General features: G+C 43.3%; 2 protein-coding genes across 3 annotated transcripts; one reads left to right on the top strand and one right to left on the bottom strand.

The window, feature by feature from the left end:
* Nucleotides 1-36,488: 36,488 nt before the first annotated feature.
* On the bottom strand, nucleotides 36,489-41,884 carry C2H13orf42 (chromosome 2 C13orf42 homolog). Its single transcript, XM_037377981.1, has 3 exons — nucleotides 41,471-41,884; nucleotides 37,571-37,718; nucleotides 36,489-36,736 (listed from the first exon to the last, which is right to left on the bottom strand). The coding sequence occupies exons 1-3, from the start codon at nucleotides 41,882-41,884 to the stop codon at nucleotides 36,495-36,497; spliced, it is 804 nt and encodes a 267-aa protein (XP_037233878.1). The 3' UTR covers nucleotides 36,489-36,494.
* Nucleotides 41,885-59,998: 18,114 nt separating this feature from the next.
* FAM124A (family with sequence similarity 124 member A) lies at nucleotides 59,999-115,969 on the top strand. Of its 2 annotated transcripts, none has more exons than XM_037377954.1 (4): nucleotides 59,999-60,175; nucleotides 80,660-80,691; nucleotides 99,123-99,862; nucleotides 111,922-115,969. In XM_037377954.1, the coding sequence occupies exons 1-4, from the start codon at nucleotides 60,129-60,131 to the stop codon at nucleotides 112,708-112,710; spliced, it is 1,608 nt and encodes a 535-aa protein (XP_037233851.1). In that variant the 5' UTR covers nucleotides 59,999-60,128; the 3' UTR covers nucleotides 112,711-115,969. The 2 variants fall into 2 exon arrangements, with proteins under 2 accessions (XP_037233851.1, XP_037233850.1); XM_037377953.1 differs by lacking the exon at nucleotides 59,999-60,175 and adding an exon at nucleotides 69,951-70,077.
* The last annotated feature ends 22,360 nt before the right edge of the window (nucleotides 115,970-138,329 follow it).

Genomic DNA, 138,329 nt, shown 5'->3' with positions numbered 1-138,329 from the left:
GAATTTTGCCTTAGTGAACACTACAGGATTTGCCCTTCTAAAATATCCATTAAACAAATAAATGGTCCCTGAATGGTCCTAAGTTCTTTTTTATCTTGTCTAGAAATCCATTTAACCTGATGCTTAGTTTTCGATGTGCACTGCTTTACTTCTTTACAGCCCTTGCTGTAAAACACGTATGTTTTCCACTGAATATTTGATTGAAACATTTTAAAAAGACTTCATTTTTTAAGATATTCTCTTCCTTGGGCCCCAGATTCCCGTTGATTTCAACTGGGCAGGAATACAACCCTCTGCCTGCACTCACTGGCTGCCAGCTTTGGACTGCTGTTGGTCTATTACACTCAGGGGAGTAGTATGAAGCTAATGACTAAGGGCAGAGGAGAGTTACACAAAAGACTGCTGAATAAAGCCCATTACAAACCAAAAATAACAGGGAGGAGGCAAGGAAAAGGGAAGGCAGGTTGTGCTGCACAAGGCTCTAGACTGGCACTGTGTGCTACATTACAACGACAGAGACACAAGGGCTGAGCAGAAGGTCCCTGTCCCTATTTCATGTGTGACACTGACCTGCAGCACACGGTTCTCACCAGTCGAAGCATCCCACAGCTCCCTGCCCCAGGGACAGTGCCCAGCCAGCTAGACTAGAGGGATGATTTTCAATTAACTGGGAACCAGCGTGGCTCTTCACTCCTACTGCACTTGTCCTGGTAGCTACTTAAGCCAATTCCTAAATAAGCAGTACAAGTAGTAAACATGCACTAGCATCCCAGTTTAACCAGGCTGGAGGTGAAGATAGGGTTGAAAGCATTTATTTGTGTTCTAAAAGGCTACTGGAAACCTCCTTTTCAAGGATGAGATAACTAGCCTCATTGTCATGTCGTTACTGCATTTTGAAGTTAAAGAGCTCTGTGATCTATGAACTCGAATCACACAGTTAATTACCCCACGTTCCCCCTCCTTGCTCCCCTCCTCCTCCCACTTTGCTCTTGAAATACATTATATTTCTTTGACAGTCCACGGAGAACAATGTCTGCTTTTGTGACAGCGACATTGCCAGTGGTGTAAGAATCTATGCGTCTGTCAGGTTTCCCCATGTGAAACATAATTGCTTAATTTCCATTTGAAAGTACATCCCTGACATTAGAACAACGTAGACACACCAAGGATAACAATGATTTCCTGACACCTACAATGGGGCATAATGCGGTAATAAATATGTGTGCAAAATGAATGCTCCGCACACAGAGGGAGCAGGTCTGAATTTACAGCTGCAGATGAAGTGTTCCTCAGGAAAAAAATAATAATAAAAGGAAAGAAACCAACAGATTAGCATCAGTGTGATTCTATGTCAACCAGATGGCTTGCTATGGAAAAAGAGCTTCCCTGCTTTATTCCAGTAACCCTGGCTAGCAGGCTGAACGTCTGAGATGAGAAGAGAAAAATGATCTCATTCAGTTGAGGTTTTTTTCCTTCTTGCATACATACAGCTTGAGCTGGAGCAGAGTACAAGCTCTGAAAAGAATACAGGAGTTGTCCCCTAACGGTGGTGTGTGATGGACCAGGAGGTCTCGCAGCCGTGGGTTCAAGCATGTAGAAAGCATAGCAGTGGGCATTCCAGCTGGGAGGGGGGAGCCCGCAGGGGACTGCCACTGGTTCTAGCCAGGCATCTGTGCTGAGCCTTGAAATGATGGTGTGCTTTTTCCTCTGACTTCTTCCTCCCTTGCGCGGCCCCTACAGTGTTTGGAGCAGAGGTCATCTCCCCAGCCTCTAGTTTCTAGCATCCTTGGATGCTAATGTGATTGCCAGTCACGGCCAGGCGCGTTGGTCTTCACCTGCCAATGGACTCGGTGATGGAGCACACAGGCAGCTGATGTGGAGGCAGCTGCACCGGGCTACTGCCTGGCCCAGGTCACCTCACCTCATTTTAGGCATTTAGCTGAACACATTGTTAGAAGCAGCTTTCTCCAGAGTCACTGGAGACAGAAACATGTCTTCATGTGAGTGCTGACAAAGGGTCTAGTGATACCTCTCTCTACAGCTTGTGGGAAGAAAATCCTAGTGTAATAAGAACCTCAACTTGGCTGAAGTTAAATGGGATGAATCCAGGCTCTGATGCCTACCTTCAGGGTGCTGACTGCTTTCTTCTGCTGGAGCAGGTTAAGATGTTCTCACCAGCAGACTGTTGGAATCGCACATCACTTCTCTCTGGAGACACTGCGGTTTGACAGCTGAGTAAGAGACCTGTCACTGACAGTTTGAAGAAGGCCAAGTGTACTTATCTTTACAGACTTTTGAGACCCAAAACTAGATTTATAGTAACGGCTTGCTGCTAAAGTAACAGTTTCTAAAAATCTTGTAGAATGGTTCCTAGGCCAGGCATCTTCTTTGGACAACGTGCTTCACACAGCAGGCAATTTGGCTTGGAGTTTCTGGATTCTGGTGAGAACCAAGTGCATTTTAGTGACTCTGTGATGAGAGTCATCCTACAGAGAGGTTGTAAAAGTAATTGAGGTGATTTGACCTCTCTTATCTGCAACAAATGATGAGAAGTGACTGTGCACCAAGAAACAGATGAAAGTCCTCCTTCTCATAGGAGAAGGTGTGACGGTTTGTCAAGACCTACTTCGAGACTAGGGCATGATTCACAGGGCAAGAGCTGAAGAGTTATTTTTAGTTTTTCTTTGTTTAAACTCTGTGCCCAATGGAAATTTCTCACAGTAAGAAGGGAGGAGGATGTTTAACTTTGATTGGGTCTATGGTAGAATTAATGTGCGTGGAATATCCAGCCCTTGATTCTTTACTTGTCTTTGGCAGTGAATAAATGTCTGTCATTGCAAATGTCTACAAAATTACTATTTTAATGATCTGTTTGCTTCAATTAAGGCCTGGCTATTATCTTTCCAAGAGGCAGAGGGTTGGGGAGGGGGAGATGGATCAGGAGAAAAAAGCTGATCAGTAGGACATGTGAGTAGAAGGTTTAAGGGGCCAGCTGAAACTGAGAGTGGATTTGGAAAGGCTGTGTGATGAATCCGTGACATTGCAATATTTCAATCATCACATTTCAGATTCTGGTTCATGCATCATTTGCTATGAAAGTTTTGAGATTTTAATCAGTGTTTCAAGAGTAAATTGATACAGCCTAATCATTTAGAATCTCTGGCACAAGACCAAAGTGTATTATGTTAAGTGTATGTTATGTATTATAAAAGCTGCTTGCTGAAAATTAATTGAGTATTCCCGTGCTAGATAATGTTTCTCCATTCCCCAGAGCCCATCCCTTTGCGTGCGAGTGTTTTCCCAAGTGCAATGCAGATGCCAGAGAAAAGGTGAATATATAACATATGTAAAAGACTGGCTCAGTTAGACATAGCACAGTATCAAGCCTGCTAACCTCCCTGGCTAGATTGTGGGGCTGTTTATTTGTCTGCATGATGTGTGGGAGGAAAACTGCCGGGTACAAAATGAAAAAGAAAAAAAAAAAAGTATTTTCCATAGAAGCAAAATATAAGAAAGCTTATGCCGTGACTCTAATTCATGTAAAAGAAATGGAAATGTGTTTGCATTTCTCCTGATGACTTATGTGAACTTGGCAGAACAAGCAACCCAAGTAAATGACACGGTTAGCAGCCAGTGAGTCTAGGTTACAAATGTGCCATCATACTGTGTATTCAAAGGCTCAGTAGTCCCATGTCATGCTTGTCCTTCATTTTGTACCTGTGGCAATGCTGATAAAAGGAATGCGTTCAGAGATGAGTGGCTGGGCACTCCTTTAAATTGCCAAAAGCCAGCAGTGGGTAGCCACAAGCATTATTTATGTCCTGTGCTGACATTTCTGACACCAACGATTTCTACCTGGAGGGGCTGGTTTCTCAGGGGGACTTGGGTCCCTTTTGCAAAGAGGGGTTTTTTTTGGGCTTCCTCTGACTACTTAGTACACAGGCAATAGGTTCAGATACTTTTAACCTCAGTTCAGATAGCCCTGCTGCTTCATTCATGGCCCAGCCAAAGGGCTGCCCAACTCAGTCTCCCCACCATCAGGATGTTCTCCCCAGCATCCAGGTTGAAACTGTCCTGACTCATTTGTGGGTTTCAGTCATTCTCGATGTCAGGCGCAAGAAGATGGGTACTCACTGCCTGCAGCAGGATCTGGCTTCCTTCAGCTCCAGCCTCAAGCCCTCCTCATCACACATTTACTCCGTCTTGCCCACACAGTTACCATTTCTAGGAAAGTGGAACATCAACACCTAGGGCATGTGTCCACCCTCTCACCTTTTCATAGGATGTCAATGGAAGTACATTAGTTTGAACTGAGCAGACCAAAGGTTTTAAGCCCATTTGTTCACATACTGGGCAAGAGACCCCACTCAGTGTTGCTTAAGACCTTCAGCCACAAAATGAGGAGGAAGGCAGCATTTCTTCCAATGGCTTTGGCTAGGACACCTTGCCTCCCCCTCTGAGTCTCTTTCTTTGCCTCTTTGACTTTTCTAAAGCCCCAAGGCAATGGAAAGAAAGCATTTGTTTGGGGTCACTTCAAATGCTTCAGTCAGCCAGAATTAATTGTTTCATTCTGCTGAGTATTGGGAATTTTTTTATTTCTGTTTCGGTCCAATGCATAGTCTCCTCCCCAAATGGAAAATCAATAATTCTCAGTGGCCTTAATCAAAGCACGCTCATTACCAGGCCTTTTAAGATCAGACGTGGTCCATAAGATGGAGGAGGGAGACAGCTGGAAGGAAGCCATCCTGCACTCCTGAGGAGAGAACATCTCAAGGCACTCGAGCAACCCCTTTCTGCCCAGAAGTTTTGTTACTTCCATACAGGGGGACCTGGTTGATTAGGACCATTACAGAAGGGTCAACAGTATATTTGCTGGGTGCACACATACTGTGTCTCATTTACTGAGCAGGGAAACCCTACATCTGGCTTCCCCCTCGAGGCCTTGTCATTCCACAGTCATTCATCTGCAGTTCCACTCTGTAGTACTCTCTGACCTCTCTTTCAAAGGGCAGCTAGCTGGCCTCCTCTGTCAGCATCTTACTCATCACCCCTGGGGCTGCAAAACAGCTGAGGGGTGTCCTGTTAGTGGGTTCCCTGCTCCCAAAGGAGTCCTCCTGCAGTCTAAGGCTACAGCATTTGTTCTATCACCTGACCATCTGACATGCTGTCTTTGATCACTGGAGAAGGTACTAGGGTGTTCTATGGGAGAGGTTTCATGCTCATGGTCGCAGGTGATTTATAAGTGCAAGGAAATGCAGCTTAGCTGCCCACTCTTATAGTTAGCAGAAATAATCCCAACATTTAATCACTGTTCTCTGTTCATAGTGGCACCTTCTGGTAGGACAGTGAGCAGAAATAGAAATGTGGTATCCAAGAATGTGAAATACTCCTAAGGTTCAAAACTGGCATCCCTTTTCAACCCTGGCATTGAAAGTTTTTCCCTTTAGGAAGAAGTGGATGATTTGGTGACTATGAAATCCTCGTCTTCTCCCCTTGTGTCATTTGGACACAGACAACATTCCTCCAAGGACAGGAGGCCAAGCTTTTTTCTCATAGATCACAGAAGAGCTTGAAGAACTTCCTTGGAATATCCTTCAAAGGTATAGTAGTCTGAACACCAGACGCCAGAAGACACAAATGCTTCTGCTTCATTTAACACATATGTGAAATGGCGCAACCAGGCATAAAACCTAACAAAGAGCTAGAAGTTCTGGGCTGCTAGAGCTGCACATCTCCCTTCTAAAGCTCTGAGTCCATTTCTTCCATCTTGGTGCTTGTTGCTTACTCACTATGCAGCTGTGGCCATCCAACCACACCTGCTCCCATTTGCTGTTCCTTTCCAGAGGGAGACTGTGAGGTGTGATAAGACTGAGTAGCCATGAAGAATCCAAACAAATGAGCAAACTGTCTACACTGGGCCAGCTGGTGCATCTCAGAAAGCTTCCTTCCCAACTCCTTCCTCCCCTGTTTCATTGAGTTTGTCCATAACACGGGAATTGCTATGATCCACTATAATGCTATTAATAAATCTCTCCCCTCCCAGTTACTGTATTCCTCTCTTAGCTCATCTCTGCATCTCCCAGAAGCACAAAGAGATGAGATGACATTGGGACTTTTCCTATGTCCCCTATTGTCTGTATCCTTCACCTGGGCCGGGTAAATGCCCTGCCGCTGAATGCCCAGCCTAGTGTAGGCCATGGCATCTGTGAAGGTACCTCTGCATGACCCGTTGTGGGCTGGGGCACCAGGCTCTGCACACCACTGCTGGGCACGCAGCTCTGGAGTTTGTGTGAATGTGATTAACACAGCCAACTAAAAGAAGCCATAACACCTACAGCTCGGCACTCCTTCACTTGGCTTCCATGCAGGCAGGGTAGAAGTGCACTCATGGAGGCAGGGCAACATGAGTGAATGCTTGCCAGCTCTGCAGGAGCCATGAGCACATTTGTGCTCTTGTATCTCCCAGGGACGGGCCTGGGGGTGCTTGTGGGACCTTTTCTATGGATGACCTAACAGAAAAGAAGGGATTGCAGAGGATGAGAGCCCCAGATTTCTCTTGTTCACGCCCTGACCTTTGCCAAGTCATTTTGCTTTCTCTGTCTGCTTCCCCTTGAGCAAAATCAAACAGTGCCTATGCAACCCAGCGAGGCATCTGGTGCTCATACAATAAGGGGGCTAAATTGTGTCATGGAATAAACGAAGCTACCATAAGCTTTTTACGGGGTCTGACCTTGGGAATGCCAGCAGCAGAAAAGGAAGAAATTGCAGGCAAAATATTCAGGTGGATCTATATAGACTTCAAGTAGTGACAGAGCCCATTACCATGAAAATCAAGCAGGTGTCAGGGCCAGAAATCACAGCCCTACTCCATCCTGTAAATTCATGGCTTCCAACTTTTTTCTTCCCTGTCTGCAGATCCTTGGAAGTTTTTCCAAGGGAAGGACACATCGCTGTTTAGTGAATTTAAGTCTGCTAACAAGAGGCATTCCTGGTCTCCATAGGTCAGAGTCCCCAGGCTGAAAATATCTGCTATAGCTGTAAGTAATAACTCTTAGGTACTTGCTGTTCCAGACCTTAGAGGACGACACAATCTCAGTTTCTTAGCCAAAGTATTGCATGGGCTGCCTGCTGCCGGATCTCTGGCTCCCTGTGCTTAACTTTGTGCTGCGCTTCACTTGTGAATGAAATCAAGCATAGGGAGCCAAAGTCCTTGGTCAATGTTACCTCTGAATCTTCTGTATAGCACAGGGGACTTGAATTATGGATCCAGATCCAGCTTGTAGACACCTGCCCTCCTCCTGTATGCTTTTCATTAAAGTTGTCTCTCAGTGAATATCATATCAGCAAACTAAAGTTTGGGGACTCTTTCCCCTTTTAAAGGGCAGTCACTGTATCATGACATTATAGCTCATCATCATCTTTATATTAGCAGCCAAAGAGAAAGGCTCTAGACTGTGTTTGATTTTTTTAAAAATAAGTAATAAAACTTCATCTTTTTTCATTGTGGGACTCAATAGCAAAAGCACTGAACACTCCTGTTTACCTTTTTTATTACACAATATTGGCATACTTAAAGTCTGGACTGAAAACTCATCATCTTTTTTCATTAAAGTGCTCAATATCAGGCTTTCTGCAATTTATTGTTCCTTATTTTCCATGTATTATGACAAAACACTAAGCCTAGGATGTCCATTGCCATTGCTAAAGCTCTGCATCCTTGTCTGATTGGAAAGCCACTCTTCATTGTTCCCCTTTGTACACTCTCCATTAAGCCAACTGGCTTCAGCTGCTGGCAGATAGCAAGTGAGAACAAAAAGAGGTGTTAAAAAAAATGCCAGGAAAATCTCCAAGCAGTCCTCAGTGTGAACAGATCTAGCTTGTTAGCCACCCCAGGAGAAAATTCTGGTGAAGCTGACAAGCCCCTTTTGTAGATGCCTGTGCTGTCCTGCTTGTTCTCCTGGGCAGGGCTGGTGCATTGCATCCAGCTCGGTCTGAAAAGTTGATACTTCACTTCTGATTTCTTTTGTCATCATCTGCTGTATCACAGGTTCTACAGGTCACATAGCAAAAGCAGCAAACCCAAAAGCCTCAGAGCAAAAGTGTGCTAGAAATTTCCTGATGGAGTACAGAGGAAGACAGGCAGGGTGGAGCACGACCAGGCACAGCAAATGCATGTGTAGCGGCTTCAAGAAACGTATTAGACCAAAGGAGTGAAGAACAAAGTCCTGGGAGCAATCTCCTTCTGCTTTGTGACTGTTACTCAGCAGATCGGAGGCGAGGATGATGGGCCAAGGGAGCGATACTGTAGAAGCACAAGGTGTCTACATTTTCATATCCTTTTTTTTTTTTTTCTTGGAGCTGTACTGACTCATCTACCTTCATTTCCCCATTAAGCTAACAGCAATTTTATGATGTCCCTAGGAGATTCCAAAGCCCCCAAAACCACTTTTGAAAACTCAGTGACGAAGGCGACTTGTGACTTTGAAGTGAGGCTGCTGCAGGGCAAATGGCTGTTGGAGACACAGGTGATTTGGCATCAGCAGGTGATGGCTTGTTCAGCACAAAGTAAATGACCCTCAAAGTAACTCATCATCACCCATAAAAGTGTGAACTCTGCTGTGACCAAACCAGATTAGTACTGTATTTAATGGCAGCACTGTTCAGCATGAATAAGGCCAAATCAGGTTATGAAACTGCTTCAACTTGTGTTAAGGTTCCCACATAGAGCAAAATTTGAAATCTGGCTTTTAGCATGGCTTGCTGTTGTGGGAATGTAGTAGTGGTGCCCTTTAGCACTAACATAAACCCCTGCTGCCAAATCCTGTTGCTGCTGCGTAGGTCCACCAGGCTGGAGCATAGTTTTCCACTGGCATTGGCAATCATGAGTCTTTGCCTTACAAACAGCCAGGGATCAGGTGCAAGCCCAGGTCTGCAAACAAAGCCACCAGCAATAAGCACAGGTAATTGTTTGGGATGTGGGAACTCCAGGAGCAAAGCCAAAAGACCAGATTTTAAAGGGACTTGATTCCTTTGCTTCCCAGACAATCAGGAGGAGCGGAGCACATAAATACTGTGGGAAAAAAAACCCCATCCCTCAAGGTGCTATTTGCCATAGCAACGAGATGAGGTATGACCTGGCTTTCCTAGGCTCATCTGGATCATCCTCAGCCCACCTCCCCTTGTGTGAAGTAAAGTATCAGGACCATTTTAAAATGAGCCTTCGACGTGCTCACTGCTAGCAGTGCCATTTGTGGTGAGCAGCTGCTCATCATCAGTGTACTCCGTTAACTGTGACCACCTGGCTGCCCAGGCTTCCTACAGCATCCACCTCCAGAAGGAGTTAGAAAGCAGTGGTGACAATACCTAGTGCCCTGAGGAGCCTGGAAAACAAGACCTCAAAAGAGGAGTGGGAGGGAAGGAAGACTCAAGAGCCAGGCTTTCTTATGTTTTATTTTCCTTTAACGAGCACAGGCTTGCTTGGATCCTCACATCCACACAAGGGCATGTGTGTAGTTGCCAAGCTGTTTGTGTGTGCAGCTATCACAGAGCTATTGAGTAATGGGTCCAAAAAGGGATTAGACAAATTCAGAGAGGTAAGTCCGTGGTGACTGTTAAACTTGGTGGTCTGGACACAACCCCAGGCCTAGAAAGCCTTTAAGCTGCTGGTTGCTGGAAGCCAGGAGACTATGCCAAGCAGAGCCTCGGTCTCTGCATTTCCCATTCTTAAGGATCTTCCCTAAGGATTTTCTACTGGCCCCTGCTAGGATGCTGAGCTAGACAGACCTTTGATCTGACCGTGTTCCTCCACCTTCAAGTTTTTTATTCCCACATGTAATTTGGGCGCAAAAGTGGGAAATGAGCTTAGCTGTCCTCCTTGATCCCAGCACTACCCCCAGTGCATGTAGGATCTACACTTCTTGCGTGTGTTGGCTAAAAGCTGGCGGCTACATGCATCGAGGAGGAATTCATAAATCTGTTACTGTTTTCACACTCCCGAGGTTCAAAATGTTGCCTTTGCCAGAAACAATAGCCTTTTCATCTCGCTAAATGGGAAGTGGGATCCTGCTGACTTGCTTTCTGCCACAGATGCTCCTGCTCTGTCAGTATTTCATTCTTTCTCTATGGTTAGGTCCCATCCCTGCATGGAGTGATATATGAGCCAACAAACAGGCAAAGCGTTTGCATCTGGACTGAGGTTCACGGGCCACTTCATGGTACATTGCTGACATTTGGTTTCTTTGTTTACTGCAGGGTAGGAGCAAACACCTCACCCATGGGCATTTCAAAGACAAGCCACTAAGCGCATGTTGCAGTGAAATCCCCTCCTCTCAGCAGCAGAGGTGCTTTGGTCACAGATTTTGGCTGGCTCCTGCTGGCAGAATGCAGGGTGGTATATGGCCCAAGGAGACACACCTGTCTGCACAAGCATAGGCTGCCACATGTGAAGGTGGGGGAGCAGCCAATATTCTATGTACTGGGCCAATTATGTTTGGAAATGGGGCTCAAAACCAGCCATTCTAGTCATGTTTCTAAACTTAAATGATCCCTCAAACTTCCCTCTCCTACACACCAGGGAAAGTTTCTGTTTGCGCTTCTGACCCATTGCAATGCTCTTCCCCTGCTCCCTTGTCCTTCTGTGTGCCTGTCTCTTGGTCTGCCCAAAACTTTTCAAGACATGTTCCTTTATTCCTGCCTCTGGGTGCTTGGTGGCTCTCCTCTCCACCTTCCACTGACACTTTCCAAAAATATCAAAGTGACCGAGACAAAGAAAACCTTAGCTCTTATGGCATTATGTCATGAATATCCTATTCAGGCAGGTTTTGTGTTGCATCCTCCAGCTGCAAGTACTTGTTCACTGTCTGGTTTGGGCCAGGACAGTGTTTCCCTGTTTTACATGTTTCCCAAGCATGGGGAGGCATAGATCTAATTCTATGTCTACTCTTTAAATTTTCATCTCCACCTACTTCCAAAAGACATCCCATTATCTCATTTTCGTATCATGCAGCATGCTCACTGACAGCCAACACAGAGAAGGAGAAGGAGGTATAACTGGGCACTGTGATATAAATTGAATTTCTTGAGAGGTTTTATTTGGGCTATAAATGAATGGCTGAATTACTTCAAAATAAATTGAGCTTGCTATGTTTTCCCAAAATTCTGCAAAATATTGTTTTATCTGCTTTATATTGGCCAGCAGGCCCCCTGTACATGCCGCTCCGCTCAGCCTAGCTGCAGTAAGGCTGTGATTTCATCCTTGGTTGCATGCAGATTCTTCCTCAAAAAGCATGTGGCCCTTTTCCCTTTTACTTCCTCTTCAGTTTCTCTCATCTGTTTTGAAGTTTTGATTTGGTAGAGCTCTGCACAAGACTGAATGTGGAAGTTAGGACAAGGAAGCCTATGGCAACATGGGGACCAAGAACTAGCAAAGGGAAATTAAAAACTGAAATGACAGTGCAGCTTCATTTGTGTGGGCACATTTTGATGGCCAGAGCAATGGTACTCAAAGCAGTAGCTTATTGTTCTAAGTGAGTCTGTGCTGCAATTTGTTCTGGATGCAAACAGCTCCCCGAGTACTGTCCTTTCATACAGTATGACACAAAAACATCTAATAGCGTCAACCCCAATCCTCCAAGTAGTCAATATACCATAGATGGCTACTTCTGATAAGGATCTACCTAGGCTAGAAGGGATATCAAAAGTTCATTTGTTCTGAAAAAGGAGACCAAAAAGCTGGATGGAGGATGGGTTCTCTAGATATTACACAGCTGTACAAATGAATTCAAACAGAAAACCCCTCAGAAAACTAGTTCATAGTGTACAGCACATGGGTAGACAGCTAAACCACATGGAGCTCTCCTGCCTCCCTCCCTGTACATGGGGTAGCACTCTGCCCAGGCACGTCATGTTGCCAGATTGGGGCTCAGCGAAGCCTTCTGTAATGGCATATTTCATTTAAGCATCCAAATTTCACACATAAAACAACAGGAAAAATCAGTCTAAGAAAAAAATAGTGTGAGGGTCCATATTTGCAGCTTCTGGTCTGATTTGTTCAGGTTTTACCAGGAAATCTTTTTCATGAATGCCAGCTCTGGAACCATTTGGCCTCTGCTCTTTTCTGGCTCATGCATCATCACCAGAAACAAAAAATCCTACAACTGAAACTTAACAATTCCACTGTGAAGCATGAATCAGAAAGGAATCCAGAGTTTTCTCCTACAGCTCCATTAGCTCTGCAGTGCTAATAAAAATTATTTGTTGCTAGCAATTCCTTTGAGCAGAAAAGAGCTTTGCAAGGCTTCTCAGGAAAGGATATGTTCTAGGCATTTAAGACTTCATTTGCACACTTATTTTGCTGTGTGTTATTGCACTTTACAGTAGTTGTTGATGGTGTGAAATATGTGAAGGTGTTATATGTAGAGTACATCAAACGGCATTTCGTGACTATATTTACTGAGTATTTCTGTCCTCATGGGAGCATGTGTCAGTAATGTACAATGCAAGTCAAAGACTCTATGGTACTCAACTCTTCAAGTATATTACAAGAGCATTTTTCCTGCTTTATATAACATGTAAATTACTTGATCTCATAAACTGGGCATTGTTTTTCTGCAGATAAAACCAGAACGACTCTGGGCTGCATGATATGAAGTGATGCCCAATGTGACTAGGAGGTAAGACAGCCAGCTGGGAACCTTGGGTTTACACAGGGAGCAGAGCAGACTAGCTTCAATACTCTGTGTCACTATAGCAGAGCAGATTATAGACTGCTGAGGCAACAGTCCCACTAGCATCAGTAGAAATTTTGCCTGAGTATGGAATGCAGAGTAAGACTATTTGTTCACTAAGGGAGGAAATAATGCCACAATAAGAAAGCTGTTCTTGTAAGTTATTTATTGCCAACTTTGGGGTTGGTTTAGGATTTGTGCCAGGTACTAAATCACTACAGGTCATGGAAATTTTATTTTTAAGCATTGCTCTTTTGGATGCCCCAAAAATTGCTTTAGCTGTGAATTATTCTGAAAGACCATGACCAATAAAAATGTGTGACCCGTAAATCAGAGCCAACACATCCCTGCTGGAGAACCCAAGAATAAAATAGGAAGCCAAAATCAGGACTACTATGAAAGAGGTTCCCTTTTCTTCTGCAGGTATGGGAATGTGCAAATCCTAAGCCCAAGTTTTCAAAGAGGTTGCCTCAATTCTTCCATAAAATCTATAGGTACCTGCAAAAACCTCATGTTTATGTGCCCAAGGAACTTCTCTGCATCTTCTATATATTTTGCTTTCTTCTCTCCTCTGTTCTGTGCTCGCACTTTATTGCATGTCCATAGAAAGCCTGGTTCCAGCTTAATTGTCCCACATTTAGCACTGCTGTAATGCAACAGTCTGGCAGAGCTCCTTCCAAGCAGTGTCAGAGGGGACAAGGCTGAGATGCTCAAGGACTCTTTAGATCCTCTGCAGCTCAGCTTTGTTCAGGTAAAAGCCTGAACAGAAAGAGAGGGAGAGCCTGCCAGTACAAAAGTCCAAACATGGAAGGCTCTGGATGTTATACCTTTTCCAAGTTATTACTTCACTCTGTACACCCTGTTGCTCCAAGAGGCCTGGAGTCCATGGAAACCTGTCCAGGCAGTGAGGCACACTACTGCCGAGAGGTCCGGATCTCTCTGCCAACAATTGACTTTTAAGTAAAGCATTTGCTAGGATTTTTACAAGGTGAAGGTTAGGAGAATCTTGCTCCTCCATTTAAGCACCTGGATTTTAGGTGGTGGGTGGAAATATTCAGTAATGTGAAAATAATTCTGTTCACATGGTGTATGTCTGTGGGTGGCACTGTTCACACCTCCATTTACAGCTTCCCTTGATATCTCTTAGGCATGCTAGGTTGTCCCCCTGAAGCACCTACTTTTTTTTTTCCACTGACTCACATGTTGACAAGTTTGGGACACCCCCAAATGAAATCTCCAAAGTAGCCTGTTGTAGGTAACACCAAAACATCCCTTGTTGTATGATTGCTCTAGCCAGAAGTAATGGGGAAGAAAATACTCAGGCTGATGTGTTCCATTTGTTCCATCTCTACTTAAAGGCTGCTGAGCTGAGGTGGATGCTTGTGGGAAGACTGCAACTCTCCATCTGTGAAGCTGTGTTGACAGTGCCTCCAAACAAGAGGTACTTCGGCATTTTATCAATAGCGCCAGCCAGCACTGGTCCAGAGCTGATCCCAACTCTAATCAGTCAGTATGAATGAAAAAGGAGATATGATGGGTCATATCAGCTTCTCATTGTCACTACCTAGAATGTTTAGCATTCCTTCTTGAAAAGCCATGCTATGCACAACCTTGAACAGGCTGTTCCCCAGCTCCCATTCTAGGAACTAAATAACAGCTTACTCCACAGGAACCCAGGCACTTGCTGGCAGAAACAAGGGTGCAGCCTTGGTCTGGTGATAGGGAGTGCATTGTTTGTAAGGAGAAGAGGAAGGTGGTGGTATGTAGCGGCTTAACTACTTTACTGTCTTGTGACTGTCACACTGGTGACAATAATTGGTAGAAGAGAACAATGGATTACAGCCCCATGGTACCTATGGCAAACATCACTTTGGGCACCCTTCCACTGGACCATCCTCTCCTCCTCATTACCCAGCATGCTAAAGTCAGTGTTCCATGTGCATACAATTAATGTATTTTTATGCTTTTGGAGCTGGCCAATAAGGACTTGTAAAATTCCATATTTTCTGTGAACAATTTAACGTATACCCTTCTATAAGTAGCTCTTACAAGCAAGGAGCAAGTGCAAGTTAAATCATCATGTCAATTATTTTTAATTTGTGCACAAGTTACTAGATAACTTTCCAGATATCCCTAAACACAAACACCAACAGAGATAGAGTTTGTTTCTCTAAATTGTCAGTGAACTGACTATTTAGCTACTGTTAGATGCATGTTTTACTGGATTTTGGACTGCAAAATTGAAGCCCCACCGCCCAAATTCAGCATAGCATTAACATGATTATTAACCTGGAGTGTGTTGACATTCACCAGAACCTGAGGTCTTGCCTAAATATCTACTGATATTTAACATTTATTTCAAAGCAAGAATTCAGTCATCGCTATGTGAATGGGCTCTTCAGCCATCAGGTTTATGACCTTTTCAGAGGCAACTGTCACACCAAATGCAAGACTGGCTACTTGTAGTGCATGGCTGATGATGGGGACTGTGACACCTCCAGCCGCCAGGTATTCATCTCCTCTTGTTTCATCCTGGCAGTGGGAAATGCTACAGTCACAAAATGCCTAATCCCTCTGACTCACTGAAGTCAATGGAAAAGCTCCCATAGATGTGAGATAGACTCAGTTAACGGCCCAGTCTTGCAAGGTACTAAATGCTCCCATTTCCATTAAAGGCATGGATGTTCAACCATTACAAGGATAAATAGTGACCCTTATCATGGGTAAGAATTTTTTTATATATTTATATATAAAAATAATTTCAAATACTTCCCACCAACAAATTTATAGATTGTTCTTTTTACAAGGGCAAGACTTGCAATTTGAGTTAAGATGGACAACAAATATGGCAACACACCCATATCAAATAGTTGTCAATGACTCACCTCTCACAGTGTCTATTATAGGCCACAGGATCTCCCGCTTGTCTCTGCTACGTTGGGCACCAATTGTTGTAGTTGGAGTCCAACTCAGTTACCCTCACACAGGGTGCCAATTGTTGCAGCACAAACAAACTAGTAGGCTACAACAAGGCTTTACCATCAGTCAGATTCTACTGTCCATGCTGTATCTCCTTCCTCCAGAGGCCAGACCACACTACTTCTCCTCAGTGCTATTTAACTACTTAGCAGGAACGAGCTACAGCTGCACATCATCCAGGTCAATCAACCCACTGCCTCATTCCTCACACAGGCAGGTGAAAGGGAAACCGAGAAGACCTTTAAATTCTTATCTCAAAGCATTGAAAAGAGAGTCACTTTATAAGAACTGATGTTGAAGTCCTGAAGGAACTTTGTCCTCCCCAAATTTTCAGCCAGTTTTACTTACTGTGATCACTGCAGGTTCTGTTTGGTTAGATAGAAGAAAGATCATCACAAAACAAAACCAACCAAACAAAACCCACCAAAAAACCCCAACCCCAAAACACCAAAGAAAACAGTAATAAAAACACTTAATTTATAAACTCTATGGACATTACCTAACCAATCAAACTTAGAATACACTGAATTCAGCATGTTCATTGTTTGGATGGGTTAACAGACAGAGCAGATATTTGTGAATGTTGTAACTTCACTGCAGAGTACTGTGCAGAAAGCAAATTCTCCCAAGCAAGACGTCAGCTCTTAGAGGTACATTTCTTTATAAAGGCTTCTATTCTTATTTGACTAAGTCAGTAATACAGTTTGACAACAGATGTCTGTAACTTGCCAAAATTCTATTAATTGGTTTAATGGTTGAAGAAAAGCTCCCTGTAAGTATAGGGAAAATTCCCATCTCTCCTTGTTCAGTAGCTGAATTACACTGACTTGTGGCATGGACATCTCACTTCTAACTTCCTTTTGACTCTCCAGCCTCAGTATTCTAATACCCTCATCCATGGTGGACAGAAGTTGAGCTGTTTCTGCTTTGCATCTGTTTATGAACAGTTTTTTTCTGAAGAAGTGTGAGTGCCCAGAGCTACAGAGCAGACCTCATGCTAAACAGCAGGATGGGCCCAAAGAAAACTTACATACTGTGTTGTGGAGGTGTGCTGTGGAGTCAGGGACTGACAAGTTGGGGGACTGCTGACAAGATGCCTCAGCTCCTTTACCACTCAGTGATTTTTCCTGCCCACGGAAAGCAGTGAGCTGAGGTGGGATGGGGACACAAGGCAGATGGTGCACTGTGGAGTTGGGAAGGGTGAGGATATAGATCTGCACCCGGGAGTTTAGAAGCGCTTTTGTGCCTCCCGGTTTAGCTGTAATCAGACAACCTCTCTGAACCTTATTTGTGGTGAAGAATTAAAGGTGTAAATTTGCAGAAGTAGCTCTAAATTCATGGTCACCACTTTGTGCAGTCACGCTTTGAAGCTCGGAATTCTAATGCAAGCAAGTGGCAGCAAATCATGTCTGCTAGGTGAGTAGTCAGACACCTCTGGCTGGACTGGCGAAAAAGCACTTGCTTAGCAAGTGTTGGACGGGACTTTGCTGAGCTGGTATATTGAAGATTGAAGTCCAAGCAACACACATGCCATAAATGCCTTCCTTTCCTGCTATGAACTACTTCTTCATAACAGGGTTCTCTTTTAAAAAGCTTCATATCAGTGGCACTCAGGCATGAATTTATGATGCAACTGTCATAGCTGTTGTTCCCAGGCAAGGCCTGTTCTTCATGTGCAGCCATCTGTTCCCCATGATCATAGCTGAAAGGGTCCCTGATGATGCTTGTATGCTCTGGGTGTTGTAATTCATCACATAGAGAAAAAGAATACCTTGGGACTGCTCTAAATACACTGTTACAAAGGGACCTGCAAAGTTTAAGACCAGACATACTAAGAGAACCATAAGCAAAGGAAAAGAAAGGAACCTGCAGTACTTGCATCCATCTTTTTCCCTTCCTTAAGCATCCTTAAGCTGATGTGTTTCAACAGCATGGCATACAGCAAGTTCTCTGTCTTTTCTGCCTCCAGATTCTTGGAAAAGATCCTGAGCACTTTCTTTTTCCTCTCCAGCTGGTTTGAAAGCTCTGTCTCTGCCAGGCGCCACTGGTTCATCAGGATAAGGTTGCTTGTCACACCATGAGGTGCAATGTCAGAGAGTTAACGTCTTCAGCTCCTGTAGTTACGCCAAGCTGCAAAGCTTGGGGGAGCACAAATACATCATGCATTGCATGGACTCCATCCAGATCATACACCCTTTAAATAAAAGTATGGGCCAATGACACTACCAATGCACACATTTTTCTCCTTTACACCTTCCTAACCCACAGATTAGTCTGTGATAGAAACAACACAATCTAGCAACACTTAATATTTTGTAGACACATCTAGTAGTGGTTGTCCCAACATATGGAGGCACTTGGGAAGGAAACCTGCAATACTAGGTTAGTACAAACAACCGAGTAAAGCCTCCTGCATAGGCTGAGGTACAACCATGGCTTCTTGTCATCACACTCCCTCCCTGAGAGAGCTATACCTCATTCATTGGCAACACTGTGGTCTCTTTTTGTTTCCATGCCCTAGATGTAAACAGTCAGCTCCCCTATAAATCTGGTTGTTGCACCTGGCCACAGAATAGAAGACTGTAACTAGCCATCTAGGAAGAGCTCCGCACACCCAAAAGTCTTGCTAGGAAACATATCCCACACTTGCTGCAAGTCATCATCTCCAGTCTCTGCCCTGTAACACAACAAATGCAGGACTACTTTCATGGGGCAGAATCAAAGACACTTGGAAGGTTTTCCAGGCATTTTAACAGTCATCTTCATGGAGAGATGGACCAGGTTGTTTCAAAAGAAACTGTTAGGAACAAAGATGGAGCTAACATCATTGTAATGGTGCATTAATGAAAAGATTTTTGAATATGTTCATTGGCAACCCATCTTTGTTCCCAATTAAGTCAGCACTGATGCTCTCACTGGGAGCAGTTATGGCAATGCAAAGAGAATCTGTTCTTAACAGAAAATGACATTTAGGATCTTGGGTGCATGGGAATGGAGGGCACTAACAGGGGAAAAAACTCTGTAGAAGAGCTAATATTCTGTATCACACTTCTTTTTCTATAAAACATATTCACAAAATCCTAAGTTGCTCAGTTTTTTGTTAGTTTTGTGTTTGTGGATTGCTGGGATTTTTTTATCTTCTCCTATTTCTGCTTTCATTCCACAAAGAGACAAGTAAAAAAATACTTCTGAGCTTCATCATGGACTGGTTTCTCAATGGCTTAGATGAATTTTCTCCTTTTGCTTCGAGAACAAAATTTGATGATACATTTCCTCTTTCCGAATATGGGGAAGATAACTGGTAGATGGATGATGGCAAAATATTTATCTGAACAGGTCCCTGGGTTCCATATTCCTGATATATTCCTGATGTGAACTTCTGAATATTCAAATCTGCTTGCTTGATCCACAGCTGAAAAAAGGAAGGAAAGTTATGAATAAAGATTAAAAAAAAAACCTCTTTCATAAGAAATGTAAGATGATGTCACAATGTGTGTCTGCAGATCTGTGTGGATGGAGGAGACAAGGAAAGACTGATATTGTGATGAGAGAGCAAAAGAAATAAAAAGACACACTGGATGATGTGCAGCCTTGTTTCTCATCCCCACTTTGGGAGAAAAGCCTGCTGCTACTATTTTCTTGAGGAAAGATTCAGGGGGACAATGTTTATGCAAGCACCATTAACTCTAGATTAAGCCACTTAATGTAGGGACATCATCACACTTCATGTAAGGACAATATCACTCAAAGTTCCCTCTGTAGTCAAGTGATAAAGACAGGCATTCTAGGAGCCTAACGTGTGCCCTGAACTCTGAACCTCTGAAGAGGGTGTTCTGGAGATCTACTTCTCCCCACTGACTATAGAGGGGTCCTCAGCTGACCAACTCTTAACTTCTGTGCTGCAATTTCTGACAGCTTTGTGACTCTGCAGATGACAGACTTCTGCTTCAGTTTCAGCCTCTTCCCTTGGGAAACACTGAAGACGAAGACCATGAAGCCCCAGTTTCTCAGTCTTAAAGTACATCTCACTTCAGCAATGCCAGCTAAGCTGGTTTTCATTTCCCAGCTATATTAATGCAAGCATCAAGTGAACAGTGTGGTGTTCCTTGATTTCCAGCATTAGGTAAGAAAAAGTCTGGGGAAAAAAAAAAAACATCAGTCTTTCTATTTGCATCCATTTCACAGTAGGCTGGAGCAATTTGTGCCAGGTAAGGAGTCAGCCCATAGACTTATTTCTCTGAAATAAAAGTTTACTTCCGTGTTTAACCAAAGTGTACTGCCCTACTGCTTCATCAAACACAGTGTGGGAAGGAAAGGCACAGAAGAATACTCTGTCTTCAGCTCAAAGCTTCTCTGGATAAACAGGATCAAAAATAAGTTACAAGTTCTCTGAAAAAAAAACCCAAACATAACAAGGCAAAACAGAGACACTAAGATCAGGAAGACGATTTTCAGAGGCCTAAGTGGTGCTGAAATAAAAAAGTCTTGCTGAAGGTATTGAATGCCTTTCTGGTCTTTGTACTTTCAGAAATCTTTATCTATAATAATCTGGCCCCAGAGCATCAGTCAATTAGCAACAAATTATTTTTATTTTCCACAGAACAAAATATTGAACTGATTTGTAGAAATTTGTCAAATTTTACCATAGGGTGATTTTTATGGGAAAATAGAAAATAGTTTTATTTTCAGATTTTCAAGGAGATCTGAACTATTTCAGTGAACCTTCATTTCACTCTGCCTGCAGAAATGTTTTTGTTGCACCTTTCATCAAAAGAATGAATTGAAAATGCGGCTAGCTATTTTATTCCAGTAAGGAAAGAAACATAAGCTAATGCAGTACTTTGAAATATTTCTATGAACCAGGGTTAAAGTGATTTTTTTCATTTCTTGAAACAACGTGCACATACATTGTCTAATTCTTGGTGAATGCAGCCTTACCAAAGTGAAAGCAACAGGTTCATACTGGTGTGCCAAGGAAGAGCCATACAACATCACAAGGAAGATGAAATCCGCCTGCCTGAAGCCAGGTACTGTCACATGCAATCTTGCAATGATTGAATTAATTTTAATTTCCCAAAGTAAATATAAAAGCGAAACATAAGAAAACCTTAGTTCTCATATTGAAACTGCCCTCAAATGCCAAATTTCTGCCCACAGCATGGTTTTATGAAGGCTGTAGTAAGTCTAGAAAACAGGTTTCATGAAAATGCTGCCAGAAAAAGATCCTGCACATAATAATGCAAACGTGTTTTTTACTGCTATACAAAACTTCTTTGTATAGCACTGAAAGCTACCTCAGTAAGCTGTGAGATGACGCTTTCATCATGATGTTCTTATGAACACAGAGAAGCCATAGCTGCTGTGCATGTGGTTTGGTAGAAATGGCAGTAACTCAGCTGCCTCAACCCATTGAAATTCTGTGGCTTACCAAAGTGCAGTTTTTCTCTAATTGCCAGTGAATGAGTTCAAAAAGAAGCCAAAGACATTCCGCCCAAAAATGCTGAACTGTAGCACATCTGGGAATGTATATGAATACATACTGTATATGAATTCTGTCATGTTCTGGATCCATGATCCTTAAAACTGAGATGTTGTCTTCAGCCTTATATGCGCATATAAATATATGTGTGTATGTATAAACACCAGTGGTGGTAGTAGATAGCCATCAACCATTCATATCTAAAATCTGAGTTATCATTCTGACAATGAATGAACTGTTTCTTCCTCTTCATCATCCTTCCAAACATCAGTGTCCCATCTGACACCATCTATCAAAAATGTGTTGCACTTTTTTCACTTCAGACAGTTCTCTAAAAAGCTAGCTGAAAGCAATTCTTGCCTCTTCGTTTGGTTGTATAAGCAACCGCAGCAATTATATAACCGCTGAAAACACAACCTCCTTTCAGGACGAAATGTACACAAAATAATTGAAAGAAACAAAAGGAGATCCAGAATACATTATTTTTCCCAAGCAGATAACCCAAAGCACCATACAAACGAAAGTTAAGCAAAAGCTCTGCTTCAATCTGAAGAAAATAAAGTCACTGCGTATCATGGTCTGGCTGCATTTAGACAAGAAAACCTCTCCCACCAAGTCCAAACTCCGCAATCCTTGCATAAATCAATGACATCATCTTCGGTGACTCACTGCCTACAATATTTATATTCAGCAGGCTGTCTTCCTCGTGGGAAAGTGTCTGTACTGCTGAGACCCATAACTCATTCTGATCCTTGTACAGGAGGTAAAGAGGAAGTTCTCTCACCTTGCATTAATTTCATACACTTTGCACCATATCCCAGTAAGATTTCTTTTCTTAATTGCATAACAGTGTTGGACATTTCTTTGTCTCCTGAGAAGCTTCATCTTGTGCTGTCTAGGCAACAGCATAGGGAAGAACGTATGTGAGTGTGCTCGTGTTCCTGTGTATGACATGAATAATCTTGGTAGACTGTTTTAACATGATACACTCAGATAACACGAAGGCTGAAAGATAAGCATTTACTAAACATGAGATGGCAGTGGTGCATGCAATATTCATTTTGCTTCAGTCTGTGAAAGAGTGATGATGCAGTCTTTCATTACATACTCTTTCTCAAATACTCTCTTACACATTTTTGTTGTTTTCCCATTATCTGAGCTGATCACCCCAAGTTCCTTTTATAACCAATAAAAAGAAACAGACATGTCTGTGGTGCAATTCATCTCACCTGAAAATAGACATCTAAAATATGACAGCTGAATCACACTTCAGAAGTACCCTTCGGTCATTTACACCTGTAAAAAATACAGTGACTTGCCTTGATTTTGCTCACAGACAATTTCCCTGCATCAATGGCAAGATAAAGGACAATCCAACTCATCCATCTCCATCCCTCTTTAAACTTCAAGGCTGTAATATGTGTTATCTCTAAAATATTTCTGGTACATGAAAAAAACCCTCCAAACTGGCAGATAAAATTGTAACTATTTTCCTCATTTCTGTAAATCATTGAATGCATCTCATCATTGTTATGGAAGGCTCCGTTTTCTGAATTTGTGTCCATTCTTGTTTTCCTCTTTGGGCTGTTAAACTTCAGCAGCACAAGGAATACTATATGCTTCTCTCCCTCTTTGCGCTCTTCTTCTTGATTAAAAATTTCCATTGTCACTTCACTGTTGAAGAACTCTGGCAACAGACTTTAGGTTACCTGATTTAAAAGCAGACATAGCTTCATATTGTGGCCTAGTGGTTTAAGTAAACTATTCTACATCAAAACCTGCCATTTTTTAAAGTTTGTTGATGAAACATCTTTTGCCTTCTCCCTCTGACTCAACCTGCATTTTTGCTGTAACCTAGCTCATCAATAGGACTATTGGATATAAAATATGCCATATAAGGAACAACTATAACCATATTTAATAACGATTTATATTACTGCAACTTTGTAAATCTCAAATAATTTTATTCAAGGCATAATGATTCCAGATTTACACCAGAAGAACCAAATTCAACATATAGCTCAGAATTCCATCCAGAGTAAAACTGGTTCAAAGTGAAGCTTCTGTGTGCACGTGTTAGTGGAGTGTGGAAAGTGCAAGAAAATGGTGTCTTTCTGAAATGGAACCACCGGGCAATCTTATAATTATATTACTAAAAGCTGGGAAAGCAAGTTGTGGCTCCCACACCCAACACAAAATTATAAACCCAAAAATATGATGTTCATCTGACCCTTTAAATGCTATCTCAGTTATTTTCTGTCTATGGTATTTATAGAGTGTCTGTCACTGCATACAGGCACCAGCTACATAACCACCGCTATTTGGATATGATCAAGTTAAACCCATAGGACTAAGTATAGCAACCATTAATTGCGATGATCATTCCCACTGCCCACAACAATGTGATGCTCACAGTAATACCCACACACCTACAGAAAATAAATCCTGATCTTCAAAAGAACAACCAGTGCTGTCTTTTTGCAAGTGGATAGGTCTTAAACACCAAGATCCCAGATCTCAGGCACTTTTAGGCACAGGCAATACAAGTAATGTGTTGAATCCAGCACAGAGCATTTCTAGACAAACACAGGTATGGCTCACAGTAGCTTAGGGTTTGTTCATACAGCCTCTTCTAGCTTCAGTTGCCCTGGTAAAGGGAATACCATTCCCAGCCTGCCCAAGAAGCGTGTCACTGCCCTACCTACTGGTCAGATCTGCCAGCTGTGCTGCTCATGAAACTGGCCCCCATCTATTTCATTCAAAGCCTAGCATGTAGAAACACACTGCTATTTCAGAAAAAAAAAAAAATAGGGAGTTAAAAAATTGATGTATTTTATATTACGGATCCTTGCATGTGACTACACTTCCTCAGCAGGTGTCCTCTATTCACAGGTTTCCTCAAAACAAGACTGTCAGGGCGTGCTTGGCTGGGTGCCATACACATGAGGTAGCACTTCTGTCTTACCTGGCATGACAGGGCGAAACAACAGCGAAGAAGCATTGCTCTATCTGTCCTCCTTTCCACAGGAAAAGATGGAGCATTCATTTCAGAGCAGAACTTCACAGCATTCCCAAAGACCTACAGGCACTACTCTTGGACACGTCAGCTACTGGTGAAATCAGCATACTGCCTGCTTGACCTAAAAGATATGTCTTGTGCAAACTCCAGGAAAATAAACTAACCTAACTGGAATAAGGCATCCCCTTTTGTTTTCTTTGTGGAGGTTTATGTTTATATTTTGAGATATTACTAATGAAAATCAGGGCTAGCCTGAGGCAAGCCGCACAGAAGTGCTCCTTGTCTCTCATGAGTTTTGTCTGTTCACAGGGAGAGACAGAGAGGGCTGTTGGTCTTGTGCAAGTGTGCATTCGGAGAACAGGGCACTGCCTCTTCACACAGAGATGCTAAGCTCTCCATTAGCCTGGGCAGTGGCGTCCATTTCCCCACCACTAGAATAGGCTTGAAGGCACCTGAACTGAGCTCCTCTTGAATGAGTGAACAGTGAATTACTCAGTCCCTAGAGGCAGACATATGCATTTGGTCAGCTGAATAACCACAGACTGCATTCAGTCCATCGACTAGATCTCCATTGTCTCTCACGGGAGCTTAGACATCTAACTTACATGTGGACACCAACATACAGACATCTGAACTCGAGTGTCTACAGTCTGGATCTGAATGGGGGTTGCATGTCATTGCTTAGTTTGGCACGGGCATGCTAACACCGGTGCCCAGCGAAGCCTATCTGTAAGAAGGTTGACTAGATGTAGCCAGCTGGAAGTAGACATGCCCTTCCCATGCCTTTTCACCAAGCCCAGGTGAAAGACCCTGTCATCTGCAGGACAAATCCTCACAGAGCTTACCCTGGAATGGGAAATGATTCCTTCTTGCCCTCAGAGAGAGGCTACAGGCAGACCTGCCACCATCTGACACCTTGGTGTGACAGCAAGGTCTGCCAGAAGGCACTGGGATAGATGTCAGAGCTCTCTAAGCCACAGAGAAGCAGCAAACTCTCTTTACTTAGTGTGCCACAGGCTCTTTGAATCAGTATCATCATCATACACGGGTGTTTCTGATTCCTCCCTGGGTTCTGAAAAATAGAGGATAATGACTTCAGGTAACACACAGGGAAAATCATCCAATCTAGTCCCCTCTGCAAATGATCCTGCCAGTGACAGGACTGAACACAGGAGAACCAGAAAGCAGGGCCCAACACCCTTTAAACTTCTTGTTGTTATAAAAGCAATTTCCAAGGAACAGTAAAGAAATTGAATCAATCGCTGTCAAGAGGTCTCTGGAGCGGTGGGCTGAGGGGAGCCCAGGGGGCATGTAGGGGGTCCTCTGTGCTTTCTCCAGGAGGAACGGTTCCTCAAACAGAAATGCAAGTGGGAAAAAAACCCATGTGAGAAAATAAAATTTAGTCCTTTTGCCTTATCTCTTTATGTTGGTTTCTCCCAAGCATTTTCAACTCGGTGCAGAGGGCTCTTCTCCTCCCCTGCTGATAAAGAAGATCCATAGATGCTCCAGATAAGAAAACTAGGCAGGCAGCCACAAAAAATTGTTCCTCAGAACATGTGCATAGCCTGGGTCCCTCTGCATCTTTTGCACTTGAGCAACTTCCAGAGAATCCAGACAGGACCCTGGTCCTGGTGTGTCAGATGCTACAAAATCCTGTGTAAGAAAGAGTCTCTGACCCAGTGGGAGCAGGGAAAGTCTGAGAAGGAAAGAAAGATGGCATGAGTTTAGAGGAGTGGTTAACCCCAAGGTTTCAAAAGCAAGTTTTGGATGCCCTGTTTGAAATAATTCAAAGTACCTGATCACCAAGTATTTCAAGCTGAACACCTAAAATCACTAGAAGTTTTGGAAAACCTTGACCTGTACCACTGTGTTCTGATAAACAATATTTCCCTCTACACAAGAAACATTCCAGATTGAATGATCATCTCTCTAGTGCCCTTCCCTACACTAAATGTCACTCTTATCTACGTAGTGAAACTCCTGATAGAGGCAAGTCCTGTCACGATTGCTTTCTAGATCTGAGATACCAATGGCATAAAGCAGCTACTAGTAAATTCAAGTATCTTCCCAGTGTGGCTACTGAGGTTGATCTAATTTGCAGTGTTTTCTGATGGCCCTGTAAGCATCTTCAAAGCAGCATAAAAACTGCAGAAGAAGGGACAGAGGTATGTATGTTCAGGATACCTACAGCGTGTTTAAGTATATGACTCCTTTCCACTTACCATCAAGAGCCCTGGGTTTGAGCAGCTGTGGGTAGCAGGCAGGCTGAATGGCACATTGCTCTAAGATACCATACATGTTGCAAAGAAAAGTTTCACAATTCATTTCACCCACGTGCGGATCGCTAAGTAGTTATGCATGTAGTCAGAGCTAATTGCCTGGAGTCCTTTTAAAGGCTGTGAGAGAAAGGTATTTTCAGAAGGTGATTCATCCTACCCATCCTACCCCTGAGATGAATAGTCTGCGTGAATGGCTGTCAGCCTCTGGTGACTGCACAGGGAGCTAAGGCATAGCTTATACTAGATGTATAAGTCTCTAGCTGGTAAGAGTCATCCCAGTCAGAGTTATACAGGTTGACTATGAGCCCATGTACCCTGTCCAGAAGAGTTCACACGTACGCATTTCTTTATATCTAATAGAAAATGCTTACATCAGCCAGCCCTCCTTCTCGGCATCCCCCTGTATTTTGACTACATCTATCACTGAACTTTTTTTCCTGTTCTCGTGACATGAATGCAGTAAGGTGCTATGGGAGAAATATAGATATAGTGGGGTGGGGGTGGGGGGGAAGGATGAATAAAGCATGTTGTGTGCAAATCCATTTCAGAGGCTGAGAGCAGAAAATCAGAGCACAGGCAGAACAGGCTGAGTGTTTCTGGCGAGCTTGCAGCAGGCACAACACAAGTAAACATCTGAAAGACAAAACTACCATCGGCTCAGCGTAGAAAGCAAGCTGCCAGATCCAGAAAAAAATGAGTGTGAGGCCCAACCTAAGCATGTGTGTGCATGCTGAAAAGAGCCAGAAAATCTCTACAAATGTCACCATCCACTCTGGTTTGATATACAGGCCCCAGAGGCCAAGAACTTGACTCTGGGATCTTTTTTGTGCAAACTGTGACATCTCAGGCTCACATCAAGAGGTTTCTATATGTTTTGGCTCAATATCTGCTCCCAGTTATGTTGGTGGAAGGAACTTCAGATTCACACCAACCTAACAAAGTTTATTTTGCCATCTGTCTGTGTTTAGTCTTCATATTAATAATTAAGGCAAGCAATGCTTATTGGGATGGAAATTCTTTCTGAGGAAGAGAGCTGTGTGCCACACAAACCACCTAGCAGCAGCTGAAGCTGTTGTTTCAAAAATTACCAGAGAGAAAGCTCACTACCCATTTTTCCTTAAGTATCGGCATTTCTAGGATGTCCATTGCCATGGGGCTGTTATTTAACATTTCTGCTGAACAAGAGCCTGCCCCAAAAGTAACGGGCTTGGTTAATAACATGCTATGAAATTTGCGAGGGTTTTTTGAGCTATAAATGTACTTTCTGCGGTCTGTTAATGAAATCATCCTTCCTGTCAATGAAGCGGGGCCGCAGAGAGGCAAGCTGCATGCGTTTCCCCTGATGGAGTCTTTCCCAGCCCACGCCACAGTGCAGGGTTATTTGCACAGAGGCCCCTTCACTGGCTCAGGAAATCATTCCCGTCAAGACCACCTCCCTTGAAAGGATCATCAGCATTTAGCGTGGCCTTGGCTACCCAAGAGAAGGGTGGTGGGTCACCACCGAGCCAAGTGGGTCTCTGTCAGCCATTTGCCCCTTTCTAACACAGGTTGTCCAAATGAACAAGGCTCTTTTACTATATGCAACACATGGAATCCCAGAGGGGCAGGGTGAACCTGGCAATAGGAAAAAGCATTATTCATCCCATGGAGAAACGCATCTGTTACCACCGATGTGGGATGTCTTTGCCTCTTCTGAATTGTTTCCCTACTTACACTGAGCGCAAGCCACTCAACTTCTATGGGGATATGACTCAGCGCTGAATTTTGGCACCAGCTGCTCAGAATTAATTGCGAAGTGCAGAGCTGTGGGGGCCCCAATTCTGTTGATAATCCTCCTCACCACGTAATCAGATTTTAACCCCCTTTGGCCCCATTACAAAAGTCCCCATCCAGGACCAGTACTTCTCTTCTGGAGGATAAACTACTCACTTGAGTTTTTTCCCAGCTCTTTTAACTGAAGTTCTTTATAATAAGAGATTTCAGACAGGAATTGATAAATCCATACTAAAGGGAGGGAAAACATTAACATATTATACCTCATGGAATAAAGGAGAAAAACAGAGCTCTTGAAAAGCTAGTTAAAATGCAATGGCAAGCCTCTAAAGAAAACAACAATGCCCTCATTTTTGTGTATATTTGGTTTTTTTAATAGCTCTGCTCATTTTGACCCCCAGTCCTAAATTCTTCACATCAGTAATTCAAGTTTCCATAAAGAAAACATAGTAAATTTTGAAGCAAGAATGTAATTAAAGACAGTTACAAGAAAATCATCTCTGAGTAATTTGAATCCTTTTAGAACCAATATGGCTGAACTATTGACAGAATAAAGAGGGGAAATTAATGGATCTTAGATTGGGCTTGAGTGAAAGATAACTTTTGTTTGGGAAAACCACATAGCAATTGGCGTTTGAATCTAGCTCAGAAAGCTTGCTGTTCCATTTTTTTTAAATGTTCTCTCATCACATTATTTTCCTCTCAAACAGTGATACTGAAAGCCCCTTGCCATGGTTTGCCTGTCTGCTTACAGCTTCTGCCAGGCAGCTGCTCTCCGCTCCTTGTAGCAACCAAGTTGCTCCTGCTTGTTGCTGCTCTGGCACACCAACTGTGAGTTTTTCTTCTTAATTTCTTTTTTTATAGTATATCAGTTTTGAATGTCTAGAGCCCATGGTACATAGGACTGAGAGATCCACAGAGAAATATAAACCCCAGTATCTGCCCTTCTACCTATCCTTTCCTAAGACAGCAGGGCATACTGCTCTGAAAAAAAACCAAAGAGGAAAGTACTTTTGTTGGGCTGAGTCTGAACTGAGTGGTTCAAGGTGAAAATGTGAAGTTGCTCACATGGGGGGTGGGGGGCATGGGGGGTGGCAGGGGTGGTGTGGTTATTTCTAATAAAGCAGCCTCAGTTTTGAAATCTATAGATTCTGCAAGTAGGCTGCTCACTTCTCTGAGTGCTGCTGTCAAGCCAGCTCAGCCGCTATCCACCTGTATGTGGCTCAGGGCATGTCCAACCAGCCAAGTGCAGTCCATTGCCTGCCCAGCCCCTCAGCTGGCCAGGTACCCTCCAGGAGTTGCATACCAACTGCATCTGGCAAGTCCTGATGACCTTTGTCACCATAAAGCATTGTACTGTCTGAGAAGTAGAAAGACCAAATGCTGTGTTTAGAATGGCAAGACTTGCACTGAATCTTCATCCTGAGACCTCTGCTAGGTTATTTCATTTCCTCCTGTCTTCTCTTTCCCTTCAGCCCCCTAAAGTCAACAGACAAGCTCCAGATCTACCGTAGTGAAGGAGATTAGACTCTGATCTCTCATAACTCACTTCAGGGTAGAACAAGTCTGAAATCTTCTAAGGAAAGGGACGTGTGGTGGAATGTTGCCATAACAGCTTGTCTGCAGAAAATGCCACATTGTCATGGGCAAGTGTCCCCTGGCAGAGGGGTACTTTCTCAAGAGCCCTCGGACATATTTGTGTGAATATAACAGCAGCAGCATTTCTCAAATTCACACAGCATTCATAGAAAATCTGGGTTTGTGACTTCCAGAAACATTATCAACAAATCCTTAGAGCCCAAGTTGCATGGAAGCATCAGTAACAACCAACAGCCCTGCAGGAAGAGAGTGGCAAGGGCTGCAGAAACCTGACAGAGGTGTGGGACAATTCTATCTTTCAGAATTACGCCACTCGAGGGCTTGAAGTTAGTGGGCTTAGAGGCAGACCGACTGGGCTAATTCTGGACGTCTTATGAGCCTGATTTAATTCCCAGAAGTGGAGCTGTGTCCGCTCAAGCTTGGCTCCAGACCAGCTTTTCTGAAAGCAGTCAGGCACCAGTGCAATTGTCAGAGTCACTTAACTCCCACTGATGCTAGTTACGTGCCTTTCGAAAATCCCACTAAGGGCAACTGCAAATCTGGCCCCGAGTATACTTGCTTCAGTTTATTCAGCTGTAATTACAGGTCAGCTCTGCTCACACTGGAGTTCTTCCACTGAACTGCTCACTTTCCTGGCACAGCAAAGACCTGTATCGTTGGGGTGAGGAGGGGGGCAAAAATTAATTCTGCGTATTGGAAACTGAAAAGTGAAGCTATTGAAGGGGAAGAATGTGATGAATCAGTTCTCTATAGTGAAGTGATACTAAAGCTAGCTCTGAATTAGGAACAGCACAGTGTGTTCTATTGTTGATTAATCCCCTTCTCCCTTTGCTGTTCCCCATACAATTATCTGGAGATGACGGTACTGTGTTTGTCAGTTAGAAAGGACACAGTGTCGTACATCAAACCACAAGCAAGCCTAGACTAGGAGCCTGCCTGTGAGCAGTCCCAGCGCTGATGTTATACCTGGGCCTTATTAATGCAGGGAACCTCATTAATCTGAACACATTGGGACCATGGAGCCATCTGAATTAATGAAAGCTCCTGTTACTGATGTGTAGTCATAACCAGTGCAAAGACATATTCTTTTTTTTTTTCTGTAAATGAGTATTTTGGCATAAAAAAAAGCAAAAAAAAAAAAAACCTCAACAAGTTTAGCATGCATGCACTAAATATAAACACACCCCTGGAAGACACAGCAGCAGCTGATGCAGGAGCATGTTAGCTTTTGACTAACTGAACTGCTTGGATTAGAAAATTTTGGAATAGCAGCATTACAGGACCCCAAGAAGCTGAAAACCTCATATATTAATTCTCCTGGGCCTTGGAAGGAACTTCAGAATCAGGTCAGAAACACTTAGCTCAGGCCTACTTAAGATTGAACTTCTGAATCTTCAGATCCTCTGCTTATTATTTTTAATCCATCTTTGTGTTTTCTGTGCCTAAGAGTGCATTGTTTCTGGCAATGACATTATTTTGTCCATTTGTTTCCAGATGCAGCCAGAGGCAAGTGGTCAGCATCTCAGATGTGATTTACTGAGGTCTCAGTGTCTCCTATGATGTCATGGTTATTTATTTCCTAAGGAAATAATTTCCTTGGAAGAACAAACTCATTTAAAGAACTCATGTTAATTAGAAACTGCCAAAGGAACGCTTATAAATTAAGGAGCCTAGAAGTGAGTAACAGATACACACACTGACCGTCTGTTGATGAAGCAGAACAAAACATTTCCCTTTCCCTCTCATCCCCAGTTCTCTTGCTGATCAGAGAAATAGGAGGGCTGTAGAATAGCTAGGAATGAACTGCCACCGTGTGGCCAAGGGACAGTTTTAGCTACCTTTCTAGAAATCTCCTTCAAGAGCTGTTGCCCTGAGATAAGTGACAGTCCCCAGCACTTACTACTGAAAACTTCCTGCTTGATCACACCTTTCACTTCGGCAGCACCTGCAGTGCTGCCCCAGCAGTGGCCATAGTCTTCTTGAAGGGTGAGGTCTTGCTCCCTTCTCAGTCTCACTTTAATACAGGGTGGATCACATCACTTTTAATTCCATAAAATCTTTTTATATTTTCTCTAATAGGTCACCTCATCCTCTGACAAGGGTCAGGGTATCATAATCACTGAGCCGCTCAGGTGATGATGCCTTAAACAAGATGGATAATTTTTTAATACGACAAGCCCGTTAGTAGAAAACTCCATCATGCACTAAATTACTGCCAATCAAGTAACAGACTCTACCCTCTGCTTGTCAGCCTGGTCTGAAGCAGCTGAGCTCATATGTTGTGATTTGCCCTCACAATTGTTTCAAACAACTTATTTTCTAGCCATTAAACTCAAGATAAGTCAAGAGCCATTCCACTGACTTGATGCAGCTTGGTTCCACTTTACCACAGCCATAACTCAGAGCTACAGGCTCAAAAGGTGGCAAAAGCCACCTAAACACAGCCTGATGTAACTACCCAGCTTCATGCTGCTTTCATCTCCTTGTGGACCTGCTCCACCACAGAAACATAACAGGCATTCTCCTGAATTTACCCAAGCAGAACTACAGACTGGCCCTACAGCTGTGAAAATTTTGAAGACATCCACTAGGTGCTAACCTAACATTTTTTATACGCCCCAGTCAATCTGGAGCAGCAGATAACTATATATCTTTGCTGTGCACTACCTTGGAGGACTTCCTGCATTACTTAACGCGGTGCTGACACCTTCTGCCTTCATTGTAACTTTACAGCACTGAAAGATTCAAACCAGAGCACACATCTTGTCCAGCTGCCAACTTTCCATTAGCTGCCTATATTTCTTCTTTTTCTGCCAAAGACACTTACAATTTCAGCTCGCTTACATGCATCATGGTTACACTGAGTTGCTCAATACAAAAGGACAAAATTATTTTGAATCACCTAGGACATGATTTCTTCAGCAGACTTCATCTCTCTTCAGTTACTGGATTCTTGCACACAATGTCTTTAGTTTCTCACAGACAGCTGTGGATGTGGTGTCACAGAAATTCATAGCCACAGCCCCTTAAGTGCTAGTGCTCAGCAATGACACTAGCTAGCAGAACCTGAAACGCCCCAGTACTTCAGCTGAGCTGGATTTAAAACAACAGAATAAAAGAAACTTTCCTAAAGATTTTGCCTATTACTCCAGTGCACTCTGGGAAAGAGCTTTTGGGGATTCATGCCGCGGGAAACACTCGCACACAGCGGCCTTGATCGATAGAGCTTCTAGTTGATGCGTTTCATTCTTAGGGCCTAGGGGTATGACTGAAACAGCTCACTAATAATCTCTGCAAGGGATCTAGGTCATACAGCACTCTGCCGGTCATGAATAATTCTCCTGTACAATTTGCATTGTCAGAGCTCCTACAGTAGGTGCTTAATTTCAAGCTTGCAATGTCTGAGAATAACTACATGTTGCAGCAAATTCATTTAGAGGGCCTAGCCAAGGCAGAGAGAGTTCCTTTGGTGTCTGTGCAGAGTTCTGCCTGCAAAGCCCTTGGGAGAACAATTCAGAGTAGCCAAGGAGCACCTTTGCAGGGCAACCAGCAGCTCCTGGAAACTGCATGGAAATCTGCCCCAAGCGAGTCAGTGTTAGGCAGGAGCACAGTTCTGTCCTGGGCCAACACAGAGGGTGCTGCCATCCACAGCAAACCCTTCTCTGAGGAGACAGATAACACAGGGCATGGAAATGCTTCCCTTTCCTCCCTCCTGCTCCTATTCTGCTCAACTGCCCTGTTCCAGCACAGGTAGCACAAAACCCAGCTTCTGGGCTTGCACCTTCAGCTCCCACCTCCCCAGAGAGTGTGCTAAGATGCAAGGGCCACTCTCCATAGCTCTGTTGGAGCTGAATCATGTCCAGTGAGGAGCATACAAGGGCTAATATGCTAGAAGGAGAAGATGCCTGCATTTATGGGATAGGAGATAGAAAACGTTCTCAGAGAAAAACTGCTTTATTTTACTCAATTAAAATTTCCTAAGACGATAACAGGCTTGAAGTGAGTAGAAAAGGAAAACAAAAATCACAGAATCCAAACCAAATTTATAAATCTTATTTTCCCCCTCTCTCTCTCTCTCTCATACATAAAAGCAAACATGTGTTTCACACTGGAATTTCTGTGCTAGACAGTAAGGGGACCCTTACGCTCTGTCACAGCCAGATGACCAGAGATACCTCTGTTTTACAAGGACAGACATGAAGCCACAGAGAAGGTCAAACCTCCTGAAGCAGTCTGGTTGTGCACATCACAGTGCATCCTTAAAACTATAGCAAAAAGATCATCTACTCCAATGCGTAAAACCTTGGCACTACAAACATGAAGCACAGCCCAGGGCAGAACGTGGTTGGAATCTTTTTCTTCTTCTTCTTTCAGCAGTATTTTAACTATGCACATGCCTAATTCAGTTACAGTAACTGAAAAAGACGGTGAGGTTTTCTGTCAGCATCCACCCATGCTGCAGGTACTCATAGCAAAAATGTGACCACACAGTAAAAATGTTCCTCAGCAGCTTCAGTATGAGATTCTGCTTGGAGAGGGGTTTCAGGGTGACACAGCTGCCAAAACCATGCAGTTTGGACCACTGTCCTCCTTCTCTCATACATACACAGAGCTGCAGCCTTGAGGCATGCCAGCAGTTAGGGGTGTGTTTGAGGCACACTGTGCTCTGGCTATCTGACCTGGCTGAGAGGCCTTCAACCATCATGTCAAAGGCAGAACAGTTTTAAAGACAGTTATGATGTTCAGTTCAGGACAGCCAGGACAGGACTGGGGAGGTACAGAGGCAGCAACACTATAGAGAATGCAGGCTAATTGTGAGAAGCACCAACAATAGGGAAACAAAACCTAGACCTTAATTTAAACTGTTCATGAGTATGTATCAATGATGTTGGTTAAACTGGTCATCTTCAAGAGGATACAAACTAGATGAAAAGCAGCAAAAGCACCTCCAGAATTAAAATGCTAGAGAAACAAGTCCTCCCTCCCCTTCATGAACACGACTAGGAAAAGAAACAAAATGCTTTAATCAAACAGGAGATGCCAGCTCTGAATGGAGGAGCATAAGTTTCTTTGGCACTCTCCTGTGTCATGACAGAAAAGTGTCCTAGATCAGCAAGATCTGAGAGAGGTTCTTCCACCTCATAGCAGAAATGCTGTTTGAATAACTCAGTCCCAAAGACTAGGAACACAAATCAGCAAGAGTTGCCACTTGCCAGATGTTCTGTGTGGTGGGCACAAGATTTATGAAGGTTATGATATATTGATGGTCATTGCCTTAGGAAATTCATCCAAGCCTGTGGACACAAAAAGTACTGAACATAGAAACAGGAAATCACCAGTGAATCATCAGCTGGACATACCACTGCTGCCATGATCCATCTGTCATAGTGAACCACTGATTGAACACCAGCTGAAAAAAATTGAGTAAGTGAAGGCTTGATCCCAAACACATTAGCAAATTCTTAAGACAAAGCATTAGCCGAGGGCTGTGGCTCAGACTGATGTCTGTGATATAAATGGTATTGCTCTATCTGAAGGGCCACAGGCCAGTATTTCTATAGGGTGCTGTCTCCTTGTTACTTTCTATACATTTTTACATTGCTCTACATCAGTAAAACAGGCAGAGTATGGATCTTAACAATTCCAGGTATCACATGGAAGACATATCACCTTTAAGATGAAAGAGTCTAAAGAACAATTCTAGACTGCATTCTTCCTAATACATAGTCTTTAATGATGAAGTAGCAGAATTCAAAACATTTGGTATAACCTAAAGCTGATACAGTGGATTTGTCTGTGAATTGCCTTCTGCCCTTGAGAAAAAAAACTTTTCTCCAATTTATTCAGTAAGTGTTCTTCTGCAAGACATTAAGCTTTTCTAGTGTATGCTGTGATATCTAGATTCGGCAACTGGGTGTTAAAATAGATGAAAACTAGCAGGTGGTGTAACCATATGAAAAAAGTTGTATATATACATCTTTGCATGCAGTGAATCCTTTGATGTTATATCCAAGGACAGAACCATTTCCAAAAGCAAGCAGAGTACAAGATAGCTTGTTGCTTCAAAACACACTGGAGCAATTCCTCCAAACACAGATTTCTAATGCTGATTCCTTCACTGCGGCTTTTTCTGCTTGTACCACAGCCTGCTTGCACCTCGGTGCTGATATGTACTCTCAGATCACAGAGTCAATGATGGCACATACAGATTTTCACATGCAAAAAAAAGGAGAAAATTCTGCTTCCCTGCTCTGAAGCTGGAAACGCTGGTGCAAAAGCTCCAACATATTTGCTGAATTGCTTTGCAGTACTGGAATCAGAAGAAAAATTACTGCACCAGGCAATCTCTGAATCATTGTTTCAATACCAGCACTAGAAAAAAGGCTTGTCAAGCTGGAGTTGTCCCCAAGCTGAATGACAAAGCAGTATTGTTAGGCACAACAAACTCGATGAGTTAAACCCTCACATGAGTTCAATGTTGGAATAGCCATGGCTTAAAATATGTCCCACACAAAGAACCTTCAGTGACTACACACGTCACTTCTAAAGTGTAAGAGATGGGTCAGAGGTTAAAAAAAAAAAGCAGGTCTTACATGCCCTATTTAATATATTCTGTCTTCAGCTGAAGAGGTAATATTATTTCAATATTCTTTCTTACGTGTTTTGGGCTTAAATTTTAAAGTGTTATATGCCCCTTCCACAGCTTTGGGCAAGTACATAGGATGTCTTTCCAACCTCTTCCTAGAGCCAGTGGTTCTCCGCTGGCTGTTTCTTTGCGATTGGTTTGTAGCCTTTGCTGTTTGGGCAGTATCCTGTGAGTATCTCCGGGGAGCACGAAGGATCCAGTTTGAATGTAAACTGTGTTCACTTGTGCTTGTAGCAACTGAAAGACAGAAGATAATCTGGCATTAACAGCTTGCCAGTGATATTTTTACATGCACAGCAAGAGAACAGGGTGCCTGCTGGGTCCTTCCTGGAGGTAATGTGGAGAAACCAACCTTCTTTCACTGCAGGATGTCACTTGGGCTGGGATTCATCTTATCTAGTATTTCAATGCCTGCAGTGTAAATACATATGTCACAGCTAGTCCTTTTATCCCTTTATACACATTTCTAGGGCACAGCTAATCTGACCTGTTTGAGATGTCCACCTTAGCCTAAGACAAAGGAAAGAAATGTCTGTTTCTCTCCACTGATTATATTTGATAGATGATGAGCTCAGATGGGTACATCTTCATTTAGTTGGACAATCCAATCCTTTCTGATGGAAACATACTATTAATTACCCTAATATCTAAGTGACTTCTTTTTTGCTGGTTAGAAAGAAAACATCCGGCCTTTTCTCAATGAGAAAAATGAAAATCAGACGAAGAAAAAAATATCTTTATATTTTTAATAGCTCTTCCCCAAAGACAGCTTGGAGTAGAGAAGTGAGGGTAGAATTCAGCCCTGAGCAGAAGGCAAGCACTATTCCAGCACTATACATGCTACATTTGTTTATGTAATGGCCACACACAAAATAGTTTCACCTTTCAACAAGGAACAAGCAATATATTACTGTAGTTTCACATCCTGCATGTAATGGTCCTAAATTTGGGAAGCAAAGCTTGGAGGAAAACTCTGTCCATTAAGTAAACAAGCATGGTCTTACAATACCAGTCCTCCCTCTACCCTCTGCACACCAAAAATAATCATATTTTGGCTAGTTTATACTGCACCATCAAAATCAACATCCACGTTTGGCAGATCCATGTCAGGAACTCTCCACCATCTCTCTGAATCCAGGTCTGCAATAACTGAGTCAAAGAAAGCTATTGCTTCTCTTACATCTGAACCGGACTGTGGGCCTTTTCTCTCCATGGATGCCTGTTGATCATGGGGGGGGGGGGAGGGAAAAAAAAAGTTAGCTAAGGGTTGGGAACAATGACTTCTTAATGAGCAAACCATATAAGAAAGCTGCAAAAATTATATTTGATTCCATACTTCAAGCTGTCAGAAAAGGGCACAGGTCCAGACTACTCCACAGTTTTTAGTCATCAAAGAAAGTGGGAAAGCAGTCTAACAAATGTCCACCTTGTTACATGCTCAACGTCAAACATCTTGCACTTAGGTGCTGCTAGCCAGGTGTTATGAAATCCTTCAGAATCCCTGTGTCAAGCCATTTAATTAGGTGGCTAAATGACAGCTGGGCTTTGTGGTCAAATTTATTCTACCTAGCGGTAGGCACCTAATGAGATGCACATTAGAAATGTAGCCATGCAGGGTGTCTTCTGTATTTAATGCAGGTCTCCAGCACTTCAGAAGATGAGTCAGGCCTTAGGCAGGCTGAATCCCCCTCTGCAGGCAGCTCTTTCTCTTAGCTGCAAAGGGATTGTGGGGTAACTTGGTTACTAATTTAAGGATCTTATTAAAATGCCTAGGTTAGGTGAAATGAATCCAGATCTAAATTGCTACAGTCTTTTTGAAATGGAAAAGGACCATGTGTGCTAAAATATGAGTCATTCGATACCGTGATAATTCCCACAGGAAAGCCATAGGGTTTAAAATTAGGAACCTGTCTTGATAAAAAAGCAAATGCTTGTCTATAAATGCTGAAGCAGTCATAAAGCCTCAGTTAGCAATTCTGGTAGGTCCATACGGAATGAATACTTCCTGCCAGGCTCTATCTAATGAAAGACCATATCATTTCCCTGCTACTCCAAGACAGGTATATTGCCAGGCAGCAATACCAAGTCAGAAACTTGCTACCATGGGTTTCAAACATGCAAACAAAGGATACATGCTGTATTGCATCTCTGAAGGACCAGCTTGTTCCCTATTCTGTGGGGGCAGGGAGATAGGCGAGTTTATTCCCCTCCTGACATGGTTGATTGACATCCTCAGAAGTGCTAAAAGATAGCTGCTACCACACATCTATGAAAATAGTGACTGCTATTATGATTAAGCCCTTACTGGTTAAAAGGCATTTTAAAGAATTACCTACATACTTCCAGCATCTGACCCACCTCTATTCTTTTCTCTCACTGCACCCAGGAGGCAAATTTTGAATCCACAGGCAGTCTGTAGTCCAGGTCCTAGGGATCTTTGGATTAAAACTCTCATGAGAACAGAGCTGTCTAGACAAAGCACCTTGCCATTAATCATGCAGCAGGGAGGAGAAAAGTGTATTTCCACTGACAGGTAATTTAACACAAACAGGTAGTTAGGGACAAAACCATTCCATCCTGATGGCAAGATAAACCTTGCAGCCTGCGAACATGAAGTTTGTTATAGCCAGAATACTCTAGTTCCTAATTCTAGAAATCTTCTTGACCTCTGCCTGATTTTTGCAAAGCCATAGCTATGCAGCTGTGACACTGCCATGTGTGGTGGCAGGAATGACTCATATGGGTGGCATATTCTGCTGATGTCTCGGTCTGTTCCTTAGGGGATGGCTCATGGAATTAGCATGCCAGCCAGTACCACAGCTGTTCATATCACAGCCCTCTCAAAACTAGCCAGCTGCAACAAGGCTTTTACCACCACATACCAGGTTAACTTCAATAAGTAGTTCCCACACCTCGCCCTGGCACAGCCACCAATCCCCCACAAGGTTTCAACAGGTCATCTACTGTCTGGGCTGTTTCTTCATCCTCTTCAGGCCAGCCCACCCTGCTTCTTGCCTCTCCCACATCCAGGACACTATCTCTCCCCCCTCTGCTTCTTCCAGGCCTCCCTTCACTGACTGCTCTTCTTCCATACCCCTTAGAGCTATTTAACTACTTAGCAGGAACCAGCGACAGCTGCACCTTATCCACATCAGCCAACCCACCGCCCCTGAAGCCAGCCCACAGCTGTATATTATCAATGTTAATTAACCCAGCTTCATTCCTCTACATGTTCATACATAAGAGCTGGCTGGCCACAGTCAGGTGACAGCACTTAGTCTCAGTCTGTAGAGGATTCACTTGTTTGCCAAACCCAAGTTAAGCTTTTGGCATTTTTCTTCAGTGACATTTTCAGTGGGAAATCTCAGAAATTCACAAAGCTGTATGAAGCCTAGTTATGCAGAATGTATCTCCCAGCCTCCTGGTCCATGGTTTTAGTACCCTTTTGCACTCATTTTTTCCTGCGTGGCTGATGGTTGGTCATGTACTGCTCCCCTAGATCACTGCTCAGCTCATCAGAGAACGGGCATGCTGTAGGTCTCCCCTGCCTCAAGCCAATCTTTGTGTAATGGTGCACAAAGTCAGTTCACAGACTGTATCTATTGTGCTGAGATTTTTCTCCTGGCACCTGGCACCACCAGGCCGCTCACCTATAGCTCAGTCATTCTCTTTGGATGTTTCCCTGGCCTTAAACAGTAATGGCTTTGTAAAATCTCTCTTATCCAGCCGACTGAGCTGAGTATTGTTTCATACTATTATTCCCAGCTTCTGAGAGTCACTGTTCAAAGCATTAAAAAGATGACGTAAAGCCTAATAAACCCAAATTTAAAAGCCTACTGACTGAATGAGTATTAGATCAAAACATAAAATTAAAACCCGTGCTATCTAGTTGTAAATACGTGAGCCTTGTTCTTTGGTTAAGCAATGCCTGCAACAATGCTCAGCTTCATCCATTCTGACATTCTGCTGTGACAGAACATATACATGTGGCAGTAACTCTTTGGTGAAGTAGTCGGTAAGCCAGCCATACATTCCTTCTTCACTTCTTCCCCATTATTATCCAGTTTAAAGACTGCACTGGGTAACCTGTGAGTCTGCTGTCAAAGTCATGTTTGTGGTCATGTTACCTAAACAGATCACCCCACCTGCTGCAATCTTTCCCTTTGTCCTCACTGAATCAAGTCCAGAGTCAAATTAACCACTGAACTGTCTAGTGACACACAATCCATAAACTGCAACAAGAAGGAAGCTTTGCAATGCTTTTCTCTCTAGGATACATGGAAACAGTCTGCACTAAAGATGGTATTCCATCTTTATTTTTTTTTGTGGTATCATTATAGCAAAGGGTGAAGAATTAATGCTGTCTCAAAATGACCTGCCAACTTATTAACGCACAGAGAAAGGAACCCTTAATGATCCCTCATGCCTTACAGCGTATCAGTAGAGCTTGCACTGACGCTAAATGTAGCCCTGACAAGCTACCTGACCAGTAAGAAAAAAGTCCTATTTGTTTCAATGAATTTGCAATTATTTTGAATAAGTAATTTTATGCCAACAAAAGGACTGCCTTTTGTAAGTAAGTAAACCTAGATATTACTGTGCTTGTCAGTCATTAGCAGCTATAAATAACCACAGTGGGGAACTCTGAGGCAGTTAAGTAGCCTGTATTGAGAGAACAGCTCACTTTTTCAGAACATGTTTTCAGATAACTTCCCATACTATCATACCTCCTTCCTTCTATTTTCTCTATCCCCACACAAACATAGGCATATACATTTCTTCCCATGACTAGTCATTCATACTTAATTTCATACTACTCAGAAAGAATTTTAAGTTATTTAGCAACATTTCAAATGATGTAACAGCAAGATAACTGGCTAAGACCAATAAAGCAGAAAATCAACATAGGTCATACAGCTAATTGCTTCATGGCTTAGGACCAAGCACATGGCAAAGGTTCTTATGAATTACCTTAGAAGACTCTTTGGAAGGAAGTGGAAGAAATGTCTTCTTTCCAGTTGTGGATAATTTTGTGGATGTTGGGGAATCTGCAGCCATATGCATGGATTTCAAGTTTTTGATATTGTCAAGATATTTTTTCCTCAAGGCTAACAGATCCTGTAAGTACTTCAAGCAGTCTTGAGTCTTAGAGTACATCCAGTCTCTGTCTTCCTCTTTTGGTTGGGAGCAAGAGTCAATGCTGGTTGTACTTCTGCATTTTTTCAGTGGTTCACTAATTTTTTCCTGCTCACCTCCAAGGACGTACATAGAAGTGCTGCGAATCAATCTCACTGCAGAACCTGTGCCATCACAGTAAGGGATGTCATCTGTCACATTTCTTCGGTGGGAGTTGGGCTGAAATATAGAATGGATCTTTTTGAACATAATGTGTCACTTTCCTATATACTTTTTCTCTTTCAGCTCCTTAATTTAACCTTAGATCTGGTAATCAGCAGCTGTCTTGCCCTCAGCAGACAGACAATTTTGCCACTTACTGTAATGAGGAGGAAAAAACAAAACAAAACAAAACACCCTTTTGCTGCCCAAATTGCTTTCAGCCTAACACATTGCGAACAGCGTAATGGTAAGGCAGAAGTGTGTTTTCTGTTCCATTTGTGTCAGTGAAACAGCTTTGTCCTTTCCTCGGCTTAAAATACAGTACAGGAGGTCAAATATCATGCTTTGACCTGTTATTTGACTGCTGCTTCCCATAAAAAACATCAGCGTCGAGGCAGAAGTTCCCCCTTCCGCGTCTGCTCCGCGCTCCCGCGTCCCCGTCACCGCCCGGCGCCGGCGGCAGGGGGACGCCCGGCGCTGACCGTGGTGCTGAACAGCCGCCGCGCTCCGCCGAGCATCCCTCCGCCCCCGCGGGCGCTGCCCGGCGGCCCGGCCACCTCCGCGGGATGCTGTGTTGGAAGAGCTTGTTGAAATCAGCCTCGACAGGGACAAAAGTCTGGGTCGGGGAGGAGGGTTGCTGTCGGGTGGAGTTCAGCTGCTGAAAGAAGTCGCTCTGGGTTTCACCCGACGGTAACCAGGAGATGGCTGCAGCTACCTGATACCACAGCACTACCAGGAACAAAGTGGATTCGGGTGTCAGGCTCTATTACACTCAATACAAAGATGCCCTGTGTAAGGGATGCTGTAAAATAAAACACTGTCCCAAAGTACTCATCTGGCAAAATATTGCAGACAGAAACCAATGAATTTGTATCATTCCACATTAGTTCCTCTCCTAGATTAATGCAAGAACATTTAATATAGTGGTTTTGATGATTGGGTTTTGGCTGAAAGCTACTGACAACATTGACTATTATTGGCATATTCGAGCCAGTATTGGCGTGTTCAAGCTAGTATTTGTGTCTGGATGACAACATGACGGATGCTTTAGAGATAAATGGATAGTGAATTTGGTTAGTTCTCATGACTAAGACAATCAAAGACAATCAACTGCTTTTTAAAAACAAGCAGGAATGTCCAGATTTACCATGTTCAAAAGAGTTTTCATAATTCAGCCTGTTCAAGCATTGAGTGCTTCAGAAAAGAATTATTTTGAAAACCAATGGATATGACCCTGCAGACTCTTCTGAACAAATTTCTGCTAATGTCACTGGAAGTGCCAGCTGAAGGCTTAAGCATCCTAAGAGCTGTAGGATCTCAACAAGAAAGATAGGTTCTAATACAAATTTTTATCCATTCCCTCAGGAATTTACCGGATACTAAACATACACCACAACCATCTTAAAACATGCACTTTTTTCCTTTTACTTATAGCTAAAGTTGAAATGTCCTTATAACTAAAAATTGAGGCAAACTAACTTTTTGCCACTTTTTCAGCTTTCTAATACTAGCATAGACACAATTCCCACTGCAGCTGAGAGCAACCTAAAGACTGTTCTGCAATAAATTCAGCTGCTTAAGATCTAGTATTTTTATAGAGGTATTCCATTATTGATTATATCCAAAGTCCTACTTAATCCAACAGCTAGGTAGTAGATTAAGTTGACTGTTTGCTAACATAGACCCTTAGAACTGTGAAAAAAACCTATGAGATGTCTCCCCCAAATTACATGCCTGAAATGGAGAAACTTTCTGGTCATCAACACTAGCATAGAATGATAATAATTCCATCTACAGATTGATTTTATTTTCAGAGCAAAAGGCTACAAGGGGATTTTAATTTATTGTCCTGAGTAAGGTAAATATCTGTCATAGCCATTCTAGACAATGTGTTTATTAAGTTACAAACATGAGATTGTTCCAGAATAACCCTATTTCAAATTACTTACATTTGCTATGCACAATACTATGCTATGATATTACATAGCTGTGATATTGCTATGTTACAATACCAGTGATCCTCAGAGAGGCAGTCTAAGTGACCTCATAATCACAAAACCTGTGATTCAAGAAAATCAATGGGAGCTCAAGGAATTATTGACAGAGTTGAGTCAGTTAAGTCAATGGGAACTCCACTGAGCAACTGCTTATAGGATCAGACATTGCCTTTCAATAGTAGATTGATTTCTAAGCTCATCTGGACTTACAAAGAGCTACAGAGCTATTGGTTGAACCAAACAACAACAGAACAAAAATAAAAACAAAAAAAAAAAAAGCCAAAAAAACCAAACCCAAGATTCTGTTCATGAAACCACAGAAGAAGATATATCTGTGAAGAGTAAACCTGGTGATGCACTCTGATTTGGAAAAGCTTTCATACGGGCCAAAGATTTTCCTATTCTGCTTCAACTAAGTACTTAAACCAGATGCTGACATCTCACTAATTAAAAAAAGCTTTCAGACTCTTAAGAGGGTTTTGAATTTCAAGCATGTTAATTCTCATTTTTTAAAAAAGCTTATTGGTCCACATACATTCTGTGCCAACATATATGTCGTTCCCATTGTTCATAGTGGAAGGATTAATAAATGCATGAGACAATACAGCAGCTGCATTATATACTAGTATTTTATTTGGAGTAATAAAGGGTCATTTACAATTACTTCAGACATGAATATTTTATTCTATGCGTTGGTTATGGGCAGTGGAAATACACAATCTTCCTTTTCTGTTGTAAAAATGAATATGAATTTCTTTTCTTCAGAGTACCTACTGTAATTTAAATAGCTTCATGGATTTAAAAAGTTAAAGGGCAAAATAATGACTATATTTAAAGGACACAAATGTCTCTAGTGTGTTTTGTGAGAAGAGGAATGTTCTATGTTTTTTTAAGATATTCTCCTGTAAGTCATTTGTGTTGAAACATATTTCCTGAGTAGTGCTTTATTTATATATAGTCAGACTCTCATCCCCGTGTACCTGTAAGTGTCCCTTCTTAAGTGAATAGCAGGGCAATTATAATACAGCCACCACAGATCACAGGTCTCTTCCCCAGTTTTATTGCTGGCGACTTGAATACGCTACCATTATCTGAGATGGCTGGTAATTAAAAATCAGGGTCTTATTTGAGAATTATTTCCTTCCACACAAAGACACTCATCAAATGGCAAATACAGATGAAGAAGAATATTTAGTCTGTTAATTCAATGTACCAAATTCACAGGCAGCTATTTAATCATAAATAAAGACCTCTCAAAGAAGGAGCTTGTGAGAAGCAGATCAAATAGACCATACTAATCAAATAGACCACACTAAATATTTAACGGCATCTAAGATTACTAACTTTGACAAGGCAAAGCTCATACCTTGTTTGTTCATTTGGCCACTTTAATCTGACTTTGCTTACTCAATATTTTTTAAGTGACTTTTTTTTTTTTTTTTTTATTGCTTTCATTGTTTCTGTTTTCTTTGTAGCTAGCAGAGTGGTCTAAGTTCCACAGAGCAGCACCTGATCACTCCCAAAATTGCTTTTGTTATCTAGCCCTGGTGTTCTGGCAGTTCCTGAGCCATCATGACTGGGTAGGAAAATCAAGTTAACAAATGCAATATATGCATTCTGTTTAACTAAATTAACCACACAGTTAAACAAAACCCCATAAAATCAAATTTATACATAAATAGAATTAAAAGAATACCACACATCTTTTAAGTACTTCACAATAACTTATTTGTCAAAATGCATTGTTATCTCCAGAATAACATGATCTCATACATACAAATCTATCTACTTGATAGTTACATTTCACCCAAGTGACTGATACAAGGGAACATCAAATCATCCTTGAAACAAAGCAAAGCTCTGGTGCCAAGAAAAGAAAACCTTTGACAAACTGGATGACAAGGTGTTCTTTCTCTATCATAAAGTTGTATCAAGTTGTTGTACCTTGTTCAGGATAATTATTATATTTTAAAAATTAAAGTGAAAACACTTTCTTAGCTTTTCGAGAAAAAATCTACATTTACCAGATGTGTGAATGGATAGTGAAGTTATTGAGCTTTGTATTATTTTAGATAATTCAGAAACTAAAGAAGAGTTTTAATCTCTGTTGAACTCTGCTATGTGTGTATAGATACATAAATGGTTAGATTTTTGGAGCTAACTGAAACAGTCCAAAAACAGAGGAAAAGAGAGAAAAACAGAGAAAAAAGTCAGCACAACAGGTATCTGCACTTTGCTGCCTAGTCCCTTACTATTTACCACTTTGTATGTTCCCTTAAAGTTTCACAGACACACACAAAAGAAAAAAAGGAAAAAAACCCCAAACAAACAACAACAACCAAAACAAAAAAACCCACACACAAAACAAAAAAACCACAATCTCCTAGAGATTTAAGAGAAAATCAACAAATGCAGGAATGCTGAGACCACAGCTCAATATTAAAGAAAAATAACATCCCAAGGTTTGATACCTGCCTATGGTGGTTGTTATGACACTTACTGTTCCAAGGACCACACATACTTGAAAAGACTGCATGGTGGGGCATTCTCGTATCATAGATCATGTGTTGAATGTCAGTGCTTTTGGTGAGTGGCAAGAAAAATCCACTATTAGAGGTACAATACTACAGGATTCCTACCTTTCACTGACTGAAAGGGACGATAGAAGAATGGACTTTGTTATCAAGCAAAGAAGAATCCTCAGGAATGTTTGTTTCTTCTCTTTCAGTCCACGAAGGTAACAGCCTGGAGGAGTTCTGCCTCCCCAGAACTGCTGTCAGCAACTGCTTGCTATTGTCCCTCTTTCAGAAAATTCTCAAAGTATGGGAAAGGAGAGCAATTCTGATACTATGCATTGGAAATATCTACAACTTCTTCTCTGAAACATGAAACTGGAGGAATCAGTTTCCTGAGAATGGAGACAAAGTTTTTCATTGAAGCTGATATAGATGGAAATGCAGTGAAATCTAGATGTATTGCCCATGCCAGATTTAACGGTGATCTTTTTTTTTAAGGGTACATGCTTGAGCCTTGCTGTCACTTGGGCAACACTGACCTGCAAGACCAGCTGAGTCAGAAAATCAAGGCTTCTGTCAGAGGATGAATATAATTTTTTTGTAGATCTGGAGTATCATCTTTCCATCTAATCTAAATTTCAATGTAAGTATTTCCATTTGACTTAGACCCTGCATATTCTGCATAAATTTTCAAATGCAAACTTGCATTCATTGAATAGGTTTTGTTGCAGCGTAAGTACTGAGTGCAATCAACAAAAGCAGCGACTGCATTCCTTTCAGGCGTGAGAAAATAAAGAAATGCCATTCATGGACAGAGAAATGCTTAGGAAATGATTACACAAATGAGATACTAGTAATTTTATTTATTTATTTTTCATTTTGTTATCCTGACATCACGGTTGGGCAAAGTTTTGTGTGCATCCTGTGACAAAGCAATAAAATGCGGTCCAGTGAAACACCCCCTGCCTTACAGCTGTGTCTGTAGCTGTTGCCTGGCAGCATTTTCAGAGGGTGAGAGGTTACCACACTTATCCCCTGCTGTATCTAGCCTCCTCTTTCCCTTTGTTTCCTCCAATAACCCTGCTGTCATTAAAAACTCCATCTCTGTGACAAGCTTGACAGGGGAACTTTGTCTTGTCTTCTGTCATGGAAGGTCAAGGGACAAACAGTTGGCCTGCTTGTTTCATTGGAAGAATTCATGTCCTCTTAGTAGAAACACTGTTAGGACCTTTCAAAGCTTTGTTAGTCTTTGTTGAATTAGTTATTGTCTCGCCTCTTAAGTCTTTTGTTCCAAAGATGGCTGAAGAATTATTGTGATGTCTAGCTTGTTGCCTGTCACATCCATCACCCATTGATAAAGTCTTTGCCAGGAGAATGTGATAAATAGCTAAGATTCCTTCATGATGGCTCAATGAGGAATGGGTGTTGTAAGCAGCAGTTCTTCAAATTAGTTTAGAGAAGACAAACATTTAAATGACCTGTCTGTCTTGATCTTTAACTGGATCATCTGTTTCTTATTCCAATTAAATTCGAATACACTATTTATCATTCCCTCAAAGGAAGTCCATGAGAGGATTTACTAGAGGGGACAGTTTGGATCTTTTGGTAAGTCACAAAGTTGCCAGACCGTAACAGTCATCTCCAGGCAAGGCCCACTCACTACAGCTAAAGACATTTCCATAGGCACCCTTAGATCCCTACATACTATTTCTAGCTCCTTCCTACTCTGCTAACCTAATGAAACAGGGCAGACTAGCATAAGTGGAGAAGCAAAGAAGCAACAGTTTGGCTGGGATATCTGAGAAAGAGACTCAGTACAAGTGAGATATCATATGAGCACTAGGGAGGATGGAAAGAAAGAGAAGAAATATATCTTGAGCACTTCCCAATAGGTTTTTTGAGCATATTACCTACTTTTTCTGCTCAGATCACAATGACCCTGGGGAAAAATATATCTGTATACAGCTTAACACACAATGGTCCTGCCCTGCCTCTGACCCTGCTGCCATGACATAATTAATAAAAGGAATTATTCTCCTTCCTATATGTTTCTTGAACATATTTCTTAGTCCATCTCCTTCACCGCCTACAAAAGCAGTTTCCAATTGGAGCAGTTCTGGTCACACTGAGGAATACCAGGAGCCAGTCAGGACCTTCCAGCATACACCAGCTACACCTGCAGTGACACCCTATAAGGACTGAGTCCTGCAAAGCCATCACCGCTATGAATGCACACCACCAGCTGTCTGCTCCAGCTGCTGTTATCACTTCATGCACTGCTGGAATGGGAAAGTGTTTTACTGATAACGAGTAGCTCACTGAAGGGGAGCAACCAAAATATGCAGGATGATTATTAACCCGAGTTGGCAGGAGCAGTTTTTGTTGCCTCTCTCAGAGCGGTCAGTAAAGAATCAGGTGGATTCAGAATCCATGTTGTCCTTGCTCATTTGCCAGTTTTAACAGGAAATACCATTGCTGGTAAACATGAATTCTTCCCCCCCAGCTAGTTTGATCTTCTGCCTCTCTTCACTTCCTACCTACCCTTCCACTGCCCTTGTAACACAGCCCTGAAAGTCCATATCCAACACGACACATTTAAAGGGTGGGGAAAGAGAGGAAGCAGTGGCTGTCCAGCCTCACCCATCACTTTCAAGCTGAACTTCAAAATCATTTCCCCTACACCCACTGTGAACAGCCAAGTCATACACTCCTTAGAGATGTGGCTGTTTTCAGGGGTGAAGAGAGTTCATTTATATCCTTCCAGTAAATTTCAATCAATTAACGTCATCCTCCATAGTAGCTGACCTACTATGTGGGATCTATATATGAGGGAGAAAATACTGTGCTAAAGCAGTGGCTGCACAGAAATTGTAAAGAGACCTGTCAGCACCCTGTTGGGCATGGGGTAGCTGCTGATGGAATATCTGGATGCAAAAAGGCTTCATGAAGCCCTTTGGCAACTTGCCAAAGTGGACACTTGAGATGTCCCTGGAGTAGACACTACTTGCTGTGGGTTCACAAGTTTTGAGAAACTTTGAGATGGTTCACAAGTAATATTAAAGGAAGTAAGACAAAAGTAACTAAACCTTTGTCTCTTCATGTCCTTAAAGCAACCTGAAAAGTCTCAGGGAAGGTACCTGGGTAAGGTTTCAGGCAGGTCAGAAAAACCACTGAGACATAGATGCAAGTGGGCATGCATGCTGAACTTGGTTTGCAGCTTAACAAGATGTTTGCATCTCATTAAATTAAAAGGCTACTCATTAAATTCACAAAGTTTGCAAGCCAGCTTAGTCTGTGCTCAAAGCAACATGACGATTTACAGCTGCACCCTGAAATCAGGCAGAACATGCGCCTTTGACCAAGGTGGGTGAAATATGGAGATGCTAACTAGGTTTTTCTCTGAGATCTCCAGGTCAGGCAGAAGGGAAGTGAAGCTAGGTTAACTGAAATGGAAGGAAATATTTATGTGAACCCTGGTGAACTGAAACAGCTGAGTCTCACAGGCCTGTAATCTGAGCAACAGCGCAAACTGAAAGGGACCATCAGAATGGAAAGGGTTGAGGTAGTCAGCATTCTTTTTCTGATGTGGGGTTTTTTTTTTGGGGGGGGGGTGTCCTAAAACTTAATAAAAGTAAAGGCATTTCCAGGAAACTGTGGTAGTTACAGAAGTGCAGAGGCCAAAATAACAGATCAATTTGTGGCCAGAGCTAGCAGCAAGCAAAGGTCATTACATTTCTGAGTCAAAACACATTTAGCAAGGACTTGGTGGAGGATCTGTAACACATCCACTGGAGCTAAGCAGATACAACGGGAATATCCAGAAGAATTTGCTGCAGTGGAAATGAACTGCAATCTGTCATCCATAATTCTTCCTGCATAAAGAGAAATCCAATTGTCTGAAAACATGAGGCAGCAGAAACTGAGCTGATATTTCAATTTAATTCACTTCAGTTCACCTTATTGACTTCAACAGTATGCATAACACTATCTTTTATCACTCAAGTGTCACTGTTCTTCATTTTTTGCATAGTGAATATGGTTATGGTTATTGATGTGCTTATGAAATAGGCACTTTGATTCCTTCACAGTGTGTCTGGATTTGTGCCTATGGATATCAAGAATTGTTCTGTGGTGGCTGGGTTGGGGAGGAGTCGGGGGTAAAGAGGTAGGCTGATGTTGCAAAAGCAACCTCCACAAGGTCATGGAGCTCTTTCTTTACAGAATTCACTGCTGTCACAGAGCCTCTATAGTTTCCAGGAAGTAATCTATTTGTACCATCTTTTTGGCATGTCTTTGCAGAAGTGATCATGAGCCAGATTACAATTCTAAAGCATGTGAGAGAAAAAGATTATCCAGAACTCTTGACAGGATGATCATAACCTGGAAAAAAGTTGTTCTACTCACCCTCCATGACAGACAATTTTTTTTCCTGAAAAATGAAACCTGACAATATAGATTACCGTGCAGAGATCAGGCTTTGCTTTCTGCCATGGCTGAGGCCGTGGGTCAGCCACACAGCTCATGCAGTGCACCCGGCTGCTGCCAGCACATCTGCAGAGTGTCCTGCCTGGTTTAAGTAAAAAACACCACCCACCCCAGTGAACTGTGTTCCTTTTTTGCCTGAACTGCACCGATTGTCCCAAACCTCGGAGATGTTGTGCTTTGCCTGGCTTTTATTCTCCTTTCAGTTTCTTGCTCTTCTCGGTCTGCTGCGGTTTGGAACAAGAAGGATGCTCACCAGGGCCTCAGCCGCCCTCATTCCCACCGTCGGCTCCTTTTGCACCTTTTCGTTTTACCGCTAGATGGAAGCCTTGACCTCCAGAGTTACTCGGTCAGGCTCCCGACCGCTCCGTCGCGCATCCCAGCTCCTTGGCGAGCTGTTTATCTGCACCGAGTCAGACATTTAAGCAACAATTCGCTGGGCGCGGGCATTTCTGTACTTCACTGATTCATACCTGGAGGATATAAAACCGCATACACCTCCCAGGTGTGGTGGCATTCTCAGATAAAACTGTAGAGTTCTAGTAATCCAGAGATTACTAGGGCTATGTAAACGGTTAATAATGATATGGAGCTAGACTGGAACGGCCATGGAGGAGTAAAAAGGGAAAAGCACAGGATCACTGCCTCCCACCAGCAGATAGTTGGGGTCGCAAAGTCTGTTGAAGGCCGTTCCCTCCAGCAGCACCGAGCTGCCCAGCACAGTACTGAGGTCCCAGGGGATAATATAAATAGTGGCTGTATACGCTGGGTTTCCTACAACATTCCTGGTTGCAAGCATCACAGGAACGAAGAGTGAGTTTTGAATCGTTACTCTAAGAAATTACTTACCGAATACTTCCTACGAAAGAATATTTTTAATATCTTATTTCTGAGCAGCTCAGTGTGAATTTTTATATTTAGAATTCAAGATGTTTAGGATGTACAGCTTTCATGGGATCATTCTCTGGCCGAGGAAGTAGCTCTCAGTAATGGGATAAAAACTGCTGAATACTCATGGTTATGAACTCAGAATTTGCTTTTGAAGAAAACTCATGTTGGCTGTTGGCCAACATCAATCAGATCAATGGGAGATATTTCTGCTCCCGTGTGCCAAGTCAGATGCTGAGATCTCTACTGCTTTAGCAGACAGCAAATTAATTTCAACACCTAGATAAAACAAGCAGGAAACACAGTTTATAGATATTTATTTATACTCAGAAGGTTATTTCTGAAAAGAATTCATGATGCTTATGCGTCGTTAGTCCTTATTTTTATAAGCCTGAAAAAACTTCCAGGTACAAAGGGGCCAAGTTCCTTATTTCTTGCTCTTCAATTATTTTTTTAATAAAACCGCAAACATCTGATGTAATCTTGCTGTTTATTACTGTGATTGTTATCACATACGGTACCACAACTGTTATTTCTGGAGTGCTACTGAACTGCAGAACAATTTAGATTAGATGGTGTCCATGTCAACCAGTGGCATGTGAGGTTACCTCTGTGCATGCACATCAGATAGTGAAAGGTCAGACCTCTGGCTCTGAGGGCAACGGATATAGCATGGGTTACATCTAACTAAATAAATTCTCTCTTTCCCCCATAATATCTGGCTTTGTCTTTAATGCCAACTGGAAAGATTGTGCTGTTGCCCAAATTATGATGGGCACTGTTTAATGGGGTGCTAGTTGACACAAGTTAAAACTGCTGAAAAGTGTGTGGACAATCACAGGTGAGTTATGACTGCATGGTGCCATGGACCTTTTTCATCTACCAGTATAGGCATAGGTTTTAAAGTCTTTTTTATACCTGAGCTGGTATAGATTAACTCATTCAAAGGATTTACACACACACTCTAGTCACAGAATCATAGAATGGTTTGGGTTGCAAGGGACCTTAAAGATCATCTGGTTCCACCTCCCCTGCCATGGGCAGGGACTGTCAAGGATTTGGTATACACTAGCACAGAGCAGTACAGGTTAGAAAAAATAAAATTTCTATAGATTTGTTTTCATCATAACATACCTGGGAATTTCACATTGCCATTCGCAAATGTGTGCAGCACAGACAGGAAAACCAACACTCCCATGGACTTCACAGGCAACTCTTTGGTCTTGGGCTCTGCTTGGAGTTTAGGATTGTGCTGCCATTACTGTAGATGTCATTAATCCCTTCCGTTCATTTAAGCCAATCTGTTTCATAGTCCTGTTTGGGTTTATTGGGTGTCTTTTTTGTGGATTGGGGAAGGAAGGGAAAGATGTGTCATCTCCATGAAGCAATTGCATTTTAACAAGCAATACTGTTGCTTATCACAAAAAGGAGAATGCCTTACATGTATGAGCTAGTCCACACCATATACATGTTATCTCAGCAGGACAAACTACTTAAAGTCTAAATGAGGTATGTCTGAACTTCAAAAAGATACTGTAAAAAAAATAACTTTACCTGGAAAATTGTTTTGGGGGCTTTTTTGGTGTAATCGCAATTAACACTGCAAATTATTATAACTGAAAAGGATACAAAATCTTGGGCTTGGGCATGGTTTGTGTGCGTGTTCCCATTCCTTCTTTGTGGAGCATACAGCATGGATTAGGGCATGATCCTACACCAGCTGGAGTTTCTGGCTAAGTTTGCCTCAACTTCAGCATTATAAGACGATAGCCTGAACTAATAATATTCAACTTGTATACATCTTATATATGGTAACAAAGGAGAGAAGATATAGCTGAATGAAAAAAAAACAAACCCAGAACCCAAAGCACCAAGTGGCAGGAATCACAAGTGGCTGCACTATCTGAAAATACCTTGAATTGATTTCTGAAACCAAATGCGCTTCAGGTTGCCAGCGTCCCTATAAGAAGCACCTTTTACTGTGAAAGCCGTTTGAAGAAAAGAAGCAAAAGTCTTCAGCATTCCAGGTTTCAGTATCAGCACGGAATGAAGGACTATGTCACTGTATTTCATCCCTGCCTTCTGTGGTAGGGCTTGTGTTTATAGAATGGAAAACTGTAAATAATAAATATGGGATAAGCTTCTATAAATAGCTTATATTTGTATTTGTTATACTAATCATTTTCAGTCTTACGTGATTTGCAGATGCCTCAGATTTTGCAAGTGGAAAATGCTTATACACAGAGTGGACCCTGCTGTTTGGGAAGAGGTGAGAACACCAGTCTGATGACTAAAATTTTAATTCATAGTTGATTTTAGTTTTATTTTAATCTATAGTTATAGCACAGTCATGTGAACATTCAGTTATGGACAAACTGCTTAAATCTTTTCCTTTATTAATAAGCCAGCTGCTACCTAAATATGACCAAATTCAGTAGATTCACAATCTGTTCCTTAATCTAATTACTAATAAAGGTGACCACAGAAAACTTTTTTGGATTGCTCAATTTTATGAAGTTTAGTGGGGTTTTATCAGTCAGAGATATAAGTAAGTCAAAGGCTGCACTGGCTGCAATGTCTGATACAATCAGGTTAATGGCATGAAGCCACTAGAGTGTGGGGATGCAGGCAGACTGCTCTGTGCCCAGGAGTCAGAGCCATGGTCATATTTGCCCTTGCTGTCAAAGAGAGAAGTACGGCAGTGACAACAGTGGTTAGAATGATCTTTCTGGAAATAAAAACTGTCAGGTTCTCCTCGCATTCTCATGCCTGTAGGCAGCTGTCCTACAAAGGACTCCCACTTCCTAGAAATTTCAGTAGTTTTTCTGGGTATGGACAGAGAATTTTTCACAATAAAACCTGAACACCTTGGTCTAATGAAAGACACTAACTTCTGTGCTCCTTAGCTCTAATTCCTTCCTTCTGTAGGCAATAGCGTGAGAATGCAAGGAGAGATCAGAATGAGGTCTCTTTGCAAGTGAGAACTCATCTAAAATGACTTGCGCACCCCTGGAAAAGTCTCTGACTTGATAAACTTCTTGAAGCATCTTCCTAAGCATAGGAGTTTTCACCCTATTTCCTTCCTGCTTCTCACCTCTATTTTTGTGGAATTTTTTCTGTTTCTATCAGCCTGCTTCCAAGCTGTGTTTTAATTCAGCTATAACCAAGTCAATACTGGGATGAGTGGCACACTGTCCTCCTTGACCATCGTTCTGGCCAAATGACGGTTTACCTCACTCACCCTTCAAGTCTGTGATCAAGATGAAAGACATCAAGGTTGGTGTCGTATCTGTGCACTCCTCCCGCAACTGTTTCTCTTCTACAGACGTGTAGATACAGGCCATTTCCACCTTGAACAATACTCTCTGGCATGTGGACTTGCACGTGAATTGTATGGAAATTATTACCAAGCATTACTAAGAAAGAACCTAATTTATATGGACATGAAGCCTACTTTCATTAGGGCAGTCAGATTTCAGCTATTTATAGACTGGTTCTAGCTTTTTCTTTTCTCCACAGGGAAAAAAAAAATGCTTTCAGTCATAATCCTGCTCTGGTTTAATGTGGACAAGCAGGTGACTAGGAGGGAGTAGAAAACACAGAACAGGTCAGGTGGAACATTCTCATTAGTGAGAAGGATGATCGCTGTGCGACCACTTGTGCAAGGGTCAGACTCTGATTTCTCCCTGGCCCTGAGGGCCAGATTATCCAGTCTGTTAGGGCTGAATAAGCATGACAAAATCTCAGTCAGAGCCTTAAAGGAGCTAGAGATGCCTGGAGAGAACCCCTTCATGAACCAGAAGTGCTGTGGAGGTGGAAGGAAGGTATCTGGATGTAACGCCACTCAGGTCCCAAAGCGGTCTGTGTCCACATGGCACTGCACCCAGTTTCACAGCCCTTGCTTCAGATGCACTGCTATGTTAATTCAGTCAGTGTGATTTGGGATTTGAGCTGGTAAATCTGTATGGCTTGGGAGTGTCCCCACCGGCTGGGGAATCTCAGTACTGTGCTCCATTCCCAGGTACGGACATCATTTCTGACATCTTCCCTCCACAGAGATGGAAAGTCAGACAAGGACCTCTGCCAGTACCACAGGAGTGGAGGTCACATTAAGGACATTTACTTGTGGAGTGGGAAAAGAAGCACTTGACATTTTTTTAGCACGTAGGTCTAGACTTTCACTAAGTTACAAAAACTAGAGTGGATTTCTAATGCTCTACAAGCAGTCCCTTTCTTCTCTTGTCCGTGTGTAACTTCAAAGCAGTGGAAGAAGGCATCCACTATTTAAAGAGAGATATTCTTACAAAAGAGCTCTTGAGCTGCTGGAGATCTTTACTGTAACTTGAGTGCCTCCAGGAGTTCTGAGGCATACAACTTCTAGAGATTTTATTGTAAAATGGAATTCGGATAAACGCCAGTAGCACCTCATCACTCAACATCTGCCTTCTTTGTGGCTGCTTTCTGTCTGCCCTGGTCACCTTGTTGGAACTGATCGGTGACCCATCAAGATCAATAAAAGATCATGTCATAACAGTATACATACAACTCAGCATCCCAACAAACTTCTCACTTAAGTCATTGTCATCTAGGTCTTAATGATGTGAATTTTCTGGTTCAGGGCACGAAATCCACCTTGCAGACAGGTACACAGGCTATTGATTTCACTAACTCTAAGCAGGGAAATCAAGTGTTTAGGATACCACCTACTTGCAAAAAGTGTGCTGCCTAGTACTTGGGAGGGAACAAAGTCCTCTGGAGGTGACTCAGAGGACCTATTTCTCTTCCCTGACTTTGAAGGGAGTCCAGAAAGATAAGTTTCCCAGACTGGGTGTCTAAACTTCAGCAGCTGCACCATGTGCCCATGAATCTTCTCCAAGAACCTCTGCTACATGGGAGTGAGGGAGGTCTCCCAGAGCACAGCCACGGTCCTCAAGCACCATGGCCCCAGTCCTGGGCAGCAGACAAGCAGCTCATGGCCAAGGGCCTTGCTGTCACAGCCGTAGCAATATCCCATCCCCTGTCCCCTAGGCAGAGCACTCAAAATCAGGGAAGTTCCTTTCTGTGCAAGGGCTTTTTGCTAACCTGCAATGAAGAGGAGTGAGGGTTGGTGTCCTTATGCATTTCTTCACTGCATGGAAAAAGAAAAGACAGCCAAGTTGTAACTGAAGAGCAGCTCTAAAATCAGTTCAAAAAACAATGTGATGAATATCACCAAAAGGCTTCCTCTTATAACCAGATCTGTACAGAAAGTGAGAAAAGCAAATACTATTGTGTCACTGTTACAGACTGAATAAATATTCTGCTACTGAGGATACTGTTGAAAGTTGAGCTTGCACTTGGAAAATAAAGAGATCAGATTAGCAGCAGGTCTCATAGCCTTTTAGATTTATTAACATATGCAAAACAACAAAGACAACACTCTTACAGCACTGTGTAAACATTACCTAGCCATATACCTCAACAAACCCCTATACCTTCTCAATGCCTCAGCAAGACCAGGCTTTAACCAGACACCTGCTCTGTGGGAAGGATCACTTCCCTATGTGTCCAGCCTTTTGGTTCCCCTACAAGGTGGCTAGATACAGCTGTGGTCTTCTGTCACTCACCCTAGAAGAGAAACCTACAGCAGACAAATCACTATATAGTTATTGGACTGTAAACCACTGCTATTTTTTGTTGGCTGGTGAAATGATCCAGAGCCCACACTCAGTTCCCTAAGTCATCTAATACCATTTCCACAGCCATTGCAAAATTAGTCACTAGCTATACCATAAGCTTCTGCCATTATCACCCATTAAAATTCTTCCTTACTTACAAAATGTTTAAACATGTGTTATTATATCATGGCTGATATAATCATGGCTGACAATGTGGGTGGGGAGGTGAACAAGACTTTTTTTGGTCCATTTACTTCTTCCTGTGCCCAAAAGCTTTGCCAAAAATGCAAGAAAGGAAGCAATCACTCAAACAATCCAATAAACATTTTCTTCATGTGGGTGATCTCACGATACAGCAACCACAGTAACTATAATAGTTACTAAAAGAAACTTTTCTACCCCAGATAAATTATTTTATCCCACAAGAAATGTTTGTCTAGCAGAAACAGGCAGTACACTAAGACAGTTACATTAACTGCAGTTTATCGGTTAGTATTATAAAGCTCCTTCAAGAATGGGAAATTTGGAGGCATCTGTCTATATAGGAGGATCCTATCATATGCCTGGACAGTTTCCCTACCACCCACGTGCAGGCTGCTGCTTTAACAACGAAGAGAGACACTCTGTGGTGTGAATCACCCTGAGGGTGCCTGTCTTTCTCCACTGACTAAGGCAGGCAGATGACTTGGTCAGCTAAGCTCCTCACCTAGCAGTGCTCAGAAGAGTGCCTGATATTAAGCAAAATTCATTCTGTCCAACACTTGTTTTGTACGGTCACTGCTCTCCTGGAACACAAAATGGAGCTGCACACACACATCTTCACTCAATGAACTGCTCCCTGTTTGCACGCAATCTCCGTTCTTCTCTTTCAAATCTTCTTTCAGACAAAAAATTTCCTTTCAACTTTTCCCCAAGTGGAGACTTTTCCTCTATCCCGTGCTTGTACTCTGAGCTGGTGACTAATGCCTCTGGCTTTTTTTACCTACAAATTAACACTGCTAAGTTCTCCGGGCAAAAATCTGTTTCTCTCATATCTTCAGCACAGACTCGTGTGGTGAGAATAGAAGAAGATGGCATAGACCTTGGTTATAGCAGTAGAGATTTTCCTGTACTCCTGCACTGCCTTATACTAAATATTGTCCAAACTTCAGCTGACTGAGGACAATAGGCAGATGCTGGAACTCATAGTAAAAATACATTTTTGCTGTGGTTTCCTGAGAGCAACAGGAAAAAAGTGGATTTTTGAGGAAGATGAACAAACAAGGTAGGGATCCTGAAGATGAGCTAAAGGAGGTCAAGCTGTGGCAGTTAAAACAAAGGTACTTGTAAAAAGGTTATCCCCTTAGGGAAATGAGCCACAAAGAAAGGGCAGAAGATGGAAATTTATATGAAAATTGGAGCCAAACAGAGGGATGGTGTAACCTTGGGTGGGATAAGAGGATCCTCCGCTTTTCTGTTAAACACTACATCCCTATCTTACATGCTTGACAGATTCCTTATCCTCTGCAACCAAAATTTGAGCTGATGGCTCATATTGAGATCAATAAAAGAAATGTAGATTTTGAAGAGTGCTCCGCATCTGCATTGCCAATGGATACTAAGTGCTGAAAATCTTGTGAGTATTACGTGGGAACCTAAACACAAATGTAGATACCTAACTTTAAATGGATAGGCTTGAAAATGATTGTCTAAATGTAGGATGAGATTTTATTTGATAAATCCCAGGTGAATAAACTTGGCATCTTTATCATGACTTCATGAACAGAACTTCTGAAGAGCAGTTATGGGAGCAACTTCTGGGCAAGAAGTAACTTGTAAAACTTCTTTTCACATCGTTTGGGCAAAGGCAAGTGCTTAAAATCATGTATTTTTCTTCTTCCTTTGACAGCCGTGGAATAAAATTTTTACAATTTTTTAGACTTTTTTTCCTCTTAAGTTTTTCTTAAGGGTTTTTGTGGTGCTTATTCCTATAACATTATCATGGAAATAGCTGAAAAGGAACTATTTATGAGATCAGTCCTGCAAACACAGAATACTGTCCATAATGCATATTCCGAAAATACTATGTAGATCCATAACATAGCCTGTAGTAACAGGCTGAAGTAAATAGTCCCAGAAATGTCAACATGCACACACACATAAGGGCATAAAGGATGTATATATTCAAAATGAAATTTAACCTTTTTACACAGTAGTGCCATTTGCTGAACAGATAAAAATAATGAAAAGCGTTGCCTTAGATTTAAGATTAACAGTGCATTTTCAGACAATAAACATAACTGTTTCACTGGTTTCATGCATTTCGATTTTGCCCAGAATCCGTATCTAAACCGTTGCAGGAAAGTCACACACTATTTCTTTGAGCATAAACAGCATTCCTCACTCGCAGAGAAGAACATGCTGATCAGCTTCCTTGAATAGCTACTTAAAGGGGAGATGATGAATTTATTCCCTGTTCTCTGTGGAGTGGCATTTTTTTACGCACTGACATGCTGTGATGAGCACTTTATGATGCATTGCTGACTGGCTCTAATACCACTTGATCCTTTATAAATTAAGAGGCAAGAGGCTGCAGCCTATCGTATAACTCCATTACTGGGATTTGGATTAAGAGTGCCTCGCACATGTTACTGTCTTTCCTTTAGCTGCTACACGTTAGGTGCCTTGAGAATAGCTTTTGGAAACCTTTTTCTCAAGTCATCCTTTTACCGCCCATCTGGGCTCTGAAAGGATCTATTTGCCAGTGAGCTGCATGGGCCCAAGTCTGGGGGGAAATCCAGCAACCAGCAGAGAAAAAGAGTAAGTTTAGAAAGAATTTTTTTCTATTTCATTTCCATCTGCATTGCAAAACCTGATCTTCACTACTAGTGTAAATGCTTTTATTTGCATAATTATTTCGAGGTTCACCCTTTAAAGATTTTACCTGTTATACTATGGCAGTGACTGTTTTCCCAAGAGGTCTGTTACAGTGGGTATAACAGCAGGTACAGTAACAGTTAGGCCTTTTCCTTTCATCTTCGAGACTTGGTGGGGGTGGGTTTTTACAGTTTGTATACAGCTCGCTTGCTCCTGCATCCTTCTGGGGTGCAGGACTTCCTGCTGCAGTGCACCCCTGCCACCCAGAGTCATGCAGCCTCTGTATGCTCACCAGATTGGCCATGTGGAATTTTATGGAAGGAGTAAAATTAATGGGGAAGAAGGAAATGAGCATTTAGACCTTCTCCTCCTCCCCTCTGCCACAAGAGAGAAGCCAAACTGGTACCATTATTCCAGCTGTGGCCCAAGGGAAACAAGGCAGAGGGCCACTGGGACTAGGCAGGGCTGTGCGGGCTCAGGTCAAGTCCTGTAGCAGGATGGAGATAAAATACATTTCAGCCTTATTGTCATAAACAGGACCTTCTTCTTCCTTCAGGCAGAATATTTAAATTCAGCTGGGCTTCCCTGCACCTGTAAGCAGCTGGGCTCTGGTTCGTGCATCAAATACACTGGAGCTAAGAGGTGCAATGAGCAAATTTTCCCCCATCAAATCAAACCGACATATTCAGAAAGGCTACAACCACCCATCTGTGTACAGGATGATACCTATAAATCACTAGAAGCCACCTCCAGCCAGTAGCACTGCCAGCCACAGCGTGGAGGTCTTGGCAGATTGACCAAGAAGTTTTGCAACATCACAAAACTCTGAGTGAGGCATATCAGAGCTCAAGACAACAATCATTAGATGCTCTGTCACCTGCACAGTGCAGCTTTCCAGGGGGAATGAAATCAGAGTGTAACTGCTGCCAAGACAGCTCTCCTGTTTCGTTAAGGTTTTTTCCCCATCACTAGCTAGGTGATGATACTGGAATGCCACTAAAATGTGTAGTATTCACAAAATCAGGCACATATTCTCCTAGCCAAACTGTTACCGCAACCAGAGCTGGTCTAAGCATACCTACGCTCTGATCCACTTCAAATACTCTTAGGATCCCTGGCCTTCTTAATTATCAAATTTGCATCATGAGATAAATCAGGGAAGTACCATTAGAAGTTTGCCCTGTCCTTACGCTTTTCTGAAACATCTGCTTTTGGCTACTGGATGAGACAGATACAGGGCTAGATGGATCTTGGATACAACCTAGTACAACTATTCTTATAAATAGTTGTCTCCAATAAAAGAAGACTGCAGAGCAGCCAGGGAATCCAGGAGGCACTGCTGTTCGAAGGGAAGGCACTCACACGCTCCAGTGATGGGCAGCCATCCAAAATGCTAAGGTAGATGGGTGGTAATAAACTCCGGAGATAAGCAGATGGCTCCCAAGCTACAGAATGAGTTTACAACAACAAGTACTAATGGTCTTAAGCTATTTTATGAACTTCTTGCAAAATGCCAGAGCCGGCTATTACATGTCTGAGCTTCTTAAACATCAAAGCTATTTTTTTAAAGTTGATTTATACAAGCCAAAAGAGGTTATGTAATTTTCAGTTAAAACTTGCAGACCACAGAAACAGTATCCAAATTTTTTTCCTAACAATCCTTCCTGGCTAATGGATTTTCGGGCCAAGTTTCTGCCCTTCATCCTTTTATGTAGCCCAGCGATAGTTCTGCAACTTTTTCAGTGCAGTATGAGAACAGCAGCTGAAGTTACATTGCATCTGGGCTGCTGCAGCACTGTCCCCTGCCCTGGAGAAGCCATGCGCTGCCAGCCATGCTGTTCTGTCCCACCCTGTTGTCTTGCTGCTGCCATTTGTGCAAGCAGAAGGTGAGTCTCTCCAGGAAAATAATTTGGTTGGAGACAAACCACTTCTTTCTTTTGCTGGGCTGGTTTTCAGTCAGACCAGCTCTTTCAAATTCTCCAGGCAGTGTGGAGATGAGGACATGGACATGCACGGTCAGGGACAGGAGAGGAGGTCAGGGTTTGCAGCCTCACTTTAGCCGAGTGTTTGCTGCTAAGGAGCTCTGCTGCTAGCAAAAGAATGAGACACCTTGGTTCTGCAGGTCATCGGATGATGCAGTTTGCAGGTTTAGTTGAGACCTTTAATTTGATCCATAAGCTCTCAGAAAGGGCCACCCTGGTACAGATGGATCAACCAGAAAACTGACATGCTTTACATTCTTTCAGTGATTTGCCTGCTGTGAGAGGACATTAAAGAACTGCCCGGCCCATACGTTGGGGTACAGTGTTTCTCCTCCTTTGAAGTCCCAGTGATGTTCTTCCTGTGGTTCCTGTATAAGGCTCTGCTTTCATTCCTTGCCAGTTTTTAATAGAAGTGCACATTTATATCAAGTACGATTTCTCTCGCACCTGCCTCTCCCCATGCTGATACCAGCACTGATGCCTCTGAAGCAAAACACTCTTGACTCACAATTCACTGGCAGTCATTCCCTCCTAGCATTCTCAGCACAGGTAGAGACATCGTACATACAAGGTTGCTCCCAACGTGACAGAAGGGATATTTTAACATTTGTCTCACCATATCAGTGAAAGGAGTAGTTGTAGCCTCAATCTAACGAGGGAGGGGGAAGGAAGGCTGTACAAAGCCACCGGACACAGGAGCCCCTACAGCGGCCAGAGTAAATGGGACTTTAACAACTCCCTCTACACCAGTAAATCTACTCTTGTTTACAGATCTCAGAAGTGGAAACAGAATCAAATATCTTCTAGCAAAAATTATTTAATTTTTATTTCTGTGATCTACTTCACTATGTTTACCATGGCTTAGATTATGCATAGAACAGGCATTCCTGCTGTTCGCTTGATAAAACAGTTGCTAAAATTCACAACTACTGGATGAAGAGGTTTAGTAAAACCATTTAAACCTAATAGGACTACCTGACTGTCAATCTTACGATTAAAAATTTATATCACAGGTAATTCAAAACTGGATTTTTTAAAATGTGGTAGAACAATTAAGAAATAGAATCTCCCTTGGAGATCCAACAGTGCTTTAAATGTAGCTGCTTTCCAGAGTAAAATGTTTTACTGTCACAACCAGCTGCAAAGGAGAAAAAAACCCCTGAAGACCATTTTCCCCTTCAGAAGAGTCTACATGTGAAAGCTGCTATAATATTTACTGCTGCTGCCACAGGGATTTAATCCTTCCTCTTTGAACGCCAGTGGGTACAGGACTGGTCCTTGAAAATAACGTTTCCTCTGCCTTGTAAAGCACACTATTTTATGAAAAACTTTATTTAATAGGAGTTGCCATGGTTACCAGCATAGGAGTGCTTTTGTGAATGCGATGATCGCTCACCGAGTATATGTGAATGGCTTAGGATGCTCACCAGAAGCCAGAACTGTCTCACTGACCTCGTAAAAGTGACACCAAGTCCATTGCCCGCTTTCCCGGTAAACTTTTCACACACGTGGCACCACATGACACCTGCTGGCACTCTTTTAAACGTGACAACTGAAACATTTCCCCTGTGCTTTAATGGATGTGTTCCAATACACTCTTAACATTTCCATCAAGGGAGAAATCAAGCAAACACTTGAGCATCACCTAACACACATTCTGTCTCAAGCCTTGCCTCCCCAACTCAGCAAGTCCACAGAAGAAGATTACATTCTCCATCCATCAGCCAGCAGAGATCAGAGTAGCCTCTGGCCAAGCAGGCCAAGAGTACCTGGAAATATGTGCACATTTGTAGGTCTATATTCAGCCACTGAGATCTTGAAAGCACCTCTCCAGTCCCAGATGGAGGCCCAGGTGGCCTTGTTTGGCTTGTGCTCATGCACTCTCTCTTACAGGACACCAAAGGAGATGTGCAGTGTAATACCAGTCGCTGGTGACCAGAAAAAGGGGAATTCACCTGCATGACCTCTACATCTCTTCAAACATCTGTGGCACGTAGCCCTTGTACACCAGGCTTTCTACATTCAGGGCTGTCCAAACTGGTGCTAAGCTCTTCTAGGTTTCCTCACACCAGTGAGGGCTGGGTCAAGGTTTGGAGCAAAGGCTCATCTCTTATACATTACCTAGGATGTCAGTACTTATCAGTCCACTCAGAGCCTGGAGGCTGACGCATTATTGCTTGGCACAGAGCCACTGCCCCAAGGTCCAAGCCTGGATTGCTGATCCTGGCACCTACAGGCAGCAAAGCCACTGATTACATCCACTGAAAAGGTCTGGCTGAACAGGATCATTTGCAATGTGAGGGCAAGATTAATTCCTTAAAGTCCATGATAGTCATCTCGGCTTCCCCTGAAAAAGACTTTCCACTGCCCAACTTAGTCAGTCCTCCAACCAGATGCTTGCACAGAGGTGGGGTGCAGCTCTGCTCCCCCTTGTACTCCCATTGAGCTCTGGGCTTCAGGATGATACAGAAAGGGACTCCAAATACTCAGCTTTTTATAGCAGTTGTTACTGAGTGCTAGAAGTTTTCAATAAAAAATTTAATATACTAGAATTCAAGTAAAAAAAAGAGCAATTTGCTTATAAAATACATATTTGCTGCATTGTACCATGAACTTTTGTAGGAGTGTGCGTGCTAGGGTTTTCAAATGAAACTTAAAAGAGTGGGACCTGGGAACCAAAATCCCTTAAACTCCACTGAAAACCCTGGCCTCAGTGCTTTGAAGAAACAGCTTTTTATTGCATAGTTGTATTTTACCTCAAAATTATAGAATTTTAGAAGGTTGGGTGTCTGGCTTGAGACCTACCACAAATGAAACTGACCTCACTGTAACCCTTAAGAATCCCAACAACCCGACAGTCTATGTGAGAAACTGCCACAAATATTTTGGCAACATTTACCAGTCTGAAAGTCAGCCTTTTAGGGCTGACCTAGCATGAAGACTGAACCACATGCCAAGCCGTAACTTTCCACCTCCTTCCAAAACTGCAATTGCCTCCATTGTTTTTAAATCTGCAATCCAGTGTCTTAAGTCCAGTAGTGAATGTTAATAGTCTTGACCTGCAGAGTGCTAATTTCCACCGGGACCACTAAAGGAGAAAACCTTTTCTATAAATGCCAGATCCTGTAAACTGAGAAGTTCATCACTGCAACACCTAGACTGGGATGGAAAGTGCCAGGAATAGGATCCAGAACCCCTTATTAGGGGCGAGATTCTGCCTTTAAAGTCAGGTAGCAGAGAATGGAGACAGCACAATTATAGTCCATTTTGAAAAGTTTTAATTGGGAACGACAAATCCCATCCTTAAGCATCTTTGTCACTTCTTCATCTACACTACTGAACCCTCTGCTAAGCTAGGTTCTTGGTCTGTCTCTCAAAAACTAGGAGGACTCTAATTTATAGTATAATGCCAGAAGGAACTGCAGTGGCATCTGTCCCCTTTTCTTTGGGAATTGCACAGAAAAAGGGAGAGATCCAAAATGCTGCAAGGAAAGAACAGAATCAAGTGCTTTTTTTCCCCAGCAGAGCACCCTTATCACCAGAATTTCAGTTACATGAAAAGGGACACATTTTTCTCCTCTCTCTCTACCTGACAGTGAAGTTCTGCCACTGTATAGAAAGAAAGATAGGGGAGAAGCTAGAAATATCCCATAAGTGATACCGGAATCGGTAGGACAGTCACATGGAGCAATGAACAAAAGAGCCACTTCTTTTCACTCACTTCTCTTTGGGCTGCAAATCCAGACGCACGCTCTTCCGCTTGCGTTCCATCCTCCCGGCTGGTGCAGGAAAGATGATATCCCAGCAGGCAGAACTCTGGGGGCAGAAAAGAGATTGAAATTTGAATCCAGGTGTGGATTCATTAGGGAAATTGATGCTTTTGCTTCCTCTTCTGTTTTAGTACACGTATGATCTGATGTACTTTATCTTTCAGCTTTCTACTCTGCCTTTCTTCAGCTCAAGGCTGCAGCTACCGCTCTCCTGCACCGTGTTCTCAGTTACTAGGACCATTATGTGAGGGATGAGGAGGAGGTTCTGCTGCCTGCATTTGCTTCTGTGAGGGCAGAGGTTGTAGCAGCTGGAGGCTGTAGTTAGGTGATGCCTCACTTTGCTGATACAAGCTAGAACAGTGAACCTTGTACAATCTGGACATACAGCACCAGGTACATTGAAAGTTTCCTTTGGAAGGTAGACACATTCTCTTTAGTCATTGTGTAGGATTTATCATGATAACAGATTTGAACAGAGCCATAAAAATTGGCTTTACATCCTCTTTTAAGTACCTTAAGTTCTAATTTAGATCTGGCCCTAGGCAACTAGAGGCAAGAGAAATTTCTGCAGAACTAGCATTAATTTCATGTCTTTGGTGTTTGGTTTTGACAAGAGTGCTTTACCTTTTTAGCATCTTTGAAGATGTCTCCTGATACTTTTGTATCTGAGTTTTTGTGACCACTCCTATTAAATGTTCTGTAATGAAAGGACTGAAATTTGAGGAAACTTAACCTAGGAATATTTTCACTATTATCCTCATCTTTAAACTGATATCACAGCCTCATAAGTACAAGAAAATAATTGAAACTTAACTTCTCTTTTCAATGAAACCTACAGAGGAGCCAATGTGAAGCACGGGTTACAGAGAAAACCTAAGTAAAGGCCAGGACTTAACACCTCATTCATTAAGATCTCTGAAATGCTTGGAATTTAATAAAGAGGAGTCTCCTTTCCACCATAATTATGTGAAAGACCATATTAAAACAGAGTTAAATGAGGCAAATAGATAAATAAGAGCCTAGAGTTTGTGGTAGCTTTACTTACTATCTTAATTATATATTTCCTTCAAATGTTTCTTTTTTCCCTCCCTCAGACAGATGGAATAAATTAATCTTAAATGCGGCATAAAATCTATTCCAGATCCTCTCATATGCCAGTGCTTAAACATAACTAACTAGAATAATAAAAGTCAGAGATGGAAAAGATCTATTAGCTGACCACCTAAAACTGTACGTACAGAAATGTATCAATTTAACTAAACCTATTTCTAAATAGTTAAGGAGGTTTGGTTACATCTTAAATCAGTTCAACAGTGGCTAGAGTCAATTTATTTCACTTTGAAATCACACTTAAAAGCAAATAGAAGTGACCTGCGTTTAAGCACAACTGCAGTAACTAAATAAATGCATGTGTGTAGACTAAGAATCAGAGAGACAGCAAGGTCTGGTAACACAGACTGCTGATACCTCCTCTGGGGGGCTCAGGGTCCTCCATGGCTGTGGCTGTCAATGGAGAATAAATATTTACCCAAAACAGAGGCCCAAGCTGGGAATAAGGACATACTGAATCATTGTCTCAGATTTGCCTCTCTCTAGCCTTGGGCAAATCTCTTAATGACACACCATGTCTGAAAGCACATTAATGCCTCTTACCTGAGGAAGACGATTCAAATATTAGCAGCAGAGAACCAGCTCATGCCACGGTTCCTTTCACAGCCAGGCTCAGCATTTTGGTTCCAGTCCTAAAAGAAATGGTATGCATTTCATTTTGTGAGTAAATGGTTTGGATGGCAGTTTACCAGTTACAAAGGATAGAAGAGTTTGTTTCTGTACGTTCTGAACTGCTGTGTAGGTGTCTGTATAGGACTGTTCCGTTCTATAGAGTACTTTTTATAGCATTTCATCTAAACTAGCTTTTAGTAATTTGCTGGGGGAAAGATGGAAGAAGGATTGGTATTAAAGGGGTTTATTCGATACCTAAAGCCTTAGATTTGTGAGAATGTCTATGTGAAATCTTCAACATAAACTGAAAAATCTGCTTTCAAAATGACACCCATGCAAACCTAGCTAGATATTCAAAACAGATTAAATACCAGCTTTCCTATCCAATGATTTTTTTTTCCCAATTCTTGATGAATAGTAAAGTCTGCAAATTTCTTCTGAAGATCATTGAAGACACACAGTGGACTGACCTGTGATGCTGAGCAGCTGCAGGACTGCATGCAAGCCCGGTGTCTTTCCATGGTAGAGCAGCAGGAATTCACTGGTTTCACAATAAGCATTTCTGTGTTTGGTGCCTGCTCGATGTTCCTACAGTATGCTAACGCCACCCTGACAGCTCCTCCCAAGGTGTTCTCTCCTTTCTTTTGATTTCACAGCAGTCCTGCCTACATCCAGCTTATTTTAGAGAACCAGAGCCATATACTATTGGAGACAACAGTGGCATGAGCTACACCCAGCATAAGCCTCTTAAACAACGTTAGATGTTACTATGAATTTGTGCTGCTATACACAGCTGTACTACTGTCTGGCAAGCATGGGTATCCTGAAATGAAGGACGTCAATGCCATGCAATGTAGACTACCTAAAAAAGTGTTGGTGGCAAGCTAAACCAGTTTAGCAGTTTTTATGCCAGTGTAAGATTGTCTTGTGCAGTATATTTTTATGGTTTTCTCTATTTTATGTCTCAAATGTTGAGATTTTCTCTATTTTTCTTCTTTCTTGTAAGGCACAGATAATGAAAGAAAATATTAAAAAAAACCAAACAAACAAACCACAACCTTTTTTTTTCACTTCTGATCACTTTCTACAAGTGGCCATCTCCTGCAGCTGGTAGAAACTTGGTAGTTGGTAGAGATTTTTGAAGAGAAAATTCCAATTCATCAAAGATCACATTTGCCATAAAATATTAATGGAAGAGGTTCCCCAGTTCTGTGGTAGATTTATTTTTTTAAATTGTCCCACAGTACCTAGATTGTAGGGAACAGAGAACACATTGCAGTTTTGTGCCTGAACCAGATCCAGAAGAGACAGAGAGCTGGTCTGCCAGCTCAGAGGCACAAGCTAACAACATATCAGTGCTGCCCTCTCCTCTTGTAACCCACCACAGCCTGAATGACCAAGTGGATAAAGGAAAGACTGACTTTTATCTTTTATTTTTTAGCAAAGTGAGATCTCGGTTCAGACTTACGTGAGCGAATATCTGCATTTATGTAGGCAATGGAGAGGTGTTCACCTCCAAATCCAAACCAGTCAGACACACCTGCCACGTGCAACGTACAGGAGCTAGCCCACAACTTTTCCCTGCACTCTCATCTTACTGAACACGACTGCCCCGCTACCAGTAGGTTTCCCTACATCAGCATTTCTTCACAGGCAGCATTCAAAATGCTCTTTTTGCATCACATCGGTTTTTGTCATCGTTACAGAAATTCTCAGGGGGCTGGGAAACCATACCCTACCCGCTTCTGTGTGCAGTTTCAAAATAATCGTGTTCGGTGTAATGAGCAAGTGCCAAGCAGCGCTAAGGGAGACCACAGGGCTGTAATAGCGGATACTCCAAAGCCAGGTGGAGAGTGAGGATGTCCCTCCAGCAGGCTCTCGTAACGTTCACTGGATATGGGGCACCGCACCTTCCAGCCCTTCTTCCTGCTGGAAACCCAAAAGTGATACACTGAAGGTGCTGAAGTAGTTTCTAAGACAGGAGCCCCCCACCACGGCGGCCCGCCGGCGAGCGCGGAGGAAAGGTGTCCCCTGCGGGCCGGGGGTAGCCGGAGGGGACCGGCGGCCCCTGCCCCTCCCAGCGGGCTGCCCCGGCGCGGGGCGGCGGGAGAGGGGAAGGGGGGCCCGGCGCCCGCCACGGGGGGGGGGGGGAGGCCGGGCGGGGGAGCGGCTCCGAGCCCCGGGCAGGCGGGCCGGGGCGGGCCGGGCGGCAGCCGCTGCCTGTCGCACACGGCGGAGCGGCAGCGGCAGAGGCAGGTCGCGGCAGCCGCCGCTCCCCCGCGGGAGGGCGGCCGTGGAGCCCCGCCGCCGCCATGGAGAAGCCGCCCGGCGGCGAGGACGACTGCGTGGACTCGGGAGCCGAGACGGGCGGGTGAGTGGCGGGGGGCCCTTACCGCCCCCCCGGGCCGCGCCGGCGCTGGGGGCGAAGCCGCCCCCGGGCCCCAGGGGCTGCACTTGTTGCCGGCGGCCGCCGCCGAGCGCGTCCCGGCAGCGGCGGGGCTGGGGCTGGGGCGGCTCCGTGCCCTGGGCAGAGCCTGCCTGCGGCTGCCGGCCCTGCACCCTGGGGAGCCCCCCGCTCGGCACCCCGCTCAGCGCCGGGTGCCCCTTCCCCCTCCCGCCGGGCTGGGGGCCCGGGCGGGCGCGAGCGGCGGCACCGCGCTCGGAGCGCCCCGCCGCCTTTACCTGCTCCTCCGGGCTGAGCGGGGGAAGGCTCCCCATCATCCTCCTCCGCCGTGCGGGGAGGAAGATACTAAGAGACCCTGGCCGGGGGCTGTAAGTTTGAGCTCCGAAGCACGTTGTGCTGCCTCAGCGGTGGGGCCCAGCGCGGGGCTGGACGGGCTGTAGACAGCATTAGTCAGGGCTTGGTGCCGCATCATCCCTGTATCCCAGGATAACTTGTGTCCAGGATGGTCTGGAAGCATGCCCAGCTACCTGTACTGTCCCTGTGGCAGTGACACCGGTGGACAGCATCAGGCAGGTGGAGCTGGCTCCTTGGACTGTCAGAGAGCCACCCGCAAAAGCAGGTTAGATTTTTAGGCACCCTGAAATGGGTCGCTGTTGGCACGGTGCTGGCAGGGCTGACCTGGGAAGTGCCATAAAGTTTGCTAGTAGTTGTCCAGCTTGTGTCATACCAAAGTCAAGGAGAATGACTTTATTTTCTGACTTCATAACCCCACTGCGAGGCATGGACTGTGTTCATTAGTTGAATGGATGACTTCTCTTCAGATCATGGAGCTGCAGGGATGATCCATGGGATCCCCCATTCAGCTCCCACCTTCAGCCCCTCTCTGCGGGAAAGAGAGTGAAGTGTTTTCCAGCCCAGCCTACACGTTGCTGCTGTGGCATCTTGTTGGGAACGACAGGGAGCCTTTGCTCCTTCTCTGGCTCCAGAAGGGCAAAAGGAGGTTGCCCACTCCTGTAAACACTCTTCTTTCCTAGGTCTTCATTCTCCTCCCTCCTGCTTTCCCAATTGTTTTCCTCCCAGCTCCTTGTCTGGTGTATCTCCTTTGGTCTCTAGTCTGACTGTGGCAAAATTGTAATGCTAATTCTTCTTTGCAAAGTGGTATCAGGGCCACAGCACCAAAACTGAAGTAGCATTATTAGAAATTTTAAAAGAGATGGAAATGGAATATGGTAGTCTTTTTCATGCATCCAGATATTAATTAAAATTACTTTTTTTATCTCTTCTGTGGTCTGAGAAGTTAAGGACATTTTCCATCACTTTGTATTGTGGGCACACCTAACGATTAAAGTTTGAAAATATTTGATGTGACATGAGCTTGAAGGAAAAAAATCCAGGCCTCCTTTCCAGATATTGGGAAAACAGGGTTTTAGTCTTCTTTGGGGAACGTAGATAAAAGGAAAACAAAATAACCAGTGGATTCACGACCGGTTCAAAGCTCAAAAACTCCTTGTCAAGTCACTCTTAATTTGCTGTGTTTATCTAGAATAGAAAAAGGGGTTTCCTTGGGAGGGACACTTGGAAGGATTTGACCCCAACTGGTGACATTAGCCTTTGGACCTCAGTGACCAGCATGACAGCTGCCTGTGTCCAGTGTCAATGAAGTGCCAAAGCTGATGATTTTATGAAGCATCTCTGTCCCAGACTTGACACTGGAGAGCGTAGGTTAGTGGGAGAGTCTGTCTGAGGAATCTGAACAATGACATATGGCAATTAATAACTACAGTGCTTTGCACCGAAGTTTATTTTGAAAAGCAATGGGTCTCTGCATTTCAATTATTATTTTTAGTTCTGTTTAGCAGCTATTTTAGTCTGATAAACACGTTGCGTATGTCTCTTTCACAATGTTTATATTTCAGCTTTCTCACCAAACCAACTGTTCACAGCACTTGCTTTTCCCTCTTACAAGAAGATCTGCTTTTTGCTTTGTCTTGTAGTCTCATCATAGCTAAACTGAGCTGTTTTCTCGATTCTCCGATTACTCAACAGTAAATAAAGAAGAAAAAAAAAGTAACTGTTTTGAAGTTCAACTGTCATCCTCTGAAAGCATGGAGACAACTGTAAGAGTAATTCAGTTACAGTTTTACACCAAGTGGTTCCTTTTCTGTTACACAGGGAGCAATAGTGGATAGTGACTGTGGTAAATCCAAGCGCTGCAAGCCTTTGACATCTTGATGATCGTATGTAATGATGTGTGAGCTCTTATATGGAGCCTGTACCGCTGAAGCTGCTTATAGCAGCTACCTAATCAAATACATACAGTACTCGATGGGGCATATGTTCCTTAAGGTTTTGCTGCAGCTTCCAGCTACAAAAGCAGGCAAAATTCTGTGCTACAGGCAAGATCAGTTACAGTTTGAAGACTTAATTTTCCTAATCTGTTGGAAAATATGTTACTCTCTCTGTATTTGCCTCAGTAAATAGGGTTGGCAAAGAGGCTGCTAAACAAAAACAGTGTATTTCAAGCTCCTGAATCCAATCAGAATGGATTGAGCTGGTGTTGTCAAGTTCCTAAATAAAGGGAGCAGAACATATAAGCCAATTAATTTATACTATTTATTAATGAGATTTGAAATAGTTTGACCATCCTTGGTCTGAGAGACTTTCCCTGTACAAATTGTATCTTCTCAGGAAACGTATTTTTGGGCTTATCAGTAAATAAAAAACTTATTTCATCTGCTGCTGAAACCTTTTAGCCCAGAAGTATGGGAGACAGAGAGCTTTCTCTGGTAATAATTTTAGTAGTGGATTTGTGCTATAAAACCTGAGATTTTAGGAAGAAGAAAATGATCTTTCTTTGGTCTTTGATAAGAAAGCAAACAGAGGGAAAAACAAGAGGTGGAAAGATATTGAAGGGAGGACAAATAGGTATGTTTAAAGAACTGTAGACAAATTGTAAAGAAAGCAAAAAAATACAGAATTTAATACTAAGTTACTTAAAATGAGTTGTAGAAATGTTCATTTTCAAGTTTTATTGGTTTTACAAGCCATGCAAATGCTTGCTATTTCACTATCCTTACTCTGAATAGCAAAGCAAAGATTTTTGGGGCTAAAACACCCAAAAAGACAAACTAAGACAATTTTAGAAGTTTTTAGGCATTTAATTTTTAAGCAATGAGACAGATTATTGCTGCCACTGATGTTAAGGGCAAAGCATCAGCTGAATTCATTGTATTCAGGACTGATATCCCAAGTGACGCATGACAAATGTGGAAAACAGGTAGTTTCTCAGACCTAAAGTCTTGAATTTTTTATTCCTAAACTTTTTTTTGATCATTGTAGCTGTGTTCAAGGATTACTGCTATGCTGTCTCCTATCTATCAAGCATATATGCCTTAACTGAGCATAACACTTCAGTGAGACAGCTGGCATTAGTGAATATTTCAATATATGTGACAACTCCCAGCAGAACTTCACTTGTTCCCTTAGACAGCTGTAAGAGCCCACGTCTTCAAGGGTTCACACCTTCATCGTTAGCTTACTAATAGCACCAAAGTTTGCCTAAACCCTTAGTTTTCTCCTTCCTCACTTAAAAGTCATGTAAAGTTTTGAAGAGTTATAACTTTTAACTTCAATTATTTGAATTTGCAAATTTTCCACTTATATATTTCAAATAATTTATTAGTATTTTAAGAGAAAGTGGGGAGACATTATCAAACTACAAGGGGGTTTTTTTCCATATAAGTTTAAAATCTAAATATTGATGATGTAAACTGAATTAATTAGTAGTTAATTGCTGAGTGTTTGATGAATTTTAGGTAGAAGGAAAATTATAGTGTTTCTTTGGTAGCAGGCGACTGTGAAGGAACAGTTCAACGATATATAGAGAAATCCATTGTAAAACAGAAAAAGAAAAGATATTTGAAGCTTAGGACACTGTACCATACAGCAGCTATTTTTACCGTACTTTTAGAAAAATCCATTACTGTCTTGTTTGTTATTATTCAGGGGGGTTGTTTCCCCCTTTACATTTTCTCTGGTGATGCTGTCCCTCAAATTAATTTTTCAGAAGTTATGTTAATTTTTTGACTGTGCTATACTTGTTTGTTGGTTTTCCTTGTGGCTCTCACTAGCTGCATGTGTGATCCTGGCCAAAACACAAATTATTTGAGCCTCTGTTAAGTAATCTGTTAAGCAGATAAAACCCCCCTTTCTCTACTTGCTGCAGTTCTGTAAAATGTGTGAGATTCCTAAGCAGAAAATACAGTTGTTAACAAGAGACAAGGCAGCCCATAAAAAAGACGGTGTACCCCACTTAAAGGTAAAAGTTTTAGGAATATCATAATTCATGTGTGTCCTCGGTCGGATGGGTTGCCTAAATTATCGAATGAATAGCTAAATGGTTTGTTGTGGTGAGAAGTTGCTTTCATGTCACACGTTTCTGGCTTAAAGGGATTCAACACTTATGACTGTGTCATTTGTATGGTTGTTCTTCAATATGACATGTCAGCCTCTTGTCACATATTTCATCGATCTATGAGAAACTCTCAGAAATACATATCACTCACTGCTGCTGAAACCTATTTTAAGGCCTATTTTTACCTTGGGGGTTCTTTTTTTTTTTTTTTTTTTCTGGGACTTTCACTTCCTATATATCCATCATTCCAGATGTGTCAAGGTAGAGAGCTTGTCTCTGATTTGACATTCAGATAACATAAAGTTGAGCTATTTGTCACCAACTGGGGTTGAGGCACCATTTGTAACCAGATTTACTTGGTGTTTGTTGTTGAACTTCAGGGTTTGGTGGAACTTCAGGGTAGGCAGGCCTGCCGGCACATGGCACTGGGACTAGGCACTGAAAGCAAGATTGAAACATTCCAGTGGCCAGGAGGTCTGTGCTGACACCTGTGACAACTAGGTCCCAGCAGGCAGTGAGGGTCACCTCAGCTAACTGTGTGAAGGTTAGACGTTTGGTATAAATTAGCTTCTCCTGTTGTTAGTTGAGAGCGCCATGCCCTCAGGAGGGTGATTAACTCGCTGGCTTTGGATGGGTAGGTACATGCCACCTGAGTCCTGATGCATCCCTCCGGGGAGTGCTTTGAGAGTGAGTAGTGAGCGGGATGTGCAGGCAGGTGTGCTCACTACAGCCCTGTGGTCCTGCTTGAACAGGTGCTTTTTGGAAGATTACAAACAACCTTTCATCCTTATACAAGAATGATGATGGTGATATCTCTCCCATGGGGCCTCAAACACTACTGTTGGCAATAAGGTCCTGAGTGTAGTAGTTATCAAGGTGCGTGATGGGGATCCATCATCTGACTCCATTGCTCCACTAGAAATCCAGAGCAAGGCATTTTGAGACAAGTGGCACTGAGTTATTCCGCTGCAGTCATCTTGACTACACAAATAGAAGTACCGTGAAGGTAATGGTTTTGCATTAGACTGATATTAGTGAAACAGACTGTAACCTGACTCACGGGGTCTGGTGAGAAGAAACCCAGGAAAGAGCTACAAAGCTAAATCTTCTGACTCGCCCATTGTGCTTACGCTGCTATAAAATCCTTCTGTGTGCCCTGTGGAGTGCTTTCTAGGGGAGAGAAGGCAAAGAAGCTGTTAAATACAGTTCTTAATACAAAACAATGAAATCTGAAACAACACTGGGTAGAGAAGGCAGGGGAAAAGTGAATCCAGCAGGTGCCATTCTGGCAGTCTTACACAACAGAAGGATGCAGACAGCAGAAGAGCTAGTAAACTTTACACGATTTCATTTTTTGGGGTGGGGGCAGGGTCCTGGCAATGGAGACCTTGGGCATATCGTGGTGTAGTATTGTGTTAGACTAACTTGAGAGATGTGTGTTCATTTTACACAGCAGACTGCCTTGTGGAGGTGCTGTCTGGCTAAGAAACCCTAGTTACAGCCATGCCAGTGCATTAAACAGCATATGGGGGTGTCCCTGAGCACTGTTGTCCATATTGTTGAATACTTAAATGGCTGATGGCATCAGTTTGGGTGGGGCCATCTAGCTGTTTGCCATGTGGTTCTTGGGTGTGTTTTACCGTGGGCCAGGGGACTTGTTTTACCACATTACTGTGGCCCAGGGACCGTTCCCAGTAGACCACTTGCCAGCGTGTTTTGGAATGCAAGATGTTTTAATGGTACAGGTGCAGACTGTTTCATGGCAGTTGGCCTTGCTCCCAGACAGTTCTCTTTAGCGTATTTGTTTATTACTGTAGAAATCACTGCTGTAGCTATGTTATCGTGATGCTGTGCCATGGCTGATCAGCGTGCCAAAGTAACCCAAGCACAGTGCGACGCTGGTGTAGCTACATTGGTTGTGTGATTCAGAGATGTAACGTAGCTTACCCAAAGAAACAGGTTTAGTGTCCTTACATACTGTATTCAGTAACTGCAAGTCGCACTAGCAGCTACTTACTGGTATTCCGTGGGCTATTTCCCTGTCCTGGGTATTTTGAGGCTCTGCATTACCCATCAGCAATGAGTATAGCGCATGCTGATCTCAGAGGATTGCTCAGGATCTTTTGTGCTTCTGATGGTCTTATGATGTCTGGTAACACACCGTCTTGATTCTTCAACAGTGCTAATGGGAATCGAGGTCCCACATTTATCTCAAGCTTCTACATTCCTATTTTAATGTCTCTTGACATCTTCACAGCTTCTCTTTGCTGGTGGGCTGACCATTGAGCACAAATTCTTTGCAGACTGGTGTGCCTTTTGACTGAGCAATGAGCCTTCCTTTTCAGTACCTCCAACTGCTTCAGTACCCTTTTTGATCATTTTTTTCTTCATTATGTGCCTATAAAGGGAACAGTCCTCCATTTGTTCAGTTTCTGTCCTGAATGTCTCTTTCCTTTTATCTATAATATAATATCTATCAGAGGAAATAGCTTGCTGCAAGACCATGTAATTGGTCTGGAAACTCTAAGCCCCAGTATGGCCTCAGTCTGTCACCATTAAAGCCCATGAGTGCTTTACTCTTGAGTTATCCTAATGGGGAAAACCTCTTCCAAGGGAACTGATAACAGCTGATACTCGGGGATGTTGAAAACAGGGATGGAAAGCATGGGAAGGAATAAAGTTGCTTGATGTCCAGAGAATCTACAGGAGATGTTTATTTCGGTACTTATTTTTTCTAATGCATGATCTTGTCAAAGGGAATATTCGTTGTATATACTAGTCTAAAAAGCTTAGAAGACTTACAGAAACTTCAGAATTTAGTATCCTAAATAGCTGACTACAAGGAAAAAAATATATATTTTATAAACCACTTACCAGAGCGTGTCATGAATCTGAATCTTTTGCGCTAATGTTTTGAAAATGTTAAGGATTTTCCTAACACTGTTGTTTTTGTTCTTAAGGACTAGATTCAAGACAAAGAAATTCTAAGAAAGAAAGTAGTCAGAGGGAGGACAAAAGGTGTTTTAGGTTGGCCCTCAGAGCACGTAGAGAGACTCATATTCATCCCATTTAGTTTGAGGCATGTAGCCGAGAGTCCTGCATTAGGAATGTGGTTTCTGTAGGCTGCATCTCTAGACAACAGCTAGAGAGAGGCCCACTTCAGACCTCAGGGGTTTTTTTCATTATAGAGGGAGCTTAGGGAGGGTACAGTCCTCAATTCGGCATCTGAGGTTGACATAAGCCTTTGAGTTTAATTATCCTTTTTTTAATTCTGTGTATGCCAGTTGTGCAACAAACATGAATTAAATATTAGCTTGAACCATATTAGAATTACAAAAAAAACCCCAATACAATTCTAAAGCCTATTAAAATGTGTCTGTGCAATTAGTCTCCAAGCACTCTGTCGTCTCCTCCTTTCTCACTCCCTATCTTTTTATTTTTCCTCTTGTCTCATTTTTCATGTCCTGCCTGTACATAGACTGCCACTTCCTCAGTTCAGGACTCATTAATTCTCCATGTCCTATAATGTGCCTGCAGCACTTTGGGATAATAAAATAACAGTGTGAAGTAATAGAAAGCTGCCTCTACTTGCAGTAAGCAAAAGGCAAAATGTTGTCTCGCTTCCATCCGAAACACAAGCAGTGCAGATTCATATTGAATTAGCCACCAGCTGCCGAAGACAGATACACTGAAGGACAGCCCCAGGCTGTTTTCAAACAGAAGTGCAGCCTAAATGAGTCCTTGCCTGGGATGCTTGGAGGCAGCTGGATGTATATTGCTTGCCTCTGGGCTTGTGAAGAGTGACATGATACACAGTTTTCACACCCTTCCAAATATACATGGTGCCAAATGATAGCGGCATGATCTGCTGGTGAAAATGCCATGCAGCTTTATGGCCTGCACAGCACTACTTAGCCAGCCCCTGGGGTCGCTTCCCCTTGGTCCCTGCCCAGAGGTGGGCCAGCAGTGTGTATGTGGCCCAGCAGTAGGAAGGAGGAGGTGTCCTTCTCAGCTCATGTCATCACTGCCTTTACCATTCCCAGCTACACAAGGGTCCTGGGGGAGGTTGGTTGAGGGACAGCAATTTATTCATGGAGGAAGTGCTATGTAGTGTAGAGGAATTCTAGAGGACTGTATGAAAAATTTATTTGTAAAAGGTTGTAATGTTTGTTAAAAACATAAGAAAAAAAGTGGGGGCGGGGAAGTGCAGTGGAATGAAGCTGTGTTAATTACCATTGATAATATACAACTGTGGGTTGGCCAATGTAGATAAGGTGCAGCTGTGGCTGGTGAAGTAGTTGAGAGCCAAGGAAGAGAGAGTAGCTGAGGAAGAAGCAGAGAGAACACGTGCCCTGGATGAGGTGAGACAAGGAGAAGGCAGCAGAGGGACTGGCATGAAGAGTATGTTGGTATGAGATGGTAAAGCCCTTGTTGCAGCTTCATGGTTTTGAGAGTGCTGTGACAATGTAGCAGGTACATATGAGGTGACTGAGGGGGGGTTACTAATGACCTGATCCTGTGGTCTCTGCCATGTGTGATAAAGATATGCCCTTGCTCCTTGTTGTTATTGAAGTGGTTGGGGGTGCAGGTTTTAGCAAAGGAGAAAGCAAGAGAGAGATGCAAGCCCCCATCCGCAACTCTCTCCCCAGAACTGCACAGACCTTTTTCCAAAACTCCAATAACCTCATAGTACTTGACAGTATTTGTGGCAATATTTCCATAGTATTGTGAAAAATTCAGTTTGTGTCATCTTTCACTAGTCCAGCAGGATTGGCAAGAAGAGTTGAGGGTAGTTTCTCATGGTCTGTTTCACCTAAAGTAGCAGTCTTAGCATATGATCTGCAGAACACTGAGTGCTAAGCACGGGGATGACTGTAATTGCTTAAGCTTCTTCTGCAGAGAGATATCCATATTAAAATCAAAAGTGGCCGCTACAGTTATATGGAGTTGATGTCCTTTATTCCCTTGGATGCCTGAGAGCCTAGAGTATGAAGCATCCTGAGAACATGCTTAGGATGGTATCTATTTCCAGACCAATATCTTGGGAGTCAAGGCTCACATGTTTGTTTGTTTTTTATTTAAAGCAATATTGCAAACTTGTTGCAATTATTTATATAAAACAAGCATTTAGGTTTGGATCCAAGAACTGTTACGGCTCCCTGAATGGTTTGCCTGTTATATTCAGGGCACTGCAGGGCTTACATGTGAGTCATTAATTGTGGCAGAGAGCTCCGTTGAGTGGGGTCTGTTCTGGGGAGCCAGCACGTGGAGGGGTGGGGGCTGTGTGACTGTGAGCTCCAAACCCAAACACTCAGAAGTCAGACATAGGGCCTCAGAAGTGGAAATTATTATTTTTTTTTTTAATATTCAGTGAGGGCATATTTGTTTTACCTTAGTATTTCTGAGCCTTTAGGATGTAAACGGGCCATGTCTTAATCAGCCCAGAATCAGGTTTTCAGGAGTTTGGGCTTATATGCAACTGCAAAGTTAATTGCACTGTTGCTGAAAATACTTAACTGCTCTGTATTTCTCATGGGTTATCCAGAATGCTCTGTAGTAGAACCAGTTTTACTGAGAGTTGTCTTGAAGAGGAAAAGTCATTCCTAAAGCAAAAAGCTTTGTCATCTAGATGTTTATATTTGGTAGTCATTTTGTGTCTTCACTGCTAGATGTGACCAAAGAACAATAAAAGCTCTGCTCTTTGAGTAGGGTTCTCTTAAAAAAAAAAAAAAAAAAAAAAAAAAAGTCTGCAAAACAGCATTTAGAGGACATGAAGTGGGGAAGATGAGGAGCAGAGTCAAAATGTAGTAATTTCTGCTCCTAACCTATGTCTGAAGCAGCCTGTTTTGTTCTTGTAGAGAGCATTCTGAGGTTTAATTTTTACACCTAAAGTTAGGTAGCCTGAATATCGCTTAAATAAAACCCTAATTGCTTTACTCACTCTATGTAGGTGTTTTCAAAATCCATGAGATGCCGGGTTTTCTCTTCAAAACCTGTTCCAGTTATTATCTTAGCACAAAAATAATGCTAAATGGTTGTTGAACTGTTTTAATATGCAATGTGAGTTAGATTTGGTATGTTTTTCATTATCTCTTTTAGATTTAATATGGTCTAACTGAAATCTTTGTCTTGCAGGTCTGAGTACAGCCGTATGTCCTCTACCAGCAGTGAGTATAACTTTGAGAATTTTTTTGAAATTGATTTTCATATTTTCTTTTTTCTAGCTGCTAATATTTATTAACATCAACCTAGTGTTATGATGGAGTTCACTCTGACACAGTAAAGCCCCTGTTCATTCTTTTCTTGGATCTATGTCTAGGAACAGTATGGAAAATTAAACTGGTTGGATGTTTATGACCAAAATACAAGACACGTGTAAAGTCACAAATATTGGAGCTCACAAGAATGCAAGGCAAAATGAGAACAAAATCTGTAAACACGTGGCCAATGTAAATGGGTCCTCCAGCCAAATGAGTTTGCAGTGATGAATGTCATTAGAGCTGGGGGATGCAGGAATACTTGAACACTTATTGTAAGTTGATGCCAAGGAAGCACTTGAGTGCAAATTCTGTGAAGCATTTCTTTGATTTCAGATATGATAGATGCTCTAGTAAATGTCATAATCTTTCTAGATGTTTACTATAGCCAGTTGAATTTCAGGTTATCCAACTGATAAAATGTGAATCCTGGTGTCTGGATTATTTTTTTCTTTTTTTCAGCAATGCAAAATGGCAGTTTTTTAAGGAACAAGGAGTGCTTTTTCAGTCCTTTATCTACCCACTCCAACCATCTTCTCAGTTGTAGGACATACTGTATCCAATGCACTTGGAAATGCAATAGTGCTTATTCATGCACAGCTACTAGTATCTCTGTCTCGTCAAAGTGCAAGGTGATGCCTGTCTCCCTGATTCACATGTAGACGTGAGCTTTATTTATGCCAAGCAGGCAGATCAAAAATTCACAGATGACAAATTGTGTTTTATAATCTGGATCTTTAAGCGCCATGAAAATCAGAGGGGAAGAAAGCTGTCAGTTTTTTCCTCATTCACACATTCTGGCTGAAGCGTGGAGAGGGTTATTTTCCATCTCCCATGGTCTTCAGCGGTGGGCTTTTATTGATTTCAACAAGAGCTGAATCAGACAGTGTTCGTAATGTCTGGCTCCTGAGCTGATGTGACTAGCAGGGAGCTCGCTGTCTTTCCTCCATCTGCTCAGAGTGTGTGTGTGTCTGAGAAAGGAAAATGCTGAACTAAATTCTCTATGAATTCTGTTGTTCAAATAGATTTCTGGATTCCCACTGTCAGACATAATTTTTTAAATGATTGGGAGGCAAAATCCAGGCAATCGACTTTTCTGGGATAGTAAAAGCATATTGGATTTCACTGGTTACACCAGATGTGTGCCCCACCACGCCCTCAGCTCGCAATTTTGGGTGATGGCTTGTGGAGTACGCTGCCAGCTTCCTGTGTTTTTTGGGTGGGGACCCGTAGTTATTTTCCTAGTAGAAATGCTTATTTGGCAGAGAAGTTCAGAAGACAAGGTGTAAGTAGAGTATTTCTCATCTAAAAATCTGGTTTTGGTCCCTTACCAACTTTGCATGACTACTGCCTTCACCTTTTACAAATAAAGGTAACAAATTACATTTGTAAGTCTTTGTTTTTATTACATGAACTGTTTGTAAGTGTAAATTTGGGTTGTGTGGCAGCTACACTGTGTCACATTAACTGTGGTCACCTCAGTGTCTTGCTGACCAGGGCTGTCCAGAATATGTGGGGGTTACAGGGGTATTTCAGCACCAGTAATTTGTCAGTACAAGGAGGTATTATCATTCCAGCAAAGACACAGAAGTTCAGGGGGCAGGACAGTCATCTTCTTTCTCTTTTCTGCTTCCAAGGCAAGTTATATTGATACAGCTTCACAAGTGGCAGCATTTAACTTTGCATTTTGTGGGGTTTGCGTGGTTGGTTTGGTTAGACAGTGCAAGATAACAGAAACAGCTGCGTAAAAGAATTTCAGCAAAATAGAAATGCTTTCGTGTTGGAGGCTGACAGGGGGTGCATAATGCATTTGAAGAAAATATTGTTGGGGAAGAGATACTAGGGGGAAAAAAGGTGATTTGGCCATTTTAATTTCTCTGAGGGAAAGATTCAGCAAGTGATATCATCCATAATACAGAAAGCAGTCTAATCAATGATGCTGTTAGTCCCTAACATAATACAAAGTAAGCTGTTGTAAATTACAAAGCAAAGAACTCTGTTACCTACAGCTGCTTCATCTGAAGCTCCTGTTCTAATGAAGTGGAGTTTATCTAAACCAGAGGGATCATGGGCTAATTTGGTTTTATAGGGGTCTTATTCAGTGGTATCGATGAGGCTTCAATTTCAGCTTTTAATAAAAGAACAACCTTCTAAATTTCTGGATGAACTCCACCGGACGATGGTTTTCCACAGACATGCCAAGAAAAGGATAAGAGAGATTTCACAGGTGAATTAAATACAGCTGCCTATATCACTTGCTGCGATGCCAACAGCCGAACAAACTGCAGGAATTTACACCACTGCAAAAGTAGACGGGAATTCTAGACCCCCCCCAGTCAGAAGTAAAATCTTATTGGGTGCTTTATGGCTGTCATGGGTTAACCCCAGATGACAATTAAGCACCACACAGCCCCTTGCTCGCTCCCCACCCCCCTCCCTGCAGCAGGGTGGGGGACACAATCGAAAAAGTAAAACTGAGCAAACACATGGCTTGAGATAATGACAGTTTAATGGGACAGAAAAGGAGGAAAACAATAGCTATGATCAAAGATTTAGAATATAGAGACAAGTGATGCACAATGCGGTTGCCCACCACCCGCTGACCGATGCCCGGCCAGCTCTGCCCCTGGTTTATATGCTGAGCATGGCACCGTATGGTATGGAATAGCCCTGGGGTCAGCTGGGGCCAGCTGTCCTGGCTGTGTCCCCTCCCAGCTTCTTGTGCCCCCCAGCATGCTCACTGGCAGGGCATGACAAACTGAAAAGTCTTTGACTTATAAAATAACACTTTCTAGCAACAACTAAAAACATCAGTGTGTTATCAACGTGACTGTGCTACTAAATCACTATACCAGCTACTAGGAAGAAATTTAACCCTCTCCCAGCCAAAACCAGGGCAATGCCAATGGAAGGATCATTTTGTACATGCGTTATTTCTAGTACTTATTTTCCCTAAGCATGTGGCAGCAGTTATCATGGGCAGCGTATGCTTCAGCAGTTCAAAGCCCTGCCTGGTGGGTTGATTGGACCTTGGGTCTTATGCCGCATCTCAATTCTTTTCTTCTTTGCTTTTGTGTCCTGGCTGTGGGTAATCCAAAAATGTTTTTTCCTGGCAGCGTTCATCTAATGTTTGTGGCTTTATACAGCAAGTACTTTGAGAGAGAGTACCAAAGTTTGCTGAGTGTGTTTATTTCTGCAAGAAAATGCAGTGGCTATCTGCTGTGAGGGCTCTGCCTATTGTCAGGGTGACTGTGTGCCATTTTGCCTTTTCATATTGGGCAGAGTAAGCAGGCCATGCAAACCTGTCTGCTGGATGCTGGGGCCTGAGGTGGTACATTTTGAAAGGTTCAGCAGTGTGATTCCAAGGAAGAGAAACGCTAAATTTATTTTGACTTCCCCGCCCCGCCTCCCCTGAATTCTGTTGCGTATAGCCACTTTTCCCTTTGTTCTTTAGCAGGAGGTGTGCTTTGTCTTACTAGGATGTTTTGCCTGTTGGTGTGCTCCTCATTAATCTAGGAAATGTATTAAGCTTCTTTTTGCTCATGTTCTCAATTACATTTTCAATTACAGTTTTCAATTACTATTAGGGATCCCTGTTCATACATGAGAGGGAATTGTGCTAGGCACTTTACACACACAGAAGAGACCTTTACCCAAAGTACATAATCCCAAAATATAAAGACCATAGGTGGCATATGGATACAGGCAGTTGGAATCACAAAGAAATAATTAATTGGTGTTGGTCAGCACAATAAGCAACAGTCTCTGCATATCAACATTTTAATTATCTTCAAATTGCTTTGAGCTATGTATTTCAAGGATGATTTTCGACCAGGGAGGAGGAGTTTTAATGGGGACTGCTTATTTCCGCCTCTGCATAATCTTTGCATTTATGATAATGGCTCTTCAGAAAGGCTCAAACCAGGAGTGGGCATTGTGAAGCAAGACTTTTGTGATTTGTAACATTTGAAATATTCCGTACTTTGTTAGGCTCCATACCTCTGGAGCCAGTTGAACCAGGTTGTCTTAGAAATGGTTGTGGAGGTGATTATTCTGCCACCCCCACCCCCCCGACACTTTTCAGCTAGGCAATCAGTAGGGAGCTGTCTAGATACATGTTCGTACCATTCCAGCTACATTGGTAAATGAAACATAAAAGTGGCATTATGGGATAAGATACAAGTTTGTGGCAGATTTTAGAGCATTTGAGACAGTAAAAGTGTGTAGCTTGTAGTGGTTCATGTTGTGCTTCTCAATGAAGTAAAGGGCTTGTCACTCACCTGCTTTGCAGTCGGAAAGCTGGTAATTCGCCTTCCCCTGCTCCCCTGCCTTTCATTTAGCAGCTGGGAAACGATCGAGTCCTGCTAGGGTGCTTTTAAGTTGTTTGTATTCTTCAATGGTAAACCTGAGAGCTGGGATATTAAGATTTTTGTGCATGCTTCCTAACCCATGGAATTTTACCCACTTTCTGGTTCTAAAAATGAAGCGCAAGACAGTTTCTTTTGGCAGATTTAAAAATATGTGAGTTACGGAGCATGTTTCTTTTTAATACATTTTTTCCAGTTTGGCATTCCGTTCCTGTGCTAGTATAAACTCAGATCTTTGTTTTGGGATTTGGTCAGTGTTTTGTCAGTGTTATCTGCATCAGCTCCCTGGGCTGGTTTCGGACTCTGTTTTCTCTGCCAGCATTAAGAGCCCTCATGTGCAAAACTTGCAGTCTTTATGGAGGGCTAGTAAGGGCAAAGTTTCTCTTATTCTTGATTCCAGAAGCAGGGTGAGGTACTAAGGCTGCATCTTACCTCCATGCACTAGCTGTGTGTTGAAATAGGCTGCCCTAATGGCTCTTTGGATGGTAGATTTTATATCCTGAGTGGTGTTTGCTCTTTGTGATGGATCTGGCCATGGGGAATGGGAAATCACCAGCACTACAGTACTTGCTGCTTATGAAAAGCCCCTTGAAACCTGGTGTTTGTGTATGCACCCTGAACTAGTCCAAGATGACATACCCTAATCGATGTCCTTTTTCTTTCAGAGTTATTCCCAGTCTTTTTTTAGGTGCCTAGCAATCCTCATTAAAGACAGTTAGGGTAAGTTAATGGCATGTAGCCAAGTGACAATATTCAAATAAGAAAAAAACCGTTGCCCAAAACCTAGTGCTGTCCTGAACCTGAGGTAAATCTTTGTTTTCTTGGAGCTGCATTACCTTCCTTTGCTGATTCAGCGCTGTATTTACCTGCTCTCATTTTGAGTAACTGTGTTTACTTTGAAGCCAGCTGTGAAATTAAGGCCTCATTAGAAGTAGAGATTATGTTTTTGTATGCACTGTCATTTTGAGGACCCATCAAAAGCTACTTGAGCACCAATGCAGTCCATCAGGTAGGTTGGGAGGGGTCAGCATTAGGCCACCTTGCCCATTGATGCTCAGAGCTTGCCAAGGCACAGTTACATGACAGTTTTCACACCACTTCCATGCTGTGTGCATGTGACAATGTGCTGCTGCTCTCTTTTGCTCTGTTTTGTCTCTTTTTTTTTCTCTCTCTCTTTTTTTCCCTCTCACCATGGCATCTGCTTCTTGATGTTACCTGCCAAGAGTCTTCCTCTTCCCTCTTGTTAGATTGTAAGTGTTGTTGGAGGGAAATGTGAAAAGGAAAATGTATCCGTGAATAAAAGAGTCAGATCCAGCCTGAGCACTAGGTCCTTTATAGAGGGGAGCAAAGTCAGTGTCTCTAGAAGTTCTCCCATTTCTAATTTGTAAGAATTTTTGTTACCAAACACTCAGAGATTGAGGGATTGTGTCTCAGAATGGGCACTAACGGAGGTTTTGACAAAAAACAGAAGATGAAGCCTTCCTGGTTGCAGAGGTAATGGGAGCTACTGGAGTGTAAGAATCTATAGTATTAAGCAGACTTATAGGTGCCTTGTAACAATAGCATATGGAAAAATTGCTTCCTGTTACTTGTGTATCATTTCAAAATCTGGCTGCCTTCCCTTTACTGTTAAAGGTGATGGAAACTAACCAGGAGCAGGAAGGGGGCTGGGTTTGATTTGGGCTTTTAAAAATCTGTCAAAAAGCTAAAATTTTGTAATACAATCACCTACTTTAAGTTAGTTTAGTTAAAACTGGTTCTGACCCAGGCACTGCTGGACTGGGTGTCATCTAAGTATATTTCTCCAAACAATGTAATTTAATAAGTGCAAGGATATATTTATATTCTTTTACTGCAATACAAAGGTATAGTGTAGTTTATTGTTTCTTATTTCCACAGAGAACTGAGATGCTTTTACAATGGCTGGCAACAAGCTGTATTAAATACAATTGTAAAAACAATTTACAGGGGGCTTGCCAGCATCATGCTATATTTCCAGAAGGTGTTATTATAAAAGGGAGACTAATTAAAGTATGAGGAAAAATGGAAGAGGAAATTGGACCCAAATCATGTGGAGCTCTTAGCCTGCAGCATCTGTCAATGTTGCAAATTCGGGTATTTTTTATAGCAGTGAAATCTAAAGTGTCAGCTCCTGTGGAAAATACAGTAAACATCTTCTGTATATCTTGCCTGGCCTGTGTTATGCTGCTAGAGGTAAAGAGCAGTGCTGTTTCCTACTGTGGCTGTGTGAAGAAGGAAAATGTTATTGATACATACCGCCCAGCAGTCTTTGGCTGTGCAAAACATGTTTACGGAGCTGCTTGTGATCATGCTGCACCGTGATGAAGGAGCAAAGCTTGCGTACAGGATAGAAAAGTATAGTACCGAACCACAGAAAGTTGAGGTTGGAAGGCACCTTTGGAGACTGTCTAGTCCCAAAAGCTCTGCTGAAAGCAGGGGCAGTGAGAGTGGGTTGCTCAGGGCGATATCCCATTCTGTTCTGAATATCCCCACCGCCTGTCTGGGCAACCTCTTCCAGTAAGTGACCAGCCTCACAGTAAAAAAGGCATTTTCTTGTTTAAAAAGAATTTCCTGTATTTCAGTTTGAATCATCAGCCGAGAGCAACATCAGCAGGCCTTGCTGCTTTCCAGTCCCTAATTTCTCTCTAGGTTGAAGAATTTTTATTCAACTTCCTCCTGTTTCACTATGGTATTTGATCACACAGCACCATTCCCACTCCCAGCCCCATCAGCATCCCAGTCTAATCCACAAGCATCCACAGATGATGCATCCTGATTTTCAGGAGCTGATTTTCAGGACCCTTGCCTATGTCAGGAACAGCATGGAGTTATCACTGCTGACAAGCACCATTGCCTGGAAACTGTGCTAGAGAGCTTGATAGTGAGTTGACATTGTTATTTGCACTTTTACCTTTCAAGAAGTTGAGGTTAGGATGCTGTTCTAGTAGGGAGACAGTGTGTTGAGGTTGGTCTTACTGCATATGGTTGCCCAGGAGCATAAATGTAGAGAGGAAATATCTCCCTAAAGACATGACTAAAGATGGCCAGTGGCCAGAAAGAGAAGATAAAAAAGGAATGAAGCACAGACATGTGTAAGGACATGCACAAATGAATGTGTAACTGTGCTTGAAATCAAATTTAGGTTTGATTTTTGCATGTCAAGTGCGTGGCATTAACCACAAACATGCCCTTCCCCTTGTGAAGGCTGAAGTTCCTGTTTAAATGTATTGTGGCCCACGTTTCTGTTCTTTGTTAAAATCAGAGTTTCACTCTTCGGGATCATTTAGCCTGCACCAAACTGTGTCCCCTACGGTTAAATTACTTCCTACTGGCTTAGTGCTAGCTTGGCATTTCTGTATCAAAGGGGTGTAACTGTACTCTAAACGGTTACTGGATCAGAACTATCAAAAATATGGGCTTGTTGTTTTGTATATTATTTTCTGACCACATGCGGTCAGGGTTTTTTCCTGTTATGTAGACAAAGCAGGTAAAAACTGGGATAGTAATTAAAAAAAAATAATTGTGCATGAATGACAATCTGAATGCTTTTCTAGCTCCTTTTTAAAGCACACATAGTCATAATCAAAACCACAGAGGGCAAATATTTCATCTCTCTCATTACCAAACAGATTCAGAAACAGGAAATCTTTGGTAGACACTGAGCTATCGAGTCCCACAGAATTGTAGCAAAAATTTACAGGAAAGATTTTAGAGAAAGTTAAATTGGATTATTAGGTGATGTGGATTGAATTTCCCTCTGTGGAAGTATTATTGCTGCTGTCCCAGAAAACCACAAGGAGCTAGGCAGTCATTTAGTGGGTCTTCTACTTTAGGCAGTAGATTGCAGGAAAGATGTTGGCATTCCAAGTTCAGCTGGTACAGTGACGAGAATGATGTGGAAAGTGTTGAGACGTCTGTCTGAATTGTTAAAGGCCAGACAGCAAAGCTAAAAAAAAACCTGTCCCATGGCAACTCCTGACTCGGAGGCAGTAGTTGTGGTAGAATGGGAAAAGCCATCTGACTCACTGAGTCAAACGACAAAACACTTGTGAAGGCTGAAGCTATTAAGGCAGTTTCTACTAAACGCATGCTGTCTTGACAGTGCCGACAATTAGTTTCCTCGCTTTATGGCTGCAGTACATTATGGTGGTGCATTTTCTTTAGTTTCAACTTTTAAAAATAAATAAATAGAATTTATTTATGCAAGCTCAGTGGGGAACTGGGACATTTAATAGTTGGTGTGTGCCACATTTTAGAGCAATAGATGTCCACTGCCTGCTTCATTTTTGTTGGTACCACATATTTTTTGATCAGTAGTTTAGGAAAAAAATCTTGCATCTGTAACTTCTAAAAGGTTCAGGAAATGTTTACCAGGCAGCTTCTGTCTGCCACCTTATGGGATCAGGATGAAGCACCAAAGACAAAGCATGCTTTCTATTACCACTTCCCTTTTCCATCAGCTGGGGTGAGGTGGGTCTTTTGAACCACACACTTCTGTCAGCTGAAAGGATTATGAGATACAAAATAGTGTTCCACTACGGTCAAGTCCAAGTGGGTCCTTTGCTGTGTGTTTTTAATTGTCTACAGAGAAACAACCAGGGCAATGCTTGACCATCCCTCATGGTTTGATCCCATTTTTTCTTCAGATGTGTCGAGTATGGATGCTTTGTTGTGGCTTCAGTGTTCCCTCTGGCTGGGTTTCCCTGCCACCTCTTCGTGATACCAGGAAGGTTTGTGCAAAAGTGCAAACTGATTAAAAGAAGTCTACCTGAAAATTAACGTTTTTAGCCAGATCAGTTCTCTGACTGCCACCAGAAGTCACAATCCTGATTACTCCTTCTCTGAGGGCTTCTTTTCAGCCTGTTCAGCAAGCGGTTTCAACTTGCCCCTAGACCTGACACATGGGAAGCACTGGAAACACTTAGCTGGGAATACTAGGGGGGAAGAGTGCCAGCAATGAAGCCTTGAATTGTCTTAAGCCCATCATAAAATCACACTCTCGGTTGAGTATATTGTGTGAGGTATGGACCATTGCTGGACCAAATTTGTCAGCTGCTCAAGTGTACAATGTTTCTTGGTTTCTTTTAAGGCAATGTTCTTTCTGCCCTTTTATAAAAAATGCATTTTTTAGAATCTCAGTTTTACAAGGACAAGGTTCAAAGGTCTTTGAACAGTATGGTGGTGGATGCAGTTTGAATGCTGACACACGTTGTACAGCTTTTGATTTACTGGTGATTGCTGATAGCAGTTTTACTGAGTCACTACACATTGCAACTGTACAATATGATGTTAATAGCAAAGAATGGTATCTAGGTTCTTGCCAAGTACAATGATCCACGTCTGTCTTTAGGAAAATTTTATGATTGGGAAGGGCATGCAACTTGGCAAAGCTTAAACTCTTCTAAAGTGGAAATCTGCAGCCATTTGGAATACTGCTCTGTCAGTGTTTCAGTTTCAGGTCCTCTTGTCTTCCCTACCCTCCCTAAAAGGTGAGGCAACTTTTTTTTTTTTTTTTTAATTCTACATACAATACAAAGCAACGATAAAGCAAATTAATCTAGTAGTTGAGCATTAATAATTAATGCACCTTCCCTGTTTTTCTCTGCTGGACTGAATTTAGCTGCAATATAGGCTGTTATACAAAGTCCTGTGCCTTACCCTGATGGCCCAGGCTAATTCATGCCAGTAGCTTCACTAAACTCACCAAGGCAAATCCTGCGAGCAGCAGCTCACCATTGTGCTTCAGTTCCCTGCTCAGGGGGCTGTGATTACTCTGTCTTCCGAAAGACACAGAATGACAGTTGCCGGCTGTTTTCCACAGATCAGGAATATTTTTCATGGCATCAAAAAAAAAAAAAGTCCTTACTGTTTCTCTTATGGGTATTGGGTTTCCCGTGAAAATTAATCTCCATGCGAAGAAGCCATTTGGGCCTCTAGATGGCAAATAGAGGTAGATTGTGGCTTTTGAGTGAAAGCAGGTGGGACAGCGAAGGCAGTTTGAAGATATCAAATGATGTGGGTCTGTTTCATTTAGGGACACGTGCAGACTGAGAATCAAGACAGCTCTTGAATTGTGGTGAACTGTGTGGGAGGGAAGAGAGGACATGAGAACAGCTGACATCCAGAAGAGTATCCCTGAAGGGTGTAGGATCACACCAGCATTTGGGGGTTCTTGCTTTTCAGCAAATCAGTAGCTAAATCTGTGGTTGAGGAGAGTATTGAAGTAAGACTTCAGCACTTTCTGGAGGGTAAGTAGATTATAAGGAATCTTTTTTTTAATTTGAAATTCTGATTGTTTTTAACACTTCAAGAGCACCATGCAGCAAGACTAAAGAGCTCATGGAGAAGACCACAGCACTGATGGAAAAATCCATATCATCGGGGGTGTTTGTGAGGAGTTGCCAAACAGTTTGCTTGCTTGTAACCATGGTGTAAAAGCACCCACCATGGGTTCCTACAGTTTGTCTGCATGAAGATTCCATATACCTTCTTCTCAGACATGGGTGTCTTTTTTTTTTTTTTTTTCTGGGTGCTTAATATACAGGAAAGCACAGCCCCTGCTTTGGCATGTCTACAGGCTTCATAAAGCCAAGACAGAACACACAGACACAGCAAGAAGGCTCTGCTGTCAGGGACATGGAATTACACAGCCAGAAACACAATGTGGTGCTCCCATCCCTTTCTTTTTAGCATTTTTTTTTTTTTTTGAAGGGAAACATGAAGTGAATGTGTCCCGTCTTTCTTTACAGAGACACTAACTTCACACAGGTTTCATCAGAGCTGGGTGAAAGGCAGCAGGACAAACTGTTGTCTCCATGGAGAAAAAAGGCTGTAATGTGAGTTCAAGTTACCTCTTCTCCTGACCTACAGCTGGACAGTCAGCCCACAGGCAACGCACCCAGACCTTTACACCAAGTGTGAACTACTTCTTGTCAGCCATGCAGTTAGGGGATAAGTGAGAAAGCTGCAGTACTGCGAATGAGGAGATGAGGGAAATAGGGATGGAGAGTTTATCTACGACCTAAGGAGTCCGTGACTCTTTGCCTTGCTATGGGCAGTCAGCAGCCTGACTAAAGGATTCAAAGAAGTTGGTTTTCTAGGGTGTAATGGAAAACATGGCAACTTTCTTCCGTAATGCACATCACAAAAGCACGCCTCGTTTGTTGACAAGGTGGTACAGTAAGATACTAGAACAAGAATAATCTTCATGATAAGCATGTAGGCCCACAAACTTTACCTCCAGTTTTAGTTGCATAGCTGAAGTGCCCAAGATGGAAGTGGAGTTGCTTGGTTCCCACTACACTTGTGGACAGTGGAGAGTGATGTGCCTTATCTGAGGTTTGATTCTGTCTCTCACCATGGACTACAAAAGGAGCCCAGGACAGCTAGCCTCCAGGACAGACAGGAGGGACATCTGTCAGGTACCTAACTTTCTGTGGGATGAATCTGGGCCACAATAGCTTTTGTGTTTCCTATGAAGATGATGTGGGTCCGTCATATGTTTCTGAAAGCAAGCCAAGATGGCAATCTTGGCACCATAGACTATATGACTGCAAACGGGAGAGCGAGGGTCAGGGTGCAGTGGCATGATCAGCTTAAGATGTGTAGCTACACGAGTACCCAGGCCAGCGTAAGGGAGTGGCCAGGAGTGCATGGAGAGGTAAAGGATGTGAAATGGAGTGAGATGGCCCCTTTCAACAGCAGCTTAAGCTGATCATGAAAGGCTACCCTTGGGCAGGTCATGGGAATGTAGCTAGTGGGGGAGGGATGAGAGTTCACTTTGGGCTGTAGCACAGTGGGGAGTTTCAGCAATCACTGCACCATCTAACAGCAAAGGTACCACATGATGAGATCTGCCATTGCCTTTGCTTGATCATGCAAGGCCTCTGTGGGCATTAAGTATCACTTTTTGATAAGATTCATTCTCGCAGGGTTGGCTGCGTGCTGTATACTAAGGGCAATGACACCTCATTAGACTGTTCATATGAATATACCAAAGAAAGCTTTTTATCTCTGTCAGGCAGATAATGGGCTTCATTTCCCAGCTTTATTTTTCACTCAATACTTTTTTTTTTTTGGTTCTTCAGCAACTGAATAACAGCACAGAGAGCCTGTATCATGTGCCTGTCTGGAAGAGCAGGTTGACCGTTTTGCCACACTTGTCAGTATGCTGGTCTGCTGTGTCTATACTATCTTAGCACGGATGGAGGAGTGGGCATCCTGGCACCATTATCTCCATTCAACTGCAGCACCACAGGAAAATGCTGCTCTGATGGGAGTGTGAAAGAGGTTTCTCTTGTCGCTGTGCTGTGCAGAATATCCCCTTTCTTATTGCTTCTGAACACCCTTCATAAGTTTGAGGTGGTGTGCAAAGCAGGGCATGCTGAGAAGCACATTATCCTGCAGCCCTGCATTTGTCAGATGCTATTAAACAGCAGGGAAAGAGAATGGAGGAGCTGGTGAATCTGTCACATCCTGCTTGTTCAAAAGTTTATTGATGCTGCATAATTCATCAAAGCATGACCTGGCAGTGGGTTCTGCTGTCAGAGGTGTCCAGTTACGGCTTCTGTTGCAGCTGCCCATAAGTTGATGCTCCTTGTTTATGAAAATAGCTTTGTCTTTGTGTCTGCCCATGAGCCATTCAGTTAATACACCTAAAATGGTTGGTCTTGCCTTGGACTCGGATGAAATGTGAAGGTCCTGTTCAGTGAGAAATGCTACCATTTTGACATTTCTTTGTGTTTTGTAATGGGACTGAAATAGGGAAATATTGACATTTTCTGCGCAACAGAAATCCCAGGAAGTTTCAACTGGGAAATCTTATAGTGCTTTTTTTCTGACGTTATTTATACAGTGATTTTTTTATATAGATACTTTATTTTTTTTACGTTCCCGCAGTTGAAATATTTTGACTTATGAACAGTGAACAAAATATGCTGATCTGTAATGTTTGGGTTTGAATTATTTCATTAGTCCCTGATAGCAAGTATTTCCTGATAATGAACTCGATGGGAGCTGCAGTTCAGAAGCTTGGTGCGCTCACTCTGACCCTCTCCCGTTGCCTGATTTACATCTCCTGCAGGGCATTGTGCAGTTTGGTCAGGCTGAAATGTGAAATCTTACTGCCTGATGTAGTGATAAAGGAATCTAGTCTGTACAGTGTATAAGACAGGTTCAGGCGCTGGTTCCCATGGAGCAGCGTACCGCAGCAGGAAAATGGAAGTTCACGTTCCAGTGTTCAGTTTCTCAATGCAATATTATGGGTCAGCTAAAAAAGTGATTTATGTCAAGTATTTATGGGTTGAATACTTTCTCTGAGTTTCCTGGATAGAAGATTGAAAATGTAGGTGGCTGGAAAATTGAAAATATCTGCCACAGTTTGGAAATGCACTTTCCCATGCACAAATTGGGGCCAGGGTCCAGTCTGCCTAAAATCTCTCTTTGCCACAGACTCCATCCTAGCTTGCATGCTTACCGGGTTTGCCTAACCCCATAGGCAACTCTTCATTAAATATCTCCTGGTGAGTTTGAGAGGTCTTTAGGTCCATATCTTGATTCACCAGCACAGGGTTAGGAGAGACATTTCAGGGAAGCGGGTACTTACCTCCTTCCTAAGTTCTGCTACACATTGGTTTTAGGCAGTCGGTGGATTTCCAGCCAAGTCCCCTGGAGAAGCCTGGAAAATTGGATGTTATCAGGACTGCTGAAGGTGGTGACTTCTCCTGAGATAAAAACGTGGTTGGAACACTGCCCTGAACAGGGACAGGTCTTTGTGCAGGGCAGCTGTGGGTGGAATGCAACCTGGGCCTCTCATAGCATGAAGGAGGGACCAGACTGCCAGGTCATGGCCAGAGAACCCAGTAACCACCCTGTTGGAGCCAGGGGTGCAAGAGTCCTGGGCCGAAAAGCAAATGCAAGAGGGAGACTATTCTAACCTAAGGTTATTCAGGTGCCATGGGAGAAAACTCTTGCTCAGTTTTTCTAGGGATGTTTTGCCTCCGGTGTGGTTTGATGAGAAATGTATACATACTCCAGGGAGAAGGAGCTGTAGCTCCAGTTCCCGGTACCTCCAGGTGAGGCTAGCTGCTTCCCAGCTGCTAGGGTTGCTGAGCTGAAGTCATACCTGCTTGTGCCTGCTTTGGGCCAGGAGCCCTGCCCTCCTGGCCAGCTGCAACAAGGGTGGTGTTACCAGATACCCCAGTCTTTATGGCACCTCTCAGGGGTGGTGGCTAGCCCCCCAACCCTCCACCCCAAGGAGGCAGAGCACCATTGCCTCCCACATCAGCCGTGGGTCTTCGTGTCACTAGGTGGCCACTGTTGTCACAGGTGTCCAGTTAGGACCTCTGGCCAGGGGAGGGCTGGGCAGCTCTGGGGCCAAGAGGATTGTCCTCTGCAGGCACCACTGTTCCCTGCAGAGGGAGGAGGGAGGAAACCCAGGGAGGTGGTGGAATCACCATCATGGATGCGGTGCTTGGGGACTAGTTTAGTGGTGACCTTGGCAGTTCTGTATTAACGGCTAGACTTTATGATCTTAAAGGTCTTTTCCAACCTGAATGATTCTATGAAAGGAATTAGGAAGGCAAGATCATCCTCTGCAGGTTTTTCAGAGCCAGCAGCCCCTCTCTCCATGCACTCAGCAGGGGACACAGGCGACCAGGCTAGACAGACAGGTACCTGTCCCATCTGTCCCCAAGACAAGGCAGCTTGAACTTAAGTGAAGTTGTACTGAAATGAGGCAGCTGGCACAGACGGACTTGACAGCACCCACTGCTTTCTGTCAGATTGTCTTTCTGATGAAAAAATACTGGTTTCTGGGCAGGGAAAGGAGGGGAGGAAGAACCACAGGGCAAGACTGCCATTCTGCTTTGCAGGGGTTTCTTTTTTTTCTCCATTCAGCAACACTGCATCAGCAACAAAATAAAAATAATACATAGAGAAGGACCCATCCAAAGCTCAATCATAAAATATCAGGCGACCTTTAGCTCCTAGCTTTAGGACATCAAGTGTGACAGTCCCGCAGCATTTGGGCTGGGTGTTTGCTTTAACCTCTCGTGGACAGTTAATGCTACCTAACAGAGGAGTAAAAAGTTTAGAATTGTAAAATACTCTTTAAATCCTGGTAGTAATTACCTCTTAGCAATATTAGAGCTTTGCCAACTCGAAGAGAACTAATCCCCTTCTGTCACAGGAAAGAAAAAAAATGTAATAGCTGTGAGAACTGTGGAGCTTATTTCCAAATAGATGCCTCAGCATTTTGATATTTTCTGTGGGATTAACTAGTAACACAGGAAGGGTAATACATATGCAGAGCTTTCATTTGCTTCTGTGACAATTTGCCGGGGGCAAATTGAACTGTGTCATGAGAAATGCTGTCGTTTCCTTCCCTTCCTTGCCAGTTGAAGCAAAAAAATCTTGTTAGTAACATAGAAATAATTTGCAACTTATCATCAGTTCAGGGGAAGTTTCTCCTAGCTCCTTGCCTCGTATTTCTGCTTTTCTTATGTTTCTCTTTCACTTACCAAAACAGAAATGGCTGCCACTTCATAAACACAGAAGCCTCGTAATGGAAGGTGTAAAGGTGTTGCAGTAAAAGCATCGTTGCTGGCATAAAACAGATACTGAAGCTCTCTGTACTGATTTGTTAGGTTTTCCCCCTTCAGCATAGTTGCTTCTAGCTCAAAAAAAGGTGATATGCTCTGCTGTATGTATAATCCTAGCTCCTAATGATGGCTTTGTGCCGTGCTTTGGTGGTCTTCTGAGGCAGGCGCTGCGAGCATCTGGTGCTGATGGGCACAGGCAGTGATGGCTGCAGAATACTAATGCTGGGGCTGGCTCCCACAAGGCTCCACTTCTGAAAAATGCTTTAGCCATTCAGCATCCATGCACCATGCTGAGCAACAGGAGGGCAGAAAAGCCATGCTCAGAGATATTTTTTTTTTCAATGCAGAGCAAGAAGCCGACAGGAATGATAGCTCTTTGCTTCACATTGTTGTGCCCAGGCTTCTTTCAGAGCTGCAGTCATTTATATGCATAAATATCAAGCCTTTCACTTGTTGCAGGCTTTGCTAGCATTTGTGTAACAAAGGAAACAGAGGGAGAAAAGAGCTGAACATCTTCTATTCCAGTCTTAGAAAATGAATGACTGCGTAGCTATGGTGATTACTTTTTTCTGGTTTTATTAGATCACTGTCCTCTGCAATTTGTTTTCCTTCCTGTCCTGCTGCCACATGTAAAGGACCATGAGAGGACCTCCCCCCACCCCCCCTTTGTCTTTCTCCCACACTGTGACTATCCATAGGGGATATCTCAAAAAATTACCTACCAGTAACAATTGTCACAGCAAAGCCTCTTGCCATGTACTGACACAGATATTTTTCTTTTTTTGCTTCATATTTTTTTCCTCCATTAAGCATCTGACAAAGCCACTCCACATCACCCATTTCTTGCAGAGGTATGAGAACTCTGCTGTAATTGTATTTTTTGGTTTTTTACTTGATTTTTCTATATCTCCCCCAGGCAAAATGTATGCTTGCTATTTGCTCTGCATACCATATCTTTCTGCAGCTTCTAAACTGAGGCTGGTGGTGTATTTACCAGTCATGTCTGGAAAATGATGCAGTTGCATCCAGCTTTTCTCAGGGTCCTGCAGCTACTGTGTATTGAAAGACAACTAAAATGCACTAATTGAGTAATACTGCTTTTCCATTAAAGCAATTGCTGAAGTATCACAGGAATGTTATTCTGATGCCAGGAGGGAGGAGGGAGAGGTTAGTACTGATTACCAATAGGAGGGGAAGCAGCCTGTGAGACAGTCTCCCTATTAAATGTAGTCTGCACAATGAAAAGCTTGGGAAGCCTTTCTAAGGCTTCACACATTTAGGCTTTGTGCCCAGGCTCAGGGTCACAGACATGGAGGTGGTTTCAGAACACCGCACAGGGGGAACCATTTCTGCAAAAGTATCCAGATTACCTGGATAATTTATTAAATTGTCTTGGATCTTCATTCACATGCATCTCTGTTGGCATGCAACTCCAGCAAAGCAGAAGTGACAGTTTCTCCCCAGCCCTCCAACCAGCCCTTGCTGCGTTTCTGAGCTTTCAAGGAGGTTTCAGGGATAACAACAGATAGAGCCCCTGTGAAGATTCCCAAGGCTAACTACAGGTTTCTTTTTTCCCCCTGAGTTAGTGTAACTTTTTGTGCTTCCTTCTCTTACCACTCTTCCCTAATCTTATAAAAACCTTGAAGCAGTAGTATTATGGTCTTGATGGTCTGAAGATATAAACAGTGCAGGATTTGTAGGGACAAGTAATATCTTTTCCTGAAGAAGGACTTGTGTGCCTGAAGGCTTGTCTGGTTTTTTTCACAACTATATCAGTTGGTCTAATAAAAGATATTACCTCTCCCTACAAACTTTGCCTTTACTTATTAAAACAGTTGCCTCCAGGACACAGAACACTCTTAACTGGGTGAAAAACTCCAACGTCAAGGTGATGGAGTGGAGTTCAATGGTGTGATTTCCATGCCCTGAGCCATCTGGCACAAATTAAAACAAGATGGGATGAACACTCTCCACCCTGATCATTCTGCACATCATTAGTGCCACTTTCACCCCTACTCTATGTCCATACTTTTGTCTTTCCTACCTCTCAGCTGTATGGGGCAGCTCTTACCGAACACAGAAACACATGTTGGGTAATGTCTTTCGGATTCTACCTCAGTAGAAACAGCAACCCTTATGGTATGCTCGATGGAACTTCTCTGTCTTCTGGTTATTTTCTTGGCTGCTATATCTCTGTACATCAGTTCTAGTTTGTTGTAGGTTAGCTTGAAAGAGATGGGGGGGGGGGGGGGGGGGGGGGGGGGGAAGCCCAGTGTGACTGAGTAGACTGTTCCTCCAATATTGACAACCTGGTTACAAATCTTAAAGGTTGCTTTTCTTTTTATACTTTCAGGTGAACTTTCTGTGGAAGGCATACAAGACCCATTCCTTGTTAGTGTACATATTATCACAGATCCGGGTGAATCCAAGACTCTTCAGCAAGCCATTGATAAGCTTCTAGCCTGGATCCATCCAGACCTCCAGCTGTTTCGAGTCTCAGAAAGGCGAGTGCCCAAGGAGCGCAGGAAGCCAAGTAAGGCTGGTGTTTCTCAGCCAGCCCTTGCCATCATTCTGTTTCTGCAGGAAGAATATGGAGAAGAACCCATCTTGCAGCTCCACGAAACCTTTCAGCGGCCACCTTGGCATTACCACCACACAGAGCGAGTGCATGGGAAGTTCCTCCCTTACATGCCATGCAGCCAGGACTTTTACACCTTGGCTCCAGAGACTCCTCTCTGGGCCATTCGCCCAGTGCACTACGGGAAAGAAATTATCCGCTTCACTATATACTGCAGGAGTGAAAACTTTGTTGACATTCTGAAACTGTACGAATTAATACTGAAAAGACCAGTATGTCAGAAAAAAGTGGACTTCTGTGTTTTTCCTGTCTATTCTAACATGGAAATAGACATTCAGTTTTCTTTAAAAAAACTTCCGAAGGGCCAGGTGCCAATGCCAACAGAGTCAGCGGTGCTGGAGTTCAGAGTGAAAGATGTGGGGCAGCTTGTGCCTCTCTTGCCCAACCCTTGCAGCCCCATCAGTGAAGGCAGGTGGCAGACGGAAGACCACGATGGAAATAGGATACTTTTGCAGGTAAGTTCAGTACCCAGAGAAACAGAAACACATTTACTGGTTTTGTGCAGGAGAGCTTAAGCTGCAATGGCAGCCAGGAAAGGAGGCTTTTCTTTTTGCTCTATCCTAGATGAAAGAGCCAGGACAGTACTGCTAAAGAAAGAACCTGAAACCCCTTGCTGTGTGTATAACTGATCAGGAAAGCAGTTGGTGATACTCACCAGATACCCGTCAACCTCAGCTTATGCAAAGAGCAGTGCGAGATGAGGTAGCTGTTTAAAACAATGAGGAGGCAAGGAATTATGAGCCTGAGTGGAGAAATGATGGCTAGTGGGTGTAGTGTTATAAGAAATACAGGCACAGAACCAACAGAGGTTTATAAGATAGCTCTCTGTTATTAGGTTTTTATGGAAGACAAACAGAATTTCTGATGGTACTCATTATTTTATATATGTGATAGTACTCATATATATGTAGCATCACAGGGTGACAAACTGATTCTCTTTCGCACAGTGATTGTCAGGTGGTGAAGGAAAAGAAATGCACCCTGAAGAGCAGCCCGAGAGAGACATTCCCACAGACGCTCTTCTTGAACTAATCTCAAGTGCTTGTAACCAAGTGCTGAAAGAGAGTTTATTCGTTAGGACATCCGTAGGCACGATATCTGGGCAATGTATCAGCATGCTCTGCTTCACTACGCCATATCCAAGGGAGATAAAGGGGATAACAACCAGCAAGCTTTTAATAGCTGCCTGCCCTGCAAATGGGGTATCTGTGGCAATCCAGAGCCAGGCTAATGTGCATTCCTGCGCTGCAGAGGTATTTACTGCTGCTTAACATTTGAATCATGTTGCACCTTTGGAAAGTTGTTGTTCAGATTTCAAAGAAGAGTGTTTTGTTAGAGTGAATTGCATTTATGAAGCTTATCAAATTGCCTGACCTTGTTTCTGTGTGCCATCCTTCCACTGTACAGACCTCCCGGTGTGCACAGAGGTATGTACCACCCCACCCCCAGCACAGTGCCTCTGGGTTTGTAGCTCCTGGGACTGAAAATCCAGGTACATGGGGCTTCTGTGTGCTGGTAAGTCACGTCCAGGTGGTGGTAAAAACTTTTGTGCCACTTTGCAGATGCCACCCGCAGAGGAACCCCATGCCAGAGGTGAACAGAATGTGTCCAGGACTCGGGAGGCAATTCAGCTTCCCTGCCCATCTGCCAAGACAGTCACCGGTTTGTCACGGTTGTTGCTCGCACTGTAAGCATACCTGTGCTAGCCTGAGATAACCTGTAAACTCAAGCTTACAAGAGCCATCACAAACCTTTTACAGAGAAACCACATGCACTTGTGGCCTTTTTCCCTGTTCTTTTTCAGGAGGTTTCTGCTATGTTATATAACTTTGGTTTATGGCATCTTGCATTGGCTTCAAGTAAATTGAAGGGAAGGGTAAAAAAAAATAAATAAATAGGGCTTCTAAATAAGGCTTTCAATTTCAAAACAGGGAATTTTCAGAAATAACAGGTGCCAGACAGTACGGAGGTGAAACAAGACTTGCTGAACAGCAGGCTGAAGTAAACCCTTCAAAGAAAATTGGAATAAGATTTTAGCCATATGCACTAAAAGAGTGAAAGCCTGCTAAGCATGACCTCCAAGTGAAATTAATTTTTACTTCTGTTTTCGCTGAGGATGTTGATGCTGAACAGGAAGGCAAAATGGCAAATGGGAATGAAGTTACAGAAGTGGAAATTATCACACTGGAAGTGTGGCAGAGCAAAAGAAGTTTAATGTATGCAAAATGGGGGGAAACCAGAAACTTTGGATCTAACTTATGCTATTGTAAGTCATGAAGACTAGGTCTTGGTATACAGGTTTTAAACAAGTCTGTACAGTCAGAAGTAGAGCTCTGTAACTAAACCAAAGGGAAAATGTCCTGTTTGTACTCAGATGACTACAAGCCACCAGTGCAATATGGACATGAAAAGAGATGTGCAGTCTCTGGTGTGTTAGTATCCCTTAAGGAGTATGGGAAGTGCTTGTGCTATTGCACAAGGTCCCACAGGCCTCACCTGTCTTCAGCCCTGGGCTCCAGAGAGGGGTGGGTGCAGGGAAAGGCTCTCCCCCCATGCAGAGGAACGGAGAGACAGTCTTACAAATGGAAACTGGAAGATAGGGTCATCTGAGCCTAACCAAAGGAAGTCTGCAGGGAGCTCTGACTGTGCTTGGAAACTATACCAGAAGGCAAATGACAGGAATGAGAAAAAACGGTCGTTTCACTAAATGATTCTTCTGGCACAGGAACAAAAAGCTGTGGATAAACAGATCTGAGTTGGCAGTTGTACATACTGATGGCCAACTACGTAACAGCCTCCCAGCAGATGCAAACAGGTTAATACCTAATTCAAGACAGGATGGTCACTTAAGGAAAAGGGATTATACAGCAGAGCACAGGTGTAAGAAACACTGGATTTGGTGATCCATGGACTCATATTCTTTTAACTTGTTCTGAGTTCAAAACAATTATAGTAGCTACCTTTTAAAGTAACAGGACTACCTTTTCACTTCTCACAGAGTTCTGCTATTAACAGTGTCATCACTGCCACAGCATTGGTCATAACTTTCACTTCTTCCCAGTTATATGAAACCACACAATGTCCTCCTAGTATTTTTCAGCCTGCACATCAGTGCTTAGTAATGATCCCAATATTTCTATTTGCTTCATATGGATACTGCAGCTTTTTACAGACTAAAATTATCAATTATACCCAAAATGGTAGATTAACATCCCTGTTAAATTACAGGCAGTTTAATGTCTGAAGTTTGAATATACCTCCATGGTTAGACTGATAAGATGTGACCTCTTTATTTTTCTTGGTGTGTTTACAAGGACTTGGATACTTGCCAGCCAGATTGATCCATGCTCTTAACCCATTTTACAAATGCAATTACCAAGGGGCTTAGATAAAGTCAGTGCAAGAGAAAAAGTTATTCATGGGCAGGATAAATCTGTTTAATGCCACAGAAACTATTTGTTCATTTGCAAGGAAGCCTTTCAAAATTATTCTGTCACAGTAGCTTTTCCACATTGGCACGTTAGCTCCAAGGGTGCAGCTATATACCAGCTGAGGCAAAGGGTAAGCTTCAGTTGGCTTTAGCAGGAGCAAGGCTTAAGGGCACGTTTGCATCCTGTGGGAAGACACCCAGACTGCTTCACCAGTGCTATGCCCAGAAGCAGGACCTCTGGGAAGCTCTTGTCAGTGCAGTGGGAAGAATATGTAAATAATGTAACTAAGAATATACCATATACCGGTATACCGAATATACTGCCAGTTTTATAGGTCACGTCCATATTCCTGGCAGCCTCTGGGTATAATCCGCACAGAGACAGCTGAAGTGCTAATGAACTTGCACTCCTGGCAGCGCAATGCGGGAAGCAGGAGAGGTTAATAACTATGAGACCAGCTTGGCCGTGTGTGTTTGGGAAGCACGGATAGTGAGCAGAGAGAAGAAGGTGCATAGATGGCTTCTTTAAGTTATGAGAATGTCTTTGGAGAGGGTAGGAAAGGCAACATAACATTTTGGCAGAATTTCCTAGCTGCTCTACGTGGGGGAGTGGGGGGACACAACATGCAGACATACCTGGGAGGAAGACAGGTGACAGTAAATGAGTAATCTCACCTAGGTAGTGGCTTGGTGTTTAAGCGTAAGACCTACTGCCATTTTACATGCCAAAGGGTGCCTCAGCTGCCCAGAAGGGGTGTCTTGGCAGATTAGTCTCAGGACCTACAGGAGGGCTGTGTCCTCCTGGAATGCCAGGCGGGCACCCTAGGAGATACCAGAATGGACCAAGCGTCTATGTTCGGGTACCTGATTCACCCTGTAATAACCAATTTCTTGCTGAAAGCCCTCCTCCTCCCCCATCTTCAGCACCAAGAAGCAAACAACATTGTCGGAAAGCCAAGACAAATAAAAATCCTGAGAAATGCATGGTTTGTTACCAGTCTATGCTAATCCTGCCTGAAACAAGGTAGCCAGATAGTAGTTGTAAGGCTTTTATGCCATTTATTGTGTTAATGAACCTATACAGTTTATGGGGTGGCTATTTTCTGTCTAGTGTTGCTATATAAACCATTGAAGTAACAGTGCAAATGTTAACTGATCACAGCTTTCTTTAGAGGGGGGTTTATAGCTGATTTACTGAGTTAATCGGCCAATGCTCTTCTTACCTATACCAGGCAACCATGACATTGAGTTCAGGAGTGGTATAATCATATTTAGGAAATATGGTTTATTACCTGAAGCCTTGGTTCTGAGAAAAGATTGCTTGTGGACCCAACCATTAAAAATTATGAACCTGTTGCTGTGCTACCTGCAAGCTCAGGTCTCTGCTGCCTTGGAGATTTCTCCCTCACTGGGTGTACAAAACAAGTACTCGAGATCTGCAGTCAGGCAGTAGTTACCCCCCTATTGGTTTTGTGAAGTCAGCTGCAGTTGTTTATGTACAAGGTCAGTATGTTACTGTTGAATACATCCTTGGAGTTGCCAGAAGTCAGCCTGGCGGTGCAGGTGTCTGCCAGCTGCATACATAAAGGCATTCTGTGCTGGGCATTTGCAGTGCAAAATGCCTGAAGATGGGAAGCAGCATGAGGGTTACATGCATGCATGGACAACAGCAAATATGTTATACAGCAAAAAGAATCAATATCTTATAGCTAAAACCTCTGTGTTTATTCAGTGTATTATATAATACGGGTGTCTGTGAGACTCGTGAACACATCTCTTTATGCCCTTTTATCTGAGGCCATGAGGAGGAGAAAAGGGCCTATATTTGCCTCAGCTTATTTAAAACATGTATGTTATCTGCATGAAAAAGTATGGTTGTAGTTGGACTTCACACTCAAGATAGCTGAACGCAGAAATCTGGAAGAGAGATTTTTCTATGATGCATAACTGACCCAATGGGTATTGGGGAGCAGAGACAGTGCCTTCTTACAGGGTGCTGGAGACCAGCTGCACCTGAAGCAAGGAGCTGGGAATGCAGAAAATACCCTGTCTTAGATATATGGGTAGCAAGGATGGGTGTTACTGAGCTGCTGAGTCAAAATAATTACAGGATCTGAGGTTAGGACAAAGTTTTTCCTTTTCCCCTTCCAGCCCCAACTCAGATGAAAAGAAACATTTTCTCTGCAGCATGAGGACTGGTTTGCCTTTCAAACTTATCTTGGCCAAGGAGAGTCAAATCTTGGAGGCTCAGGGTTCGCTTCTGTTTTTGCTGAGAGGTTTAGGACGCAGATCAGTGTGGTCATGGTCACTTCAGCTGACCCAGCAAATGCATCTGGATCTGCATTTCCTCTCGCCAGCACAAAGCAGTGTTCCTTCTCCTTCCCGTAGTTTCCAGTTTGGGTACCTTGTTGGTCATCCAGTGTGATGGATGATCTTGATATGATCAAGATAATATGATCTTGATAAAACATGTAAATAGTCCAGGAGCATTAATCTGCTACCATTTTAGGGGCCTTGGGCTTAGTGGGACCTCTGTCTGATGCCCCTGCCTGAAGCATACGGCAATTTAGTCTCCTGAAAATTGAAATGCTTTTGTCTGCCTAAAGTGTCAGCAGGCTCAGTAAAGAAATGGCTTAATGATTTGTAAAATGGTGAACACAAGGTCAGACTGGGTGATATAATGTACCCCTGTAGTCTTAAATGTAGTTAAATCATCTGGTCTCTGGTACTCAAAGCATTACTAACTGCAAATTCTGGGAAATAAAGGAAAGAAAGCACAGTCCCACTGCTACAGTCAAGTCACTACGGTTAAGTACAAATAGAAGAAAGATGAGCACGTAAACCAGGAAGCAGAGAAGGCAAAAAGGAAAGACAGAAGAAGCAAAGAGAGGGCACTTTTGCAGGGAACAGTTTAGTCTGCAGGAAGGAAAATGGAGGTGAGAAAAGAGCTTCAAGCTTGCTTGAATTAATAATGCAGGTAGAGCAGATCTGAACATAAAAAGGAAGAAAGGCAAAGAAAAGCATCAAGTACAGGCAAGGATGTAGACGGGGAACCTTTACAAAAATTGCTTTTAGTTTCTGTTGAAACTGGTGAAAGGGAGACTTTTGGAGTAAAAATTGACTTGGTCAAGGAGGTGTCATAAGCTGATTTAATTAATCTGGAAGTCTAATACTAGCCTCCTGTTTTTAAAGATATTCTACTCTATTTTTCCTTTCATTTTAGTGCCATAGCTGTTTTGTTCTTCTTAGTGCTTCTAATTGGTTTGGGGGGGAACACAGCAAATCGGTCACTAACTCAAATAGGAGGAGATATTGTAGTTGTTCTTCATTCTAAGGTACTTTGTCTTTTCTGTTAGTGCAGTTATGTTTCATGGCATAGTAAGATCCCTGATGAATCTATACACCATACAGCAAAAAGTCTTGAGAGTGAATATATTTAGTGTTACAAGGCACCCGCCTGTTCTAGTTTTGTGTACACAGTACATGCCACTTTTCAAATATGTTCAATTTTAAGTCAAATTTGTCCATTTTGCCTTTTGATATGCTGTCCTTCTGAAGACATTTTGCTTTTCAAGTAAGACTTATTATGATAATACTGAGGACTAACCTCTGCCGCTTTTTCATGTTTTGTTTTGTTTTGTTTTTTTTCCCTGGACCAATCCCACTGGTTTTAATACAATTAAACAAACACCGTTGCACTCCTATTGAGCACACCAGGCAAAATCTGGGCTCGAGATGGTGATGTCATTGCCATGCTGGCTGGGTTCTGACCTCAGCGGAGCCTTGCTGGCAGTGCTTAATACAGATAATGCGTAATGAGATCACTATCTGCTTTCTTAAAAAGATTACTTAAAATAGACTGCAGGAACACTGATGGATTTTTTGTGTCAGGTATAAGCAGCCCAAGTGAATTCAAAAGTGCATTTCTGCGAGGTTCACCCCAAGTTGTTTATGGCATTCCCAGATATTCATCATTAAATTCTTCTGCAGCCCATTGTAATACACAAAGACTCTAAATCCCTCCAGGCTTCACAAAGATCTGTGCAGAGATTATATATGAGCAGCAGATTAGCACCAGATGAAAAAATCTGTCCTGTTAGAGAGCTAATCTGTTCAGTCAATGGCCGGGTTTGTTGTGCATCTTTGTGGCGAGGTCTGACAAATCTCTTTCCCTGTATTTGGAATTTCAGTCATAATCAGCGTGTCAGTTTGGATCAAGTCTTTGTCCTCTCAGATGGCTGACCCACTCGCTGGCATCTCTGCTGTGCTTGGGCCTGATGCAGACAGCATGGCCGTACCAGGCAGGGCTCTGCCAGGCTGCAGCAAGCTAACAGGTGATGCAGAAAGCAAGCTGTGAGAAGGCTGAAAATAAGGACTTAAAAAAGAAAGGAATTCAGAAATTAAAGCAGATGCAACTGCTTCCAAAGCCAAGGGCAGTGTTGAGGAGGCGGGGGAAGGCTGTTCTGCAGAAAAGAGTAGCTGCATCTGCTTCACACTGTCCTCAAGGTACAAAAATAGGGTTTGCTGTTTTCAGCATCCCATGGCATGAAGGGCAGTGGAAGATTGGCGTCTCCTTGCTTGTCGTGGTTTCTCCTGCGAGCAATCACACCTGGAAATCCAGTTTGAACTTTGTGGGACTGTTAGGCGCTGTAAGGTTAAAACAAAGAGGCGCAATCACATGAACACACAGGCTGCATGCAGGTCTCCGTATGGCATGACAGGGGTGGTGCAAGGGAGCACAGTCAATGGCCTTGGAATGGGACTAGGAACTAGTTTTGCCTGAATTTTAATCCTGACTAAATCATGGAATCCTCTCTGTGATCTCTGACAAGTTACAGAATGTAGATATAGAAAAGTCTTATTAGTCCACATAATCCAGTTCTCTACAATATAGGATTAGTCTGTAATCTTTATTCACTAGTGTTTCATAAGATGGAGCTTGTGACGCTCTACCTGTAGCACAGTTGTGCAGTCCAGTATTCTCACAGTCAAGAAAGTCTTCGGATATGTTGCTTTAAGATGAAAGTATTAAAAAAAATCTCCTCCTATTATTTCCTCCTTTTGCCCATATCATGAAGAGCAGCATTGGAAAACAGGTCTTCTAAATCATAACACATCTGAAAAAAAGATTGAGGTCAACAATTCCTCCTGTAAACAGAGCTGTTCAGAAATGAGCTGTGTTAATGACATCTCTTGGCATGCCCTGCAGGCAGCCATCCTAAGGGCAGACTGTACTTGTCCCCTTCTCCTTGTTGATCCACCATTGCCTCCTGCCAGGTCAGCTGGGCTTCACCAGGAGCTGTGACCCAGTCGCAGAAATAACAGCAAATACCTTGTATAAAATGAAATGCTCTTATTTGTCCACAGAAACATGAAAATAGCTAGGAAAAAATGTTTAAAATAACAAACCCCTAAAAGTAATGCCTTACCTAAAGTAGATTTTTCTTGTTAGTGTAAGCATGTTCCAGTTACACCAGGTACTTAAAGCTGTTCAGCTGCACGGGCCAGGCTGCCCCCTCCAAGTGGTCCCACTTAGAAGGGCACGTCTCCTTTCCTTTGAGTTTCTACTTTTTTGTCTGTATTTCGGTTAGAAAGTTTTTATGTGAGAGCCCCAGCGTTTCTAGCAGGGATGTTTAATCCCACCCCATCCACTTACTCTGGTGTTGCCCTCCAGCCCATACCCTTGTGGGTGATACCTGGGGTAAGCATCCTTTTGAGTACTGGCAATTTGGTTGCAGCTGTAGTCATTGTCTACATCCTACATATGTCTACATATCTACAATCCAAAACTAACACAAGCTGATTTAAACTGGAGAGTTTGTAAATATTGGAAGGAGCTCAAAACAGCTATTCTTGTGCCTGTGCTTTATTCCCAAAATGCTTAAGACTTTACCTGTATCAATAAATTAAACATGCCTGGGAACATTCCCAGGCGCTGAAATCCCTGGTGTGGAGTGGCCTGTGCTTGCAGGCCAGGCAGGATCCAGCCGATACCTGCAATTACACAACTGAAACAGACACAGTGACTCTCACTAATGGTGACCTGAGAGACCAAATTAAATTACTTTTTCTTTGGAACATGTGTCAAAAGTTATGTCAACAAATAAGTATAACAAATTATTACCGTCATCTAAATGCATGAAACTTCTACTAGTGTGCGAAATAGCTCCTCTATACACCAAAGAAAAATTAACACATGGGAGTTATCTCTGCAGGATTAGGTTCAGCTCCAGATTGTACGTACCTAAAACAGACATCTAACTGCAAGTATTTTTGTGTGAGCTACAGCCTGTGTTCTCACTGTAGTCGATGGGTATGTACTCAGTGCAGCCCAAGGACCTAGAAAGCAATTCAGCTAACGAGACACAGGAATTTTCTGCAGGGAAAGCCGCATGGCTCTCTATACTCCATGAGCTGTATTAACTAGGCAATTAAATCCTACCTGTGATGTCTGAGGGCTCTGTCTTATATGCGTATAGACAGATGGTGTGGGCTGTGCAAGGTAAAGGCTAGGCTTTCATACTGCCCACAGAACTCTCCCTGGTGCAAGTGTCAGATCTGTTCCAAAAATCCTTGTTTCCAGGTGCATCTTTGTCCTAGTTGTTACCAGTGCTTGTGGGGCCAAAGACCTCCTTTCCTTTTCACAAGTAAGACCACTGCACTCGCTTGGATCCTTGGTTTCTTTGGATGCTTGATCTGCCAAATTATCAGTTAAGTCTACAAAAACACAAGAATACAGCATAAAACCAAGCTGTGGTCAGGCAGTTCGTGATTTTCCCCCTGAGCAGTAGGAAAAGTGTTCTGGACTTCTGTTGGCTCACCAGGCGTGGTGGTTGAGTCCATGTAGTGTAGCTGATATCGGAGCTACTGCAGAGAAAAAAAGAGTAACTTTGGTTAATGCAAACAAAATATAATGAGGAGTGTTTTCTTGGACAAACCCATCAAAAGAGTGCAGTGATTTGGTTGTGGACTTTCAGCGTGTCAGATTGTTATTGCTGGGTTTCCCAAAAAGGTCTTCAGTTAAGAAACAGATGGTATTTTCTTCATAGGCACAAGCCTTTTATCTTGCTGAGTAATTTTTTAAACAAATTAACTCACATGTTGCGTAAATAAAATAATGTTGTGTGTAGAGGTCTAAACTGATTTCTGGTTAATGTTTTGTTGACAACTTGACTCCTTTTATTTGATTCTCTCGTACTCATTTTCTTACCAGTTAATGAAACTGCTACACTACTGTGGTTAATTTCCCCATTACTTCATTTAATTCTTTATGGCATTAAGGAAAACAGCTTATTATATTATACAGAAATAGGTTGTGAATTAACATACCTCATTACGGATACATTTGTACCTATATTCATCTACAATGCCTAAGTGAACCCCTATGATCTAGCTGTCCTGTAAATCACCTCTAGCCATGCAGTCACAAATAAACAAACCATTTTTTGCAAATGTAAAAATCCTTTTTTGCCTATAAAATCACTGCAATAAAACCCAGAAGATGGTTATGACAGATCTGGGTCACTAAGACAATGTGACGTGCACTAGCAAGATGTTAGAAGCAGCAATGTATGGAGTTCTTTCAGAGACAGGGGATACAAAGGACCTCCTTGGCTGCCAGGTCTTATCCCTTTCTGTCATGTCATATAATCTCTTTGGTCAAATGATTGAGCTCCATCTCCATCCATTAGTCACCCCAGAAGACTCTTCTACTTCTGTTGTGATTAGAAACCTTTTATTAGCTTGTGGTTCAGGTTTTTTAATGGACAGTTAATCTTATGGTGGGTTTTTTTTCCTTGTGGCTGCATCATTTTCAGTTTGGTTTTATTCTTTTTCACATAGGCATGATTTGAGTCACGTGCAGCATGCTGGATGAGGCCTTAGCAGTGTTGTCCGCAATGCATTAATACTTTTTTAACTCGCTTGAGACTGCCCAGGGTCATGGTTGTCACAGCCTTGCCATTTTAGTAGCACATACTGGCCAAGATACCTAGTCCTTTCTTCTCTGTTGTTTCCAACTGGCAAGTCCCATAGCTAAGATCATTGTTTATTCTGAAGGCTATGATCTTGCACTTTGTCCCATTAGTCCCTGTCCCTTTTGGGACAGAAATCTAGCCTTTTGTATTATGCAAGAAACTACAGTAAGAATTTAAATTAAACTTTTAAAAATGCAAACCTCTGAAAGCCTTACTGAGATAAGTGGGATGATGAAAATCCTTGATTGCTCAAACACTAGGGCCTCAGTTCAGTTACCCACGCAACAGTGTCTAATCCCATAGGAAGGCCACCTGCCCTCCAGCTGCTTTTTGAGAAGGATGTTGGCTCCCCATTTGTCACAGCTGCTGTTCCTGTTCAAATGCTCGAGTATCTGGCAGGTAGGCAACTGAATCCTGCCGTGGGGCTGAGGTTCAGGTCCAGATTCAGATCGTAACCATCAGGTTAGGTCTTCAGTCTAGGTGTCTACAAGCGAATTAGATGTCTGTGCTTAAAGTCATTTGGAACCAGTTAATAGAGCAAGCGGGTTCCAGAGCATACTGCTCAGCTAACCAGAGATGAAAAAGAAAATGTGAAAGAGTTGAAAGAAGTAGTAAATTCCCACTGAGAAGACTAGAGAATGACGTTGCTTGCTAAAGGCATTTTGATGTTTCAGAGGAAAAAACCAAAAATATTTGCAACACACAGTAAGGAAGAAATGAGAAATAATAATGATGGCAGCATACATCTCCCATTTTTTCAGTTTTATTCTTTGGCTGTCCACTAAGGCAGTAACTCTGGAAGACAGAATATGAATGAATCTCAACAAGTCAATAGGAAGTGAGGATTCTGAGCTAGTGTAATTTAGCCCACAAGGCAGGGCTCCTTTACCATTTATTCTTGTTGTCTTCAAGGCTCCTTATGTAAATATTTGGGATTTTGGCAGGGCATGCTTTCTTTGTTATTGAAGTGAAACATTTGCTGCAAGCATACTGAATGAAGTCTGCTTCATAATTATTTGCAGTAACAACTCAGCAACAGAGGCTTACATTTGTAAGACTGCCAATTCTGTATTAATGTGATCTTCTTTCCTCCCTTTCCCGGCTGCAGCAAGCACGCAGTTGGTGTAGGAAGTCTGCAAAGCAGAACAAGCAACCATATCCATCTGTGTCAACATATTCCCGCTCCACCACTCTGCCAGCCTTTCTTCCTCAGAGCCACCGATCTGTTCCTGAGCAACCAAAAGAAATGGATCAAAACAAGGTACATCAGGCAAATGGCCTTGGTCATTATCTTGGTTTCTCCCAGCAGGACTTGAGACACAATGATCGAGGAGACTTCACACGCAGATCCAGCAGCGCCTCCAGCATTTCACGGTCGTTTCAACGAAGCAAGTCTCTGTTCTGCTTGCCCACAGTGAACTGCTCTTCAGCCTCAGAGACTTCTCATTTCAGTGAACCATCTCAGTTTTTTAATACTGGGTCACCTGCAACCAGGTTAAAAACATGGAGATGCAGCCCCAGGCTTAACATTGATGACTTGGAGGGTGCCCAGGAGACTGATGTAGACACGGGGATGAAGCTGTCCTTCTCAGACTTGTCTGTGGTCTCTGCGTATTCTGCCCTTAATGGATTTTGCAGTGACTTGGAAGCTTCTCTTCCCCCCCAGAAACAAACTGTTGGTAAGGCTAAACAGGCAGCCACCGGCGCGAGGCCTGTACCAGCCATGTGCAATACCTTTGAGTCAGTTGATGGTTCACTGCCTTCTCTTTCCGAATTCACATCAGCATCTCTCTCCAAGCAGCACAAACAGTCCTCGAGAGCAGCTCCTTGTTCTCTGGATGATCATGGTAGTGTTTGCCCAGCTTTACCAGTTAATGAAGAAGAGTTTTACATCTGAGGTTTCTCTGTCTTACACCTTCCAGGGCAAACATGTTCTCCTTGTGAATGACAGCAGTGGGCCCACTTTGAGTGTGCAGAAGGTTCCTCGCTGGGGAGAAGGTGATGCAGCAGAGCATGCTAAATATTTGAAGAGAACAGTCAGATCCCTCAGAAATGGGTGCCCCCAAATTATGTACAGTAAAGCGGTCTAGGTTTGCACCCGTTACCTTTGCACTGGAGAAGGTGACCAGCACAGAGACATTTCCACTGCAGCGCAAGGTGGATGGTTTCTATGACTGACCCTTGGACTGGTGGTGAAGGAAATTCTGGAAGAGGCACATAATAACCTGTTTTTCTTTGGCAGACAATGAAGAGTAATTTGTGACACTAAACTGCTTTAACTTTTCTGAGAAACACCCTTAACTCAGGAAAGATGGGAAGAGCAAGGGGTCTTCTTTCCCTTTCACAAGTTCCAAAGGCAGCTCTAAGCACAGCAGGTCCGGGTAGCATGGTTACAGTGAAGTCAACCAAGAATTTTCCTGTGAGGACACACGTGGTTCCTTGTAACCTCTGAGAGCTGGCAGTGGTGAGGTGGGGGAAAAGCTTCACTCCTTCCCCAGGGAAGAGGAGGCTCCACTGTATCTCTTACTCTGATAGTCCAGGATTCAGAAAGTGCCAAAAGGGAAACCTTACAGAACATTTTCAACCCGTTCCCTCAAAAAGCCCATCCTTTCCCATTGGAAAGAAGCCATCCAGGCTGCTGTCCAAACCACTTGTGTAGACAGTGGTAACCCAAGTAAACCATGTTTGCGACTTCTAACTCAGGCAATACAGGGCTTACCTTTTTGGAATACAAAACAAGGAAGATTACCCAGCATTTTTATATATTGCTACACCACTAGTTCCAAATGCATGGCAGCTCCCTATTTTTTAAGGGGTCATTATTTTTCTGTTAAAAATAAATAATGCAGAAACTTACTCTTCATATTTCCAGTGCAAGCATACTTCTTTCTGGGGAAAACACATTTCTTCTCAAATACCTCTCTCCAAAGGGAGAACAAGTCAAATTTTACCGGCTTTTCAAGCAATGTTTTTAAAAAATGCATACTCGATACCCTGTTTTGCTCCAACTAATTTGTTACTTTTTTAAAAAAAAAAAAGGTAAGAAGCTGATAGTACGACAGCCAAGTACCTTCACCAGATTTAAGTCATGTGAACAGGTTGCATCATGCATGTTCTGAAAAGTTACATTTTTGGCAGAGAAGTAGTACTGATTGCAGCTCTGATCTAGCCAGTGAGAAAATGACCATGTTAAAATGTGTATGTATAATGCTCAATGTAATCTATACACAGGTACAGATGCTGAAGACCTACCATGATGGCATTGTGGTGGATGGAATAAAAATACATTTGTGGAGAAAAATGTTTGCTATATTATCAGGTAGTTTTAATCAGAAGAATTGCTGCTTTGAGGGGGGGGGGGGAGGGGGGAGAGGGGAAGCACACAAAAAAAAAAGAAAAAGTACACACACACTCCAAATAAGAGTTATTATAAAAAGTGGATCAGCTTCCCTGGCCCATTTAAGTAAACGCACAGTTTATACAAACAATTCTGGGAGAAAGCCTGGGAAATTTGAGTATAGATTTATAGGGGAGGGGGGAGATTCCATTAAACCTGCACCCCCAAGCCAGAAGAGGCAAGAGGGATAGTCAAGAGTCAGGATGCTACTCCTCAAGGCTTTTTCCATTTGCCGTCATTTTCTCCACACAGGGAAAGAGGCATCCAGCTGAAGTCCGAGTCTGCTCTCTGTGAGATGCTATCATAGCACATACCAGAGGTAGACCTTTTCTTTTGTGCTAAACACCATGTATATATAAATAGGAAAATCTGTCCAAGCTCTGAGAGTGCAGGAGATTATCAGACTTCTCCTGCCCTCCAAAACTATTTAGGCTTACTGAAGTCTTGGGTAAACTGTTCTCTTAAGAAATGTCTGGGGCCAGAAATAGTGCCAATGAAGGATTTGTCATGGTGTGCATGTGTTTACCTGCTCTGTACTCCTTCAGAGTCCACACAGTCTTTGCTCTGACTTCTGTGGCCTTTATAGCAAACCCACTCTGAACGCAGTGGACCCGATTTATCCACAGCTGTGCTTTATGTTATTGTTTGCACACTGTCAAAATACATGTAAAACACTGTGAGGTCAGACCACTTTTTTTTTCCATCAGCTTGCATTTCACCATACGAGCAGTGATGCCTAGGACAGTCAGGCTCCACAAGTTTAAACTTATGATTCGTTATATTCTGTCATATTTGTTGCAGTACAAAAATAAATGATGAAATAGCGTTGTATGTTTATGGGACAGCCATTGTATCAACACTAGCCATTTCCAGATATGACAACCAACAGGACAAATTTGGTTCAAATCTGTTAACAATTTTAGTATTCATTATTTGAAACAGGAAAAAAAAAGGGGGCCTTTTCACAATATTTTAATAACATAGATAACATTTGATCTGAACGTGAAATCAAAAACTGGTTTGAGCTGATGTGTCTGCCTGATCCTGGATTCATGCCGACATCCAGACTCCTGACAAGAGCTGACTGGGGCTTTTAACGAAGAGGAGGCTTTGAAATGTCTTTCCAGTTAGGATGTTCCTCTGCAAGAAAGGGGTTCAGCGCATCCGGGGTCCATCTCCCGATGTGGCAGGAGCCACTGGTACTGGAGCTCTGCAAACAAGCACAGGACAGCTCAGGTGCCAGTCGCGAGGCTCATGCGTGGCATTAACTGGCAGTTCCTTGAGCAGCTCAGCTCCAGATTTTACCACGTTAATCTTAATGGGCACAAAGCCAAACGACCTTCCGTGGATTCTGAACTTACGCTGTCTCCACTGGTTCTGTCTCCAAGTATTTCTGTTCTGTTTACTGATTCTTAACTAGAAATGAAAGATTCAAGTGTTTACATTGATGGTGCTTGTAACCAAATTCTGGAATATCTGAGTGTCCTACTGTCAGGAAAAAGAGATGGTAGTGTACAGAAAACTTTTTGTCTGTAATAAAGAAAGCCAGATTTTGTTTCACTGGAGGTAGGCTTCATTAATTAAGAAGGGGCTGATCTCTTCAGAGAGTTGAATATGCACAAGTGTCACGGCATTTACTTATTGTTTTGGTTAAATTATGAAAAATGTCATTTAAGAACTGCAGGTTTCCCCTGAACTTTCTCTCCTTCTTACCCCAGAATTCATTGCTTCTGTGAAATAAAATAGAGATGAAAAGTCAGTTGTGCTTAACCTTCTGCGTGTTCGTTTATGAAGTATTGCAAACTCACTGACTGGTTTAACTAGGCTTCAAAATGATGGCAGTGACACAAGCTCTCCTGCTCTTGGCAGTGTGTGTCAGTGGGATGATGACAAAATAAACATAGCAAAAATATTTTTATGTTGGACTCAGCTTTGCCTCTGCAGACCGGATCTTTTAATTCTCATTGTGGTGTTGTAAATCATTTGCTTCAGTAAAGCTGAATGATAAAGTAGGAACTGTGACACATATTGGTAATCTTGCAGGCTTAAATCCCATCTTGGTTTGTTTCATGTACGTTGGTCTTCATAATAGTCTTTCCCTCTTATTTCCATCAGTGTGTTGTGTTACCTATTAAACATTTCTTTATTCTTGATAGGACATGTCTGCATGTCAAGATTACATTGTATATGCAAAGCTATGTATGTTTGGCTTTGTTTAGTTTTTATGGTTTTATGGTTTAACATTGTGGGTTTTATATGTATTTATGTGGCAGTTATAGAGTCATAGAAACATCAGGAGGTGGAAGAGGCCTCTGGAGGTTGTCTAGTCCAAAGTGTCTGCTGAAAGCAGGCATAAAGCTGCTCAGACCTCGGAGCTTTCAAGTTAAATCAGATTGTTCAGGACCTTGTCCAGTCAGGTTTGAAAATATCCAAATGTGACAACTTCACGGTGTCTCTGGACAATGTGTGCCAGTGCTTAACCCCCATCATGGTGAAGAATTACTTCCTAATCTGCAGTCAGAATTTCCCACATTCAAACTTGTGATCTTTCCATCTTTTTTTCTCAGTGTACCTCTGAGAAACTCTGGTTCTGTCTTCTCTATAATACTCCTTTATGTGATGGAAGACTGCAGTTGCTTCTGCACTCTTCTTGCACATTGTATGCTCTAGCTCCCTGACCACCTGAACTCTCTCCAGTTTGTCAATATCTCTTTTGTACTGGGGAGCCCCAAACCGTACGCACCCCTCTGGATGTGGTTTGAGGAATGCTTAGCAGGCAGGAAGAATTATTTCCGTCAACCTGATGGCAAATCCCTGGCTTATACCCACCCAGTATGCTGCTGGCCTTATCACTGCAAGGGTGGCCTGCTTAATCACGCTCAGCTTGCTATTCACTGGGACGCCACGAGCCTTTTCTGCAGAGCTGCTCCTTAGCCAGAAGGTGCTTAGCCTGTGCTGGCATACCAGATTAGTCCTTGACAGGTGCAGGACTTACGTTTGTCTTCACTGAACTTTATGAGGTTCTCGTTGGCACCTTCCTCCAGCTAGTAAAGGTCTCTCAATGGTAGCTCTCCCCTTCAGTGTATCAGTCACTTCCCCCTAGTTGGGGGTCATCTGCAAACTCACTGAGGGTACATTTCATCCCTTTATGCAAGGCATAGATGAAAATGTTAAACAGCACTGGACCCAGTGTTGACCTCAGAAGATTGCCACTTGCAGCTGGCTACCAGTTAGACTTTAAACTTTTGTCCAGTACTCTTTGAGCCTGGCAGTCCAGTTAGTTATTCACCCACACTGTAGTTCACCCATCTAATCCATGTTTCCTTGATTTGACTACAAGGGTACTGTGGGAGACTATGTTGAAAGCCTTGCTAAAGTCAAGGAAAATTGCTTTCACTGTTCTTTCTCCATCCACCAGGAACTCATCTCATCAAAGGTATCAATCAGGTTAGTTAGGCATGATTGACAGTTGGTAAATACCTGCTGGCTTTTCCAAATCACCTTCTTGTCCATCTTGAGCATGGATTTGAGGGTTTCTTAATAATCTTCCAGGGGACGGGACTGAGATGAGACTGCTCAGACTGTAGCTCACCAGATCACCCTCCTTGCCCTTCTTGAAGTGGGTTATGACATTTTCTTTTTTCCAGCCATCTGGAACTTCACCAGTCACCACAGCCTTTCAAAACTGATAGAGAGCAGTTTCACAATGACATCAGCCATTTCCTTTAGCACTGTCAGACGCAACCCATTCAGCCCCATGGACTTGTGTATGTCCCGCTTATTGCATCCCTGACTCAGTCTTCTAGTGTTATTAGTAATTTTCTCCTCCAAACTTTTCTGCTACATACAAACATGTAGCAGGCCTGACAGCACACCTTGTGAGTGAAGCCAGAGGTTTTTCCAGTTACAGAAGACAGGAACTGATGTAGCCTGTTACGAACTGGTTTCCAGTTGTTCAAAGGCTTTGTCTATCTTCTCTTCTTGATTGAGTGGGTTGTAAGAGACGCCCACAACAATAACCCTTTCGTTAGCTTCTCCTGACCCATCAGCTCTTGACTGTCTCGTCCTCTGTTCCCTCGCAAATGTGCATTAATTCATGCCCCTCAGTTGACTAGAGCACAAACTCCACCACCCTCTCAAACCACACCACCATCTGTCGTCCTTTCCTAAAGAACCTGTGTCCAGCCACAGCAGCTCTAGTTATGCAACCGTCCCATCACAGCTCTAATTACCTGGGTTTATATCCTGAGTGCTGAGGTCTTTCAGGAGTGATTTTCAGGTTCAGCAGCCTGAGCATTGGCACTGGCCTTCCCATCTGCCCAGCAGAATGGAGCTACCCTAGTCTTGGTAAGACAGTCCCATCTCACAAAGGGCTTTGAAAACAGAGTAAAATCGTGGATGCATTAACTATTGAAGAAATCAGAATACTGGAAAAAGAAAAAAAAGGGGGAATTATAGAGGACTGTATGAAGTTTATTTGCAAAAAAAAAAGAAAAAAAAAGACAAGGGGGAATTGTAGAGGAATTATAGAGGATTGTATGAAAAGTTTATTTGTAAAAAGTTTGTGATGATTGGTAAAAACATGAGGTATGAAATATTAAAAAGAAAAAAAAAAAAGGGGGGGAATTGTAGAAAAATAAAGCTGAGTTAATTAGCAATGATAATATACAGCTGTGGGCTGGCTTCAGGGGCAGTGCGTTGGCCGATGTAGATAAGGTGCAGCTGTGGCTACTTCCTGCTAAGGGGTTGGGCAGCCAAGGAAGGGAGAGCAGCCGAGGAAGAGAGATGAGGAAGAAGCAGAGAGAAGAGAAGAGAGAGCATGCCCCGGATGGGGAGAGACACTAGGAGAAGGCATCAGAGGGACTGGCATGAAGAGTATGTTGGTATGAGATGGTAAAAGACCTTGTTGCAGCTTGATAGTTTGGGGAGTGCTGCGACACTGGAACACATCTGTGTTTTCAGTGGCTGGTGTCAGCAAGAAGATGAGCTTTTGTGATCCTGTACAGAAGCTTTTTGAAGCCTGCGGTTTCATGCCTAGGTAGCAAGCACTGCAGTGGCTTAGCTTGGACACCTGAGCTGCCTTCAGAAGAACATATCAAAAGGCTATACAAATGACTGTGTGGCTCAAGAAGGCCTGAGGTGCTATAGATGGCACTTCCATAAATGGTTTTCCTCTCTTTAATTTGTTCATTTGCTTTCTGAGCCCATTTATCATCTGCAGTGTCCTGTGGCAGGGAGTTTCATTGCTACATGTGGAACTGTGACATGTTGTACAGGAAGGGTTATATGCCAAACCTGCCACCTACTAACTCCATTTCATACACCCTAGGTTTGCTCTAGGGAGAGACAGTCAATAACCTTTTCTTGTTCACTATTTTCAGACCACTCATGGTTTTATAGACTTCTATATAACTTCCCTCTGTTCTGTTTTTCTCTTTCAAGCTGAGAGGTTGTAATCTAGTTATTCTTCATAGGAAAACCATTCCATGGGTTTGTTCATTCTTGTTACCCTTCTGCATTTTCTTCTATTCTGCTATGTGCTTTCTGAGCTAGGGGGTCCAAAAGCACACATGGAGATGTAGATGCACTGTGAATTTACAGAATGGCTTGAAGGTGTTATCCATTTTATTCTCTTGTTCCTTTCCTAGTAATGTGACTTGCTGGTTTGGTTGTGGCTAAGCACTGACCTACCCCTTTCATAGGTCTTTAAATAGCCCCAAGATCCAATTCCCAGGCAGTACAAGTCAGTTCAGGGCCTACTATCAGTATGTATGTAAAATTAGATTTATTTTTTGATGTAATTATTTTTAGAATTAACTACATTGAATTTCATCTGCCTCTTTATTGCCCAGTTGCTGTGTATTGTGAGACTCTTCTGTAACTTCCCCAGTCGTCTGTCATTTTTACTATCTTGGAAGCTTAATAACCTCAACAAACTCCCATCCTACAAAGCCCTCCTTTTTCCAGATTTAAGTCATGCTGAACAATATAAGCTTGAGTACAAATCCCTGCATGACTCCACTGCCAACCCCCTTCCACTGTCAGAACTGGCTATTTATTTCCACCTTCTGTTTCCTGCCTTTTAATCGGTCCTTTATTCACATAACCTTACCTCTGAAACCATCACAGCGTGGCTTCTTTAGGAAGCTTTGATGAAGGGCTTTGGAAAACCATCCTTAGCTGTACACCTATTTGTTGATGCCTTCTGAAGCCTCTAATAGATTTATAAGGTGTGATTTCCCTTTATAAAACCATGTTGACTCTTCTCCAAACTAACTCAAAATTATTTCTGTTCAGATAACGTGTTGTCTCTCATCTGAACCTAAATGTCATTCTAGTACAGAGCAATCCTCCCTGTGGCATCCTTGCCCAGCTTCCAGGACTCAGTGTAGTGTAAATTGTTAAATTCTCACAGATTCCAGACTTCCTGAGCCAAAAACTGTGTTCAGATCACTGTGTGACCAACTGCTACCTTGTGCTAACAATGGATTTATCCTCTGTCCATTTGTCAAACTCCTCGTTGAATTGCTTTTCTTTCCTTGCATTTCCGCAGCAGTTCATGGCAATGAACATCACTGAATTCATGCCCTACAGAAGACAGTCACTTTTACGTGCAGCCTTCACCCAGCTGATTTCACTGAGTGCTTCCTGTTCCAGGAGAGGTCACAGCAGAGTACGGGACAATGTACCCGGTAAACATTGCTTCGCCCTGAGCCAGGGAGGAATGGGTTGAACAAGTAACTGGGAGGAAATGTCCTGCACATGTGCGTGTGTGGGAGCAATCCAACTGCTCAATGTGGAAAGCCTGGCAAGGTCTTGTAAGTCCTGTGATGGGAAATGTCTACAGTGTCGAACGGAAGAGGAACAGGGAGAAGGTTCAGACACTGGGTCATGTGGTTGCTTGTTGGCTCTGGTTTGGAGCTCTTCAAGATTTCTCCAAGATGCTGCTTGGTGCCCTTCACCCCAAGGACTGTTCCTGCTATGGAAGAGTCTACATCAAGCCTGGGCCCCTCTGTCTCCAACACTGTCCCACCAGACACTGCATCCTCCTGTCCTCCCACAGGGCTTGAAACTCAGCCCCTCAGGGTCATGCTGTAAAAACACCTCTCAGCTGGGCTCCAAGGCAGTCCTTGCTTTATATTGGATAACAACCTCCCTTGCAAAATGGGATAATTGCGTCCTAGAGCTGGAAGGATCCCCCAGCATCCCAGAAGGGAAGCCGGGCCAGCTGCTGTGTGGCATGTCTGTGACCGATGGGACAGCTGTGAAGGGTGTGGACACCAGTCAAACAGGGCTGGCCTGGGCTGGGAGCTGGAGATCAGTGTCCAGCCTGCTTTTATTTAGCAGTTTACAGATAGACAGTGTTGCTTCAATTTGGCCACAAAAAAGGCATCTGGAGTTTTAGAGAGCCTCACAACTGAACAGGCGCACCCTGTCTCTGCTTTGACTCAGCCTTCTGCATTAAGCACTGTTCGCTTTAGAATCAGCTGTCATTTTTAATCACTTCTCCTGAATATACGAGGCATAAAATGCAAAATATCTTGGTAGGTGGAGGCCATTAATCCAATCTGCCTATTAGAAAGAAAAACTGCTGACCATTAGTACGTAATGAAATGGATTTAGCTAAGCTGACCAGTCAGTAAGAGAAATGTCCCTCTCGCATCTCTGTGACTGCAGAGCACCTGTATTTTGACGGGAGCATAGCAATGCAGTGTGCTAATATTTTTGTGTTGCTCACTGGGAAGCCACCAGCCTGCAAAAGTTGCTAGTGCCATCTCGTGGTTTTCATGCACACGAGTGTCAGCGCAAGGAGCTGCCAGCCCGGGCGGGTGAGACCTTGCAGGGCATCGGGCGGGGGACCCGGGGACCCTGCCCTCTGTACCCTGCAGCACTGCCTGGCACGGCTAGAGACCTGTCCCCGTCCCCATGGGCCACCGGGCGCTTTGCAGCAGGCACCCCCGAAGGGAATGGGGTGAAGGCCGTGGTGTTCGCTTTACAGCGCGGCAGAAAGCAAGCGTTGCTCCAGCCGTCTTTGCCAACGAGACGTGCCTGCCCTCCCACCTTCCGTGCCCTGCATTTCAGCATTAGCTGCTGGCACCGCCTGCCCTGGGCTCCCACCCCACTGCTGGGCTTTACCACCCTCCCTTCCACCAGAAAGCTGGGGAGCAGAAGAACCCAGACCCAAATGGTTCTGCCATCTCTTTTTGCTGCACCGCAGCAGCTCAGGGCTGTGCTGGGGACAGAGCCAAGTGTCCGCTGCAAACAAGCCCTGGAGCACAGCACAGTAAGCTGGCTGGCTGTCACAAATTCCACTATTTACTTGGACGAAAATTTTTGCCCTCCTGGTACGGAGATAATCTGCTAAGTATGACCCAAGTCCTGCCAAGACAATGCTTCTTGTGAGGTTAGGAGTGCCACCAGGGTGCTCCTGCTTCTTAGGTGTAATGAACTCGGGGACAGGGCCTCCCACAACAGATACAGTTTAAGAATGCAATGCATAATACCAATTTTATAATTCCTTCTACTCTGGTAAATTAACAAGCGTCTTTTTGCAATTCACATGTGCTATTGCATGGAAAGATTTTTTTTTTTAACTGGATTGTGATTAGGGGCAGGTGTTTGTTTCACATGGTTTGCCATGACATGGATATGTGAGTCCCACTTTTTCCTACTCTTGTTTGGGTTTTTTTGGTTGCAAGAAATCAAAGCTTTAATTAATTAATCTGTGGCTCTGCTCATGGATTTTCACTAGTTGCCAGTGTTCCCTTGTGCCACATAAAGCCACAGAAACGCAGCCTCTGCCTTTAAGTTTCTCTCCCCAGCACTTTGCTGCCTTGCTTTCTTTCAAGAGCTGATTGCTCTGTGGCTTTCCCACAGGAAGGGTGAGGATGCTCGTTCCCATCCTGCCACGTGTGTAAAGACTGTGCAGAAATGTTGAAGATAGGAGGTGTGTGCCTGCCTATGGCAGCAATAGGAACAACCACTGCTGGGGCTGCTGCTGCTGCCACCCACCTGGGCGGGAGATGGGGAAGTGAGAACAGGCAATGAGATCAGGGGAGTGCTGGGATGAGTCAAAGGGCAGGAAAGGAGCAGAAAAATAGGATCCAGCTGTGATCTTCCTCCCTTTTCCTAGCCCCAGATGGTGCACCAGCTCCAGGCATACAGGGCCATGCAAAACCCTGCTCTTCAAGGCATTGGGGTGAGATATGGGGATGGTGGGGGGTCACTGTCAGCCCCGAGGGCTAAGGATGCTGAAGCTGCCAGGTTGCCAACAGGGCCCGAGTGCACAGAGTGTTTTCCAGGTTTCCAGGACGACCTTTGCTCTGAACTAATGGGCTGATTTGCTGTTTCAGCCCCTTCCTTTGCAAATGAGTTTCCTTGGATTCAGTGCTGCCTGTTCCCACAGACACGCCTCTTCTCTGTCCTTCCCTTCTTTCCCTTAATCTTCCCTTTTCTTTTCTTTCTCTTCCCATGCAGCTCATCCCTCTCCTTCACAAAATCCTAGACCCATAAAAATCACACTCAGTCAGTGCAGCACTAACCCCTGCTTGGCCAACATGAGCCTGGCGTGCTCCTGCCCTGCCGGCTCCCCCAGTTTCCCAGCACATGCCACGTCTCATCTCTTCAGGCAGGGCTCAAGTCTGGGGCTGCACCTGCAGCTCTGTGCCCAGAACAAAGCAGGGCAGCGCCCGGGCTCCTCTCCTCTTGCCCACTCCTATCTCCAGTGTCTCCTGATGAAATCAATGGGATTCAGTTCTTACCTTATCCCTAGCACACTGCAGGGTACAAAACTCTGCTTTCAGCCGAAGTGGGAATTGTTCAGTGACACCAGAAGGATGCAGCTGCAGGTGTTCTCTGCTCTTCTCTGTGCGTTGAGGTTCATTGGCCGTTAGCCATGCCAGGACACCAGAACCTTTTCTGATGCTGTGATTTTTGGTAGATGGCCCAAAGGAAACCTGGCTGCAGTATGGAGTGACAGCTAGCTTGCAGCCTGACACGAATGAAGAGCATAGCAAGATGGAACAGATTTTTGCCCCAGGCCTTCTCCGCTGATGTGTTAGGTTTGGCAGCATCATTTAGAGAAGTAGTGAATTAATCTTACTGGAGCTGTGTACAAGAGACTGGGAGGGGGCAGGGGGGAAGGAGAAAAAACAAGGATATGTGAATCCATGTTGATTATTTTCAAGTCATAAACAAGTGCCATCAGAAAAGAATTTGACAACCATATGGACTTTCAGAAGTGTGAAATCTTCTGAAAATGATATGCAATCATGTAAGGACTGGCATGAAAAAAAAAAGACAAGATATGGATAGATGAGAAGTAAAGACAGGGGACTGCAATCTATGATACAGGAGTTAAGAATCTGGGTACATTGAAAGAATGCTATATAAAAATATATATATAAATTAAACAATTACATAAGAGAATTGTCCCAAAGGTGATAGGAATAGCAATCAGTCCTACTTCTTATTGCTGGTTCTTAGAACTAGACTTTTTGGGGAATTGCAGTCTCAGAGGCTGAGCAACAACTTATCTATTAAAATAATCTTGTTTTCCTGGGAAGCTTCACTGAAGAAGCCACATGCAATCTGGATTTTACACAGGGCAAAAAAAACATGTACAAGAGTGCAGGTCCTGCTGAAGGGCATCAGCTGCTTCTGCTGAGTTCAGTAACTAATATGACAGTGCTAGGTTTCTCCCCTGATGTCCCTAGGGGGACACTACTCATCCCAGAGCTTGGGAGGTGCTGGCATTGCCCCTGAGAGGCAAGTAGGATGACAGGAAAGCAGATTTTTAAATTTTGTACGTTCAGTGTAGCACATCTTCATATGTACTATATGTTCATATGGCAGGGACAACTCCATGGGCCACAGGGCCTGAGAGATGAAGGTGCATGATATGAAGTCATTCATCACCAGGAAAGGGGTTAAGTGCTGCTCTGCTGTCTTGGGGAGATGGGGACTACTGGCAGGGGCAACTCATCAGATGTGGAAAAGGGCCACCACACCACGTGAGGTCTTACCTGCCAAGAGGAAAGAAACTTGAGAAGTCTGGACTCTGGGGGACTAATGCTGACACTCTGAGCCTCTTTACAACCTGCATGTTTGATGCCTTTACCCTTCAAGTTATCACAGTGCACAATACCGTGAGAGACAAATTGCAGCAAAAATCTATTCAGGTTTGATTTATAAATGGCTCTGAGTTGCCTCTGATTTCCAGGTTCCCCTTTGGCAGCAGTTCAGGTCCACATACTGGTATGTAATGCTCAACACACTGTAGGAGAATGGGAAAAGCGGGTGAACGGTGAAAAACTGAAAGTGGAAAACCAACCAGCTGTGCCATCCTAAAAAAGCAGGAACAAAAGTAGGCTGAATGCTCAGAGGAGAAATGATCTATCATGAGAAAACACAGATCAGGGCAAAAGCTGTCTTTCATGTATCAGTGGAGATGTATGATGGGATGTACGTGAAATATATCTATTGGCATAGTTTGGACATTGGATCTGATACATCAGCAGAACTTTGGCTGTGAAGTTACTGTTGTTTGGAAAGAGGAAAATGGTGTTACCCTTGCACACTGCAATGCACGTTACTGCAGCTCACCAAAACACTGGGGTCTTGAACCAAAGAAACGCAAAGATGGCCCATAGAGGGGAACCCAGAAGCAACTTATAGGTCCTAGCTGACCTCTCAAGCGAGCACTTGGGTGATTTTGGAAGCCCTGTAAAATGTGTGTTTGTTTAGCTCAGCAAAGGTGCGTGAAAGTTAGTAATGATCGTCTCTTCCCCCTTCCAGCTGACAATGGCTTCTTACCTGCGTTGCAGTGACTGCTCTTTCTCCATCAGCAACAGATATTCCCTGAGCTGCAGAGAAAGCAAAACGCCCCTCTGTGATGTGATGTATAACCAGACACTCCATATGGCAGCTCCAGGATGCAGATCTCCAAGAAGCAGTTAAAAATTTCTGAAGCAGAAATTTTTTGTTCATTGCTACAGCCACCGCAGTCCGAAAAGGGCTGGTGTGCCCAGCAGCCCCTCTTGGCTGCATCCATTAACAGATACCCTGCCTCCCTACAGACTTCACTGGTCTCGCACATCGGAATTTTCAGCAGGAGGACTTCAAAACAAAAAAGCTGCCCAGGGAAAGTGGTGGGAGGCAGAGGAGGAGCTCCTGGAAGGTCCAGGCTTTACGACTGCACAGCAGATCAGACAGGGGAGGGGGGGGGGGGGGGTGTCCCTCATAGCCCAGCTAGGGTGTCCCATCACAGGAAACCTGGCTTGGAAGAAGCTGAAGAGCAGTGAGGGGAATCCCAGCCTTGTTCTGTCATTGCACGGGGTCAGTGTTGAGGAGACCACGTGAGTCATGCTGAGCACTGAGAGAGCAGCTGGGACGTGGGGGGTCGGACAGGTTGTTCCACACCGAGCACCAGTAACAAGGTGGTGGTGGCGGGGAATATCTTAACTTTTTTTAGCCTTCGAGCCATTTCCCGTCTCAGCCATGATGCTCAAAGGCATTTTCTGCTTTTCTCCAGCATGGTTTGTATCTCAGCAGGGTCCACGCTCCAGAATTGCCTACCTCTTCTTTCCTTTGCACCCATAATGAAGAAAGCACAGAATCTGGGGTGTACACTGCTGTAGTCTGATGACTCACTCTTTCCATTTTGCAATATACCAATTAGACCAAAATGTCTTTAAGAAGTCAGTACACACACAAAAATATTCACACATCTTACATGTTTCCATATGTGTCTGCTAATTACACCCTTTCTCTCCCCTTGCCTTTCCACTAGGCCATTGCAACACCCAACAGTCTGTTGTTGCTTGGTGACATTAGCACAGTCACCAGTAAATTTAATGTCCTGTGGTCTCCTTCCACTGCTGAAGGTGATGCTTGAAGCTAGTCCTAAGAGGGACCAGCAAGAAAGCATCACTGATGAGAATGTGATGAACCATATGAAGAAACATAAGGATCTTTTGTTATTTAAAAATGAAACTCCTAAGAATTCTTTAAGATGCCATGATTTGTATTTTCAGAGAGTGGACTGACAAGCCTAAAGAAAAGCATATCAAAACCCTCCTTATTTCGTTATTTAACGAGGTACGGGGTTTAGTTGAGGAATTTAAATGATTGACTGATAAGTATTTGGAATTCTTGAGCGTCATAAAGATCAAGGCAAATGGATCAATCCAAAATAATTAATTTCGACACTCTGACAACCGCTAGCTGTTTCTTTTTTCCTCTAAACAAACTATGAATATTTTTTCTCTTCTTGAAACACCAAAGTAAAAGAAGAGCTATTTTCCAGGGAACTGCAATATTAAATGTCCCCATATTTGACAAGAACACTTTCAGACAGATGTAGTTGTTCTCTTTCTAAAAGAAAAAAACATTGAAAACCAGCAATTTCTTAATTTCATGATTCATTCATTCATCAGCTGCTCCTTTGACACTTTTTCTTAATTAATAGAGTTGTTATGAGACAAAGCAGCAACAGAGACACATTAAGCAAGAAGAAAAAAATCCATTGAGAAATAAATGTTTTACATTTAATTACAACAGTCACGCAGTGAGCATATGTGCTATGCCACATCTCAAGCAGAATCAGCGCATCCTTGTGTCCTTGAAGAACTGACCTTCAGGAAGAGCAATTAGCTTTTTAACACTTTTTCTTTTCTATTACTAGTTATGTTTCTGATGAAACAAGATAATTTAACAGTTTCATTTTGTCTTCTTCCAGAACACAGATTTGCCATTTTCAAACAAAGAAACTCAAGGGCTGAGAATATAACAGCGCTGAGGGTCCTGGCTTGAAAGGTATCTCGGGACAAAAGTGCACAGAGATCAACTCCTGATGAAACACCAGCAGCCCTCCTGTAGTGAACGGCTCATGCCTCTGTATGGCTTCACACAAGACCCTCAACCATGTGCTGCCCCGGTCTTCCCAAAGGAAAATTGAGAATAATATTGTGTTACCAAACCAAGGCCTAATGTTGTGCTACTTACTACAGAGAAACCTAAACAAAACAATATTTTTTTGTTAGATGGCTATTCAAGAGGAGTTCAGTTTAAAGGAGGAGAAGGCAGTGCATGTTTTCTGTAAGAGCTAGTCTTGCATCAGAGCCCTGAAAGCTCAGCTTGGAGCCAGCTTTCTTCTCCTGCCAGGCTCCGACTGCGTCAGAAAGAGCTCATGGCTAGATACGTAGCAGGCTGCACGCTGATATAAGAGAGGGCAGCTTCCCAAAATTACTGCCACTCTGAGGATTATTTAACTCTCTTGATCTCCAGGAACTGCTGTGGCTCAGAAAGGAATGGTTCAGAGTTAAGGGGAAAAAAGAATGAGTACAGAAAGCAAACAAACTATGCTGGAAACCAGCGCTTGTTCAGGCGAGTACGTGCTCACCTACCTCTATGGCCTGAGCTGGCTTTTGGCTCTCCCATCTGGAGCAGTCTGAGCAAAGGCAAACCCCACGCAGTGGATCACACTGTGCTCAGAGGACTGGAGGTGCCGCGGTCACTATGGTGTCTGAAGAAGGTCCAGGTAGCTCCTTGGTGAATTTGTCTAACATTAGCCACTTCAGGATCAGCAAGTTACTTTTCAGGATCCTGTTCCTGGGAGATTCTTCTCCCCTGACCTTTGTTCCAGTGCTTCCTCCCTTTTTCCATCTGTAGAAACATTTGCAGCAATATAGAAAAAAATTTTCAATATTAAAGTTCAGCAGGGCTGTGGGTCTGTGAAGAGCCTGCAGGCAGCAAACCCTGTAGTGCCCTTCTGAGAAAAATATTTTAATGTCTTGGCTTCTTATTCAAGTGCTGATCTGGCCATGCCACTGTAACAAAGATGAAGAGCCAAAGCTGCTAACATCCAGCATTAACTGGGTAGGGCTCAGTTTGGCTCTGCAGCAAGCTTTTCCTTTCACCTCGCGTACCCAGTTTTCTCTGTTGCCTTAGCAGACAGTGACCAACCCTGGCAGAACTGAACACCACCACCTCCTGACACCAGCGGGTTGGAGGGGGCAACTGCAAATTTCCACTTATTCCTGTTCCTGTGGGACTGAGATCCATGAGGCAGCTTCAGCTCTCACCTTGCATTGCACATTCACCCTTGCATCCTCTTTCACACCTGGGAGCGGAGAAATGCAGCTGCCGTGGGCAAGATCTGGATGCTGGAGCCTGAGACAGCTGCCCAAGGCTCCAGGTTGTGGTAGGGGTGGGAGGGAGCAGATCTGGGGAACGGGGAACAGCCAGCAGACAGCTCCAGGCCATCACAGGAGAGGGGAAATGGGTGACACAGGGCTAGCCCCTGGCAGGGGAACCAGGTGGGTGATCTCCGGAGCTCTTCCCTGAAGAGTAATCTGCTTTGCCTCCTAGTGGGAAACCCCCCCGGCTTATTCTTAGCAGCTAGCTCACTCTCAAGCACAGTGGAGAGAGATGGGAGACTTCCTTCCAGAAGACCAATGGTACCCCCAGGTACTCCATCAGGAAAGAAAGGACAATCTGGCCTCAGCTGCTGTACCTCCTATTTCAGGAACCAAATGCCAGGTCCAGGTCTGAGTTGGAAGGCTTGCTCAGGCCTGTGAAGGATATATGCTATGGCATTTTCCTTGTTGGAAAAAGAAAAAAAAGACGTGCTGTAAATGCATACATTTTTGCAGAAGACTGTCAGCAGGATAACAATGGTGCATAACTGGGGGGAACATGTTCACACAAAATCGTCCATTTCTGAGCCAAATCAGCCAGGCCACATAACTGGACATCAGCAACAAATGCAGTTCATCCACCCTGTTGTAAATCAACCCCTTAATGCTCTCTTCTGCACTGACTTTGACTAATTTCAATTACCATATCCTCATGCTACTATGAATGTATTTATTGATTCATCTTTGGATCTCCTGCTTTCCCCCTGCCCTTATCCTTACCGCTGTAAACTAACCTTGCATATATTCTCCAGCAGGATCTTTCATCCCTGTGCATGGCTGTCCCTTCAGGTCTCCTTAGCTGTCGCTCACAGCAGTCACAAGGAGGGGATGAGCCTGTCATCTGGACCGCTACGTAGGAGTACTTGACATAGTTCTTCTACAGGGATAGTAAGCCAAAGGCTTTGCTTTTCCTGGTGCAGGACACCGAGGGCTATGCTCGATCCCGCATCAGGGGGGAGAGGAGAGCAGGAGTCTCATCTCAGGGAGGTTGTTTTGAGCTTTTGGGTTGCACCAGGACACCTGGACCATGGCAGCCTGAGAGCTTTGTTGTGGTCTCTGTGCTTCCCACGTGTCTCTGTTGTATGTCCTCCTCAAGCACCATGAGCAGACACATCCCTCTCCCCCCAGGTGCTTTATGGGCTACCAGGAGTTGGGGAAGACCTTCAGTGCTTTGCTTGCTGTGTGGCGTGAGGAGGGCAGTGCTCAGCTGCTGGCTAAGGGAAGACAAGAGCCACAGTGGGCAGCGTGCAAGTAAAGACACACACAGGCTTGCTTGCGCCTTGCTGAGGCTCCGTCAGACATCGGTGCTTGAACATAGGAAAGAAAGCGAGAGAGAGAACTTGCATCCACAAAACCAGCTCCTTTGCTGCTGACAAAGAAGAAACTGCCCTGCTCTTTGGATTTTCATGCTTTTCACTTTCTGCCCTGTTGTAGTGCTGCACTGACATATGCTATCTGTAAAAAGGAAACCTCGACAGAGAGCCATTAGGAAGAGGCCTTCTAACTAGTGTTTTCCCCTCTCCTTACAACTCCAGCTTCATCCAGCAGTCTCCCCACGGTGTTTAAAGCTGTATCTGCCTGTAACTCACCTGCAACGCAGAGCACTAGACCTCCCTCAGTGAAGCACATGCACCAGCAGATAATCCAGATCAGTTTACCTCTGTGTACCTGGTAGCATGCTACTGTGCAGTGACCAAATATCAGAAGAGTTTGTGGTTAATTAGGATCAGATTAATCCCTGCTGACTGCCTGTCTCTGTGTAAAAAGGGCACTAGAGGTTAGAAAGTATTAAGTATCTTAAATGTCTACTTGCATAATGTGAAAACTTGCTGAAGATCCAGACTTTGTGCTTGAAAGTGTTGATGTGAAATTATTTACCCCAGAGGCATTTAATCATGCTTCTTATCCTATCAAAGCAAGAAAATCCATTTAAAAATTTCCAGAAGGAAATGTAACAAATATTTGGCCATTGAAAATAATAAACCGGCAGCACAATGGAGACAAGACATCTACAAAAAAAAAAAAGCCTTAAAGATTCTGAACATTATTTCCAACTTCCAAGAATTCAGTTCAGCATATGAAGTATATTTTTTATAGCTGCAATAAAGCTTTTCCTGAGATACAATTATACCTATTTTTCCATTTTATTAGTTCCTATTTGTAATAAAAATACAACAGCTAATAATCAGATAGCTTCAGATTTACTCCCAGTCTATGGCATTCCCCACAGAGCCCAGGGGGCTTCACAGAAGACACATTTCCTTGCTGTTCTATGTTCAAATTATTCAATGCATTCTTGACACTACAATGTAGATTATATTTTGTTGAGATGCATAGCATCCCTAAGAATGTAAGTGGCTACTGGACACATCAAAATATGGAGAACCGTAGTGCTTTTCTCTTAATTTTAAATGTAATAGTATTTTTAAGTTGGGAAAGCGCCTGAGGTTCATTTGAAAAGCTGAGCAGCTATAAAATGGAGATAACAGTAGAAAGATTTTTAGAGGCAAGACAGACTAATAAAGGACCTACAGGTCTGTGAGAAAATGCTAAATTTACACACATCTTCACATACACTGATAGACCACCAGGCCTTTTTTCATTATTGGCACATTTATATAAGTATTAGGGACATTTATGTAATAACAGGATATTGGATCTTTTTGAGGTCATCTGTTCTTGTGACTTATTCCCCATTTACAGTCATGCTTCTCATTGTGACATCACCTTGGCGGCCACAGCAATACCTGTGATGTCACCAATGGAGATTATAACCTGAAGTGGGGAGTAAGCTGCAAGAGCAGATCAGCTCCTAAGGAATAAAAGTTTTGGTTTGCCCTGCTAGTAGAGGAACAAGGAAGCACCCCACCCACTCTTTCTCCTCCACCTGTCATGGTGGAGCAGGACCATTTTTCCACACACTGATGGCGAGACACTGGCAGGAGTGGCCCAGAGAAACTGTGGATGCCCCATCCCTGGCAGTGCTCAAGGCCAGGCTGGATGGAGCTTTGAGCAACCTGGTCTAGTGGAAGGTGTCCCTGCCCACAGGGGGCAGGGTGGGTTGGGAGTAGATGGTCTTTAAGGTCCCTTCCAGCCCAAACCACTCTATGACTCTATGACCCTTGCTGCTGCCACCAAACCCCCCCAAGGTTCTGCCATGAGCTCTGGTGAAGCAAGGCTGGTGAGGGAGCTAGACCAGGCCCTCCAGAGCTGGGACCCCCACCTACACTGCCGCTCTTCGGTGCTGCTATGCCAGTGTTGGGATAGCACAAATACAGAAATCCGCTTAGGAAAGAAGCAGCCAAGATTGTCAGGGGAAATGTCTGACAGTAGGGACATCTGTGAACTGCATTTGAACTTTCCCACAACTATTTATGTGTGGGACACTCTGGTGAAGAAGCATTGAATACCAGGGAGCAAAATCCTCCAGGGAGGGAGATTGGGACTGGCTGGGTAGGAGGCTTGGTTAGCTTTGGTGACCTTTGGTGCAGCAAAGCTGGTGCATGAGAAAGTATGCGCAACATGTGCAAATACATGCACCCTTGCTTCTCTGCCCAGCTCAGGGGTACATCACAAGCTGGGATGAGAGGGTAGGACAACAGCTCACTGCAAAACTGCAGCAAGCACAGGGAGGTACACATGAAATCCACAACGGGACACATTGCAGATCTGCTGTTCCTGCTGCATGGGCCCAGTGGTCCCAGAGGTCAGTCACATGTAGCTCACTCAGGCCCAGCTGGTTTTCTAACCCGATCCCCCGGCTGAAGGAAAGGTATTTATGGGATGACAGGCAGGATATAAAAGCTGTGGCTCAGTACTAAGCCAGTTTGGCAATGTGGCTTTCAGTGCGGATCCACCTGGTCGGTTCAGGCCACAGGAGAGGTAAAACTGCAGCTGATGAGCTGCTCTGTAAACAACATTTTTCCATGTTTTTCACTCTGTAAGTTTCCATTTGATCTCACCTCATTTGATCTCACCTCTCTTGCCTACGCAGCCAGATCCCTCTTTCTGAAAACCAGGCTTCTTCCAGGAAGTCAGCTCTGCCGCTTCATAAACATCTTCATGTTTTCATCTTCTGTTTGGTTCCCTGTCATTACAGCCAGATCAGTAGCTGAAATTGCAGCTGGCAACTTGCTCATATGAGGACCTCTTCCAATGTCACTTACTTGGCATCATTTCTCTGGTACTGTAGGAGACTGTGATAGTCAGTTAGGTAAGCATTTGGGGGGGTAGCTGAATTAAAATCAGTTTTTAACATACTTTATATTCCCTGTCAACAGTAGATGTATTTAAATTGTCAGTTCATGTAGTCATCTGAGAGGAAAATGTGTTGCCACAGAGCTGCTCCCCACTCATGCTTTTGGCTCACTGGTGTGCCTTGCCCGAGTGTGAATTTCCATCAGGCAGGGTACTGACTCTCTCCCAGAAGCATTTTAAATCTGCAGAATCCAAAAGGGTGATTTTTTGGGGCAGAGGTGGCATTTCACAGACCAGCTAGTCAACTCTGAACGTGCTGATGCAGCACCTCTAAGCTACTGCAGGCAGCAAAGTAGCTGATCTGTGACACCAGCTGTCACAGGTCAGCTGTGCACCGAGGAAGGCTCTTATCGTACATTCAGAGTTCACAGGGAAGAGGCTTTACTGTTAAGTTCTTCATATAACACTGCAGGAAATAGATACACAGCTGAGATTATCTCTTTGGAGCTCATGCATCATTTTTCCTGGAGTTTTTTAAGCCCCTACGAGACATGCATAGGAGAACTAGTTGGATTACAATGAGGATGTACAAAATCTACACTCTCCTCAATAAGCTTTTCTTCCTTTTTTTTTTTTTAATTCAGGTAAGTTTCATCAACCTAAAAAAAGAAGTCATCTTGTCCTTTTGGTTTCTCAGCCCATTTGAATTCTGTCTATTGAAAACTGTACCATGAGAATGGTCACCATCAGTTAGAAGACCAACGTAATTTGGGCTCTTATTCAGCCCACACTTCTGCACGTGGAAACATGTTGCTTCATCAGTGTTATAATGTTAACTTCATCCAGTGAAAGTGGAATTCCTGTTTGCTTTGCTTTCCACCAAAGAAAGGCACCGTTCTGCCCTCTGCAGAAGACAACACACAACACATTAGAAATATCTACCCTGCAACTTGAAAAAATACATGATCCCAGCACTGGTATCACACTGCTTGTTAACTTACTGCCTCACTAAGGTTGGGATTGTTCCTGCTACCTGTCTCCAAAACTGCCCCGGGTGCAGTTCAGGGCTCGTTTATTCCAGAACTCACCCCAAAAGCCCCCATGGCAGATCCTGGCCCAAGCCTGTGCCCCACACAGTCCTCCAACACCAGCCCATAAGCCCTTGCATCCCCATGGATGCCCATGGGCCCTTGGGCATCTCACAGGGCAGGAAACACTGATTCCCAGTGTGATGCTGTAAAATCACTGCTCTGCTATTCCACTTGCAGCATTAGACATACACAAAAACATTACAGTCATGTTTTAGAGCCATGGGGGCTGAAGGGGATGGAGGACCAAGCGCTGCACAGTTTTGTCACAGCCAGCCTGGGCTACTGGGCTACCTCCAGCTGTCAAAAAGCCTTTACCGCTGCTAACAGCAATTCTTTCCACCTGGATCTGGGCAGGAGGGTGTGAGGGAAGTGGTCTGGGGGCTCCTGCAGGATGGAGCTCCATTGTCATCCCCAGCAGGTCCCAGCTGGCTAGGCACTGGCAACTAAGCCCATCTGTTCAGCGAGGCTGTGCCCTGTGGAGGAGTTTGTTGCCACACCAGCACATTGAGTTTGGTTTGAGACACCCTCACAAGGTCAGCTGGCTGGTTTTTCTTTTAATAAAGCCCTACAGAAATTACTCACTTCACCGGACTTCTTTGAAGGTGATCCTCTACAATGGTCAGCCTTTGAAGAACGAGATTTTGTCCTCGCGCCCCAGCAGGAGGCAGAGGCAGTGGTGATTTTTACATGGCATGTGGATAGCAAGTAAGCAAATTCGCTTGAACTTGCTCAGCTGGGTGTTTTGCTGCTCCACAGCCAACTGCCTCCCCCGCAGAATAAGCTCTGTATGAAATGATGATGCCAATTTTTCTTATCCTGAAATTTAGCAGAACCACCTTCCTGACTGAGCAAATGTGCTGGTATCTTGCAGTGCGGGCTCTCTCCTGGTGGAGAGATGTAAGCAGGAAGGAAGCTGGTTTGGATTCAGTTTAATTTCCCCAGGGTTATATATGTTAAAGAGAGCAAGCAAACAAAACCCAGATGCAAATAGAAGGTTAAATTCTCTTCTCATTTTTGAAGGGGTAAATGTACAGTAATCCTGCTGACAACAGGGCTGTTCTCGGGTAAAAGGAAGATTGCTGGAAACCAACCTGACACAGGAAAGCAAACAAGAGGGTTCTGAAGAGGAAAACCTGCTTCATAACTCTCCTCTCACCTTTTTCTCTTCCAGCCTTTCCCTGGGCCAAATTCTGCTCCAGATTGCTGCTGTAAAGTTCATGCAGCAGGAGCCCAAACTGGCCAGAGCCTAAAAGCAAAACTGTTCCCCCTCTCCTCTCAGCAGCCACACCAAACCAGGGCTTACTTTTATTAAAACACAGATAAATAAATGGGAGAAAGCTCCAATCTCCTGAAAGAAATATTTGCGGGGAAGAAAGGTTTCCAAAGAAATCTCCCTCTCCCCACAGGCTGTGCCTTTCCCTCTGGCTTCTGATGTCAGTTCTGTCACTTCTAGCTGCTTCCAGGACTGACAAGCTCCTCACCTTCCTCCCCAATGCCACCACCGTGGAGACTCGACCCTAAGTCTGTTTTCCACAGTCAGGGAGTACCCTGTCCCCCAGAGCAGCCTCCCGGCCCATATGCCCCCAGCAGCTCCCCATTTGCTCCAGGACCCAAGCTGATGTCGATGGTTTGCATTCACAGTTCTGTACCTGAAAGCAGAATCTGGCGCATGAAGAGCTTGAAGATGAAGTTCTGGAGAACAGCTGCCTCTGACCATTTCTCTTTCCCTCATCTCTCCTTTCTGCTCCTGCATATTTTTCACACCTGGCATTGCAGAGCCACCTATGGTGGCATCTGTCAGTGCTGAGCAGCAGGGGATGCTCCATCAGCCTGTCCCCTTGCCCACCACAATGGTCACACAGGAGAACATCGAGGGCCCATACCGCAACAGCACTTGGCACGCTGCAGGCGCAGACAGGATCTAATCCCTTGGTGAAAACAGCCACCACTTACCGCTTCTCTACAGCGCTTTCCACCAGTTTTGCTCCCTGTTTGAAGGTTTGCTCACACATCAGGAAGCTCTTTGCTGTTTTCCTTCCCAGAGTGTAGAGGAATGAAGCTGGGTTAATTGTCATTGATAATATAGAGCTGTGGGCTGGCTTCGGGGGCGGTGGGTTGGCTGATGTGGATAAGGTGCAGCTGTGCCTGGTTCTGTTAAGTGGTTGAGAGCCAGTAAAGAGAGAGCAGCCGAGGAAGAAGCAAAAGAAGAAAAAGCAGCAGCAGCAAGAGAAGAGAGAGCAGGCCCTGGATGAGGTGAGGAGAAGGCAGCAGAGGGACTAGGTTGAAGAGTGTGCTGGTATGAGATGGTAAAATACCTTGTTGCAGCCTGATAGTTTGGAGAGTGCTGTGATATTAGAGTGGTGGCTTCCTCTACTCAGTGAGGGGACAGAGAGGTTGGACTCCCTCTGAAGTTTCTAGAGCTGCTCCTGTAGATGTCTAGAGGAGCTCTGTGGAGACACAGCACTCTGTGCTCCAGCCTCCTACCCACACACCCCTGTACAGTATTTTCTCCAGACATCCTTGGGTTTTGCTTTTCCTCACTTCCCTCACAGACAGGCAAAGTTATCTCAATGTCAAGGAGCATTTCCCAAAATGCAGCTTCTACCTCTGCCCCTTTCTGTCTTTGAAGAGTTATCTTGAGGACCAATCAGTTGCATTCCTCTTAAAATGCATTTCCAATGCGTCTGAAAAATAAAATGATTGCCAACAAATTTATCAGTACTTTCCTCGCTACCTTGTGATGCATAGCCAGATTAAGACCCAACAAAGGATGTGATGCCTAAACTAGGACACAGGCAAGTATAAAGGCTCTTACAAAAAAAAAAAAATCTTAGAAAAAGAGCCAGAAACTTTCTTTCTCCACAGCGGCTCAATTCTAACACTTTGGTAGGTCCAGGGTACCTCTTTTGTTCCTGGAATTTCTGTAATTGACCTATTTGGTTTGCAGCCCCTGGGTTATGTTCCAAGCTACCCTCACTTGGACAATCCAGCTCCTGGGGCTCACTGGGCAGGCTCATTTTCCAACTCACCCCCACGTGGCACCAGCTTCTCCTTGGACACTCAGTTCTTGGCTTTGGATCCCAGTTTGGGGAAGAGAAACTTAAAAGTTAAGCTGCTAAACTGAAGGGGTGTGAATATTTTGGGTCTGTCCTTCACTATGATAAATGTTCATACTCTCCCCCAGTATTTTATCGCTTGTTTTTTAGCCACAGCTGGTTTCACTGGCTGTTACTTCTTTCTTACTCTACTGGCTTTTATCTTTCTAATCATTCACTAATGGATTTTCTTTTCTATTCATTATTTGTAACACACATTTCTTATTCCCCATGGCTGCTTTCAACACCATTGATTCATTTTTAGTTTTCTGATGTCCTCTCTCCTTGTCTGCAAACACTGCTTTTGCTGCTAAGATTCTGCCACAGCTTTCCTTTCTTAAATCAGAGGCAGAGGGAGGGTTTGAAACAGACACCCCAATTTCTAAGTCCTCTCTGTGATAAGACATGACCCGGAATGTTTTTTCCCCCCTTTCCCACAGAAGCTATGCTGTCCTACACCACATTTATACTAGGTCCAATTTTTAATTACATCTTCCATAAGTACTTACCCTGAATCAGAATAGCAACTTTTTTGCCAG

This window comes from Falco rusticolus, chromosome 2 (genome assembly GCF_015220075.1).
Source record: "Falco rusticolus isolate bFalRus1 chromosome 2, bFalRus1.pri, whole genome shotgun sequence".
NCBI lineage: Eukaryota > Metazoa > Chordata > Aves > Falconiformes > Falconidae > Falco > Falco rusticolus.
The sequence above is the reverse complement of the archived record's forward strand: the minus strand, read 5'-3'. Positions and strand labels throughout refer to the sequence as shown.

What these genes read in the sequence shown, in the direction of transcription:
- C2H13orf42 (XM_037377981.1), bottom strand. Translation starts at nt 41,884, where the DNA reads ATGTTCAAAAAGATCCATTCTATATTTCAGCCCAACTCCCACCGAAGA. An exon ending in CTTCCAAAGAGTCTTCTAAG is followed by an intron (nt 37,719 to 41,470) that starts GTAATTCATAAG and finishes CATGATCAACAG; the next exon opens with GCATCCATGGAGAGAAAAGG. An exon ending in CGTGGATGTTGATTTTGATG is followed by an intron (nt 36,737 to 37,570) that starts GTGCAGTATAAA and finishes TCTGTCTTTCAG; the next exon opens with TTGCTACAAGCACAAGTGAA.
- FAM124A (XM_037377953.1), top strand. Translation starts at nt 70,019, where the DNA reads ATGGAGAAGCCGCCCGGCGGCGAGGACGACTGCGTGGACTCGGGAGCC. An exon ending in CCGTATGTCCTCTACCAGCA is followed by an intron (nt 80,692 to 99,122) that starts GTGAGTATAACT and finishes TTATACTTTCAG; the next exon opens with GTGAACTTTCTGTGGAAGGC. An exon ending in GAAATAGGATACTTTTGCAG is followed by an intron (nt 99,863 to 111,921) that starts GTAAGTTCAGTA and finishes TCCCGGCTGCAG; the next exon opens with CAAGCACGCAGTTGGTGTAG.